The sequence below is a fragment of the Tenrec ecaudatus genome, chromosome 4 (assembly GCF_050624435.1).
Source record: "Tenrec ecaudatus isolate mTenEca1 chromosome 4, mTenEca1.hap1, whole genome shotgun sequence".
NCBI lineage: Eukaryota > Metazoa > Chordata > Mammalia > Afrosoricida > Tenrecidae > Tenrec > Tenrec ecaudatus.
In genome coordinates this window covers 1,341,365-1,481,554 of record NC_134533.1, presented here as the reverse complement: position 1 = coordinate 1,481,554, position 140,190 = coordinate 1,341,365, and the positions used below count along the sequence as shown (strand labels likewise).

The following is a 140,190-nucleotide window of genomic DNA, read 5'->3' as shown; positions in this document are numbered from 1 at the left end:
GGATGTCTCTGGAAGGCAGGTGGGTTGGAAGTGATCCGTCCACTCTGCAAAAAGGGGTCCCAGTGGTCCCGAGCAGGGGAGGGCCCTGAGGCATCAAGGAGCAGGCCAGAACCAGGATCTGAAGAGCATACACAGGCAGTGGCTATCCCGTGAACTGGACTCAGTTCAGACGGGCAGGTAAGTGGGCCGAAGTGGGGGCCCAAAGTAGCTGCCAGAATACTTGGGAGGGTGTAGGCGTGCATGCGTGCGCGCGTGCACACACACACGTCAGCAGGGGCTGAGTGAGAAATTTCTTTCTTGGCAGGGGTTCTAGAAGAGAGAGACACGGAACCTAGTACTGGCTCCTGGCCTCAGGAATGGGAGCAAGGAGGGTCTCCATCTATGGAGTCAAGTATCAAGGAGTGGTCACTGGGCTGTAATGATGGATGGGGGCTTCAGGAGGGAGGAGCGAGAAGGGAGTGCTGCCCAGAGAATAGGGACCCAGGTCTCCCTGAAGGCTCATGGATGGAACTAGATAGAGATGGGGTTCTTTCAGCCTCCAGGATCCAGAAGGTGGTTCTGAAGGGTGTTTTCCCTGGCTCCCTGTCCCCCTCACAACCACCACACAGGCCACAGAGCAGGGCGAAGCCAGGCACAGGCCACTATCCAAAGGTAAGTGATGCCTGGGTCGGGGCTCCCGTACTTCAAAGTCAGGACGAGGGCTTGTCTCCGTTCAAATGTTCCACCCTGGGGGGCTTAAGGGAGAGCTGGGGGCAGATGGGGCCAGTCTACCAAGCCATCACCTCCTGTGGTCGTTGCATAATCTGGTGTCAATTTGAGGTTTAAAAGTGTGGGGATGGAGTCTAGGTTGTCAATCAGGATATAGCCAATGAGGCCTCTATGTGGGCATGACTTTCCCCTAAGGATTCTGGGAATTTCTGAAATTCCTCCTTGGAGGCAGGAGACACACTCTCTCACTACTGACTCCCTTGGAGACTCTCTACTGACAAGGCTGACTCCCTGCGAGACATCCCTGAGGAGAAGCCACATGGACCTACCCTGATGCAGCCTTGGGAACTGGAGAAACCACGGGAGACCCCTGCCATAGCAGAGATGCTTACACCACCCCTGGATCCAAAGACTTTCCACCCACTGGCCTGTGATCATCCTGCATTTGGCGTCATTGCATGTGTTTTGTGAGTCTGAAGAGGATTTTTTAGATTGGTATCAGACATATGGGCTAATGCCGGACTGATGGACATGATCGGGATTGGGCTGGGATGTTTTCTCAATATTCAATTACTCTTGTATATAAACGTCTTACTTATATGCGTATATGAGTTTATGAATTTGTTTCTCTAGTCTCCTGGCATGTGAGAGTTGGCCATGGAATGAGGAAGACTGGGGAGAATCGGTGCAGTGATGATGGTCCCTACCAGGGAAGAATATGGAAAGAACCGTGGACTGCCAAAAGGGCAAGCACAACTTTTCTTGGAAGAAATAGGGGCAGAGTGCTCCTCAGAGGCCCGGATGCTTGGACATGTTGTCAGGGGAGCTCGTTCTCTGGTCGACGGGCAGCAAACCAGAGGGAGCCTTTGACCAACCAGCATGGCACAGCGGCTGCAGTGAGTCAGAACCGACTCCACAGCCCAGGACCTAACAACAAGGAGGGAAGGAGCTGACCTGACGCTGGGTGAGAAGGCAGGCAGGGAGACCCTCAGGGAGAGGTGCGTGAATGTCTTCAGATGGAAACCCCCATTCTGACTGACCCATGCACAGGCCCTGCAGGGCCCAGCCCAGAGGGTGTCTCCTGGGCCCCTGTACTGGTGGGGCGGCAGCAGCAGTTAAAGCCTCACTGGGTGTTCTGGGTCAGAAGATGGGCCCGCTCCTCAGCCTCGGTCCACCCATCCTCACCAAGCAGAGTCCAAGCTCCTTTCATTGTCGCTGGCACCTGCGCCCCTTTCCCCCCACCCTCCAGGGCACCCCAGCCCAGCAGCCGGCAGGTGCTTCCTGCAAAGGCACACCTGACAGGGACACCCCGGATGGGGAAGGCGATGATCCGGGACAGGGGTGGCAGCACTGTTGGCACCAGGCCCCGCTGAGGCCAGACTGGACTGGATGCAGTTGGAAGTTAGGGGAACTGAGAGAGCATGAAACAGAAGGGAAGGGAGGGGGCAGGGAGGCAAGTTCCAGAGCTGGTCCTGGGGCTGTCCGCCGCCTGATCCAAGGCAGCAAGACAAAGGCCCATTTGAGGGTGTCACACCCAACCCCCTCCCTCGGGCATTCCAGGCAGGAAACAGCACGGGTGGGGTGAGACCAAGAACTGTGTGGCAGGTGCAGTGACCCAGAGCCATCCAGCTCTAGGGAGGGATGGGGATGTCAGATGGGCACCTGTGCCCAACGCCCTCTGCACCCTGGCTGCCCATCCCACCTCCCCTCCCTGAAGCCCAGCCCCTCAGCTCATGTCCACAGGCACCCCAGACAAGAACCAGGGACCTTTCTGCTAGGCTTTCTCCACAGCACCTTACAGGATGCTCCCCCCCAACCCCCACCCCAGGTCAGTGCAGGGACTGGACTCAGAGGGCAGACTCCCCAGGGCTCATGTGGTCAGGAGGGAACCTCGGTGCCCAAGAGCCCCAATCCTTCACCCCAGCTGTTCTCTGGCCCAGGGCACCTACAAACCAGCTCTGAGGTCACAGGTGAGGGTCAAGGATGTGGGGCACATGCCCCCTCACCCCAGGGAACCCAAGGTCAACAGAAGAACTGCAAGCAGGTTTCAGCTTGGTTCAACCTTCCCTGCCACCCCCTGGGGCAGGGTCCTACCAGCCTTCCGGGTCAGTGAGGAACACAGAGGCCCAGGGTCCCTCTAGGGAGTAAGAATTGGGGGCAGTAGGCTGGAGGGGGAGAGGACACATCACGACCCTCTCCAGTGTGGCAGGTAGCCACCTGCCCTGCATGGCCCCACAACCCCAGGCTAAGGCCCCTGCAGCAGCTACGTCCCCTCCCCTCCTCCCTTGTATATGGTTGGGTGGGGAGGGGGGTATGGTGGGGAGGGGGGTGTGGTGTGGGGGGTGAATCAGTGACTGCATCAACGTGTCCTCTCCACACCCCGGTCCTGGGGGGTCCTCCTCTGTGGGGGCTCAGGCAGAGACAGCTCAGGCTCAGAGGCCACAGGGCGGGCGCAGCGGGGACGCCGCCCCCGATGATCTCATGCAGGAAGGCAGCGCCCACACCCCAGACGCCGCCCCGCCGCCCTTCATCCTCTCAGTGCGGTGGCCACGCCCTTGCTCCAGTCATCCGCTTCTGGGCCGTGGCTGCGCAGAGCACTCCCAGGGCGGCACCCGGGGGCGCGATTACCTGCGCCGGCTGCGCCCACCACCTTACCTTCAGCCTGTCCCGGGGTCCATGTGCGCACCGCCCCAGCCCACTGGCCCAGGCTTACCAGCTGCGGGGGCCGCCCAGGGAGCCAGACGTGTCCTGGGGCCTGAGCAGGGCTACTCCTGGCAGGTGGTACCCACCCACCCTCGTCTGTTGCCGTTGCTGCCCCTTCCACCCAGACCACGGCCCCAGGGACAACCCCATGCCACCAACAGCCCCAGCTCTTGGCCCGGCCAGCTTTCTTCCTTGACCTTTGGACCCGGAAATGCCCAGGATCGAGTGATGGGTGTTTCCCACTAAAGTTAGGTGCCCCAGGCGTCACACCACTGACTTCCTGTTGCGCCCTCGGCTCCCCCTCCACCCCCCCCAAACTTCACTGCCATCGAGTCAATGCCAACCCACAGCGACCCCATAGGACAGGGTAGAACTGCCCCCGTGGGTCCCCAAGACTGTTGCTCTTTTCGGGGTGGCAAGCCTCCTCTGTCTCCCACAGAGGGCCTGGTGGTTTTGAACTGCAGACCTTGCGGTCAACAGCCCAAGGCTCAACGACTACAACACCAGGCTCCTCCTCTGCTTCCTCCAGGAGCTGTAGATCCAGCCATCAAGTGAACTTCACATCCTCCCCAACGACACACATGGCACCTGTACACCGACCTCCTCCACCCACCCCCGAAAATGACTCCAGCCTGACCCACTGCCACCCCACCCACCTGAGCCCCTTCAGACCTCCACCCACCCACCTGTGCCCCTCTGGGGAACCCCCACGCACCTGCACCCCTCCAGGCCTCCAGGCCCTTTCTGCTGCTTGGGCTCCCCAGCTGCTCCAGTGCTCGCCCACCACCCACACATCTGCGGTGACTGAGCTGTGTCATCCTAGTCTGTTGGGGGTCTGTCTCTGCCAATCCTGAGCCTGGTACTGAGAGTCCAAGCTGGTTGCCCAGCCAAGGGAGGGAAGGAAGGAGGGGTGGCGGTGCTCAAAACAGACACACACACTCACTCTCTTACACGCACACATGCACGTTCACACACTCACTCTCACACACACTCACATTCACACTCACTCACAATCTCTCACACACATTCATACTCTCACACCCACACACTCACTTTCACACTCACACATGCATTCACACTCTTACACACATGCACATTCACACTCTCACACTCACATTCACACACAGTTGCACGCTCACAATCTCTCTCACACACACTCACATCCACACTCACACACACACTCATACACAGACAGACACGGGCACACGCGCACACACGCACCAGCCCTGAGGACACAGAGCACATCGAGGTGGGTCAGGAGCTCTCAGATAAAGACCCGCCCACACTCCCTGCCATCCTCTCCATTCTGACTCACAGAGACCCTAGGATCGAGGCCAACCGAAGCTGTGACTTTCGAGGGGAAGAGAAAACCTCCTTTTTCTCCTTTGGTGCAGCTGGTGGTTTTGAATGGCTGACCTGTGGCGAGCAGCCAGCACTTAACCCGCTGTCCTACTGGGCCTCCATCTCATCCCTCAAAATGCAGATTCCTGGGCCCCAGTCACCAAGCCCAGGGGGCGCAGTGGGCTGTCACCAGCCACTCCCAGGAGCGGGATGAGCTCACCTGCTCCCGTAAAGACATATCGCCTGGAAAACCCAGAGGCAGCTCTACTCTAGCATGGGGCTGCTATGATTTGGAATCCACTTAATGACAGCGAGCCGGGGTCCCACCCAGACCTACATTCAGCCTCCTGTACTAGATAGAGCTTAAATTCTCAGCACCCGGTTTGCAGAAGGCCATGGATGACAGTGAAAGCCCCAAATCCATTTGCAGAGTCCCCATGGGGATTAAGCCTCCAGGGAATTCCTCTGACCATTGACCGCATGTGGTAGTTGCATAATTTCACACCAGCTTGATATACAAATGTGTAGGGGTGGAGTCTAGCCTGTCAATCAGGTCACAGTCTGATGGTACCTCCTTTGGGGCGTGGCCTTCTCATACGGGTACCCTGGAAACCTCCCCCTCTCTCTCTGCCGCCACCTTCCTGCTGGTCAGCTACTCCGCTGGGACTTGGGAGAACCTACGGGATGTGTCCACCGCCCTTGGATCCACAAGACGCCCCACCACTGGCCTGTGATCCTGCATTCTGCATCAATGCACGTGGCTTCGTGAGTCTGAAGAAAGACTTATGAACTAGGATCAGACATGGACTTGAGTTGGACTGGACTGGGCTGGGATATACAATCACTTCTTGATATAAAGCTCTTTCTTACACATATAGGAGTGTCTCTGGATTTGTTTCTCTAGTCCACCCGGACGCACACACTAGGTTACATGCATGTGAAAGTTGGATGTTAAATAAGAAAGATCGATGTATCTGAATTGTGGTGCTTGCTGGCAAAAAATATAGAAGGTATCGTGGACCATGTGGTAGTTACATGATCTGGTGTCAATCTGAGGACTCAGAGTGACGGGGTGGTGTCTAGTCTGTCCATCAGGCGGCAGCTTGATTACCTCATTTGGAGATGCTAAGGACATAAATAGCTCCCTGGAGGCGGGACACATGCTCACTCCCTGGGAGACATTGCAGCTGACAGGACACATGGAATGCCCTAGTGCCCTGAGCTGGAGGAGCCACGTGGAGACCCCTGCCAGCGCTGAGATGCTTCCACCGCCACTGGCCTGTGATCTTCCTGCATTCGGCCTCATTGCATGTGTTTCGTGAGTCTGAAGAGGACTCTATAGACTGGTATTGGACAGATGGGCTTATGTCGGGCTTATGGACTCGATCTGGACTGGGCTGGGCTGTTTTCTTAATGTACAAAGCTCTTTGTCTTTGTTTCTGTAGTCGACCCAGATTCACACAGACCGCCCAAAGGACAAACAAGTCTGTCTTGGAAAAAGTACGGCCCAGTGGTCCTCAGAGGCCAGGCTGGCAAGGCTTTGTCTGAAGTAGCTCGGACATGTTGTCGGAAGAGACCAGTCCCTGGAGAAGGAAATGATGCTCGGTGAAGAAGAGGGGTAACAACAACCAAAAAGAAGACCCCCAATGACCGTGGCTGCAAGCATGGGCTCAGGCAGAAGAACAGTGGTGAGCACGGCCAGGCCCGGGCGCTGCTTTGTTCTATCATGCTAGGCTCTCTGTGCACCTCCTTGACGGCAGCCTCCAGCCACAATGACAGACAGCATCATGCTTCCTTTACGCCCCCACCCCTCATGTCCTTTTGACGTCCCTGGATCTCAGCAAACCCTGGGATACCATTCTGGCGTTGTCCTAATGATCTTTGTTTTTGTCTGTGTCTTGTCTCCTGTTTAAGGCTCTGTGTTAGTCCGGGTTGACTAGAGAAACAAATCCAGAGACATTCATATGTGTATAAGAGAGAGTTTTATATAAAAGAACAATTGTCTATTGAGAAAACATCCCAGCCCAGTCGAGATCAAGTTCCTGAGTCTGATATGACCCCGTATGTCAATACTAGTCCATAAATTCTAGATCAAGCCCATAAGTCTGATACTACCCCATCTGTCGATACTAGCCCATAAAGTCCTCTTTAGACTCGCGTAGCCATGCAATGACGCCAGATGCAGGAAGATCACAGCCCAGTGGGTGGAAAGTGGATCCAGTGGATCCAGTGGCAGTGGAAGCATCTCAGCATGGGTCTCCATGTGGCTCCTCCAGCTCCAGGGCTCTGACACTATCAGCATAGCTCCACGCATCTTGTCTGAAAGAAGACAAGCAGAGAAAGAGTGTATCTGGCCTCCAGTGAGCCATTTATCTCCATAGAGCCTACAAAGGAGGCCATCAAGCTGCGACCCGATTGACAGGCCAAACGCCTTCATTCCAAATATTCTCAAGTTGACACCAGTTAACTATCACAGGCTTTCATAAATGTCTGTACTTCAAGTAAATCTGAGGTCTCTTTTGTGCCCTAAAGCACTCCCAGGTGGACAAAATCAAAGGCAAACCCTGCCATCATGTCCTTTCGGATACAGCAGCCCTGGGACAACGTGGAACTCGCAGTTCCTTCGGGTGCCTGAGTCTGCAAGTCCAAGGGGCAGACAGCGTCCTCTTTCTCCCTCAGAGCCGCTGGGGGTTTGAACTGCCGACCCAACATTTCACTCACCACACCACTAGGCTCCTCCCCAGCGACGCAGAGTCCCCCCCAGAGGGCCTGCCACAGCCTATTGATGAGGCCTGGGTGGGCCACACAGAGGTGAGCCTGAGCTGGTGTCCCCAAAGCCCAGAGAGGACTGAGTCCTGACCTCCTCCAAGCCCTGCTTGTCCTCCACTGTCCCCCCCCCCTAAAAGGCCATGGCCTAGGGGCCTCGGCCGGGGTTTCCTCGGCCAACTGGCAGGGCCTTTGGCTGGAAGGGCAAGCAGAACTGGGGAAGGGAAGCCCCTGGCCCCTGACTTACTAGCCCAGCTGGCCTGGGTCCAGAGTGGGATGCTCTGCTGTATGCTGGTGCAAAGGAGGTGCGTGGGCCAAACAGGAGAACCCTGGAGAAATAGATAAGGGGGAAGGGGTCTTGTGGGCTTCAGAAGTTGTAAGGGACTACACACACACACACACACACACACACTGCCCTTGAGAGGGGCCCAAGGGCCTCTTAAAGACCCCTGAGATCTGAGGCAAAACCGGTGCCCAGAGGAGAGGTGCAGGCGGGAGGCAGCCTGGGAGATGGGCATTTCAGAGAGGCTCTGAGGGATGAATAGGAGTTCCGGGGAGGGGGGCGGCGACGGGAGAGCAGGCCTGGCTGTGCAAAGCCACGCAGAGTCCCCAACCCTGGGCCAGCATGGGCCCCATAGGCGGGCAGAGGCTGGGAAGGTCACAGCCGGTACCCACCTGAGCAGCTGGGACTCTGTCCCCTGGACCAGGTGAGCGATGGGGACCCACCAGTGACTAAGGAAAGTCATTGTGGGGAGGGGGAGGGCAAGAAGTGTGGGACCAAGGGGGCCATTCTAAACTCAGAGTGGCAGTGGCCTCCTCTTTATTTTTTTGGGTGGGGGCTGCTGGTGGACGCCTGCCCCAAGGGAGGCGGGGTTAGCACCTGCGGGGAGGGGTGTGCATGAGGGCGGACAGTACTTAGGCAAGAGGCACCGCACCCCCCTCACCTGCTTCCCTCCCACGACTGCTGGATGGCCTACACGGGTGGGCGCACCTTCCCTGGGCGTCCCCCACCCACGGAAATGAAGAAGGGAAGACCCCTCATATGTCACGCCCCTCGCTTCTCCGCACCGCAGTGGGCGGGACCCCCAGGGAGGCCGGGAGGGGGACGGGTGTAAGTGAAGACGAGTGTGGAGCCCAGTCCACCGCGTGGGCACAGGGGCGGCACGAGCGAGACGCGGGTGCCCTCTGCAGGCCAGCACCGGGGCCGCAGCCGCCGCTCTACCCACATGGGTCTGCGGACGCTGGGCGTGGGCTTCGTGGGGACACAGGGGACAGGGTCTGCGGGTGCCTCCCAGAGCGAGGGAGACCAGCTTTGAGCCTGGGAAGCGAGCATCTCAGGTTTGTGCCCTGGGCGTGAGCCTGCGTCCCCACGGGGGCGGGGGAGGGGAGAACCGTGGTCCCTGTAGCCTCCCCTGCTTCCCCTCCACCCAACCCCCAAGGGGAGCTGCCACAAAGGGTGCCCCCCCTCATCTTTCCGGGGAAGGTCAGGTTGGTGGTGTGCATGGAGCCGAACTGAGGTGAGGACCTTCCCCTGGCCCCACAGGTTCGCTCTGACCCTGAACTTGTCAGTGGGTTTGGGTCCAGGAATTTCTTTCAGCCAGTGGTCGGGCCATTAAACTTTGAGCCACCAGGACCCCTCTGCCTCTGCTGGGGCTACCACTTGCAAGTCTCCACTTTCACCTTCTCCTGAAAACCGAAGTCCGGGTAGCTCCGGTATCAGCAGGAGACGTCCCTGCAGGTGAGACACCCCAAACCTCACCCTAAGCGGCTCCTGAACTCACCTCCCTGCTCTCCCACCCCGCCAATAGGCTAGTGGGCTGGACCTGGGGGACTTGCACCCCCCCCCCCCGTGGTCACCTCAGAAGGAGAATCGCAGGGTTTCCCGTGGCCGGCTCTTGGGAGCTGGGGTCCAAGCCTTCTTTCCCAGCCTGCCTTAGTCTGGAAATGCCCCCAGCCCTGCTCAGCAGCATGGCCGTGTGCCAGCCTCCATAGACAGACCACAGGTGGGCCACACTGCTGTGCGAGCACCGGCTGAGAAGCAGACCAGGGTGTCCTGGTGGGAGGGGAGGGTTCTCACCATGCTCCTCAGGACACACAATCCTCAGTGGGGTTTGGTGATATTTATCTCTAAGTAGAGATGGCACAAGGATGGGGAGATTTTGTCTCACGTGCTTGGGACATGGTGTCAGGAGAGATCTGTCCCTGGAGAAGGACATCATGCTTGGTCTAAGGTAGAAAGGTCAGAGAAAAAGAGGAAGGCCCTCGACGAGCTGGCCGGACACCGCGGCTGCCACCTGTGGGCTCAGGCATAGGAACCACAGCAAGGTCCGCACAAGACTGGGTGGTGTTTCCATGGCTATGGGAATCTCTAACAAGAACAGCAGGAGCAACAGCTGCTGAAAGTAGACAAGGACTGTGATTGGGAGGTTTATTGTGCTAACCTGGCCAATAGGAACATGTGGGATTCATCAGGTCGCAGTTTGATTGGAAGGCAAAGAGATAAATGGCTTGGCAAGGCCCGCCTCTCTCTCTAGCTCTCTGGTGATCGGACCAGTGTGTGTCTGCTTTAGCTAGTTTTCTGCCCCAACCTGTGAGCTACACTCCTGTGGGACAGCCAACCCGTGGATCATGTCACCAGGGCTTGAAGTTCCTTTGAAACCTGCTTCACCACACTGCTGGTGCGCACATCGCTTGAGCTTAGCCTGGTGGCTCCTGTCATCTTCCATTGCTTGAGTTCGATATCCTATCAGGCCTGCGTCGCTAAGCTCCTGAGCTGCTGACTGTTGGTGACCCGCCCTGTGTCTGCTGCCTGTGGCCGGACTGCCTGCATTGCTGGAAGTCCTTGGACCTTGACCTTGGACCTGGCGGGCCTCATTCTGTTCCACAGAAGTGAGTTGAACTGAGCCTTCTGTACTGCTGTGTGGACTAATTATTTGTTATAGTCTTTTGTGCTGTCTATATCTATCCATATATATGGATAGATAAGTGTCCTGGTTTTGTCTCTCTAGAGAACTCTAACACAATTGGTACAAGGACCTTCCTCCTAACCTGTGAGCCAGCAGAGAAGACAGCCTGACCTCTGGTTCAGACTTCTAGCCCCTAAACTCATACAGAAGGGCCCTTCTGCTTGTCAGAGCATGCGCTGAAGCTGCTGGGTGTAGCAATTCCAGATAAAGCAGGCAGAAGCCACAAAAAACTCTGACGCAGCCCCTCAACAACATCCACACCCATCTCATTGTCCACCCTGCCTACCAGCAGGCATGGAGAGCTCAGTAGTAAAGATTCATACCACCGCATTGCCCGGAGCTCCTTGTGAAAGAATAAGAAAGCAGATAAAACCAGGCTTTGGGTCGGTCATGTCTAATCCCTGACCAGTGCTCCCAAGGGCGCTGCTTCAAGCCCATGAGCAGGAGACCCAAGAGTCCATGGGCTTCGCATGTGTCCCCAGATGCAGCCAAGGAGACCGACTGATGTGGTGGCTGCTACCACGGCCTCGGGCACAGGAGCAACTGTGAGGATGGCGCAGGGATTTGCTCGGCTCTGCGTAGGGTCATTACGGGCCAGAACCGACTCCTAACACCTAACAGCACACGCTTTGGAAGTGCCCCGGATCAAGGCCGGTGTTTCACGGAGGCTGCCAAAGGCGCAGCTCCGTCACTCAGCACCGGCAGCCCCAGAGGCCCAGGTGCACTGCTGCGCTGCATCCACGCCTCGCACTAATGGAAGAATGGACCAGACAGGAGGGCTCCCGTGACTGGAGAAAAGCCATGCTCTCTCAGGAAAGAGCAGCTGAGTCTTTAAGAAGCAAGTTCTGGCTTGTCGCCGGGCTCAGGTTCAGACTGTGCCTAAGACCAACGGGAGGTCACCTGACCTGGCAATCCGAACTGCCCATTATGGGGAGGTGGCATAAAGCCACAGAAAGGGGTGTGTCCTGCCGTGCCCCATGAGCAAGGGGAGTGTGGGCTCAAGCGTGAGCCTGGGAAAATGGCAGGAGCAGGTGACCCTGTCCCCAGGACCCTGCACACCTGCTGGTACTTCACTGCATCTCCACCTGAGACCTGGAAAAGGCCCTCTTTCAAGCCTGAGCCTTCCGTCGGAGCTGCAGGGCCTGAGGCCACAGCGACGCTAGGACCGCGGGTTGGTGGGGGAGCTCAGACTCAAACCTAGGTGTTATGTGGACCCACTGGGGAAAGGAAGAAATAGGACAGCCCTAGAGTTGCATGTCCAGGGGTAACAGGGTGCACCCCAATAGAGGCAGGACCACCCAGGGCTCAGATTCCCCAGGAACAACGGCATGGGCCACCGTACAACCTGCTGCAGGAGAGGCCAGGCACTGGAGAAGCACATCCCACTTGGCAAAGTCAGAGGAGGAAGACCCTCAAGGAAACAGGCGGACCCCACGGCTGCCACGATGGGCTTCGACATGGCCTCTGGGAGGACGGCACAGGTCCTGGCACGGTCTCCATCTGTTGGGCACGGAGCAACTGTGGGTCAGAGCCAGCTCACCAGCACCTGACAACAGGTGAGCGAGAGGGCGCCTACAGACACTAGGAACTGCAGATCAAGCCGGGGCTGCATCAGTGTGTTAGTCTGGGTAGACTAGAGAAACAAATCCATTGACACACCTATGTGTATAAGAAAGAGATTAAAAAAAATAAAATAAAATAAATTTTAAAAAAAGAAAGATTTATATGCAAGAGCAATTGAACTCTGAGAAAACATCCCAGCCCAGTCCAGTCCAAGGCCATCAGTCCGATATTAGCCCATATGTCCAATACCAATCTATAAAGTCCTCTTCAGACTCACGAAACACATGCAATGAAACCAAATGCAGGACGATCACAAGCCAGTGGGTGGATACTCTTTGGGTCCAGGGGTGTTGTAAGCATCTCAGCGCTGGCAGGGGTCTCTGCAGCTTCTCCAGCTTCCGAGGTCTGGTTGCATCCATGTGGCTTGTCTTCTGCAATGTCTCCCAGGGAGTAGCCGAGAGAGAGAGAGAGAGAGAGAGAGAGAGAGAGAGAGAGAGAGAGAGAGAGAGAGAGAGAGAGAGAGAGACCGTCTTCTGCCTCCAAGGAGGAAGTCCCAGATTCTCAGAAGTCCATGCCCACAGAAGTCTCATTAGCTATCTCCAGATTGACAGCCTAGACACCACCCCTACTCTCTTAATCTTTATATTGACACCAGATCAGGCAACTATCACAATCAGGATCTTCGGCACCACAGGACCAAAAAGGAGGAGCTTGGCCTGCCGTTCCCGATGCTCCCCCTTCCTGAGATGAACACCAGCTGGACCCATTACTGGGAAGTCAATTCTGACTGTGCCAGGGCCAGACTGACCGAGTGACAGTGACCCCGTGTGTGTCAGGGTCGGACAGACACCTTACAGAGTGAACAGAGGGGTTGGTTTGTTTTTGGTTTTTACTGTGATGCACACCAGGGTCTCTCCAATCGCCTCACAGCTAGGTGGGAGTCGGACGTGGCATGAGAAAGATCAAAGCGGCATCGATGCCTTTGAATGAAGGTGCTGATGAAGGATATTGAATGCGCCGCGGTGGCCAAAACGAACAAAGCACTCAGTCTTGGAAGAAGGACAGACAGAAGGTTTCTCAGAGCCGGGATGGTGAGGCTGCGTCTCATGTACTTTGGGCGTGTTGTCAGGAGAGACCAGTCCATCCTGCGTGGTGAAGTGGAGGGCCAGCAAGGAAGACAGTCCTCAGGGAACTGGACTGACCCCGTGGCCGCCAGCATGGCTCACATACAGGAACAAGTGTGAAGATGGCGTGGGACCGGGCAGTGATCTGTTGGGTTGTGCTGTGTCAGCCTCCAACAGCAGCTCAAGTCAGGACAGTGGTCCGGGCTGTGAGGACCCCTTAGTTCTTGTGGCTCCAGCCTTTGGTGACCAGATCTGTGTGTGTCTGGTCTGGAATGGTCTTTGGGGGTTGGAAACACAAGCGCTGACAATGGTCCCATGCCATGTTGCACGCTGGGACAGTATGGCATACGCCGGCATATCACCAACAGTCAGACACACCACCAGGGGAAACACAGTCATATGTGCAGCAGCTGGGTGTAACTGGGATACGCTGTGGATGGAGGCCCCCAGGATGGCTGGGGTACAGGAGGAGGGAAGGGCCTCCCCCAGAGCCTGCCAGTAGCCGATGTGAGGGGCTGGGCCCTCGTGGAAGGGTGAGCATATTCTCAGGGTCCCCCTGGGTAGAGGTGTGATGGAGGCAAGAGGCTTCAGGGTTGGGGTGGGGAGTGGGGAGCAGAAACATTATTGCTTTTGAAGGCCAGGCAGGGTGTCTGTCAGCATAAATCAGCCAAACAGGGTTGGGGGTTGGACCTCCTCCTGGTGAATCCCTTCCTACAGACCTGCCTGTCCCTCCCTCCTCCTTCCCTCCGGCAGTCAGGATGTGGTCAGTGGCCTCAGACGCAGCCCCAGCCTAGATGGTCCCCACCCAGACCCATTCTGGCAGCAGCTGTGCACCCTTCACCCCCTCCCTTTTCTAGGGCGGGGGGCAGGGAGAGCACTGGCTTTGGAGACTCCCTTCCCTGCAGCGGAAGGTGGCTTCAGCTGTGAGGAGCAGAAACCCCGATGGAGACAGGCCTCCCTGCTGCTCAGGAGCTCAGAAGGAAGGTGGCTTAGTGGGGTCTTCCTTGTTCCAAGCAATGCTGCAGTCCCCTCCTTGTTTGGGGTCCATGGTGTCCTACATTGTGATCAGCAAATGGGATCTGTGCCCCAGCAGAGCTCAGTGCCTCTCCCTGCTAGGCCACCCCTTATCAGGGAGGGAAGCACCCCAGGACTGCCCCTCTTCTCACCAGACTACAAGCTACCAGGGCATCTGTGATTGGACTGTGTGCCCTGCCAGCTTCTCCTGTGGAGGGGGTGCCGCAGAGGGGCTCACAAGGGAGACCATTGTAACCGGAACCGGGTACAGGTCTCAGAAGCCAGTCCTTCACCTCAGACCCCTCTGTGGGTGCAGTGTGGAGCCCCCTAGGCCTCTGGGCCTGGAGAGAAGGCAGGTGTGCAGGAGGGGGCCTGGAGGAGAAAGGGCCAGAGCCCTGGGAGGCCAAAGGGTTTCCTTTGAATGTGAGAGGGGTGAATAGGGGGCCCTGGGGCCCTTTCTCTGCCTGATGTCTGTGCCTGGCTCTGGCTGTGGAGCTGACCTGTGGGGCAGGCAGCAGTGGGTAGAAGACTGGGGCCCAGCATTCCCAGTGGATCCAGCTAACGCCATGGGAGACCCAGCTGTTCTAGGCAGTCCAGGCTTGTGGCGTCTGGGTGTCAGCCAGGGTCCCTGGGAGTCACCCCTGCACCCACTGGAGCTCACATGGGGAGGAGGCAGGGCAGCTTCCACTGAAGGTGGAGACCCAGTCCAATTGGGATGATAGGCACTGCAGCTTTTTGGAGGCTGGGACAGCGGACCATGGGCAGAGCGGTGGCCCAGGGTTCTGTCCCCTCTGCAGACCCTGAGAGGAGATCTCTGGTCTCAGGGGGCGAAGAGCCAGGAGGAGCCAGTGACAAAAACACTTCAGTTTGGTTTTTGACATGTGCCATGGGGAGGGCCACTTTGTGCCCTGGGGTGGGGCTGGGCGGGGCAGGAGGGTGTGCTAAACCCAACCACCCACTCCCACTCCTCCACCTCCAGCCTCCCACCCCGACCTTGCAGTGCAGCAGACCAGTCCTGAGGACCCAGGCCACCTGCATATCTGGGGCTCTGGCAGCCCGGCCTCGGCTCCCGTTCTCTGCTCCTAGTCACAGCTTCCAGGATAGGGGAACGTGGGCCCCTGCTGTTGTACAGAAGTCCCTGAGCACCCACAGCAGAACAGGAGTGTGAGGGTCTGGGGACGCACCTTGAACACACTGGGGGCCCAGGGCTGCCTATGGAGATGCGGGCAGGCGGGCGGGGGAGGCATTGCAGAACGAGAGCCCCAAGAGAGACTGGGGTCTGGGAGGATCTTGGGTGAGGGGGAAGATGTGGGCGTAAAGGCTGGTCAGAGTGCAGAGGAAACCATGGGGCGCATGGGTGACCGGGACACAAGGGGTGGCTGGGGCACGAGGGCTGACCAGAGTGTAGGGGACACCCCGGGGCGCAGGGGAGAGTCGGGCGCGAGGGCTGGCGGAGGCCGAAGAGGAACCCTGGGGTCAGGGTTGAGCCTGGGAAGTCAAAAGGACTCCAGGGACGAGCCCCCAGCGCCAGGACTACACTTCCCAGGCAGCCGCGCGCTCGCGCCACGTCACTTCCGGCGGAGGCCGGGGCGGCGGGCGCGTGTGGGAGTGTGCGAGCGAGTGTTTACTTCCGGCCGCCCCGCTGCCGCCGCCGCCGCCGCCGCCGCCGCCGCCGCCGCCGCCGCGGGCTGAGGGCCGAGCGTGTCAGGCGGCCGGCGGGCGTGCTCGGGGCGCGGGGCGCAGCCATGGACTGGCTCATGGGGTGAGTGCGGGCGCGGTGCGCGGCGGGCGGAGCCGGGGTGCGTGGACCGGCCGCCCGGTCAAGGGCATCAGGGCGGCGGGCGGGGCGGCGTCCCCGGCGGAGGGTGCCCGGCGTCCGGGCCCTGGGCGCTGCGCGCGCCTCCTGGGGGCCGGGGTGCGCTGGCGGCTGGAGCGGCCCGGGGCTCGAGATGGTGGCGCCGGGGATCCTGCGGGGTCGTGCCCGGTGACCCCGCCGCCGGGGGCCGAGAGCTCCGGGAGTCCGCGGAATGAGCTCAGCGCTCCGGTCGCGGCGAGAAACTCGCTCCCGGCGTAGATAACGTCCACGCCGGCCAGGAACCTGCCCTTTAAAAGACTAGCCATAAGGCGAGAGCACCCAACTTTTCTGACACATCCGCGGGACCGGTGTGAGCGGGGGGGGGGGGGGGGCCAGGGAGCCGGGGGCGGAGGCGCATCCGGCAACGGGTCCCCTGCGGCCGCCAAAGGGCCACGGCCAGAGGGCGGGGAGGAAGGAACTGCGAGGACCGGAGCCCGGCTTCCCCTCCACCTGCTTTTGTGTTTCGCTGGGTGGAAATGAGGTTGCGGGGAAACAGGGTGGAAAGTGACCCTGCCTTCAGAAAGTTACTTGTGGCGAAGCGATCTTGGCTTTTTCCTTTTGCGGAACCAGAAAAGCAAGCATGTTCCCATCCAGTAACCTGGCCCGTAATTAGCTGCCAATCGCCTTGCTGTCTAATAGCACAGTCAGGGTGGTAGTCCCCGGGCTTGGGGTGGGGTCAGAGGCCCCAAGTGATGGAAATGGTCCAAGTGCTCTCCTGCTGACCCAAAGCACGGGCGTTTGAGTGGACCCAGGGGAACCTTATAAGAAAGGTCTGGTTACCTCCTTAGGACAAACCCCACAACGACGAACAGCTCTGCCTTGACACGTGTGGGCTCGGGGTTGATTCAATGAATCAGAGTTGATTCGGCAGCACCTGGTTTGGGGTGGGGTCCAGGGAGTGGTTGGTTTTGGTTTGGGGCTATAGGAAAGGCCTGTGTGGACATGAAGCCAACAGGTGATGCACAATCAACATTTTGTGCCCCGCAAGCCGCTGTGTCACCTTGAGTGATGTGGTGACTGTCAGGATGGACAAGGAGATGCCCCAGGGGGCAGGGAGGGCAGGAGAACGAGCCGCCAAAGGAAAGCGCTGAGTGTGGCAGGGCTGGGTACCAGCAGGATTGTGGGAGTCTGCACCCACCTGTGGGTGCCTAGGAGACAGCCCTGGGGGCAGAGATAGACACCAAACTTCTTGAAGAGGCCACCTGGCTTTCAAGCCCAACTCTGCTGCCTCTTGGCTGTGTGACTCTGGGTGGTGGCCTAGCCTCTCTAGACCTGCAGCAGTCGTCCCCGCCCTTCCCCTCCCTGTGATGAGTTGTAAAATGGTCATGCATGCTCCTGGCAGTAAGTACACACCATCAGCTGGGGGGTGGCACGGGCCGGGCAGGTGATACATGTTGGCTGCATAGGCATGGAAGAGCCAGGGAACCACCAGACTAAGGGCTGACAGTTTGAAGCCACCTAGCAGGTGCCCCTGTGGAGCTGCTCCTGCAGGGAAGGCCTTGCGGGCAACATGCTTCATTGAGAAAGGGGACAGCTGAGACAGTCACAGGGCAGTGCCGCTCTCTGCAAACCTGAAGTCAGAATTCTGCACCTCCCCAGAGAGGCTGTGGAGGAAAGGCCGGGCTGTCCAGTCCTGATAAGTCAGCTCTGGGCAGTGCTGTGAAGGGCTATCCTGTTTTGCACACTTGTGGAGTGGCTGTGAATCAGCGTGAACCTGACAGCAACTGGCGAGGGGCTTGAAATCACAGGACAGACTTACTCTCAGAAGGGCTAGTGGGGGGGGGGGGGCAGTGTCACTCTAGGGCCTGTCTAAGTTGACCGTCGGGCTGGCCTGTGGACACCACTGGTGTCCAGCAGATCCCAGAGTCAGGCTTCTATTCTCACGTTGCAGCCCTTGGGTCTGCAGGAGCCCTCAGCTCTGGGGTCCTCAGTGGGAGAGGCCAGGTCCTGGGCATCTATCATCCTCCTGGGACAGTGGGAGCCCTTGGCCCCAGGACGCTCAGCAGGACTAGCCAGGCCATGGCAGTCTGCTGCCCATGCTCCAGGAGGGGACATGGCCAGGAGCTGCTGCTTCGACAGGACCTGTGATGGAGGTCCTGCCTGTGTCCACCCTGGGCTCTAGAGAGGTTTGCCCAGAAGGGCTTGGTGGAGTCTGCTTACCCCAAGGTGTGCCCTGAAGTTTGCAGTTGCACGCTGGGCATCTGGGTCATGAATTCGCTGATGCTCCCTCCTGAAACACAGGCCCCTGCTCTTTGGAAGCGTCCATCTCGGAGGGTGGAGCCAGAGCCAGGAGGCCAGTTGTGCCTCAGCTTCCTCTGAGACCTCTATGCTCTGTCCCTTTTACTCACCCCCAAACCTAACGTGCCTTTCAGCGCCCCACTCCGAGATGGCAGATCTTCACGGGATAAGTTGGGAAGCAGACACCCCGTCTTTCTCGTGCAGGGGGCTGGCAGGTGTGAATGGCCAGCCTCACCGTTAGCAGCCCAGTGCCAGACTCACAGCACTACCAGAGGCCCCTCACTTACTTTCCCCACAGGCCCAGACCAGACTCACTGCCGCTGAGTCAGTGCCAGCTCACAGTGAGTGACTGCACAAGACAGGGAGAACTAGCCATGGGTTTCCAAGAAGGCAGCTTTTGATGGGAGCAGAAAGCCCATCGTTACCCAGAGGAGCAGCTGGTAGTTTCGAACTGCTGATCTTAAGGGTAGCAGCCCGTCACATAACCACTGTACCGCATAACCAAGGCTCCTGAAAACAAACTGAGGACACCACCCTGGCTCTTCAGCCCAAGCTCCGGCCTCGCCCGTGTGGGTGCCGAGGGGCCGAGGTGCGGGTTCCTGCACTCTGGCAGGAGGAAATAGGGTGGTGTGGTGATCCTGCGAGAGCTGCAGAGTGGTCGCATTGCTGCCGGGGTACTGAGCATTGCCGCACAGAGCTTCAGAGCCCCCAGCCTTGCTCCGTCGGGACCCTGTCCAGGGTGGCGGTGGTCAGAGGGGACACGACAGTGGGATTGGTTGGTGTTTCCTCATTTCAACCATTTGTTGTCGGCCAGGTGGTATGGACACAACTCTGCCTGCTGCTTACACAGGGGTCATTTTGAAAGAAGGATCCCTCTGCATCTGCCACCTGCCCCCTGGGCACTGCTGGCCTGGCTCCGTAGCATCTTCCCGGGCGGCCTGCCCAGGCCCAGAGCAGCCTACCACCAGCCTCGCTGCTCAGCCGAAAGAGCCCTGGCAGGAAGTGGGAGCCAGCGTGCCAGCACACCTCGCCCAGTCTCACTGCCCACCCGCCCGCCCCTGGGTAGCACTGGGCTAGACCACGGCCTCCCGAAGACCAGTTTCCTTTACCGATGTTCTTGCATTGTGGCCAGAGCGGGCAGGGCCAACCAGGCACAGCCCGAGGTCTTCCCACTGTCCCCTCAGTAACTCAGGAGCACAGGCCGCCCTGCCAAGGAGAAGCCAGCCCCGGCATGGTCACCTGATCCCTGTGTCTGTGTTTGCGTGTGTGTTTCTTTGTGTCTGGGTTTCTGTGTGTCTCTGTGGGTATGTGACTGTGTGTTCGTGAGTGCCCATGTCTATGTGTGGGCTTATCTATGACTGTTTCTGTGTATGTGTCCATGACTGTGAAGACCTCTGTGCCTCTGGGTGTGTGTGTGTCTTTGTGTCTGGATTTCTGTGTGTCTCTACGGGTATGTGTCTGTGGCTGTGTGTATGTGTGTCCATGCATCTATGTGTGTGTGTGTGTGTGTGTGTGTGTGTGTGTGCTTATCTGTCTATGACTGTGTAGACCTGTGTCTATGCTTCTGGGTGGGTGCGTGCGTGCGTGTGTGTGTGTGTGTCCACACAGAGACTGTCCTTGGGACAGAGCTACAGAGGGGCCTGGCAAGGGCTCTTGCACCTGGCAGTGCTGGCAGGGCCCCAGGCTGATGGGAGTGTGGCCTCTGGTGGGCGGGCGGGAAGGGAGCTGGAGTGGGTGCAGGTGTGCTTGCAGGGACCCGCCCTGTGGGCAGGCCCTGCTACTCCTGGCTGCCTGGCCCCTGGCAGAAGGAAGGCTCTCCTTTGCTTCCGAGCAGCACGCCAGGTGTGGCCGGCGGGCGGAGTCTGAGCTCTGGGCTCTGGGGAGAGCAGGTAGAGGCCTGCTCCCTGGGAGACTCGCTGGCTGGCCTGCCCACAGGTGTCTTCCCCCAGGGAAGGAAGCAGGTGAAGCCAGGGAGTGCCTTCCCTTTCCCTGCCTCCTGGGAGGAGCTACCTGTGGGGTCATGGGGCCACTGCAGCCTGGCTGGCGAGGTCTGCTGACGGTTTCAGACACTTGGTGTCCCTCTAGGGCAGAGGACTGTGATCTCTGCCGAGCAGGCAGCCTGTCTTTCTCTCACTCGGCACCAGCAGGGCTCCTTTGACAGCAAGCCGTCTTCTCACTGCATGGCCCTCATCACTCGGTGGGTATAAGGCAGACCACCACCACCACCACGTTGCCCTTTGCCAAGTTCAGTGGCCTGGCACTCACCACTATCCAGGCCAGGGAGTTTTTGCCTCGCCCCCAAACAGACCCCTTGCCCCACATTCCTGATCACCCCCATCTACCTGCTGCCCTAACAAGCCTGAGGAGCCTGGCAGGAAGGGGTGCATGATCTCCTGTCCCTGCGCGTCAGATGGCACCCGACAGCTTAGGCTGTTCATGCAAGCGCAGGCAGGGTGTGTGCGTCCCACAGCTGCATGTGTGACATCCGGGCTGTGACGCCCTTCTCTCTACAGAGTGAGAGTGCAGGGCTTGAGGGAGCCCTGGACGGGGGTGCCTTTGGCTCAGAGCAGTGCTGCAGGGCCAGCTGCGTCCACCTGGCTGTGTGATCTCTGCTGTCCAGTCGGGGAGATGCCTGTCTTGCCTGGTGAAGGAGAGGGCTGCCACAGAGGCCACCGCAGCGAGTGGGCTCAGATTGTTCTGTGGTGAGGAGGGTACAGGGCTTGGCGGAGTTCCGTCTCCTGGTCTACGGGCTGGCTGTGCATGGGCACTGACTTGGTGCCACGTCGCAGGGACAGCATGTCTATTCTGGGTCTGTCTTTTTGAGGTACCCCGGCCGGGGCTGCCCGACTGTCCCTTCCCACCCTAGTGCTCTCGGCCCTGGTCTTCATGAGGAGGTGCTCTCTATGATATGGAGGCATCTTCGGGCATGCTGGCAGGGTGTTCATCCTGGGGGAAGAGGGCCTGTCACTCCCTGCGCCCCTCGTGACAGCAGGCGGTTTGCCTGTAGGTGTCAGCTGGGGCTGTTCATGTTTCGCGGCCTTCATGAGCTAGCTGGGGCGTGACTGCAGCCCCTCCCCCACCTGTCACCTGGCTCCTCACGTGAAGCCCTTTATAAGCATGTTGTTGCGATGACGTCCCGTTTGTCTGGGTTTCCCCTTTTGCTGGAGTTCAGTTATTTCAACCATGTGCCTCGATGTGTGCCAGTATAATTTCAAGAGTTCTGCATGTGGTCACTTTCCGCTTTCTGCAGTTTACTTCAGTGACCGTGCAGGTTTGTCATGGGAGGTACAGACTACCGTTCAGGTGAGAGGTGCTCAGGACACAGTTGTTCTTTAAGGCTTGTGAGAAAGTTGTTTCTGAACTGTCCAGGGAGCGTGTCTCTCCACTGTGAGCCTCCACTCAAAGGCAGTTGGCTCCAGTTCTGGGGCCAGTGCACCCAGCTCTGCCAGTTAGGTGCCCAGAGGGCATACCACTCTACAAGCCAGCCTCCTTCCCACCCCAGAGAACTCCGCTTGACTTGCTCCATGGGTCAGGAAGTCCACCGCTCTGTCTCCTGCTCTAGCTCCTGGTTCTCCTCTGCTGTTGCTGAGGAGGTTTGCTGCACAGGGGTCTTGGGAACAGAGGATGCACTCCCCCCTTGGCTCTTGTTGGTAATGAGACACCCCACCCCACCTCTGCTTGTGTGAGGGCTCAGTTTATACCCAGAAGGGTGACATTCACTCAGAGCTCTTCTCCAGCTACTTACCCAGATCCATCAAGAAAGTGGGGTCTCTTGGTGATAGCAGCCAAGGCCAGGGCTAGAGAACCACACAGGACCTTTTACACTGCAGTTAGCTCCACCTTGGTCTGCCAGTGAGCTGCACCTTCGTCCAGTTCATCAGAAGCCCACAGTGTTATCCTGTCCTATAGGGTTGCTATGAGTTGGCATTGACTTGATGGCAGTGAGCTTGGTTAGTCTAATTTTAGAACCGTGCCACTCCCCCTTCCAGGACTGTATCCCCCTGTATGGGCCAGCAGCGTCTCCGCCTCCCAGCCCGAGCACCGCCTGCCCTGCCCACACTGGGCCTTTGTGCACAGTTCACTCTATGTGGTCTCTGGCTGGCTGAGCCTGTCCTGAAGTCCGCGAGTACTTCCACAGGGGTCTCTTCTATAGCCCAGTGGTAGCTGAGGCATGGGCAGTGGGCGGTTGTGTGCCTGGTGATTTGGAACATGCTGCAGTGAGCTGCCCTGGGACTAAGGACCCTGCAGTTGGTTGTGGGTGGAGCCTGTGAACAGGGGGGCCTTTGGAAGAAGCCTGCTCGCTCTTGAGGGAAGCCCACCCCAGTGAACCTGAGCTAGAGTGGGCAACATTGGGCCCCGTGGCCTCTTCCAGCACGCCCCATCCCCCGGGATAGCTCTGTCTGGAATGACAGGGCCCACACTTGGTGGTCCCAGCTTTTGAAGGCATCTCCTCTGTCTGGCTAGGAACCTCCATCCAGGCTCCCCTGGGGTGCAGGCCACAGGGTGGAAGTAGGGTGTGGACAGCAGAGGGGGCGCCGGCTATGTTAGGAAGGTGGGTGGCAGCACTGGGTGGAGGGTGGGTCTCGGGGAGTCCCAGGAAGGTGAGGCTTGGAGACCAGCATGGTCCTGCCCTCAGCAGCGGCTGGGCTGTGAGAACTGTGCTGACCACACAGCAGGGAGGCCTTTTTCCGTCATAAGGAAGTGAGTGGTGCCTCACGTCCCCTCCTGGCACGCCCTGGAGTGGCACTCAGCGGGGGCGGCACCCGGGTGCTTAGGGTGCACCTTGAGAGGACTGAGGACTGAGCACCCAGCATCAAGTGGCCCTTGGCCACTGGCAGAGCTGCTGCTTCAGCCTCACCCTGCCCCTGCCGTGTTTGCACCGCTGATTTCTGACCCCAGGGCCCAGGGGGCAGCAGTGGGCAGGGCAGACACGCAATGCCAGCAGCGCCACAAAGCAGGCCTACGCCCCCAGCTGGAGGACCAAGCTGGGTGGCGGGAAAGTTCGTGGCTGCATCCGGAGCCAAGTCTTAGGCCACTTGTTTATTTTCCAGGCTGTAAAATTACACACAGCCCCGGCTCCCGTTTCCCTGCTTCCTGGTGTTGGCCTCGGGCTATCAGTTACATCCGTCCATTGTGTAGCCGTTCTGACACCTGGCCACCCTTGCTGAAGGGTCCTGAGGCTGCACATCTGAACAGGAGCAGGCAGCCCTCCTCCCTCGGAGTGGCTGGTGGATTTGAACAGACAACCTTGCAGTCAGCAGCTCCACACTACCCGACAGCGCCAGCCTGAATCTCCTCGCTCGCCGTAGGCCAGGGTGGGGAACCATTTTCTGCTGAGGGCCATCTGGATGTTTGCTTCCAGGGTGACCTGGGGCTAACATTCATGAACTCACCTCCAGCGTGAGTTTGCTTCTTTTGTTGCTGGAACTTCTGGTCTTGTCACTATGAAGATTTTGCCTGGCCAAGGCCACGCAGCCCTGGGGGGGTAGTGCTTACACCTTGGGCTCTGAACCACAGGCCCTCCCCACCACCACCACCCCCCAGAGAGACAGCAGCAGTCTCGAAAACAAACTCCAGGGGCTGGCGTCCTCCAGGGCCACTGTGAGTCCGAACTGACTCGACGACTGGGAGCTTGAGTGTGACGCACTGTTCTTGTCACATCACAGACAGGAGCTCACACAGGACATGTCGCCATGTGACCAGCGCTCAGCCTCAGGCCTTCCGGATTCCTGTGTGCCTGGGCCTCCTTTGTTAGTTCAGGGGTGGGGGGATGTCCGAATCCGCTCCATGGAAGTTGGTTTGCTTGTTTTCCCGACCTTCCCAGTGTGACCAGTTTCCTCTGCCTGGAGTCCACCCTTGCATGTTTCCTCTAACCTGGCTGCTACCTCTCTGACCGTGCCCACACGGCCCACACCGCATTCCACAGTGTCCTCTGGACCAGAGGCGCCTGGGCGTTCTTGGAGCTACCCAAGCATCCTGCCCTCCTTCCAGGAAGCTCCTGGCTGCTGCTTCCCTGTGCTGTAGCGAGAGTTCCCTGAGCCCCCAGCTTAAGCGCAGGGCAGACCTCCCTCCTAGCTGAGCTGCACGTGTCTTGATGTTAAAACCTCAGAAGAGTTCTGGTTTAAGCAGCCATCTCAGAGCAGTCACAGTAAGGGTCCATCAGTGCCTCCACAAACTTGGGAGTCTGTCCTGAAGGTGTCCCTATGCCCCTCCACCAGGCTGTCCAGTGAAGGGCCGGACATCACCCAGCTCTGATCTCGGGCTGTTGTCCTGACAGGCTCTGGGTGGGGTCTCTGCTCGGTTTCTTTCCGTCTGTGGGAGACTTGGGCTCGGTGGATGGTACAGGGGCTGGTAAAGACCAGGCCTTGCCAAGGGGCCTAACACTGTCCCTGGGTAGCTGATGCAGATGCACACGGTCCCTGCAGAGCATGACCCTAGCTTCCTTGAGTACCCTCTCTGGGTTTTGTCTGCTAGACGCTGGGCTGGAAGGTGGTCTGTCTTGCTCTCCTCTCGGGTGGGGGTCTGGGGTCTGGCATCTCCCCCTCCCCCCCACCCCAGCCTTGAGTAGGACAGTATGGCCCCCTGGTGCTACCACGGGGAATTGCAAAGAGGCTGCAGTAACCGCCCTTTCCTTTGGGGGCGCCCAGTTTCCACTGCTTCTGTTTGAAACAGACGGCATATTCTGGGTCCACTTACAGCACAGCACGGTGGCCCACTTGTCCTGAGGGCCCTACTTATCCTGGGAGGGGCCTGAGAGGGACTAGCCTGTCCTGAGAGTACTCCTGCTTCTCTCGGGAGGGCCCCGGTTGGACCTGTGGATGCTGAGGGAGAGGGCGGCCTGGGTGCAGCCCCAGCCTCATAGGGGTCAGTGCTGGATCTGAAGGGAAGGGCCTTTCTACCCAGGGGTGCTGCTGCCCAGGGCTCCCCCTGCAGCTGCTGGCTGGCCAGCCAGCCCCCAGAGGGCCACTTCTGGAAGAGACGCTGTACTCTTCAGAGGATGACGGCCCCTCAGACCAGGGCTCAAGTGGGGATGTGTCCCCTGGGGGGCTGTGGGTCCATTGGGGATGTGTACCCTGGGTGTTATGGGGTCCAGCAGGAACATACCCTGTGAGGGCCACAGAGCCCCTATAGTCTCTGAGCTCTGGATGCAGGGACCTGGGGAGGCAGAAACCCTCAGAAGGGAAGGGTGGGCGAGAAAACAGGACACGTACGCACACACAGAGTCTCCTGCAAACCCAGTCCAAGAGAGGGCCCTGGGTTCCTTGTAGAGCACTGCCACTGCTGGGTGGGGCGAGGGTGGCACAGACAGTGCAGTGGACTTCACACTGGGTGGGGGCTGGGAGTAGAATTGGGCAGGTTCAAGGTCTCGGGAGGGGGCTCAGTGGAGTGCTTGGTCCCAGGCTAACTTCTCTGTCCACACCTCCTTGGGGCTGACCATCTCCCATGTCTGGCCATGGCCGTGCCGCTGGGACTGAGCCTGGTCTAAATTCTGCAGCTGGGCTTTTATACCCACTGGGAGGGCAGAGCCTCTTGGCAGGCCCACAGTGGCTTGTGTTCCTGGGCACCGAGCGGCATCCGCCTGGTGACCTAACACTGGGAGGGGCCTTCCCAGCCCTGCAGGGGCCTTGGACACAACAGCCCTCAGTGGCCTGCCGGTTGGTTGTTCCAACCCCCTTTTGTGGTGGTGGTGCCCCGGCCTGTGCCTTGGCCTCCTTCCCACCCTCCTGTGGGCGAGGCTGTGGTGCCATCAAAGGCGGCTCAGCCGTGGCTGAAGCCCCTGCGTGGCAGGCCTCTCTCTGCCCCTAGGCAGTGGGGGTGTCTGGAGGAGGCACCCTGCTAGCAGGCTTGGGTCTGGCACTGCCAGATACCCTCCTCCTGTAGCAGGGGTTGCCAGTGGCCAGACCCGAGCAGGAACCTAGCAGCTTTGGGGATGGCCTCTGCCTCCCTGTGTGGCTGCTGGCCGCACATGAGGTGCTACACATGAGGTGCTGGGCAGGCATGTAGCCAGAGCCCCGGCCACACCTCACTCAGGCCTCTGCCCCTCAGCCCAGGTAGGTATTGGCAGAGCACCAGGAAGCTGGTTGCCCCTCCCCCACTTGTCTGGAGTTTGTTCACACCTACGTGCACCTAGTTTCTTGCCCTACCCATGTGTCTGATGTCTACCCATCCCTGCATGCCCCCACACATATACCCACACCTGTGTATCTGTACACACGTGCATGCCCCACTTGAGTGTACCTGCATTTCTACCCACACTTACATCTGGGTTTCTGCCACACATACATGCCTCTATATACATATACCCACACCCGCATGCCTTGTGTCTGTCCACACCTGTTTGTACCTGGGTTTCTGCCACACCTATATGTACCTGCATATCTGTCCATGCCTGTATGTGCCCATGTGGTGGGATTGGGGAGGTGGGGGTGGTAGAGGTGTGCAGGCCTACATTCCCACCTCTGCGGCTGTGACCCCTGCCCAGCTCTTACAGACGAGGGCCTGTGGGGTCGGGTGTGAGCACAGGTGTGCTCCTGTGGCCAGCTGCTGACCTGCAGACCTGTGGTCCAGAAGGTGGCGCCCTGGCTCCCTTTAGCACCATGAGGGCCTGCCCTTCCAGGCCCCAGGCACCAAGTGGCCCCTGGGTAGCCCGTGGGGAAGGGGGAAGGACACAAGTTCTCACCCCGAAGCCTGGGACACTAGCTGATGCTCCAATGGCTCCGGAGATTCTCTCTCTGGTTCCGCACCTGACCGCTTGTGTGTAGGTTCCCCCAGGTGTAGCCAGGCAGCAGCAGGGTTGCGGGCGGTTGATGGCATGTGTGAGCCTGTGGACTTGCGTCATTGGGGTTGAGAGTAGCCTGGGGGGGGTTGTCCCCCAGCCCAGCAGGCGGGGCTCAAGACACTGGAGCTGTCACAACTGGGAAGCCACCTGTACCCTCCCCAGAGGCAACAGCTGTGTGCCGGCCTGTCGCCTGCTGGCCTCTTGTGTGGCTGTGGCATGGTCACACGTTGCCTGGGGCCTGAGGGAGGGACTGTGGCGCATCTGGCAGCTGGGTGCCTAGGGAGCCGCAGCGCTCCCATCAGCAGGTGCTTTCCAAGGTTTGGCGAGCTGGCTGCCAGGAGCTGGCTGGACTGCCCTGCCTCCATGGTTCATGGAGCGCCCCCTCAAACATCAGAGTGAGGCTGGGGGCCAGCGCTGATTGGAAGAGTGGACAAGGAGCATGTCCCCATGTCCAGTGGGTGAAGGGCCTCCCCTGGTGGGCTCCTGGGTCGCCGTGTGGGGATGCTGGGACTCATACCAGGGCAGGAGACAGGTGTGCAGCAAGTTGGAGATTGGGCTGGTTGCCACGGCGAGGCGTGTCCTAACTTGGAAACTTGTGTGCTGTTTCCAAGACCTGATCACTGCCCCCAGGAGTGTAGTTTCTTCAGACTTGGACGTGGGCAGAGAGATACCCCTCGCTGTTGCTGACATGGCGATCCCACTGCCCGCCTTGCTTAGCTCCTTGTGCACTCAGCTCCCCCCCTCCTACATGCAGCCCCCAGTACCTGCACCCTAGAAGCTCAGCGGTGAACAGAAGGCGGCAGCAGTGTTTGCGTAAGGCAGGGTGTGCAGCTTCACCATCAGTGTACCTGTAAGTGTGCGTGACTGTCCTGTAGGCTCTGTGCAGATTCCAGACTGGAGTGTCCTCTTAAGCCTCCATCACAGAAGGGTGGGTCAGTGTCAGTGCCCAGGGTGCATCCCGGCCAGCAGCCCTGCTCCGCCCAAGGTCAACCCATGGTGGCTGTGTCCACCTGACATCTCGGAAAGGTCTGGTTGTGCTGGGGCTGCTGCGGGTGCACCTGGACCGTAGGCGGGGAATGCAAGGGCTTGGGATTGGGTTCCTTTAGCAAGGCTCACAGGTCTAGCTCCTCTGCAAGCCCCAGAAGAGGACGAGATGGGTCCTCACACAGGCCCTGCTCTGTCCTGGATGCTAGACAGTGGGAGGTCAGAGCCAAGTATCTGCGTCTCGTGTGTGTGTACATGTGTATGTATGTTTGTGTGTATCTGCATGCACTTGTGTCTGTGTCAGTATGCATATGTATGTCTGCATGTGTGTAGTGTCTGTGTGTGTGTGTGTGTGTGTGTGCACTCGCGAGTATGTGTGCGCCTCTGAATCCCAGCTTTTTTCAAGATGAGTTACTCCTCGCACCTTTGAGGGCTCCCCTTTGTGTGCGCATGCCTCTCCAAAGCTTTTCTGCATTCTTGTTTTTAATGTGTGTATTTATGGGGCTTTCTCTGCCCCGCCCCCTTTCCTTTCCCGCTGCTTTGTAACCAGCCAAGTCTGTCCCTTTGGCTACGAAAACCTTTTGTTGTTGTTGTTCACAGCCTCATAGGTACTTGTCTTTGTGGGACTGGCTGACCTCTCTCGGACAGTGCCCCGTGCGCTTGTCCAGGGCAGGAGGGGGACAGTCCCATCCTCGTCATCACTCTAGCGGCGCGCAGTGGGGTGGTTTGTGTGCGTCAACGCGGACCTGCCCATCCCTCCGCCGACGGGCACGGAGGGGGTTCCCAGTGCTGCGTGCACCCCGGGTCCGCACGTATCTCTCTCTGCTCGTGTTTTGACCCGTGTTTGCTTCGGGCGTCCCCGAGGAGAGAGATGGCTGCTCCTGTGTTCCTGTGTCCATTTGGGACGGAGGCGCCACACCACTTTCCACAGTGGGTGTCGAGGTGTACGGTCGGTCCCACTGCCTCTCAGCATCTGGTATTTTCTGCACTTTCCTCTGGGCCTGGTGGGGGGTGGGGTGGGGTCTCATGGATGCTTTGATGGCATCTCTCAGGTGGCCAGTGAGCACAGCTTCCCGCGGGTGTGTTGGCCGCTGACCTTGATGAGCTGATTGTCTATTTTAACATCGACTTGTCCATCTTGCTGAGGTGTTGCTATGTGCTGTAGGTATTTGAGATGGGCCCTTTATCTGTGTGTCCTGCCAAATCCCGCCTCCTCCCCCAGGAGTTCTCTGTGTTCTCTGAGGTCTTGGGGGAACACACACGTGGTATTTTTAGGCTGTGCTGACCTTCTAGTGTGCCTTTTACAGCATGGATGTTTTCGTGACGTTTGGCAGTGGGTAGAGGCCTCACTCAGGTCCTTGTTGTCAGGATGGCAGAACAAGTGAACTGCCACTGCGCAGAGGGGCTGCTGGCACCCCGTGGTGGTGGTGTGGAAGGTGGAGCCAGCGGGCCAGTGCCAGTCTCTTGCAGGCACGCAGCGAGCCAGTTGCGAGTCCAGGGCAGTGAGCCTGGCCTTGTACTCTCCAAGGGGCCACAGGGCTGCCACCTGGGCATCACATGGCTCGAGGGCCGTGGGGCAGCTGGGGAACTAGATCTATTTTGGAAGTGGACAGAGGGGCTAAGAATAGCATGCTCAGACCTTGTTTCAGCACGAGAACTCCCTTCCCACGTGCCAAAACCACAAGGGGGGCCTTGCTGGAGAAAGGGCCTCGAGTTGGGCAGTGGCCGATGACCCCCACCTGCCGTGTGCACCTGTCTGCAGGAAGGCTCAGTGGGGTTAGGGGTGTGATGAAGCCACAGGCCTGGCTGGCTCTCCCCCATCTTCCGAGCCCTAGTGCCACGTGTGCACCCAGGACCCAAGCCAGCCCTGGCCAGTGCATGCCTGCAGGAGGTCAGTGGACATTGGCCACCTCCCAGTCTCCTGCAGCCACTTGCTTGGGTGCCTGTAGACAGGAGTCAGGCTGCCCCGAGGCCGACACCTGGGTCATCTGTGGCCCCACTATCCCCAGAACCTGCTGTCTGCTCTGCAGGGCTGGGGTCAGCCTCTTACTCAGAGCACCTCCCAGTTCCACCTGATACCCGGCAGCTGGCCAAGATGTGCCCCTACTTCTGTAGTTCAGCCCCTCAGCTGTGGACAGAGCAGCTGCCTGTCCCCTCCAGCCAGAGCCCTGCCCTCCACCACATCCTCATTGGCTGGGGCAGAGGGAGGGGAAGGCCCAGGGAACAGACAGCCCAGGGGCCACTTTCAGGCAACTCCAGAGAAGGAGCTGGCGCTGCTGCTGGCCCAGGCCCCCTGCCCTCTCTCAGCCATGTTTGGGGACCAGGGGGCACTGCCTACAGACCGGGCGCTGCACGGCCCACCCCCCAGGTCGGGGCTCAGCTACAAGATGGTCCTCCAGGCGGTAGGCAGAGTGCTCAGGTGACGGCCTAGCCCCGGGTGGTAGTGCGGGGCGGGCTGTGCGTGCCTCTGTCCCTCCCTCATCTGCAGGCACCAGGCCAGGGTGTGCCGGTGAGACAGGCTGGTGGTGGTGGCCGGGTATGCCATGGCAGGGCCCTCTCAGAGCCTCTGGGTCTGCCCAGTCGGGTTGTTTGCCAAGCGCCCTCACAGTCAGCTTGTGCATGGGGTGGGCTGGGCAGGGCAGGCAGACGTGCCAAAGCCCGAGTTGACCGAGCCCCAGGTGGTCCCTGCTGCTATCCCTCAACACCAGCGGGCATGCTGTGATATTCTGGTCAGTGATTACTTGCGTCCAAAGGTCTGGGGTGCCAGAGAGAAGCAAGGTGGGCATCTGTGTCTCTGTGTCAGAGAAACACATTCTGGAAGGTTCCTGGTCTTGTTCTGATCTGCTGCTGGCTCCCTCCTCCTGCAGCCTCTTTGTCCAGAGCACAGGCTCCCAGGACACATTGGTGGTGGTCTGGCAGGGCTGGTGGGAGTGCGTGTGTGCACACACGTGTGAGAAGGCACAGGGTGGGATGTATGTGAGTGCTCGGGTGGGTGCACCCTCAGGAAGGCTTGGTGGTGGCACCTCGGGTCCTGGGCTGGTGCACAAGGGTAGGGCTGGCCTTGCTGGGGCCGGGGATGAGGGATGCATGCTAGCTGCATGCAGGTGTTACAGTAGCCACCTCTCTGAACATGCCCCATCACTGTCCTCTTGGTCACTTCGTGTTGGTGTGTCATGTCCCCATCATGGTGTATAAATGGGAGTGAGCCCGGCTCTCTGGGTCTCCAGGACCCAGGTCTCCCTGCTGGCAGCTCTTCTGAGACTGCTGGCTGGTTCTGGAAAGTGCGTGTCTTGGGCTCTGACTCTGGGCAGCTCCATCCAGCTGTTCCTCCCACCCGGCTCTGGGCTCACCTCAGCAGCCCTCTGTCCAGGCCTGAGATTGGGGGGGCACTGCAGGCAGGCTGGCAGTGTGCCCACCAGGGTGCTGGTTACAGTGTGCATGTTCAGTGTGCCCTCTGCTCTATGGCAGTGGCAGGGAACCTCGGGGATCTGGGAAGGCTTCCTGGAGGCAGTGGCACTCCAGGCGCCATGGGGTCTGAGTGTCTGGGTCACTGTCTCCCCCGCCTAGGCTGTGCCTACTGCCGCACCCTCTCCTTTCGTGGAGCCTGAAAGCACGCTTTGTTTCCATGCTGACCAATGCTTGCCCGTGCACAGAAGCACTGGGTGTGTCCCTAGCCTCGGGGGCCCTTGTGTGGACAGTGTTGGAGCCCGGCAGGGGCGGGGTGCTGGTAGGACAGCGTGGATGCGAACTGCTGGGCAGGAGCAGGACCTTGTTAGGGATCAGTTTTCAGGCCCACTGCAGCTGCTGCCTCGGGTGTGGGGGCCAGGGATGGGCACCCCAGGGAGCAGTACAGGCGGAGCCTTGGTCAGTGAGCAGGGTAATCCCAGCTAGTAGCCCCTCTGCTGTGGAAGTGGGCCCAAGGTGGGGGAAGCGGGACGGCTGCTCTGCTGGGGCCTGGCTGATCTCAGAGGTACAGAGCACAGCCTTTGCTGACCCTGGACTACTGTCCACACCTGGCAGAGCGGGCTCCCGGCACTCGCCCAGCACCTCTCTCCCACCCTTGCTGTGGCAGTGAATGCCCAGGCATGGTCAAGGACAAGCAGGATGGGGGCAGCCAGATGTGTTTAGGAGTGAACAGGGTGGGAGTAGCCTGGTGTGGTCAGGGGTGAACTTGAGTGGGGACAGCAGCCAGGAGCCACCAACACACGGTCAGGTGACCACAAGCTGTCCCTCCTCTCAGGGCAGAGTGACATCACCTAGGGGTACTCTGGGGCTGACAGCAGGCAGATGGTCTGGACCAACACCCCAGCACCAGTGGGGTCTGGATCCCTTCCCTCCACTCCCACCTCTGACTTCTGGAGGGCCCCTTCCCAGCTCTGCCCACTTCCCCACTTGGGTGTCTGCCCTACTGGACACTTTGCTCCACTGCCATCCAAGTGTCCCTCAACTGCTGTGATGGGGCAATGAGGAACAGGTGGGGTACCTGTGATGGGGATGGGGCAGGCGGGGTATCTGTGAAGTGGGAGGAGGCAGGCAGGGCACCTGTGATGGGGGAGGAGGCAGGCAGGGTACCCGTGATGGGGGAGTCCACTGACAGGACAGACCCAGCACAGTGGTGTCCTGGACGGGGACAAGAAGCCAGCTGCTGGTGGCTACTGGCTGACCACCCTCTAGGGGTCCTCAAACTATGGCCTGCAGGCCACATGTGGCCTGCTGAGGATATTTATCCAGGCTGCCGGGTGTTTTTGCCTCGTTTTGTTTTTTATTTAAAAATAAGATATGTGCAGTGTGCATAGGAATTTGTTCATAGTTTTTTTTTTTTTAACTATACTCCGGCCCTCCAATGGGTCTGAGGGACAGTGAACTGGCCCCCTGTTTAAAAAATTGCTGCCTGGGGTCATGGAGAAGGAATCCAAGGTGGGGTGTCTGAGGCATAGGTAGGGAGGCATAGGTAGGGAGGGCCCTGAGGCGCCATCCCTGTGGGTCTTCCCATGGGTTTCCCATAGTTGGCCAAGGACTCGCTATACAAGTCCTGATGTCCACACTGTGCCAAGGGGCCTTCCTGGCTGGCTGTGAGGCCACCTGGGCCTGTGAGGTAGCCTTTGTCCATACAACTCCAGGGCTCAACCCGTGCCTTGGTCGGGTCCACACAGCCCCAGAGCTCAGCCCGGTCGGTCTGGACAGTGCCTGGCGCTCCTGGTGGTCTGTGTGTACACATGGCCTTTTAAGGACAGCTCGCTGGGAGAACCCGTGAGAAGAATTTCCCTGGCATCCGGGAGCATTTTTCCTTCCTTTCTCTTAACTAAACTGTTAACTACTTTTAAAAACAGGACAGAGAGGAACACAAGGTCAGGTCCGGCAAGGTCTCCCTGGCCTGCCTGGAGTTGGCTGTCCCTTCAGGGTTGGTGGCACTGGGCCCTAGTCCCTGGCTGACCCTGGAAATACACCTCATCAGCCTGGCCAGGCGAGGGGTGGCACTTGCACAGGTCAGTGGTTGCCCTGAAAGGCAGAGGTGAGACAGGTGGAGAAACTGAGTCAAGAAGGTGATTCCCGGCAAGCGTGAGCGGGAGGAGGGGGGTGTATTCCTGACTTAGCCCCACGGGGACACACAAGCTGAGGTCTGAGGGCACCAGTCGTCCAGCAGGGACAGTGGGAGACCCTTAGGTCCTGGTATGAAGGGCTCAGGACAGCCAAGGCTGAGGTCAGGACCCCAGCCCCCTTTCTGGCTGCACCCCTGCCCTGCAGCCCAAATGAAGACCCCCAACTTCACGGTCCTGGGGGGTCTACCTCTCTCAGCGCCCCGACCCCTGCGAGCATGCTGATGTTCACTGTATAAGAACTAGCACTGGGAAAGTGTGCATGAGAGGGCAGTGTGGATAATCACGTGTCACAGCTAATAGGTAACAATACCTGTTACTGCTCCTGGCTTGACCCAGGGGACACATATGTGGGGTCCACAGAGCCCACCCTGGGCCACCAGCCTGCTATGCAGGGAAGGAGTGGAGCCTTCCACCTTTCTGTCCATCATGGGGGTGATGGGTAGGTGAAGCCCTTGGCTGCCAGTCCATCCCTGAGTCACATGGTAAGGGAACAGCCACGTGGTGCATTCTTAGGGCTGGGAGTGTCCTTAGGGCGGCCGGGCAGAGTCTCCACGGAGGCCCCTGGACCAGGCTAGCCCCTCTGTTGTGTGCTGACTGACCCGGGTCGCGTCTCCGTCCCAGGTGCGCGTGGGTGACCTTCCTCTCCCCCCTCCTGGGCAGGAAGTCCAAAGCCAAGCCGAACGGGAAGAAGCCAGTGCCAGAGGAGAAGAAGATCTACCTGGAGCCAGAGCACACCAAATCCAGGATCACTGACTTCGAGTTCAAGGAGTTGGTGGTGCTGCCCCGGGAGATCGACCTCAACGAGTGGCTGGCCAGCAACAGTGCGTACGAGCGTGCATGCGTGCATGTGTGTGGCGCAGAAACCATGTGGGGGGGGGCACTGAGCATTAGGGCATTAAACCAGCAACAGTGCTTGGGGGCGCTGGTGGGGCTGGGAGGAACTGGGTACTGAAGTCAGGTGTGGCACTGTAGTGCGGCAGGGCACACATGGAGGGAGGGGGGCGCTGGTCCAGCCAGGGTGCCAAGGGAGACGGGGGTGGCTGAACAGTCCCAGTGGGGGTGGGGGTGGCAGGCCCTGAGGAAGAAGGGGGTTTCTGGGATCCTCACGGCTGTGTCCCCCACCCCCACAGCCACCACATTCTTCCACCACATCAACCTGCAGTACAGCACCATCTCCGAGTTCTGTACTGGGGAGACGTGCCAGATCATGGCCGCCGGCAGCACGTGAGTAGTGGTCAGCACCAGCCACACCACCACCCCGGGAGGGGCATCTGCCCCACAGTGGTGGGGGGCGGGGCAGAGGGAGAGGCCCCTGGTGGCCGCTCAGGGATGCGGTCTGGGTAGCCGATGACCCCCTTGGCCATGCAGTGGACGGCCCCTCACCGAGTGTAGCACGGCATTGCGGGGGAGGGGCAGAGCTGCGTGGGTGGGTGGCCGGCTTGTGCGACAGTGCGCCCCGCCCTCGCAGACAGTACTACTGGTATGACGAGCGGGGCAAGAAGGTCAAATGCACGGCACCGCAGTACGTGGACTTCGTCATGAGCTCCGTGCAGAAGCTGGTCACCGACGAGGACGTCTTCCCCACCAAGTACGGTACGTCCTCGCGGAGGGCCCCACGCAGCCAGGCAGGTGGGCAGGCCATGGTGGGGTCATGTCGGCCTGGGCGAGTGCGCCCCTGCGTGGCCCCGCTCTAGAGCAGGGCCAGTGGGACAGGGCTGACTCCTCGTGGCCCTGGAGGCCTGCAGTGAGGGCGGGGCGCGGGGGTGGCTCATCTTGGAAGGCTCCCATCGCGGCAGGGGCCCTGTGGTGGGAGCACAGCAGCAGCATCATTCCCCCGCCCGCCGCCCCCAGGCCGCGAGTTCCCGCCGTCCTTCGAGGCGCTGGTGAAGAAGATCTGCAGGTACCTGTTCCACGTGCTGGCCCACATCTACTCGTCGCATTTCAAGGAGACGCTGGCGCTGGAGCTGCAGGCGCACCTGAACACGCTCTACGCGCACTTCATCCTCTTCGTCCGCGAGTTCAACCTGCTCGACCCCAAAGAGACCGCCGTCCTGGACGACCTCACAGGGCTCCTGTGCAGCGGGGCCGGCGCGGCCGCCGCGGCGCACAACCACGTGAAGGAGAGATGAGCCCGCGGCGCGCGGGGCGGACACGCGCACGGCCGAGGAGCCGGCGGCCCGGGCGCCGCCGCATCGTGTGCAGGCCCCCACGGAGGCGGAGCTGCTGGGGCCTGGGGATCCTGGCGCGGCCCCTCCCTGCTAGACGGCGGCTGGGCTCCCGCGCCGGCCGCGCGCCCTGTGGAGAGGCTTCCTTTGTAGACCCGGGGTTTGGTGTGCTTTGGGTGGGGTTGGTTGTTACCGAGAAGCCCCCTCCCCCGCCCCGCCTGGATGCCGGCTGATGGTGGCCCAGAGTGGGTGGGGCAGGTAGAGGTGGGACGCTGCCCGAGGGACCCAGTGGGGGTTCCAGCTGTCGCTTCTGCCCGTTCCTGCTTCCCGGGCGTCCAGGGAGGAAGCCCGCGACCTGTGGGTCGGGAACTGGCACTGGGCCCGGCCCAGGAGCTGGGCACCCTGCAGGAGACGCTGCCGCCACCAGTCACACGCAGCGTCCTCGCTTCTTAGTCTGTGTCGAGTCAAATAAAACACGTTCTCTCAGGCGTGAGCCTCAGTGTGTGTCCCGGCGAAGGCAGATCTGGTGGAGGGCTCTGAAGGACAACTCCCTCCCTGCAAGGGGCCTGGGGCCTAAGCTTCTTGTGCAGAGCCTGATGTGCCAACTGGGGTGGGGGCACTCAGCAAAGAGCACACCCCACACGCACCACCGCTGGCAGGGCACACCCCCCCCCCCAACCTCACTTATCCCGACACACACATACACCCACCCCGCCCCAACCCTGCTCGCCCTTAGGCTGCATGCCCTGACCCCATCCAGTATGTGCTGTCCCTCCACCCAGGCCTCCATCCCTGCCCTTCTGCACAACCGCACACACACACACACCCCACACACCCCACTCTGGCAGAGGAGTCACTGAGGCCTGGAATCACTCTCAAGCCCCAGGGCCAGGCCCAGGCCGGGAGCTGACATTAGAATTGGTAGAGGCTGCCTAGCACGGTCTGCACACTGCCTCAGAGGCTCTGCCTGAGTTACCTGATGACCTGTGACGCCCCCTGGGCACCTGTCCTGTGCACCACCTACCTCCCCCAGGATGCTCAGGAGCCAGTGCTGAACCCCACCATGTCCAGGCCCAACTGCGGGCCTCACCCTCAGCCCTTGCCCCACAGACCTGATCACGGCCAAGACCTTGTTTCCCGAGATGCTGCAGTGCTCTGTAAAGAGGGTGGCTCCAGGTCTGGCACTGCCTCCCCTCTGCAGGGTCCTGGGCTCCCAGTCTGCAGCTGCAGGGGAGGCCTAGTCCCTGCCCTCAGGTTACCCCCAGCCTCCCTGCCACGTCTCTCCCTGGGGACCGACCACGGCAGGGCCTCCACCACTCACAAGAGCAAGACTTCACTGGTCAGAATACAGGGGCTGAGTGCACTTGCTATGTGGGCCCCCACTGGCCGGGGATGGGGGAGACCTGGGTGTGCCAGTCCGGGTAGACTAGAGATACAGATCCATTGAAACTCATGTGTATGAGCTTTGTGTACAAGAGCAATTGAATATTGAGAAAATGTCCCAGCCCAGTCCAGATCAAGTCTATAAGTCTGATATTAGCCCACATGTCTGATACTAATCTATAAAGCCCTCTTCAGACTCACAAAACACATGCAATGATGCCAAATGCAGGTTGATCACAGGCCAGTGGGTGCAGTCTTGTGGCGACAGACCATGCCTGTGTCTGACCTTTATTCAGGAACCTGACCTGTCCCCTGAGCCGCCGCCTGGGGAAGGAAGACTCAGGAGGTCACGGGGGAGGAGGGGCTGAGGGCTCTTGGGTGGACTGACTGCCCAGGGGTGGGCCAGTCTAGTGGGCTGTGGGGCTTACAGTGCCTTCCCCAGAACCCACCCCAAGGGACTAGGAGGCTGGCCCACCACTGCCTGCTCACCAGCCTGTAGTGGGAAATGATGGGCTCAGCAGAAGGTGGGTAGCCTCGGCTGAGTCCCACCCAGCTCTGCCCCCGGCCCACTCCACTGTCCCTCCCTGAGCCTGGCTCCAGCCCCATGCCAGTTATACTGGGGACGTTAGACAAAAGGATGCCCCACCCCAACGAGGAACCTGCTGCCTTCCTTACGGGGCATCCTTAAGTGCCATCAAGTCCGTCTCGATCCGTGGCAACCGTGAGTGCAGCAGCAGGCCCTCCACTGCATTCTCGGTGGCTGCTATGTGGGAACCCACTGTCAGCATCTGTTTGCACCCGTGTCATTCCAGGTCTGCGGCACCCCGCCCCCACCCCGCTCGCCCACAGTACGAAGCGTGAGAGCCTTCTGTGGTGCGTTCGGTGGCCTTCACCACCCATCATTCACATGCCTTGGTTCTTCCCTCCAGCACCCCATTGCCCGTGCACACGAGGCAATGGTGTGGCCCTCTTCTGGGTCAGGCTCTCACTTCGAGCACTGGTTTTCCCGCTCCTGACCGGCTCCACGGGCACGGGTTGTGGGTCTGCCCGGTGGACCGATTGGGCAGGGGCAGGGGGGAGAAGAGTGGGAGGGGTTTCCAGCACCAAACAGGTGAGGGTGGGGGGTCCAGGAGACATAGCTCCCAACCAATAGAGGGGAGACAAGGAAAGGGTGGGAGTGGAGAAAGGGTCTGGATTGGCCTGGCGACAGGTGCAGCAGGGACTCTGGCTCATGGGCATCCCCTGCAAAGGAAAGGGTACTCTGGAGAGGCAGCTGCCAGCACAGCGTAAAAATCCTGATCTCGCATCCGGCAGGGGCTCAGGTGAGCTGACGGTCTCTCAGTGTTCCACACTGCAGCACCCCATTAATGAACTTGTTCTATTTGAACCTCCTCTCGGACTCTGGTCTGAATAGAGGGACTCTGGTCCCTCATCTGAAACTTCCTTGGGAGCCCAACATGAAGTCTTGTAACCACAAACCTCTTCCTGGTCGCCTAACCCGCTGCCGTGGAATCGAACCCATGTCCACTCCTAGCCACCCTGGCCTGTGCAGGACCACTGCTGCCCCTGGTGCTGGAGGCCGAGTTTCAGAGACGGTAACTCTGCCAGAGTAGAAAGCCCTGACTTTCCCAAGGAGCAGCTGCTGGTTTGGAACTGCTGACCTTGCAGTGAGCGGCCCAGCCCATGACCATTATGCCACCAAGGCTCCGCTTTCCTGACAGATCAAGTCAAATGAAAGCCTTGGCCACGTCTGCCTGTTCTCTGTGTGAGTGTGCTGGTTGGCTGGTTCTCCACACGGAGGTCAGGCCGATACCCATGGCCGTGGTCTTCGCTCTTCACCACCAAGTGCCGACCAGCCCTCTGCGCATTCAGCAGGGCAGATAGTGACTCCTGCTGCAGGTGTCACTGTGTGTGCCCAGTGCTGACGCCCACATCTGCATCGTGCAGGGCGGCTTCTCTGGTCAGTCACTCCGCACACAGATTGAGTACGTGCAGTGAAAGGTAAGCCCCGGTGCCCACCTTTCCTGATTTTAAGCCCACACAGGTCCCCTCCTCTGTCAGAATGACTGCTTCCTGGTCTGGACCCCATGAGGCGACGCAGAACGTAAGGTGACAAACGCGACAGACCGGTGGTATAAGCTGTGGAGTGTGTTGGCGCAGGACGCTGGGCTAACAGATGCCTACCATGGTGGGCATGGCTCTGAGCCTGGACAAAGGAGAGGCTGGGAGGACTCTTGTGGGAAGCTGAAGGCATTGTCAGTGAAGGCTCCGAAGGAAATCCAGGGACCTGTTGGAAACTGAAGGAAGGGGGATCCTTGGCAGGGTGTGTCAGAAAGCCTAGTGGAGTTGGACCCTGCAGTTCTGCAGGATGGGCTTGGAAGCAGTGAACTCCCATATGGAACGGAGGGGTTTTCCAAGCAGCGTGTTGAAGGTGCAGCCTCTTTTGCTTTGTCAAGTTCAAGATCAACTGAAGGAAATCCTATAGGACAGAACGGAACCAGGACTTGATGATTTGAGAAATCATCAGCCTACCCAGATAACAAGACACTACATCGCACTCATGAGTCAGGACAGGGTTCTCAAAGGGTGCTGAGAGGGTGGGCGGGCAGACTTATGCCAACACAGTCCAAAGATCAAACAAAGCGTTCAACCATTCCAAACTCTGGGTGATGGGTAGACCCCTCAGCTCAGCAAATGCTGAAAACAGGCTTGCTTGGGCAGGAACTGTGGACAAGCCGTCCCCATGATGCCGTGACTCCCCATGACTCACACAGGGGACTCACAGGGTTCGTGAGCATGTCGCCCTAGGAGCAGCACTGCCACGCGGGGCAGAGGGGACACTGGCACATGGAGCCAGTCGACTGCAAGCGGGTGGAGCCAAGTGCACCCCAGTCAAGGCCTGGAAGCACAGGGGTGACTCCCAGACCTGGAGGCCCCATGCCTGGGTGCTGCTTGCACGAGACCCCGCCCAGTCCTAGCCATCCTCACAGCGGCTCTGACGGAGCGCCTTGTTGCAGGCACCGTGCCAACCCACTTCATCAAGGGCCTTCTCTTGTGCTGCCCTCCACTTTTACCAGCAGGATGGCCTTCTCCCAGGACTTCTCTCTCCTGCGAACATGTCCAGAGCCCACGAGGTGAAGCCTCTCCATCCTTTCCTCTCAGGAGCACTCTGGCTGATTTCTTCCAGGACGGATCTGTTTGTCCTTTTGGCCTTCCGCGGTACTCTCAACAGTGTCCACCGCCGCTGTGGTGCAACTGTTACCCATCTTTCTTTGATCTTCCTCATTCAGTATCTATATTTCGCATGCACAGGAGGCGATTGAAAATACCGCAGCGTGGGCCAGGCACACCGTAGTCCTCAAATTAACACCCTTGCTTTTCAACCCCTGAAAGAGGCCTTGTGCAGCAGATGGGCCCAAGATAATAGAGCATGTGATTGCTTCACTGCTGCTTCCATGAGATGAAATTCTTGGGCCCAATAATTCCTCTGTTTCTTCCATTTTTATCTCTTTTGTGAATGGAAATGTGTCTAATTACTCTATGCCCATCCAGCTACTGTATATTAGAAGCAGATAAGTTGTCTTCTAGTGTCACCCCCTCATGCCAGTTTTAGAGGATTTAGGATGGCGAGATTTGGGGATTTTGAATGGAGACTTAGGTAGGATTCTGGAGTTGAAAAATCTTACCATAGTGAATGAGCGGGGGAGTGTGGAGTGGAGACCCAAAGCCCCATTTGTAGGCCACTGGAGATCCCCTTACAGAGGGTCTTGGGGAGGAGAGGAGACAGGGTGAGATGTAGCGAAGATGAAAAATACAACTTTCCTCTAGTTCCTAAATGCTTCCCCTCCCACCACAGTCATGATCCAAATCCTACCTTGCAAGTCTGGCTAGACCAGAGGATGTACACTGGTACAGATAGGAACTGGAAACACAGAGAATCCAGGGCGGATGATCCCTTCAGGACCAGTGGTGAGAGTGGCGACACTGGGAGAGCAGAGGGAGGGTGGGATGGAAAGAGGGAACCGATAACAAGGATCTACATGTGACCTCCTCCCTGGGGGACGGACAACAGAGAAGTGGGGGAAGGGAGACGTGGGACAAGAGCAAGATATGACAAAATGATAATTTATAAATTATCAAGGGTTCATGAGGGAGGGGGTTGTAGAGAAGGAGGGGAAAAATGAGCTGATGCCAGGGGCTTGGGTGGACAGCAAATGTTTTGAGAATGAAGAGGGCAAGGAATGTACAAATGTGCTTTACACGATTGATGTGTGTATGGATTGTGATGGGAGGTGTATGAGCCCCTGATAAAATGATTTTTTAAAAGATTCTGGAGCTGGTACTGGGTGGGTGGCACCCTGGGAGGACCTGTAGATGGAGTGAGGTTTGGACTGTAGTGAGCAGAATGACCGCCCTCCCCTAGGGATGCCCATGATGTTGGCTCTGGGGCCTGCCGATTCCGTGACCTTACACAGCAGAGAGGGGTTCAAGTTGCAGGTGGAATCAAGGGGAAGGTGCTGCCCAGCTGACTGGCATTGAGAAAGAGCTGGCCCGTGGTAACTAAAAGAGGTCTTAAAAGTGGGCGAGGCAGAGAGAGGAGGCATCCTGAGGAGATCTCTGCCTGATCTTGCTGAGGTTAAGATGGACGGGAGGGACCATGAGGCAAGGAATGCGGGCACCACTGGGGCCTGGGGAAACTGAGAACAGAGTCTCCCCTAAAGCTTCCAGAAGGAAAGAGCCTGCTGACCAACGGCCCCTGCTCGGCCCAGGGGGACCCTTTTGAGTTCTTGGCATAGCACAACAATCGGTGTTCTTTTCAGCCACGGAGTCTGTGTGGCAAGTTGTGACCACAGCCGCAGCTGCGGGATCACAAACAGCTGCAGGCAGGCCAGGGGGCTCTCGCGGGGGTTGTTTTTTTTTTGGGGGGGGGGTGAGGTGGCTGAGCAAGCAGCAGCTCTCGTGAACAATGGCTGGTCCCACCTCCCAGCCACAAGACTTGGCTTCCCATTGTCAGAGATGCCCGCTCCCTCTCACTGGCTCCCTGCTAAGCCCCATCCCTTCTGGGTCATGGAAGGAGACTTGTTACGGTTAGGAGGTGACGTGGAGCCAGGAGAGGGAAGAGGGCAATGCAACACGGGGCTGGAGTCCTCGGCGCTTGGCAGTTCAACCCCTGGTTGTATAGCGTGAGGATGTGTAGGAGAAGGAGTCAACCCCAACCATAGGAACAGAGCCGCCACCAGGGCTAGGGAGGTGTCATACTGAAGCCCTAGGCATTTCCCCCAACTCTGAGACCTCATGACACCAGGGATTGCTCCAGCTCACAGCCTGTAAATTACAGGATCCTCTCCTTCCACCTTTAACTTCCACCTTCCAGCTCCTGGAAGGTTAGCATTCAGGCAAGTCTGCTATCCACCTGTCTCCTCCCTCCAGCAGTGCCCAAGCCTGGCCCATAGTGCTGCCTACTGTTCAAAGCCCTTGTGGAAACTTGTATCAGTTTCACTTCCTCCAATACTGCCATGGGTTGAACTGGGTTTCTAAGAAATATATGCGGTAAACCCTAGCCTCCTTGCCTGTCATAATCCCGCTTGGAAATGGGTTCTGTGTTGTGTTCATGAAACAGGGTTCATGTGGGCTGTATCTTGAGTCGGTCTCTTTTGCGATATAAAAGAGATTAAACAAACAAGCAAACGGAGAGGGAGGTTAGTTGTGCTTCTGGTGAGGGACTAAAGGAAAATGTGGACCTGTGATTAGATCGTGAACAGGTGGTGCTTATTACGCAGTGCCCGAGAACTTGTCTGGATTATGTTCACCTGCTTGGTGGAAGGTAGGATGCGCTTTAACGTGAACTGTGCAACAGGGAAGGCTTCAAGAGATGAAACACTTCCATGCAAACTAAGGACACCTATCCTAGTACGTTCACCAGGGTTGTGGCGACTAAATGTTTTGTTAGAGAATGAAGCTTGCTACTGAGGGATCTAATCAACTACTAGCGCAGAAAACCCATCGGCTTAGCCTCAAGGGAACACGGGAGATGACTGCGTCTACGTTTTGGAATGGGCAGGAAGCAGGCCAAAGGAACTACATCGCTTGTCCTCCAAGAAAATAAAAGGGCCATCCCTGGAATTTCTGAAAGGTAGCAGAACTGTTGGAACGACACAGGAAGCAGGACTGGTTCCGTTTCAGTGGGCGGGGCCATCGCGTTCTAGATTTCAGGTAGGGTCTTCCAGCCAGCTCTGTTGTCCGGCTTCTGTGAAAGTACACCCAAGGGGTTGGGTTGTTGCTCAAAGCTGATGGGTGAGTCTGCTGGGGGCAAGGCTGCGGGAGTGGACACACCAGTTTATTAGGAAATGGGGCTGCCCAAAGCTGAGAGAACAGAGATCTATCCCCGTGGGCCTAGAAGACAGAGATGCAATGGTAGGCTGACGGGTTTCCACCCAGCATCCAGAAGGTATGACCAACACCCAGAGTCCAGAGGGCAGGGCCATTGCCTATAGTCTCAGCGAAGGAAGGGTCATTTTCAAACCCTCAGAGTTCATGGAATTCATTCTGTTGGGTTTGGGGCTTGCTTGGTGCCTGTTAGTCCTTCTTTCCAGCACGTTGAACCAGTTCAAAGGGTTTCACATTTGCTGTTGTAAACAGGAGCAGCATTTGTGCTGCTTAGCAACCAAACCTGTTGCTAAGAGCAACACACAGTGAAAGCAGTGTTGTTGGGCACCATCTTTGATCGGAGCACAGCTGCTTGTTCCCAGATCTGCGTGCTCTGCCACATACATGTATGAGGCCCTGGAAGAACGCCAGTGGTTATGGACCCCTTTGGACCCAATTTGAAACCTTGCTTCCCCTCCATGTTTTCCCAGTTGTAAAGGGAAACTTACCTCATGCCTGTTCCACTCTTGTACTTTGTAAATAGATAACTTGTATTCTAGATTTTACAGGCTCACAGATGAAGACTAATTTTGCCCTGGGATGAAATTTGCCTACAGCTTCACCTATATTGGATTTAGATGATTCTGCAGATGTGAGTTAGAATTTGCAGTTGACTGAAGACTTTTGGAATGCTACCATGCAATGGGGTGGATGTTTTGCCTATACAAAGGATATGAATTTGGGGGATCCAAGCGATGAGACATGGATTGAATTCTGACCCCCAAGAAATATGTGTTTCAGACCCTAGCCTCTGTGCCTGTGGTTAGATTCCAATTTGGAACCAGATTGTCATTGTTATGTTAATATGACAGGATTAGAATGGGGTGTATTTCCATTCTAATGGGATATCAACAAGCAGGCAGAGACGGGGTTAGACAGATGCAAGACATATGGGGCAATCTTGAAGGAAGCCGGAAACAAGAGGAAGAGACCAGAACTCTTCTCCAGAGCTGACACAGAGAGAGGCTTCCTTGGAGCCAGGGCTCCGCTTTCAGACGTCTAGCCCCACTAAACTGTGAAAACAAATGTCTGTCCATTAAAGTCACTCACAGGCATCTCTGTGACAGCAGCACCGGCTCACCCATCAACACAATTCCATCAGTAGGCTCATCAGGTCCCCCTGGCCTCCAAGACCCAGCTCACAGCCAGTACAGACCAGTCACTCAGCTGCCCAGGACTGAAACCTGAGGCGGAGAGGTTCAGCCCCTCACTGGGAAGGACGACCTACCATTTCATCCTTCTTTCTTTTTTTTTTTAAAGTCCTGATTTTAGTTCCTACACCACAGGAATTGAGGAAGCATTAATTAACTTAATACACATGACATACCAAGAACAGTGTCTGGGACATGATAAGCCGTCCTGTGTTTGTTTTCATTGTTTGGGTGTGTCTTCTTTTAGGAAATATTAGTAACTTTTCACTTAGGCCAACTTGTCTTCGCTTCTGTTACAGCCGAGCGGAGATCTTGGTGTCATGAGTGGGATTTTAAGATTATGGTCCCTCATGTGGAAGCTTCCCAGCAAAAAGGGAGAGATGATGGGCAGGCGGGGGACGTGCTGGTTTGTTGAGTAAGCTATGTTCTCTTTGTGTGTGGGACTCCAATCTTGTACCCATGAAGGGCGACACTTTAGACGCCAAACATCTAGACTCTAAATTTCAGAGGATCAACTAGAGGAAGAAGTGGAGGTCGCTGCGTGTCAGCGGCTCATTCAGTAAAGGAGTGGGCCAAGAACTCTTTCTACCCATTGTCAGTAGCTCAGGAACCCAAAAGCCAGACAATGTTGTGTCTGGCTGGACTGGAGCAGCCAGATTCTATCCTTCGACCTATCTGTAGAGAAAAACAGGTCCTTCAATGCTTTTGTAGAAAACGGTGGTTAAAATAGAGCCTGGCCTCTCAGCTAGCCCAGTACCTCTGGACACTGAAGTACTGAGTACCTCTGTGTGGCCACCTCGCCCAAGGACATGGGAGGCACCCAGCCTCACCACAGCAGACTTGCCCATGTCCTGAACCTGGGCGGCCGCCCATCAGGTAGAGTCCCCTGCTCAGCCAGGAAGCCAGAGGTGTGGGCCAGTTGACTCCCTGCAGCTCCCAGCTCACACCTGTGGACACTGGAAAGTAAACAGGGCAAATCCCACAGCCAGGAATCCCCACCCCCACCCCTACACACACACTGCCAGGGGTGCAGGGAGAAGGCCCTTGGCAGAGGCAGATGGCCAGGTGCAAATCCTGGTGCTGCCATGAGACCACACTCCGTGTCTCTGCTGAGAACCCTTCTTACGTCTGAGAACCCATGGCAGGACCCCTGTGCGCCTGTGCCTGAGTGTGTGTGTGTGTGGGGGGGGGTGTGGCTGTGAATGTGTACTCACATGTGGGAGAGTGAGCCGAGCCAGGAAGTGGGGTCTGTGGACACGGAGAGGGTCTCTCTCAAACCCCTTGTGGCAGGAAGGCTGCCTTGCTCCGGCCCTGAAGGTTCTGGCAGGGGAGTTGTGGCTCGTTCCCCTAGGATCCTGGCACTGAAACAGGGGGCTCTGGCCGCCTGGGGACCACACACTCCCAGCCCAGGAATAGGGACAAGGCCATCACCAAGATTGGCCAGCTGCCCAGCCAGCCCGACCCTTTGCTTGCAAGGTCAGGCTCACAGGTCCACGGGCCTCTTCCCAGCAAGGGTGCAGGACAAGCCAGGCGTCTGAGCCTGGCACCCACCTCCCAGCTGGGCTCAGGCTTGCCCGGAATGGGTCCTGTCTCCATTGGGGTGGGGAATGAGGGGACTGGACGGTCCTGTCGGCCAGAGCTGTGACCGGTGCCCCCCACTGCCCCCTTCCCTGCGCCCCCTTCCGCCCTCTCCGCGGCGGGACGCAGACTGCGCGGGTGTCTTTATGAGGAATTTATTGTTCCGGAACTCAAGTTGCTCACAGTTATTGACAAGAGTACACTGGGGGTGGGGGGTGGGGAGGCGGGGCTTGTCCGTGTGTCTAGTGGTGTCCGCGAGTATCCGAGGTACAAAAGAGGAAGGCCAGCGGGCAGGTATTGCTTTCCGGCGGGCGGGCGCCCGTTTGCGGTGGGCCCTCCCGCCTGCCCGGAGGGGCTCGCGCCGCTGCAGGCCCGGCCGTGCCTGGGTGGAGAGCCAGCCTGTGGTGGGGGGTCAGTGTAGTAGAAGCGTTAAAATCGATACAGGAGGGGGGGCGGGCGGGCGGGCGGCCTGCGAGGCCGGGCAGCGGGGCATGCGGTGAGGCCGTGGGGTCGCAGCCTGGCCTCCCCCACGCGTCTCCCACCAGCCGGGGGGCGGTGGAGCCGGCCAGGTCGGCGACGCCCCAGCCTCCGTATGTACAAGGGCAGACGCGCGCAGAGGGGCGCCACGCCCACACTTCCTTTCGGGCTTTTTTATTTTGTTTTTTTTTTTTAGCTTTTTAAAATCATTTTAATAAAAAAAAACCCTGCGGCGCCCCCGGGCTCCTGCTGCCCCTCCCCTCTGATCATGGACACCAAACGGAACGTGTCCCCAAGCCGGTGGCAGTGCCACCCCCACCCGCCAGCCCGAGGGGCTGGGAACGGACCCTCGGAGCTCTTGGCGCCTTCTTTAAATATATATATATGTATGTGCGTATAGAAATACCCAGGCGGGCCACTGACGCGCAAACCCGTCCGCCCACAGCGCCCCACCCCGGCTCCCTTTTCCAAAAACAATCGAGAAAAAAAAGTCTATAAAAATATCTCGCAGGAATTCTTTAGAGTTTACAGTAGCTTGCCAGTGCTGTGCTGGCGGTCTGCCTCGCCGCCCCCTCCCGCCCGCCCGGGCCGCTGGGCACAGGCCGCCAGCCGGAGATGCCTCTGCCACCGCGCGCTGCCCAAGGCGCAAGTCCGGGTGTGGGGCCGTGCGCCACGCTGCAGCACAGCCCCTGCAGGGCACGGGTCCCTGCGGCCTTCTCTCTCCTCGCTCACGCCCGCTCTCTCTCTCTCTGTCTGTCCCCCTTCGCCTCAAAGGGCATCAACCCAGGAGCCACCTGCAGGCCCAGAGACAGGCAATGGGGCCACGGCGGCACGCAGGCCAGCGGGGGCGGCAGCAGCCGGCGATGAGGGCGGTGGCCAGGGTGGATCTGGGTGAGTGGTGGGCTTGGGCGGGGTCTGTCCCTGCTGCTTTCGGCACCATGGTGTGTGCTGCCCGGAGTGTGGCCTGGCGGGCAGTCCTGCTGGCGTCTGGCTCTGGCCGGCGTCCCTGAGCCGGTGCCCGGGTGCGTCGCGAGGAGCCAGGCAGCGGCAGGTGCGCAGGCGGGTGGGCAGGAGAGGAGGGCGTTGGTTGGTCCGCAGCGGCTGCCTTCGGTCACAAGTGTCCGGCGGAGCAGCGGGTGGCTTCATGGAGGTGACATGTTAGCTTTTCGGGATAATTCCTGGTATCAGAGCGGAGACAAGTGGCGACATCAGACAGAGACAGAGACAGAGACAGCGAGAGAGGAAGAGGGCGCGGCCCCCGGCCGCCTTCCTCCCAGGCTCCCAGACAGCAGGTTAGCGGCCACGGCCGGCACAGCCGGGTCCACGGCCGGGTCCACGGCCGGCCGGCCGGCGGGCGGGCGGGCAGCGCGGTCGGCGCTGGGCGGGGGACTGTGGCTAGGGCTGCTCGCGGCAGGCGGCTGGCCGCCCCGTTCTGGCCGCGTCCTTGCCAGGCAGGTGCTCCGCGTCTCCTCTGGGGCCGGGGCCGGGGCCAGCGGCCGCCAAGTCGCCCATCGGGCCCAGGGCACTGTGCTTGGTGGGCGTGCTGGGGGCCTGAGACACCTGCCCGTTCTCCTCGTCTGAAAAAAGTTGTTTAATTACGTCAAAGAAGTTACTCAATGGGCTTCCTGGGTACACAGAACAGAAGACAAAAATAAAAAAGGAGGAGAGAAAAGAGAAAGAGAGAGGGAGAGAGAGAGAGGCAGGGAGGGAAGGAGAGAGAACACACATGAACAGGGTCTTGGCAGCAGAAGGGAGACCAGGAGGCGGCGGGCAGCGGGCAGGAGACAGGCAGGCCCCAGGGTGACACAGCAGGAAGCTCGGGGAACCCAGGCCTCTAAGCTGACCTCCAAGGCAGGTGGCAAGACCCCCTGCCCTCACAGGTGGACACTGAAGGCCATGTCCAAGCAGCTGTGTGCCAGACACCCCCTCTCTCTCCCCCTGGCCCTGAGCCTGGCAGGTCCCAGCCCCTAAGACTAGCATCAAGTGGACACCCCCTCACCCCCCACCGACAAAGAGCATGGCTGCCGGAGGCCAGGCAGGAGTGGGGACAGAGGTCAGCACACACAGAGATGGCAGATGGGTGGGGGGAGGGGCAAGCATGGAGGTGAGCAGGTGAGGCAGCAGGGGGTGACCCTGGTCCTGGGGCCCTGAAGGGGGTGAGTGGGCTCTGCTCACAGGGGTGCCAACAGGGGTCCCCTGGGCTCCACTCCTGGGTTAGCCCAGAATGGCATGGGCACAGTGAGCAAAGACAGGACCCCTGGGACACTAGTCCCCAGGGGACACAGCTAGGCCTCACACCCCGGCTAGCCAGGGCCACAGGTAGTACGCCCTCCCCACTGAGCTTGGAGGTCCTCTGGGGCCTATGCACATGTGCACAGGCCCACATGGAGCCTGGCGGGGGCTGGGCAGGTGACAGGGCTGGCGGGGGAGTGGCGGGCTGTGCCTGCATGTTGAGTGCGGTGCAGGTGCCGGAGGAGAGCGTGGGGGGGGGGGGGGGGTCTTACCACACTTGGAAAACCTCCCAGTCAGCATTTCCATACAGTGGGTGGTGTCTGGGCACAGGCAGAGAGAGGAGGGCAGAGTGTGAGAACAGCTTTGACGGGAGCGGGGGTCCAGCCGTCCGCAGGACAAGGCCTGGCCCTGCTTCCCTTCTGGCCCTGGCTGTGGATGCAGGACACAGCGGGACTGGCTCAGCCCTGGGATCGCCCTGGCCCTCGGAGGGCTCGCTGGGTGGGCGTGTCTCCTCCCTCTTCAGCTCTCTACTTCTCCTGGGGGCCCTCTGGGCCTCCCATCCCTGGGGGTGCTGCTGGGGGTGCTGTTGTGGAGACCCCGAGATCTCTCTGGGGACTGTTGGCATGTAGGAGGGAGGGGCAAGATGGGGTAAGGCCCTGGCTACAGGTTCCCCCCTGGAAGGAGGCTCAGGGCCAGTGAGGCACCCCCTGTTTTAGGGAGGACTGGAGAGTGGAGCCCTGTGGACAGGGCCTTAGCCACCTTGAGCACTTTGGGGCCTAGAGCTTGGGGCAGGGGCCCTTGTTGGCGGGTGGTTGGACGGACACCACATGGGGTAGGAATGGGAATGAGGACTCCCAGCAGGTGCCAGGCCTCCCTGGGCAAGCCCTACCTAGCACAGTGCCCATGGTCTCTACAGCGCCCAGGGCACCTGTCCTGTGTGCCCTAGCCCGGGACCCTGCCTACTCTGGGCAGTACAACACCTGAGCCCCCTGGATGTCCTTGACCACACTGCATGTGCTTGAACCCATCTGAACCCCCTGGAGTGAACCGGAACCCCCCCTAAAAGTACCTGAGTCTACCTGGATGCACCTAAGTATAGCTGGGTGTACCTGGCCACACCTGAGTATACCTGAGAGTACCTGGCCACATCTGAGTATATCTGAGTATACCTGGCCATGTCTGAACCCACCTGAGTGAACCTGAGCACACAGAACCTTACCTAAGTCTGAGTCCACCTGAGCCCACGTAAGAGTAGCTGAGTGTACCTGAATGAACCTTATCACACCTGAACCCACCTGAGTGTAATGGAGACCACTTGAATGTACCCGGCTGCACATGAATGTACCAGAGTGCACCTGAATGTACCCGAGCCCACCTGGCCATACCTGAGTGTGCCTGGCCACACCTGTATATCCTTGAGCCACTTACATGTACTTGACCACACCTAAACAGACCTTATAACACCTCACCTCTGTGTACCTGAGCCCACCAAAGTACAGGGGCCTGAGTGTACCTGAGCCTACCTGAATGTACCTGAGATCACCTGTGTACTCCTGTTGTTTCCCGCCCCCCATTGTCAGCCTGCTCCCCGGAGAGAGGGCCCCACTCTGCCCACCAGTGGGGTGATGAGGGGCATGAGGGGTGGGGGACGGGGTGAGCAACACACAAGACAGAATGTGGATGGTGGACAGTAGAAATGGACAGCACGGGGCCCGCTCTGGCCCTGGACCCCACACGGCAGCACCTCGGGGCCCTGATAAGCCATCTCCTATGACCTGGGCAACCGCCCCAGTGCCTGGGTGCCAGGTTCTGCCCCCAAACCCACAGCCACACCCCAAACCCGCAGCCACAGAGTGGTGCCTGTCCTCACCTGCCAGCCCTCGGCACCCTACTGCATGCACACACGACCCTCCAACCTGACAGCCTGGTGGCCTGCAAACACATGCGCACACATGGACAGTCCTCCCCACGGGCCAGCCTCCAGGAGGCTCGAGCTCCGTCCCCGCAGTGTCCCCTGTGCCTGCCCGCGGTGGGGCCCCAGCACCAGGAACAAGGTGCAGAGGGCTGGGGGCAGCACGTCAGCCCACACACAGCCCCTGGGATGCTAGGTGGGGGGCACTGGGATGCTAGGTGGGGGGCACTGGGGTGCCCTGCTCACCGGAGGCTTGCCCTTGCTGCCTGTACAGGCTGCACTGTGGCCGCTCAGTGGCCAGCAGCCTGGGGCTCCGCCGGTGCGGGGCTGGTGCCCCTGCCCGCAGCCCCTCCCCACGCAGCGGCTAGGCCGGAACCTTACCTGCCAGCGTCAGAGGCTACTCTCGTAGCTGGTGGCCACCTTCTGGCCCTTAAGCACAGCGCCCCAGCTCAGTCCTGGCGCTGGCGGGGGCGTCTCTACAGTGGACAAGAGGCCCCTCTCAGTCCCAAGCAGCGGAGCCTCTCGGCCCCTGGGTGCAGCCAGAGGAGGGCCTGGGGCCCGTTGGGGCAGGATGGGGGGACCTGCTCCCTGGGGGCCGGCGACCAGATCCTCAAGCCCCCCATCTGTGTCCCGCTAGCCAAAGAGGCGGTGTGGCGCATCAGCTCACCTGACAACTGCTGGGCGGAGGGCTGGTCATGCGTGCTGAGCAGCTGGGCCTGGATGGTCTCCACCACCCGCTTGAACCGCCGGCTGGGGCCTGCAGGCAGGCAGTGTCAGTTACCGGGGCAGGGCCGCATGGGCCTGCCAACACACGCTGCCCGCCTGCGCCTGCCTGCCGGCCCACACCCGCGGCTCACCAGACAAGAGCGTGAAGGTGACGGAGTAGATGCCGTTCTCCTTCTGCGCCTCGCCGCCCTCTGTGTAGGTCACATCCACCTGAAACTTGACCGGCTTCTGGAACACGGCCGGGCCACCTGTCGACTTGTATTCAGCCCGGAAGCTCGTCTGGGAGATGACGCTGTGGCTGAGGCTGGGGATCTGGGGGCACGTCAAGTGGGGTGAAGCCAGGCCCTGGCCACCGCCGTCCCCTCCCCTGGCCTCACAGCCCCAGCCCCACCAGCCAAGGGGACCCCCGCCCGCTCTTCCTGCCATGCTGGAGGCTAAAGACGGAATGAAGACCACTGACACAGCTAGGCCCTGCAAGGTCAGCAGGCGGTGGACACTGGACCCGGAGGGTACTGTCCCCGACTGAGAGATCTCTCGCTTGGGGAGACCTGCTCAGGGCAGGGGTGTCCACAGTGTGTGTGGTGGGGGGCATCTTCAGCTTGCAATGATATCTTAGTCGAGGACACCGGGTGGGGAAGTCCAGTGTAGGGTGATGGGGGAGGTGGCCAGGCTTGGCACAGGGGCCATGTGAGGGGCCACACAGGGACGGGGCAGGACAGGCTGCAAGGACAATAGCCTGGCATGTGGGCCTGTGGGCAGGTGGCCTGGATACGGGCCTGCGGGAGGTCCTCAGAGGGTGATGGGCACAGGGCGACGACACTGGACACCTTGCTCCCTGGGACAGCATCCTCAGTCCTGGGCATCCGGGCTGGCTTCGGGGTCTGGGTGAAGACGCCGAGCCCCCTTGGCCTGCCACTCCCTCCCAAGTCTCTGAGCGCCCCCCACAGACCCACTCACCGAGAGGAAGGCGTGGACAATGTCAGCCTTGATGGAGCTCAGCGGCTTGTCCCTGATGACCACAAAGATCTGCTCCTCCTTTTCCAGGTTGATGAAATTCCCAAACCACGACTTCTTAGCCAGCCTGGAGGTACGGGAGGGTCAGCTCTCAGGCTCCAAAGGGCCCAGGCCCTGTGGCTTTGCCCCTCCTCCCAGGCACCCCCACAGCTGAGCCTGGCAGTGCCCGCTGGAAGCTGCCCGTAGGAGAGCGCAGGGTGGGGTTCCCAGCCCCTCGCCACTGAGGTGGCTGTGTTTGAGAAACAGTAGAGAGAGGGCACGGGCAGCTGTGACATCCTGGGGAACATGCCCCCCACCCCAGGTCCTTTCAGGGACAGATGGCTGAGCGTCAGAGGGTAGAGCCTTGGCAGTCAGTGGGCACATGGTGACTGGGTCTGAACCCACTGCCCTGCTGCGTTATGGCCACCTGCCCCCACGAAGACAACCTTCAGACCAAGCCAAAGCCCGCTTGGGGCCTCCAGACCAAGCACTGCACCCAGTGTTCCCAGCTGGCCCCCGCCTGAGCCAGCCTCACCCCCTGGAGTGACCTGTATCTCCTGGCCCAGCAGAGCACTGTCTGTGCACCTGAGGCTGAAGCTTCTGGACAAGAGCCCCTCCCACTGACCCCGGACCCTCCATGAAGCCCCACCGTGGACATCAAGGCACTGCTGGCCTTGGCGCCCTGCCCAGGCCTAGGATAGCCCCAGCAGAGGCCCCAGCGTTGGGGGTATGCTCCAGGGATGCCCTGGGTCCTGGCCCGAGATTCCTGTCCTGTGTGGGGGTCACAGCTCACGGCCACTCCATAGATGTGGTCAGGGTGTCGCTCCTCATGCCTGGTGACCAAAGCTGGTGGCTTCTGGCCAGCCGGTAGACTCTCCAGACAGTATCTGGGCTGCTGAGCTCGGACCGGTGGGCAGCTCACTGCCGGTCATCATGCAGATGGATTCTTGGACTATGGTTTAATACAGATGGGACTCCGGACCCCGGCCCCGGGCATTGAGACTTGAGATGACAGTTGGCCAGCACTGACCCCAGCAGACGCACGGGCCATCGGTGGTGCAGGGAATCTGTGTGACTGGGAGCCTCAGTCCTTTTCCCTTGAAGCTGGCAGGGGGAGGGGGGGAAACACAGGGTCGAGCCCCACTGGCCTATGCACTCTCATGGTGGGAAGACAGGAGGAGGTGGTGCTTTGGTGCCACAGGTGGACACTCATCCATCCTCTTCAGAAGCAGTGGTCCTGGCTGGGATGTCCTTGCTCCCTGTCCACCTCCGGGGCGGACTCTCCAACCACCTGGGCCTTCCCTGCCCAGCAGCAGTCTTCTGACCACGCCTAGAATCCCAGCATGTGTGTGTTGTGGGGGGAAGAGTGTAGGGGGGCATACTCCACTTGATCCTGGGATCCTGGTCCAGGAACACAGACAGGGTCCCTTGATCCACCCCCACCTCTAGATCCTGCCAGCTTCCAGCTCCCTGTCCGACCTGCCTGCCCTCCCGCCTCGCCCAGCCCACACAGGTGGCAGACAGCTGTGGACAGATGCAGGGCAGTCGGATGCTTTCAGGAGCCAAAGGGCACCCGCCTCGACTCCCTGGAGGAGGAAGAAAATGTCACTCGATGAGAGAAGCTTCTAGTCTGGGGTCCTGTGGAGGGGGCCTCAGCTGGCAGGCCCTTGGGGAGCAGTCACAGGGCCCTTGGCGGGCAAGGCCTTACTGAGGAGTGGGCCTCCTCCACCACAGGCCGGCTTGGTTTGCTTTTAGAATTTCTGGGACAGAGAACAGCAGCAGATTGAAAGTTAAGGGCCTGGAGGGTTAGTGCTGGCCTGTGAGCGGGAGGGTTGACAGCTCAGGCCCACCAGCCACTCGCTGTCCCACAGGTCCCCAGGGACCAGACGACCTGCGGCGCCCTGCAACGTCAGAGCAGGACCAAAGCAGTGCTTTGTCCTCCAGGGCATGCAGGAGGGCCCAAGCGGGTTCCCAGCCAGCAGCTCTCAGGTGCAGTCACCGGCCGTGTCCTTGGAGGCTTGTGTGTTGCTGAACGGGTTTTCATGGAAGTTTCCAGACTACGACAGACTAGGGATAAAGCCTGGCCATCGACCCTTAGGAAGCAGCCAGGGAAAACCCACTGGGTCATCGTGGCCCGATCTCACTGCTCTGTGCTGTGCATGTGCTGCCACGTCCACCAGGGCATCTCAGCAGCCACTTAACACGAGTCGGTGGGCACCACAGTCCCCAGAAAGATGCCCCACGGCCTCCTTCTGGTCCGCAGTGGCCATCTAAGGAGAGTCTGCTGGCCTCTCCCCTTGCAGAGCAGAGAGGATCAGGAAAACCAAAGAGCCAAGGAATCATTGGGTGCTAATGGACTGCGAGAACGTTAACGGCCACCACCCTGAGATCAGAAGAACAAAGATAGTGCCCAGTGACTGCTTTGAAGAATGAGGTCACGTGGACGGAGCGGAAGAAACGGTGGAACAAAGCTCAACATGCTACAAATAGACCAGATGACCGGGTAGACGAAGACTGAAGGAGCCCCTAACACACTGGCCCCCTTGTCACCCTGAAGCCCTGAATTGAACTCGCCACCGCAACTCAATTTCCAGCCAAACCACAGATGAACAATCACCAGCAGAGGTACCACTCCTCAGAGCCATCAGCCACTCGAAACTGAAAAGGGCAACACTGACCCAAGGACAAAGGCCAGAGGCCAGAAAGAGGGCAGATGGCAACAGGAAGCACAGGGATGAAGCGAGGATGAGGGACGGTCCCTAGAGGGGACGACGGTGGATGAGATGTATCAACTGCTGCCGGCAGCAGCGGCCTCCTCAGGAAACCTGCACCTGATCAATGCACAGGGAAAAGAGAGAGGAGGGTGGTACCAGCTCGTGGATGGCAGGACTCAAGGCCAGATGATGCCAACCCTCCTCTGAGAGATGGACAGTGCTTGGGCTGGGCAGGCACTCCAGCACGGCGGGGAGGTGGGGGGGCGTCCAAGTCTCAGGCTGCCGCCGCTGCCTTGCTGGGGGTCGTGTGGAGCTAGCGGCTCCACCTGGCACCTCACGTCGAGCACGTGACCAGATCCACACCTTCATGCAAAGAACTGTCTTTGGGCATCTGCTGGCCCTGCCTGCAGTTCCAGCTGCCACCGCGGGCAGCGGTCTCAATGCACGGCCTGTTGCCATCCCTGATCCTCCACCGGTGCAGGTTGCACATTGCTCCTCCCACTCACCATAAGGATGAGGTCCCGCTTATGATGGCTGAGTGGGCAGGCCTCCTTGTGTCCGTCCAGCTCTCGGGTGTGTCCACTCCTGGCTCGTCCTTCTTGCTCTCCCAGCACTATCTTTGGGGCCCCCACCTGTGCCCCTCCCCCCCAGACCACACCGTCCTCTCCAGGAAGCTGGCCGGCCTATGGCACCCTCTGTGGGCAGGGCGAGTGCTGCTCCAGTGTCTCCCCGAGGTGGGCCTCTGACCCAGGTGAGCACCTCCTGCGGGGGATGAGCGCTCCGGGCCACAGCAGGCCGGTGCAGGGCCCAGGGGCCCTGAGTGAGCAGCGAGCAGCCCCCATTTCATCCTATCCTCCTTCCCTCCTTCAAAGCATCTGGGGGTACCATGTGCTCGTCTCTCCGAGTTCCTGCTGTGTGTCTCCTCGCCTGGGCTGTCCTCCCCTAGGGGAACCGCCTGAGTGGGGCTCGCAGATCCCTGGGCAGGGGTCCAGGCTGCTGGTTCTGGGTCTGTGCCCAAACTCTGTGCCAGGGCTGAACTTCCTGGCCGGTCCCTTGTTGGTGTGCCCGTGGGGACTTCCTGGGTATCCATTGTCCATGCTGGGTCCCTGGGTGTCCATGATCTGTGCCAGGTTCCATGGGCGTCCATGTGATCTTATCAGGTCTCCTGGGCATCTGTCTGTTCTGGGTCTCCTGGGCATCCATGTGTCTATGAGGGACTCCTGGGGGTTATTCCATGTGTCCAGGCAGGTCCCTGGGCATCTTTGTGGCTGTATCAAGGCCCCAGACATCCATGTGGCTGTGCCAGGTATACTGAGTGTCCATGTGTATGTCCTGGGTCCCTGGGCATCTGTTGTCCACGGCAGGTCCCCTGGGAATCTGTGTGTCCATGCAGATCCCCTGAGTATCCATGTGTCTATATCAGGGGTTCCTTGGTATCTGTGTATCTGTGCCTGGTCCTCGGGGGGTCTGTTGTCCATGCCTGGTCTCCTTAGCCAGTTGTCCATGCCTGGTCCCCTGTTGTCTGTGCTGGGTCCCCTGGGCATCTGTATTGGGTTCCTTGAGTATCCATGTGTCTGTGTCAGGGGTCCCCAAGTGTCCGTGTGTCCATGCTGGGTCTCTTGGAGGCTCCTGGCCACAAGGCCTACTGGGGGAAGGGGGCTCAAGAGCCTCTTGCCAACTCCCAAAACTCAGACAGCCAAGCTGCTTCTCATGCTTGGCAAGCCTCTCCAGGGGCAGGAAGGTGGCAGAGAAGGAGGCCCCTGGGTACCCAGCATGTCTGGACAGTGCCATCCATCCCCTGGCTGTGTGTGTCCCAGAAAGAGCCACTGGGTCAGCACAGGGCCCTGGCTGGGAGCAGGACCCCACAGCAGGGGTGTGTGCAGAGGGTGACAGGGGCTGGTTATGTGAGGCACCCCTATGTCACCCACTCTCCCTCTCCCCCTCCCGTGGCACCTCCCCTCAACTACCCTCAGGCCTACTCAGGAGCCTGGCAGGACCTGGGCTAGTGCTGGTTGCTGGGCTGGGTCCCCTCCTAACCCCCGTGGTGTGAGGACTGGTCTGTGGATGGGGGGCACGGACGGGGCCAGGGGACACTGCTAACCCCACTCAGCCAGCCCAGCACAGAGAGCTCACCCTAGCCCCACCCCAGCCACACCCTGGCCACTTACTCTGGGGAGGACTCCGGGGTCAGGTTGGACATCTCCTCTGGGGTGGGGACTGCACACGGCCGGCAGGGAGAGAAGAGCGGTGACCACCAGCCAGCCGGGGAAGCTGACCCCACACCACGCCACCCCTCCCTCAGGCCAGACCAGGGCCCAGCCAGGGCGGCAGGAGGTGGATCCAGGATCTATCCACTACCCGGTGCTGAAAAGCCCGCCCGCCTGCTCTGGATACCAGCTCCTGCGTCCCGACATGCTATAGCGCCCAGCCCATAGGCCCCCTGACGCTGGACCTTTCTGGCTGCCCTCATCCACCCCTGCCCCTGGGGTTTCGGCAGGGAATGGCCTAGGCAGAAAGTAGCCCTAAGGGCTGCAGTGCTCCGCCGCGCCCCAGGGGACCAGCTCTGCTGTGCGCTCACACAGATCGACCCCCACGCGGTGGTGACCGAGGGCGTGGACCCCCTGGGCCCCCCACCTTGCAGTTTCCGGCGGTGGAAGCGGGGTGAGCCCAGGAAACTGTTCTTGATGGAGTTCAGCCGCGTCCTCCAGGGCACGCCCCCGACGCTGGGGCTGGACGGTGGAGTGGGGGTGGGCGTGCCCGCCGGGCTCTCCTTTGGCGTGTGGACAGGCGTCCCCTTGGGGGTGGGGAGGGGACTGCCCCTCGGAGAGGGGTGAGGGGTCACCTGTATGGCAGGGACAGATTGGGCGTTTGGGTCGGTCCCGGGCTGCGGAGGCCTGGCGGGGGCCGGCGGGCCGGGGAGCTGGGCCGACGAGGGCGCTAGGAGACCCGCTGCGGAGCTGGGGGGCCGGGCCTGGGGGCCGGTCGGGGGCGGATGGGACCTGGCGCCCTGGAGCGGCCGGTCAGGGCGCGCGCCCTTGCAGGGCAGGGTCTGAGTCCGGGGGTTGGGTCGCGCGGCCGGTGCTGCGGGGGCGCGTCCCGGCCGGGAGGTGCTCCCACGGGCTCCGGGCTCCGCGGAGGTGGCCAGGGGGCAAGGTAGGAGGGGCGGCTCAGGGGGCGGGGGCGGCAGGACAAACTTCCTAACAGGCTGGAGGGGGAAGGGGTGGCGAGCACCAGGAAGGGGGCGAGGGGTCCCCCGCGCGAGCAGCCCGCGTGCAGGCGCGACGCACATGCCCGTGCACCCGCATGCACGCACCGAGCCCACCCCCGGAGTCGATCACAGGGACAGGGGGCGGGAGGCAGGCAGGTGGGGCAGGCGGGCGTGCGACAAAAGAAAACACGACACACACAAGAAAACACACAAAACAAAGAAACGTGCAGTTAGCAGAAATCCGCGCGAGCGCTCAGCAGCAGCAACCAGCGGGGCCCAGCGGCGCATGAGGCCGGATTGGCCAGGCCAGGGGAGCAGCCCAGGCAGCGAGGAGGGGCACAGGGCTCGGCCAGGGATGCCCGAGGTGTAGGAACACGCAGGGGGAAGGGGGTGTCCCTTCCCACCTCCCTCCTACAGCGCTGAGGGGGCCTAGAGGGTGGGGTCACTCACCCTGGGACTGCTGAGCGGACTTGTGGAGAGGCCTGAGGACGCACCACTGATGGACCGCGACCTGGGGGGAAAGGTGGAAGGGCAATGTCAGGGAGGCACAGCAGAACTACGCCCCATCTCCTCTCCCAGATGGACCTCTAGGAGGCCAGGAGCCCCAAGGCCGGTCAGCACTGCTCATGCCCCGGCCGCATCCCCATCTCAGGGGCTATGGGCACCTCTGTGCTGCACCGCTCACCGGCTGCCTCCTTGGACATGGGGCCCCAGGATAGACTCCAGCTCTCTGGGCGCTGGGCTGTGTCCAGCCCAGGCAGGCTGGGTGCTTTCTGCCCACAACTGCTCCTCTGAGCTCTGAGCACTCAGAGCCTAGTGTCTGGCACATCCACAGTGCCCCATGTTCACAGTGCCCCAACCCTGCCAGAAGCTTCGACAGACAGCTGTTAAGTCCGCCCCCAAGAGCCTATGTGATCCTGGGCGAGCTGGTGGGCACAGGCAGGACAGTGGGCCAGGCTCAGCTCCCTCCATCTTGAAACCAGCAGAGCACCTGCCCCCCACTCACCCCTCTGTGCCAGTCCCCATGATCCTGAGAGGATGCAGGAGAGGCAGGCGCAGGTGTGGAGACCAGGGCCCAGGTGTGTGTGTGGCCCCCACTGCACAACTACCCCTGAGTGAAGCTGGCTCCCGAAACCATGCTGGGCCCCCTGGTGATGACCCCCCCCCCCCGCCAGCCCACACTCCGGTCAAGGGAGGTGACCATGACCCTGTTTGCCCTGCCAGCCTGGCTAGAGTCTCCAGGCTTCCCATAGTCTGGTCCAGGCTGCTCCCAGAGTGGTCCAGAGTCTGCCTTCTGGCTCCCAGGCACCCCAACCCCGACCCTGTAGCCTGTGGTGCACCCCCCCCACCCCCGTGATGCAAAGAAGAGGAAGAGCAGAGGAATGTCCACTCTGCGGGGGTCGGTGGTGGGGCAGAGGGAGTTTGGCAGCACCCATGCCCAGGTGAGGCGCTCAGGCCCCCTCCCCAACTCAGTAGAGCTGCCCAGTCACAGCAGCATAACCTCAGGGCCCCAGGCAAGCCCCCAAGGGCACTCCACCGTGGCAAGGAACAGGGGGGCAGAGCAGGGAGGGGAGTTCTCGGGCAGGGACAGCCATGGAGGCCTGCAATTCCCCCTGTGGTGGTTGTCCCTCACTTGCCGGGCCAGAGCTGTCCTGGGGAGGAAAGGGGTGCGCAGGAAGGCTGGTAAGGCAGGGAGGGGCCCGGCCTGGCCTGCCAGGGGCGGTGAGCAGGGTGTGTACCTGTCTTCTGTGCTGAGTTGGGGGCGGGCCTCAGTGATATCCAGGCTTTTACTGAACACTGCCTTACTACAGCAGGAACAAAGCGAGAGAACAGAGTTACAAGCCGCAGCTCTGCCGGGACCACCGAGCAGCACAAGCCTGGGGTCGTGGGTGCGGCAGAGGCGGACGCTGCTGGGCATAACCCCTTGTCTGACAAGTATGGACGAGGGAAGCAGACCGCCAGCCCCACGGTCCCTCCCAGCCCTGCAGGTGGCCCCATGGCTGTTGTGGACAGCTGGGGCTGCAGGCAGCCAGGCTGGGGTGGGGGGGAGCACCCCAGGCAGAGCCCCTCGGGCAGCCCAGAGCAGAGGGGCCGGCAGTGCGGGGGTCTCAGCCCCATGCCAGTCTCGCTCACCATCCCCCAGAGGCAGCAGGGCTTGGAAGCTGGAGCTGGGGTACACATTAGAGGCCTGGAGGGAATCTGGGGTTTCCTGTCCCCCACTTGCCTGGGTCATGGGGTGCACTCGGCTGACTGCTGGGATTTACTGGGGGCTACCGGCCACTGCCCAGTGGGCCTGGTTGCCTAGGGGCCCATGGGCAGGGTGCACCCAGGACAGGTATGAGGCAGAGAGGGCCTGCAGGGCCTCCTCCCACCCCACTCAAGCTCCAGAAGCCAAGGGCGGCTCAGTCAGGGCCTGGTCCCATGGGAAAAGTGGGGAGAGAGCCCAGGGGGCCCAATGTCCTGTGAGTCCCAGAAAATTCCCAGGAGCAAGTCTGACTTCACTTCTAGCATGGGGGCAGGGTGGGGGACAGGGGGTTCTGGGTCAAGACCAACAGGCTGCTGAGCCTGCCCCGCCCCATGCCTGGCTCCCAGAATTCCTGTCCCTCATGGACTGAAGCCCCACCCGGGAAGCTGTGAGTGGACACCCCTGCCTGGCCCTGCAGCCCAGTCACCACTCCTGCAGCACTTTGCATCTGACCTGGAGCTGGGGTGGGGGCTTCTGCTCCGAATCCCCAGGGGTCCATCAGCACAGTCAGGCTCAGCTTGCTCACCCAGTCCAGCCAGCCACCAGGTCCAGCCCATCCAACTCTACTCTCGAAGTTTGGTGCAGCCCGGTGCAGCTCAGCTCAGCTCCGCCCAGCCCAGCCCAGCCCAGCCCACTTAGCTATGCCTAGTTCAGCCCAGCTCAGCCCTGCCCTCCCAGGCCAGCCAGATCCACCCAACTCAGCCCAGATCAACCCAGTGCTCATGCCAAATGGCCCAGCCCAGTCCAGTCCTGTTGTGTCCAGCCCAGCTCAACCCAGGCCAACAAAGCCAAGACAGCCCAATTCATCCCCACCCTGCCCAGTGCAGCCCAGTGCAGTCAAGCCTTAGCCCATGCCACGCTGCGCAGCCCCACCCAGCCTGGCCACTCTGCACCAGCCTCAGCCCAGACCCTGAGCCAGTGGGGCCCAGCCCAGCCTTCAGCAGGCCCGGCCTTGAGCAGTGCTTCTCGGGAGGGCACACGTACCTCTGGCCGTGCTGGGCCATCTCGATGGCCCTCCTGGCGGGCACTGGGGAGCCACCGTCGGTCACGCTGAGCACTTCCATAGACTTTCGCTCTGGCCGCCGCTTGCCGTGCCTGTTCAGCATGGGCGAGTCCACACGCTTCCTGGGGGGGTCTGCACACAGAGGGGGTCAGACTCAGTGGGGCTCCCGGTACGGGGGTGGCCACCGGGCTGCCCTGGGCCTCGTACCTATCTCATTCCTGGGGGGCAGGTCCTCATCCTCGTGGCTTGGGTACCGCTCCTTCCGGTCCAACAGGAGGAAGTAGATCATTTTCTCCTGGTTCTCCCTGGGGTGAGGATGGGGTAGGTAACAGGGGGGTCCACTCTGGGGTCACATGTCAGTTCCTGCCCTCTCAGCCTCTCCCTTCGGACTCTGGGGCCTTTCCCTGAGAGGGCAGCATGGGCCACCTACAGACATATTCCCCAATTGGTCCCTGGATCCCCACCCTGGCGGGTCCTTGGATCTACTTGGACAGCAGGTCCCGCCCCTCTCTGGCCCTGCCCTTGGAAGACTCCCGGAACATGAAGCCCCGCCCCTCCTTTGGCCCCGCCCTCAGATGTACTCAGACATCCGACCCACCCTCGGACATACTCCTGCAGACAGCAGACCCTGCCTTGGAACGCCCCAGGCCCGTCCTGAGGGTACGCAGACATTGGGCCCTGCCCTCTCTCCAGGCCCCACCTTGGACACCACAGACAGCTAGCCGCCTGATCTCCAGCCAAGCCCTTAACCTCAACTCTAAGGCTCTGCCCGCTCCCTCCTTCTCCCTGGCCCCACCCCTGTCCTCTCTGCTCCACCACAGGCCGCGCCCCGATGACTTACTCCTCGGACAGTAGGTCCTGCAGTAGCTTGTTGCGGTCCCTGAAGCAGCCCAGCGAGTGCATACTGTCCAGCACGTCCGGGTCCAGGTCCTCTAGGCTGGGCAGCGAGCGGATCTGCACCTTTCGGGGGACGGGCTGCTCTGGCTCTGGCTCGTTCTTGCCCCCTCTGTGGATGACATGGCGCCGCCACGGTTACTGCCCCTGGGGGCGGCCCACGACTCCTCCACCCCCACCCTGAGTCGGCTGGAGAGGGTGCGAGGTCTGACCCTGGCCTGGGACCTGGGCCCCTGCCATTTTCCCTGTGCCGGGGCCCTGCACACCTCCTGCGTCCTGCCCGCACCCGCGGAGGCCAGCGAGGACCCCCGGCAGCCCGATCAGCAGGACTTGCCCTGGGCCAGTGCCCTCCCCCCTTCCTAGCAGTCCTCTGGCCACAGCAACAGGCAAAGCAGGCGATTAGTGGGTGAAAAGCTACTTACATATACCATATGTGTTTCTGAATGTGCTCTAGCTACAAGGAAAGAGAAACAGGGAGTTAGTATGGAGGGAGCAGGAGTGGGAGGGGAGCACGAATTAGGGGGAGCGAGGGGATCGGCAAAGGGAGGGGGAAGAAATGGGGGGAGGGGAGGAAGGGTGAGGAGGTGGGGAGGGAGGAGGTTGAGATAAGGGGGGAGGGCTGGAAGGGAGAGAGGAGGTAGGAGGGGGTTGGGAAGAAGGTGAGGAGGAAGGCGTGTCTGGGGTGGGGACAGTTGCTCCCAGAGGTTCCAGGTCAGTGGCCCTGCCCCCTAGTGGGGAGGAAAGCTAACCTTGACGAGGCCAGGGGTAGGGATGGGGGTGGGACTCCAGGCAGAGCAGGGGCCGGCAAGGAGGGGTAAGAGCTGGGCTGCCAGGATCCCCCACTGACACAGGGCAGCCCTGGAGTGGGGAGGCCTGGAGGGAGGAGGACAGGTGGTGGGGCCAAGAGGGCCTGGTCCACCTGTGTGCAGGGCAGGGCTGGGGTGCAGGTGCAAGCAGGAGGCCCGGAGGGCAGCCCCAGCCACAGAGGTCATCTCTTCCCAGAGCAGGGGGCCAGGGAGCCCCCATCCTAGAAAAGGCCCGCCCACGGCAGTCCCTACCCTGGGAAGAGCCGTCTGGGTCCAGCCCAGCTTAGGAGTAGCCCAGGGACAAGCTCGTGGCTTCCCTCGGACCCTCTTGACCCCACAGGGTCCGGTGCCTGCAGCAGCCCACCTGTGCTTTCATGGCCTCCTTTGGACCAGTGACGGACATGGGTCCGTCACCCACCTGTGCACACACAAAGGGCGCACACATACCTCTACATCTCGGTGCATACACCGTGACCCCCTGGTTCCACAGGCCCCCCTATACCACTCATCATCATTTCCCCTGGTTCCACAGGCCCAGGCCTGCTCCTCATCTGGGCGCTCATCACATGTACCTATGTGCACACACAGCTGTGCTTACAGGTGCATACTCCACATAGGCACAGGCCTGCTGCCCTGCCACCCACCTGTCCCCTCACGCATATACCTGTGTGCATATGCACATGCACACATACACCTATGCAAACGCGTCCCTTGGCACGCACACACCTATGCATACAGATGCCCACATCCCAAGCCCAGTTCCACAGCTCAGGCCTATGCCCAGCGCCCCACCTCTGCAGACAGAGGTCTTTCACTGGAGAAAGATGGTGCCCCCGGGGTGGGAGCCCTGGGGGAGCTTCAGGCTGGGCGGGAGTGTGTGTGTGGCAGGGCGAGTCTCAACCCCAGCACGCACCGTGAGCCGTCGAGCGGCATCCACCTCAATCATGCCCCGCAGCAGGCTCTGGCAGTCGGGCGGGATGAAGTGGGGCATGTGGAAGACGCCTCGTTTCACCTTCTCCAGCAGCTGCCGCAAGTTGTCGTCATCAAAGGGCAATGCTCCCTGCAGCAGTGCGGGGTGGTTAGCATGGCTGGCCAGTGGGCAGCACCGCGGACAGCTCTGCGTGGGCTCGGGTGGGCGTAGGGAGCTGGGCCAGGGCGCAGGAGTGGGGGTGGGCATGGGGGCGGGGGCAGGGGGGAGGGGGCACAGGGGCCTCACCACGAGCAGGGCGAACAGGATCACGCCGCAGCTCCACACGTCTGCCTTCCGGCCATCGTACTTCTCGCCCTGGAGATGGTAAGGCTTGGGTCGTTGGCTGTGGACCACAGCTGGCCCAAGGACTTCGAGGGTGAAGAGGCTCACCGGGCGGGATCAGGCGGGAGCTGGGTCCCTGGGTGCCCACCCTGGGTGCGGGAAGGCCCTCTTGGGCAGGGACAGAGGTGTGGCCCAGGCTACTTACCCGGATCACCTCGGGGCAGGCATAGTGGGGGGACCTGAAGGGAAACACACCTGTTTAAGAGGCGGGCACTGCCCTTCAGCAGCCCCCAGACTCAGCCCGGGGCCCGTCCCGCACGGCCCCTCCTGGAGACTGAAGAGATCCATGGGGCTTCTACGTAGCACTGTGCAGCCCCCTGCAGCCCCCCAGCCTGCCCGGGACCCCATGGATGCGTCTGGTGGCACATGTGCCGAGGCTGGGCCCTGTGGCCACGAGCAAGAGCAGGCTGCTGGGACACTTCAGAGCCGCTGGGCCCAGCTCGCCCACCCCGCGCCCCCTGGGATTGCTCCTTGGAGATGAACAGGTGGCCTGCCCTGCCTCATTCGGGCAGTCCTGGCCACTAACGGCACGGCACGGAGGTGGGGTCTGTACAGACGGTGGGGCTTTGCTAAGGGAGGGGCCTGAATGGAGGGGGAGAGGCCCGTGGGGAAGGGAGCCAGCGGCAAGAGGAGGGGCCTGCACAGAGTTGGCAGATAAGCCCGCTTTCACGCCCGGACAGAGCAAACAATCGCTTGGCCAGGGCAGCCTGTAGCAATGGGGCATGGCCCAAGGACGTCTGGGCGTCTGCGGGTCCATTCCCTCTGACCCCCGCAGCCCCTTGCAGAACCCAGACTGTGAGCTGGGGAAGGGAAACTGGAGGTCAGGCGGGCTCCAGGGTGGCCTCTATAGACAGGAGCTTCAGGGCAGCCCACCCGCGGGTTCAGGCGTCCCTGAGGGCCTGGGTGCAGCACCCGCATCGGTCAGGAGGGGGCGCGCGGCGGCCGCGGGAGGCGGCGCGGCCGGGCGGGCGGGTTAGGCAGGTGCGCAGTGGCCAGCGGCCGCCGGGCGGGAACTGAGCGGAGGGCGGCGCGCCCACTCACCCACAGCTGGTCTCTAGCAGGCTGTCGCCAACCTGCAGCGACGCCATGCCAAAGTCGGCGATGCGGATGTTGTTCTTCTCATCCAGGAGAAGGTTTTCTGGTTTCAGGTCTCTGTGGCTGGGGAGGAAGGAGGGTTGAGGCTACATGGTGGGGGGACACGTCCACTTCTCCCCTCTGGAGCCCGCGCGCCTCCGAGATGCCCCGTGGTCATAGTGCTCTGGGCTCAAAGCACGTCTCTCAGGGTCTTTGGGCTCCTCCCCTGGCCCCAGACCCCGCAGCCCCATCTCCATCTGTCTCCCCTCCCCCAATTCCAATAGACATAGCCAAGGGGCCAATGGCAGCCCAGCTTGGTGATGTCACAGCCAGCCAATCAGAAGTCATCTGCCGGTCGTCTTCAAGCTGGTCTTTGGGAAGAAAGGGGTGTGGGGGTCCTGCCGCCAGGTTTCACGGGCACCTCAGGCTGCCCAGCCTGGTCTGTGCCAAGCTTCACCGTGCTCCACCCTAATCTGCCCAGGGAGTTCGCTGAACACCCGACTTGCTTCAAGAGAGAGCTGAGACCCCCCAGACACTGGGGGAGGGGGTCCTAGGACTTGCCCCCTGGAAAATCGGAGGAGGGACTCCTGCAGCCTTGGGTGGGCACCTGACAGAAACCTTCCTGATGTCTCCCGCACCCCAAGGATCAGGGGGGGGCACTACTCCAGGAAGGCTAAGGGGAGGAAGTGGGTGGGGGCATACCTGGGAGAAAGGGAAAAGTGTTGGAGAGGGGGTAGGGTGCTTTAGGGGGGATGGAAGGCTCTGGAAGGGGCGTCTCATATGTTGGGGTGCACCCAAGAGGATGAGGCACCTGGAAGGGAAACGGGGTATCTGCCGGGGCAGAGCAAGCTGAGTGGGCAGGGGCTAGGGCACAAGGAACTCGTACCATATGGAGTGGCTGTGGCAGAAGTCCAGCGCAGAGATGATCTGCCGGAAGAACTTGCGAGCCTCTTTGGGGGTCAGCCTCCCCTTCTTCACCAGGTAGTCAAAGAGCTCCCCCCCGGACACATGTTCTAGAACCAGGTATCTGCAAGGGACATTGGGGGACGTTGGGCTGACACACATGGGAACCCAGCCCATTCCAGGGGGCCACCACTCCTGGCCAGCACTGTGCTGGCCAGAAGCTGCAGCCACCACTCATGGGAACTCCCCCCACACATCATCCACCACCATTCAGTGCAAGGAGCCCCACCACCACGACCCCCAGCCCTCAAAGCCACCGCCATACCAGCTCCCCGGAGCCTGAGAGCCAGCTCTCTGGTCAGGCCCCTTCTGACCCTTGGTCTGAACTGGGAGGAAGGATAGGGCAGCTGACAGAGGACACTTCTGTGTGCCCGAGGCCCAGGAGCAAGGGGCAGCAAGCCATGGGGTGCAAATGCCTGGTCCTGTCTGCTGCTGGAGAAAGGGATCGCCAGGCCCCCCTCACCGCCAGGCTCAGCTCCGGACTCCAGCTGAATCAAACAAGCTTTCAGCCCATGGAAGTGGGAGGGGGGCCCTCCAGCAGGGCAGAGCTCAAGGCACGGGGCTTGGGATGGGGTCAGGAATGGTCCTTGAGTCTATCTGCTCTGGAGGGAAGAGGCTGAGGTGGCTGGCCCAGCAGTTGCGAGGAGACCAGGTTTCTTGGTAGGGATCTCTAAGGGGACAGCCCATGGAGCTGGGTTCTGGGTCCAGTGTCTGTCCTGCTCAGCACCTACCAGCATTGCCTAGTCCTCCCACACCCTCCACTTCCTAGTTGCTGACAAGGGGCTAGCATGCATCTTCTCTCCCCTCCCCCTCCGCAAGGCTCAAGTACCCTGCCCACACAGCAGGCACTCAACTAGTATCAGGGATGCTCAGCAGGGTGGGCAGCTCCTAGGATGCTAAGACTCTCTGATCCAAAGGCCCAAGGAACAAAGGATTCTAAGAATCAAGAATTCTAAGTCCCTAGGGCCCAAGACTCAAAGACCCCAAGACCCAAGGACCCAACGCAAAAGCCCAGGACCCACAGACCCTAAGAACAGAAAGAACAAAGAGCCAGGACCCACAGACCCAAGGACCTCAGAAGTCAGGACTCAGGACCCAAGGTGTCAGGAGGGCCAGCGGGCCTGGTTTCCTGCTGATTGGGGGGCAGGGACATGGCAGGGACTGGGAGGCCTTCCTAGGGTAGTGCCCTCTGTTCACCTCTGCCCTATCAGTCCCCCATGAAACCCCACCCCTGAGGACTAGGGCTTGATGACACCACACACACGGTGGTGGCAGAGCTGGGTACATCCTGCTTCATAGTCCTGTTCCCCCACTCCCAGGACAGTGAGGAATGAAGCTACTGGGAGGCCACACAGAGAGCAGTGGGCGAGGCTGAAGTCCTAACAATACCTGCTGACCCCTGGTCCTGCCTGGAGGCGGGGGCAGCAAGTCCTCCTGGCCTCCGCCAGCTCAGCCACCCAGGGTGAGAAGCAGAGCTATTGTCAGTGGGAAGGGCAGATGTGCAGGGCCCTCGAGGGAGGTGGGGACCCAAGGCCTCAGGGGGGACAGATAGGGCAGGGGGCCCAAGAATCCATGGGAAAGAAAAGGGCTCATGAACTTCCCAGAGGAGTTCCTAGCAAGGTAGGCTGTTGGGGGTGGGGGGCCCTCCTCTGGGGCCAGGTTCCAGCAGGGCCCAGGTAGCCACTTCTTCCCCTTGACCAGGCAGCGGTGGGAAGGAGCCCCCAGCCCGCTCCTCCAGAAGCCCTGCCGCCCACTCGCTGGCTGCTCAGAGAAGCCCCCACTCCCCAACCGTACTCCCAACAGGGTCCGGCACCCAGGCCCTGCCAGCACCCATCTGCCCCCCCCACCCCACCTCCGGCAGTTGCCCAGCTCTCCACACCCAGCAACACCTACAAAGATTTTTTGTTTTCATAGACATCGTGCAGCTTGAGGACATGCGGGTGCTCGATCAGCTTCAGGATGGCGATCTCCCGCTCCACCTGTGGGGAGGGCACGGGGTCAGGCCCAGGGCTGCTGAGGCACTGCCACCCACTCAGCACCCAAGCCCACCCCATGGGGGAGCTCATTGGTCTGACTCACCCAGGCTGGCCACTGCCAGGGGGTGCCTGGCTGGGAGGGTACAGAGAGGAACAGGGGCTTCATGGGCCTGGCTCAGAGCAGCAGTGAGTGGGCCAGGCCCCAGGCAGAGCGTCCACAACATACCATGTGCCCAGGAGTGTGGCTGTATCCATGAATGGGTGCTGTGTGTGTGTGTGTGCGCGCGCGCGCACCCCTGTATGTACATCCGTGTGGCCCAAACGGAAGTCAGAAGTCTGCTACCTGGGTTCCAGTTCAGACATGCGGTGTTGGTTCTGGACCCATAGCCACCGCCTGCACCACAGACAGAAACACTCCCGCCCCACCCGCAGGATGGCTCCTCTGTTTGAGTCCACGGTGTCAGTCCGTCTCCTCGAGGCCCTTCGTCTTGTCCGATGCCCCTCCATGTTACCACGGAGGAGGTCCTTCTCCAAGGGCTGGTCTCTCCTGAAAACGTGTCTGCAGTCTGTAGGAGGAAGTCTCTAAGGAGGCCGCTGGCCTTACTTCTTCCGAGACGGATCGGTTTATCCTTCCAGCAGCCCGTGTGACTTTCAATCCCCTTCTCCAGCAGCCCAGTTCAAATGCATCGCTGCTTCTTCAGTCCTCCTTATTCAGTGTCCAGCTTCCACATGCATAGAAGGCAATGGCAAATACCATGGCTTGAGTCTGGCCCGCCCTAGTCCCCAAAGCACCAGCGTTGGTTTTCAAGACTCGAAAGAGGTCTTGTGCGGCAGATGGACCCCATGCAATGCTCCTTGGATGTCTTGACGGCTGCTTCCATGAGCTTTGATCGTGGATTCAAGCAAGACAAAACCCTTGCCAACTTCAACCTTTTCTCCATGGGTCATGATGTCACCTACTGGTCCATGGTGAGGATTTGGGTCTTCCTCACATTGAGTTGTGACCCATATGGAAGGCTACAATCCTTGATCTTCGCCAGCACATGCTTCAAGTCCTCCTCACTTGCAGCGAGCAAGGTGGTGTCATCTGCATGCCGCAGGTTCTTCATGAGCCTCCCCCAGTTCTGATGCGTAATCCTTCTTCAGCGAATCCAGGTTCTCTAATGATTTGCTCAGCACGCAGCCGGAACAAGTAAGGTGAGAAGACAACAACCCGTTGCACACCGTTCCTGACTTTCAACCACGCGGTCTGCCCTTGTTCTGTTTGCACAACTGCCTGTTGATGCACATCCAGGTTCCACACGGGCACGGTGAGGCGTTCTGGACTTCCCCCTCTTCTCGTGGCGACCCACAGTTTGTTGTGATCCACGCCGCCAAATGCCTTTGCAGAATCAATACATCTTCCAGCCACGATCCATCTGACATCGGCAATGATCGCTCTTGTTCCACGTGCTCTTCTGAATCCGGCCTGCACCTCAGCGGCTCCCTGTCAATGCACTGCTGCAGCCACTGCTGGATGCTCTTCAGCAGAATTTTGCTGTGTGTGAGCTCAATGACAGTGCTCTATAATGTGAGCTTTCTGTGGGGTCGCCTTTCTCTGGAGGGGGTTGAAATAGGGATCTCTTCCAGTCAGCAGGCCAAGTTCTGCCTTCCAGACTCGCTGGCATGACGAGTAAGGCCTCCAGGGCTTCATCGGCTGTGGAGACATTTCAAGGGCTCTTGCAGCCATTCCCGGAGCCTTGTTTGTGGCGGACGCTTTCAGTGCCGCATGGACTTCCTCCTTCAGCACCGCTGGTCCTTGCTCAGACGCTGCCTCCTGAGATGGTGCAATGTCGACTAGTTGTTTTTGGTCCAGTGACTCTGTGTGCTCTTTCCATCTTCTCCCCCACTCCAATCCCAACAATATCCCTTTAATCGTCTCATCGCAGGTATTAGTAGAAAATCTGCACAGCTGACATAAGAAATAATCTGTACTATAGCTGCAGAAACCAATATTTTAAAAAAGCAGTGTTGAATGACTATAAATAAAAAAATAAATAAAAATAAAAAAATAAATAAAATAAAAAGCAGTGTTTACATTTCCTGAGAAGACTGCAGGGGTGTCTCAACCAGCCCATAGCAGAACTTCTCAAGTCCTCTTGCTCTGCCAACTCAGAAAGAGGTTCATGCTTCACCGTAGATTCCCAGCATGGAGCGCAGGTCCGATCGACGGCCTCCTCCTGACACGCACGGGGCCTTCACGGCACAGCCTGGAGCCGCGCCCACACACACTTGCAGGAGGTCAGTCTCTTGACCCGGTCTCTGAGAAGCCGCGCGCAAAGGCCTTCCTTTGCCTCACCCACACAGCAGTCAGCTGCTGCTGTCTTCACGGGGTGAAGGGCGAGATGCAAGTGGGAGGAGGAAGGGGAGGAGGAGGAGGAGGAAGAAGTGGTTGGTAATGGCAGTGGTCATTTCTGGTCCATAGAGGTAAACATAGCCTCTCTTCACATCTCTCAGCCAATCCCTTTCTTGAGAACTGTGGCAGTTACATCATCTCCTGTCAAGTTGAGTGAAGGGGCGGAGGCTAGCCTGTCAACCAAGTCATAGCCAAGGATGACTCTGTGTGGGCATGGCCTTCTGAGGATTCTGGGAACTCCTGTCTTCCTCCCTAGAGGCGGGGCACACTCTCTCTCTGCTTCACGTTGCTGCTGACAAGCCACATGGAGCTACACTGATGGCAGCCAGAGCCCTGGAGCTGGAGGAGCCACGTGGAGACCCACAGCAGCGCTGAGATGTTTCCACCGCCACTGGATCCACGAGACTTTCCACCCACTGGCCCGTGATCTTCCTGCATTCGGCATCATTGCACGGCTGTGTGAGTCTAAAGTGGATTTTATGGACTAGTATTAGACATATGGGCTAATATCAGACTTACGGACCTGATCTGGACCGGGCTGGGATGTTTCCTCAGTATACATTTGCTCTTTGATACAGAGCTCTCTCTTACACACATATGAGTGTCTCAGGATTTGTCCTCTAGTCAGCCCGGACTCACACAAGAACCAAGCCTGCTTCTCTTATTCAAACGGTTCCTGCTCCCGTGGCATTCCCTCTTTCTCTTCAGGACCCAGAGCCACCCTGCCAGCAGCTTGCAGGTGTTGGGGCTGCTCTGGGGCCCCGGCGGTCCAGGCGCCTGGCTCCACCGCCTGCGTCAACCACAGCGGCGGCACAGGGACACTGAGCCAGTGCTACTCCATCTTCGTGAGATGCTTCCTGCATCACTCAGTGCTCTGCCCATCGAATCTTTGAGTCCTGCAACTTGAGGCGTGACTTTGTTTTCTTAAGTTCTTCCCATTTAAGATAGGCGGAGCCTGTTCTTCCCTTGTGGTTTTCTAATTCTAGGTCTTTGCCCAACTCATGATGCTACTTGACTTTGTCTTCTCAAGCTGCCCTTTGAAATGTTCTGTCCAGCTCTCTTGTGTCATCCTTTCTTCCACATGCCTTAGCCACTCTACGCTGAAGAGCAAGTTTCAGAGTCTCTGCTGACAGCCACTTATATCCCGTAGTTCTTTCCCGTCCTGGTGAGGCGCTCTCTTGCTTCCTTCATGCGTGATGACCCTGCGGTCCTCCCACAGCCCACCAGGGCTCCCGTCCTGAGTGGTCAGCGGATCCAATCTGTTCTGGAATGTTCTCAAACTGCAGGTGGGATTGACTGACGGCCCTGCTTTGGCGCTCGTGAACTTGCTTTCATTGTCTTCCGCTTTATCCTGAACGTATGGAGGAGCAGTTATTGCACAGCCGGCCCCCGGCTTGGTTCTAGACGGTGATACTGAGTTTATGCACTGTGTCTCCCCAATGTAATTTCCCAGTCAATTTAATTCCTGTGTGTCCCATCTGGAGAAGTCCATGTGTAGAGTAGTCACGTGTGCTGCTGAAAAAGGGTATTTGCCGCCGAGAAGTCATTGGTTTCACGCAACACTATCATGTGATTCCAGCTTCATTTCTAGCTCCACGTCTGTATTTTCCAATTACCGTTCCTCCTTCTCTGTTTCCAGCATCTGCGCTCCAATCTCCAGTAGTTATCAATGCCTCTCGAGCACACCGACCTTCATACATGTGTAGGTTCATCCCCAGCCGGATGTGTGTGTGTCCCTGTCTCTGTGAGCGGTGGGCAGCTGCAGGCAAGTGCTCTCAGTCCGGCGCTTATCTCGGCCATCTCTGCTATTGTTAGGAAATAGATCCGCTGCACGGCAGTGAGTTTGAGGTAGGATAGTGTTTCCTCTCGTTGGCCTTCAGAAACAAAAGACTCATTCCAAAGTGACTTGAGAAAAGGGAGCTGCCGGGCCTGCTCAAGTCACTGCACTGTTCAGAAAGGCTGGGTCTTCTCCAAGCACACAGAGGGACCATGGGGTCTGGCTCCCTGGGAGCCCATTTTGGGACAGAGCCAGGGGAGTTGAGCCTCGGGCATCTCCCCATCACACAGCACACACACCCCTCTCTGTGGGCAGCACAGGCATCAGGCATTTCATTGAGAAACCTCACGCCACCCACTGACCATCCAGACCTGGCCCCTCCAGACCATGCTTGATGCGCCCGGGCTCCAAGACAGTGGGAAGGAACATGATTTGGGTCCCCTGAGGACAGGAGGGTGCTGAGTGCTTTGGGGAAGGGCGAGAGACCTGGATGAGGATGTCTGTCCAGAAACGGCCTCCCATTTGATGGTTTGTTTAACTCTCCAACTTACCCTCCGGTGCCCGTGTGTGTGTGTGTGTGTGTGTGTGTACCACTACTGTGGGGTGCAGGCATGTGCTGAACCTCCGTGTGCCTGACCTTATTCATGGCCCTGAGATGGCATTCTGCTGAAGAGGAGAGCCAAGCCCACCCTGGGGACATCCCAGCCTTCCTCAGCAGCTGGGACCCAGGATACCCAAGCCTGGATGCCCATCTTACTTTGGAACAACCCCTATAACATGCCACCTTGCTCCCGTCCCCCACCCAACCCCTAAGTCAGTGGCCCGGCCAGCTGCTCCAGAGAGGCCAGGTCGAGGGGACACAGGGACACTGTGGAGCCTGGTGCCCAGGCCTTCTCTCCAGCTCCTGTCTCCCCACTTGGGTTCCTCACAACCCATTAACCTGATGAGACCCCAGTGAACACTGAGACCCTACCCCTCACTCCAAGCTACCCCACCCCCACCCCACCCCACCCCAACACACACACACTCTCTCTCTCCCCGTGGTCAAGGCCTCAGCCAGGCACTATCTGACCTCCAGTCTCATCCCTCCTCAGCAACCAGGCCAAGGCAGAAGCGCCTGCCCCTCACGCCTGTTGGACCCTCATTCCAGTCAACTTACCACCATCTCTGTGCCCTTCGACCCGCCCCAGGCCACCCAATTCTGTGGTCAGATCCTCCTCAGACTGGACAGTGGCCACTTCCCTGGCAAGGCTCTGCTCCAGCTGGCTGCCCAGCTCTGGCCCCAAGAGAACAGCAGAGGTATGATGTCCCCAAGGCACATGGCCATCACCTGGCCCCTGAACAGGCCTCGGAGCTGGGTGGGCAAGCACCTGTACCCTGGGAGTTTGGAGGCGCTGCTTCCAAGGCCTGCAGAAGTCCTGGTGACCCAGAGATCAGGTGCCAGGTCGAGGAACAAGGCTGTGGACCAAGAACCGCAGAGGCCCTGAGCACCCTGCGGACTGAGTCTGAGCAGACAACAGGAGTCCCCCACCCTACTAGGGCACCCACCACGGGAGATGCAGAGCAGGGCCACTGTGGGGAGAGGGATCATACCCCAGAAAAGGGGGGAAGAGCAGGGAGCATGAGAGGACAAATGGGGTGGAGGCTGGGGCGGGGGCACTGGGAAGGCCTTTGCTTTCTACACTCAGAGCAGGATTCTCCTCCACATGCCGGGCAGGGAAACTGAGGCCCAGTCAACTTGCCTGGTAAGTCGGAGCAGCTTCATGACTGGACAGAGCAGAGAAGTCACAACTGACCAGAGGCAGGGCCGCCACCAGTGGGGGACAGGAGCAGAGTGCACAGTGCAGGAGGCAGGGCTAACCCAGGCCAGCTTCCCAACAGCACTATGGCCCTCCCCACTCCTGGGTCTCTTCCTAGTACTCTTCCCAGCAGGGACCCCAGACCCGACCCTGAGCCTGCCCCACCCCAAGCCCTTCTTACGAGCCCCACCCATAAGTCCATCTCAGGCCCCTGCTGCTCACGAGTCCTGCCTTATCTCAGGCACCTCCCCCAGCCCACCCCGCCCAATCCCCCTCCCGCCAGGCCCATCCTTGAGCTGGCCCCAGACCTACTGTGAGTCCTTTCCCAAGCCCCGCCCCACCCAGGCCCCTCCCACCAGCCCCGCCCCTGAGTCCGCCCAGGCCCTTCCATTGAACCCCGCCCCAGCTCCTCCTGTGAGCCCCGCCCCACCTCTTCCTGTGAGCCCCGCCCCCAGCCCCGCCCTGCCCCAGGTCCTCCTGTGAGTCCCGCCCCTAGCTCCGCCCTGCCCCAGGTCCTCCTGTGAGCCCCGCCCCCAGCTCCGCCCTGCCCCAAGGTCCTCCTTAGCCCCGCCCCCAGCTCCGCCCCGTCCCAGGCCTTTCCGTGAGCCCCGCCCCCAGCTCAGCCCTGCCCCAGGTTTTTCCCTGAGCGCCCTCCTGCAGGCCTAGAGGCCAAGCTCCCACCTTCATCAGAACGGACTCGCTGAGCTTCTCCCGGTTGACGATTTTGATGGCGACCTTTTGGCACGTGACACAGTGAATTCCCAGCTTCACGAGGCCTGCACGGGAGACAAGGCAGGGGCTCAGATCCGGGAACGAAGCCCCGCACCCTAAATAGCCTCCCAGCTGCACACAGGGCTCGTCCCCCTGAAGGCCCCCTGATTCACACCCTGGGCAGGACCCAGTCCAGCTCTCCCACAGAAGGTGCCTCTGGTCCTTCGATCTTCCCTGCGGCCACCCTGACTCTGCAGCCCACCCAGCACATCCATGCCTCCTCCTCGTCATGCTCGGGGCAGTGCAGTGACTGTAGGTCACTCTGCCTGCACACACCCCCAACCCCACCACCGTGCGCCCCCATCCCCCACCTCATTCCTTCTGAAAACTCTCCCCTGTGGCCCCTCAGTAAGAATGCTGATCTCCGTGGGGCCCTGCTCCACTGGCCCCCAATGGAGTCCCTCCCCCAGGCTTGCGTCTTGGGTCCACTACAGGCCCTTCGTGTCCCCCACAGAGGCCACAGCTTGACCCTGTTTGATGGAGCGGGGCCACCAGATGAAATTTGGGAATTGGAGTAGATTTAAGTCTTCGGGGATAATGGGAGGTGGGTAGTGCATGGGCCAAGGGCACGAATCTAGGTTGGGGGAGGCAGACTGCTATAGATTAAATTGTGCCCCCCTTCCAAATGTGTGGCCAACTCTCGCCTCTGTGCCTTGATTGTAGGCCCCTTTGTTCTGCCCATGAGTCAGGCTAGTGGTGCTGGGTTTGGGGATGTAAAGAGTCAAACAAGGCAGCCAGCAACCAGAGCCGGGGCAGAGAGGTACCACACTGCCAGAGGGTCACCAAGCCACCAGGGACAAGGTCCTTCCCCAGGGCCAGCACGCTGAGTGTGGGCTGCCAGCCTCCCCCAACCAGACCCATTGCCACTGAGAGAATGGGGACTCAGAGAACCCCTCTTTGAATCTCCGAGACCGTACCTGTTGACAGGAGATGGTGGGTTCGAACTGCCAACCGTGCGGATTGCAGCCCAATGCGTAACCACCACACCCCTAAGGGCTCCTAAGTGGGGGTGCTTGTGTGTTGGTGCCACCCTCTTGTGGTGTGTTGTGACAGCAGTAGCTGCCCTGGGACTGGTCCCCTGTGCTCCCCCACCTAGGCCTCCACCCCTGGGATTCTGAGGAGCACCCCCACCCATCTTCCCAGTAGGACATGTGGAAATCGGAGGGACTATCACACCGTTGGGGACCCCTCTGACATTTTGGGTCAGGACCCCTGATGTGTCAGACGGCAGTCCACACAATTCAGTGGGGGGGGGGGCATCCTCCATGGTAGCCCAGTGACTGGACCACTGGGTGGATTAGGCATGGATGCACATCCTGTGGAAGCTTATAATTGGTTCCCTGGCAACATCCACCCAGAACCACTCCCAACTGCAGAGCACTAGGGCTCAGTGGCTGGCAGAGGCTGGTCCCTCCACACCTTGCAGGAACAGATGCACACCCCTGCCTGGGCCCCTGCAGCCACACTCAGCCCTGTTCCTCACCCGCTACTCCTCCCCTCCGCACCGGCCAGGGTGGGCTGATGGTCTCTGTGTGGGCGGCTCGAGCTGCTGACCTCCTAGAGGACCAGTGGGCTGGCTCAGAGCTCAGGGGGTGGGGGGTACAATGCTTGCTTCCTGCCCACATCTCACCGCACGCGCAGCAAGCAGAGCTGAGAAAGGAGCACAAGGCTTGTGGGGTGAACAGAACCCCAAATCCACCCAGGCCGGCCACCCTGAAGAGATTGGCCGGCAGGGGGCCAGGGCTATAAGTCCTTCAAGAAGCGGCCTGCCGAGGCTTTCCAACCACCAACCTTCTCTGTCATCAGCTGAAAGCCCAACCGCCGCTCCACCAGGGCTCCTTGGTGTCCCCCCTCCCCCTCCCCCCCAAGGAGACAAGTGTAAGTCCTAACTCCAGGACCTTGGAGCATGGCCATGCTTGGAAATGGTGTCATTGCAGATGCGACCAGAGAGGCCGAGGCCCTGCAGGGTGGCATGGCCCCGAGCTGCAGACTGGTGTCCGAGTAGGAAGGGCAGAGACATGGACAGATGGAGGGACATGGTGGCCAGCTGCCTATAGGGGCCAGGAGGGCCGAGGGGCAGTCCCAGGTCTCAGAGAGAAGGGCGCTGGTGGCACGCTGCCTTGACCACCTCGGGCTGCAGAAGGAACCGTGAAAGTGGCGTCCTCGCCCCCCCCCTACTCAGGGCGCTTTTCTGCAGCAGCTGGGAGAACAGGTGGGGGAGGTGAGGGGTGTGTGGGGCAACCCTGCTCCCAGCAGCAGGCCCTGAGCTGGTCAGAAACATACTGAGAGATGCACAGGCCAGGTACCCCGATATCCACGTCCTCCTTCCTCTGAATACCCAGGTTCTAGACCCCATGTGTCTGGCATCTGAGAGGGAGGATGCCCACAAATGGGGGAGGCAGTTACCTCCTGCAGCCTCGAGCCAGAGACTGCAGGGTCTACAGACCCTACCACCAAGGGGCGGAGCCATGGTGGGAGGGGCCGCATGCTGGGTGGTGGGGGTTCATGCCCCCTCACAACAGCGAGCTCAGGGGAGGCACAGGAGAGAGTCAGCCACACCCTCTCTGGAACCACCTAAGTATGCCCACCTGAGTGCGCCCACCTGCCCACACCTTACTTCCCCTGTCTCCAGGAATCAGAACCCCACCCGGACCTGCCCAGATCCCACCTCCCAAGTCACCAGATGGCGGAAGTCCACTCCCAGCTGTCCACCATCTGAAATTAGAGCAATCTCGAGTCTCAGGGGGCAGTACAACCAGTCCAGCTCCTGTCCACAGTCAGCCGAGCTGCGGAGTCACCTGCTCCCTCTTAACTCGCATGACCCACCCCATATCGATATCCCACTATCACAGCCACCGAGGACCAGTTGGCAGAACCCATACCTAACCCCACGGTTCCAATGTCCACCATGCAGCCAACGTGCCACTGACCGCAGCTTCTGCCCAGGGCCCTGCCTGCACTTGTCACCACATGGAATGCATTAACTTATCCTCAACAAAGGAGCCCTGGCAGTCTGGTGGGTTACGTGTTGGGCTGCGAACCCAAGGTCAGCGGTTCAAAACCCTAAACCTCTCTGAGGGAGAACTACGGAGCTTTCTACGCTTGTAAAGACTGACCGTGTTGGAAACCCTGTGCTGGGAGCTGTCTCTGACACAATGGCAGGAAGTGTGGCAGTCACTCACAGGGTCAGGAACTTAGTGACTGGGTGGCAGGGCCCTGGGGCACAGCAGTTAAGCGGTGGGCAGTGAAGGGAAAGGTGGGAGGTCACGATCCACCCAGCAGCGCACTCAGGGACAGGCCTGGCTGGGCATCTGCTTCCGTAGAGATTTGAAATCTGGACCCTCTGCATGGGAGCGGGGTCAGGGTTACAGCCACCCTACAGGGCACATGGGACCTGCTACCGTGATCCCCCAGGGAGCCGGGAATCATGGCTCTCTTCAGCAGAGCTGCTGATGGACTGGAACCCACGACCTTCTGGTGAGCAGACAAAGGTCTAACCACTGGGAAATTGGGACTTTTCGGTAACTGGCAGCCTGTGAAGCTGACGGGGCCATTCAGCTCTGTTTTATCACATTGGGCCCCATGGTACTGGGTTCAGCGCCCAAGTGACCTGCAGCAGGCCAGAGGAGACAGCATCACCCTGGTCACCCTGCTCGGGCATGGCTGCCCGATCTACACACTTCCCTCGCTAACCCACTGCTCACCCATCCCATCACCTGTATGACCCCAGTCCCCTCAAGCCCAGCCCTGGCCACCACCTGGGGGCCAGCCCTGCAAAACCAGCCCTGGCCACGGAATCCTGCTTGATGTGCAGGGGAAGTTCTCGGCTGCCCCCTGGGTCCCCGGGACAGAAGGCCATCCACTTTGAGGCTGCATGTGGGGGACAAACAGGTCGGGGGGGACGGAGGGGCTCAGAGTCCTGACCAGGAAGCTGAGACACCAAGTCTGCCTCCCAGCTGAGGGCAGAGGAGTTAGGAGCAAGGGACCCCAAAGGAGGGAGCCCCATGGCCAGTGGGCATTCTGTGGCCTCAACAGGGTGGACCACGCCGGCCACATGTGCACCCCTGAGAGGGCTGCCTCACCACAGCCTGTGGTCCAGGGCAGAGCCGGAATGTGTATGTGTGTGGGAGAGGCAGACAGCCTAGCATCTAAAATTCAGGTCATGGGGAGGGGGTAGGCTGTGAGCCACTGACCCCACCTCCAGGAAAGGCTCCCCTCCTGAGCAGGACAACGTCCTAACTCAGGTGCTGGGAAGGTGGTCACTATGAGCGAAGGCACTCACAGTGGGGGACACCAACAGAAGGGTGGGGTTTCACTGAGCAAGTGCCACCACTGTCCCCTACACAGCCAGTACAGCCACCGAAACACAGATGCACACATGAGACCCCACAGCTGCACACACACACACACACACACACACCAATTTGTACACACAACCCCCACACAGACAGGTGTGGCGTGCACCTACAACACAAATACATATGCATGTATACACAGAGACTCCACACCTGCCCACACAGGTTCTAGCATCTACACAACCATCACACATAAAGGTGTGGCATTCACATACCCAGAAGTATACCCACACGTATACACAGAGACCCCACAATTATACACACATCCAACATGCACATGCACACAAGTACATACACATGTCTACAGAGATCTCACAGCTGCACATTCACCTCTACACACACAAACACCCCACCCATGCAAGTGGGTGTGCACACACACATAAGGACATGCATGCATGTACAGAGACCCTCCACTTGTACATGCATCCTCAGTGTGCACACACATGTACAGGTGCATGCACACTCATAAGCACACCTATGTATACACAGAGAACTCATACCTGCACACATACAGCTTACACACAAACACAGCCACCGCACATACAGGTGCATACACGTACCTTCCCATACACAAACACACATGTACTGGCACATATATACAAGTGTACAAAACCCAACACACACACACCCCATGTGCAAACACATACTCCTACCCCCATATGTACCACCATGCATGCACACACCTCACATATACTCAGCAAACACACACACACTGCATGGCATATGCACATGTGTGCCTCCACCGCACTCCCCCATGCACACAAACACAGACACACGCACACCGAGAGGCAGGAAAGATACTGCCCAGGCACCCTCTCCACGCTCCTGTGCCACAGACTTGGCAGAGACATTTGATAGAAGAGAGACAGACAGTGGGGGAGGCTACACCTGCACCACGTGGAAATGCGTCTTGCTTCTGGGAGGTCCCAGCCCCCTGGTGGGCACAGGCCAGCCGGCCAGGCCAATGTCCGAGTGCAGCTTTGGGTTGCCACCACACAGGGCCACGGTGATGGCGAAGGGGCAGCCCCGTGCTGCTCTGCCTCCCCTTCTGACCCCCACCTCCCCACATAGAAGGACGCTCAGGGATCAGGGGCCCTACTGGGGAGGCATGCCCTTCCCACAAGGGCAGACACACAGTGTCAGGCCGGACTCTCCAACTGCTGATGGAGCCCAGGACCACCCTCGGTGGTCAGTTTAGGGAAGGATGGACTGAAGGTTGGAGGGGCAGCAGACACCTGGGCCTCAGGGGCCATGACCCTGAGGGTTTGTCACAGGGAGGGTGCAGGGAGATGTGGCCAGAGCAGAGGGCTTCCCTGGGCAGTGTCCTGAGCTCTGGCTATACCCTCTCCACTTCCCACCCAGTCGTGTTCACCTTACTCTGCCCACAGACTCCTACACACACCTTAGGGCCCAGCAGGGAGGTGCCCCTCCTTAGTGGACAGTCCCGTTGTTCTGCTCCGGGTGGCGGGTTGGTGGCTGGGACCCGGTGGGGGAGTGGTTCCCGCTTCGGAAGCGCACAATTGCCTTTAATTACCCAACCCTCTGCGAGTGGCAGGGCTTTATTTTCTAATTGTGACTTATCGCTAATTATTGTCTTTACAGCAAACAGAGGCTCTGCCAGCAGGGAGGGGATATCTTGTCATGGATAATTGCATGGGGCCTCTACCAGGCGGGTCTGGCCCTCACCCGGGTGCCCGGTGTGTGCTGCTAGCTCTGGGCTTGGTGCCTTTTGCAAGTGCAGGAACCCAAAGGGCTGCCTGACCAAGGCCATGGGTGCAGGGGCTGGTGCAGCAAGAGGACAGGCCCCAGACTTCCAGAGCTGCTCCCAACCCATGGGCACCCACCTGCACCCAGGAGTGTCTGTGAAGGGAATCTAACAACACCCCCCCCACCCCAGGCTGTGGAGGGTGGGCTGTCCTCCCTGCAGGATGGATTTTCCCACAGCCCTAGGGGTCTGGAGCCTCGAGGGAGCTGGTGGGCTGGCCAGGGTGCTGCCAGGGGCTTGGTCTTTGGCCCTGCAGCCCCTCCCTCAAAGGCCCAGGGGCTGTGGAGGGAGACATGAGAATGAGGCAGGAGACCCACAGGTAGGTGGCACATAGGGCCAGGCAGAGGGGACAGGTGGGGAGGGTGTGGAACAGGGGTATGGGAGTAGGAGGGAACCTGGAGCCCCCTTCCAACATAGAGACAATGGTGTCTTCAATTCAATGCCTTGAAGTAGCTAGCCCCCCAGCTTCCCAGGCTCAGGGTGATTGGGATCCTTTCCAGGCCAGGGGGTCCCTGGTGTGTCAGGAATGGGGTGGGCCCAGAGCCAGCCAGGGGCCATCCCCCACAAGTGGTCTCCGGAGCCCTCCCTCAAGACCCCACCCCTCCCTCCTGGTGGCTACATGTCAGTTGAGTGGCACTGGCCCTCCAACTGGCCACCTTGTGGGAGCAATGCTGGCAGCAGACAGGAATGGCTGGGACAGACACGAGGTCGCCAGGAGGAGGGGTGCCACCGCAGCTGGGTGGCTGTCTGCTTTGGAAGGTATCACAGCCATGCGGGCCCTCCCCACTTGCTGGCAGAGGGGGTGTCCAGAGGGACCTCCTTCCACTTCTATTCCTCCCCAAGAGGAGGTGAGAAGACAGAGCGGGGACTCATTTGCGCCCCAGGCCAACGAGGGGGCGTGGGTGGCTGGGGATGCGGGCCGGGAAGGGCCAGGCCATCTCCTGGGTAGGAGCGGGCGGGTGCTCCACGCAGGAAGAGACAGCGGCTCCTGCATGGAGCTGGCCGCGGTGCTGAACCCGCTGTCGGGTTGGACGCGGCGCCTAGTTCTCTGGGGGCCGTCAATCCAACAGCCCCACCCCCCAGTCGATTTTCAACTCCTAGTGACTAGCGATCCCATGTGACCGACTGGAACTGCCTCGTGGTTCTCCGCCCCCCCCTCCCCACCCCGTCCCCCGTGGCTGCACACTTTACAACAGCAACCACCCAGGACACCACCAATCTTTACAAAAGCAGGCACCCATGTCTTTCTCCCAAGGGGCCTTTGAGAGGCTCGAACTGCCCGCCTCCCAGTTAACGGCCATGTACTTCACCGCTGCGACACCTGCGCTTTCCCCCCAGGTGTTTAGGTGACTGGAAATCGACCTGAGCTAGTCTGCACGACTGACTGCCGCCTAGGGGTTCCCTGGACGCCTGGACTGTGCAGTGCATGCTGGGGGCCTGGCCACAGACAACAGGCCCCAGTGACAGTGAGGTCCCTGGGAGGGAAGACCCCCGCTCCTGAAGGTTTCCTGTCAGGACACAAGAGGACCAGGGTTCCCACTCCCAGGCCTCCTCAATACAGACCAACTTGGGTGACCACGTTCCTAGAGCAGTGGACATCCCTCCCTGCCCATCACCACCCACCTAGGCCCAAGCCTGCCTCACCTGGCCCAGCTCCTTCCAGGGGGCGCTTGTCCAGTTTTCCTAGACTTCAGGTGCCTCCTTCTGGAGGCTGCACTTGGGAGAGGGAGTAGACAGAGCCTCTCCTGTGAGGTGCCAGGGGACAGCCCATGTCATGGAGAGGGAAGAAGCCACCTGGCTGTCCCAGGAGCCCAGCAACCACAGGCTCCTCCCCCGACAAACACTGGCAAGGTCCGCACTGTGGCTGAGTGGCCTGCGCACTGCGACCCTGCGTGACTCCACCTCCTCCCAGGACACACCAGGTCAAATGACCTCTGGCCAGCAGTGAGTGGTCAGTCCCAGCAAGGCCACCATTGTGCCCTGAGCACCATCCTTGTCAGCTTAAATCCTCCAGACAGCTTGCTCCCTTCCTTGGAGCGGAAACTGTGGACCAGGAGACTTGGTCGCACAGGGTTTCCTGCCAACAATTTGGGGTGGGTGGGCAGCACAGGTCCACTCCATCACTCCAGACAGGCTTGACCAGTCATCCAGGGCTTGGCAAAGAGGTGTATCGAAGCCGAGAAAAGGACAGGCCATTTGTGTGACTGGGTGATTTTCAGTGCCCACCGCACCCATGCCAGGCCGCTTGGGAAACTAGTTCAGCACCAGGGATAGCGGGCAGAGAGGGGTCAGGGCCATGGGGCCCCCCTCTTCACTCCACTGGGAGCCTGGCCCCATTGCGGCCTAGAGGGTCCCAGAGCGCCAGGCTCTGAGGCTGGGAGAAATTCGAACATCGTGTTTGTTGGTCACATACACCATCCGCTGGAGCGCACCAACAGGCATTGGGGGCCGGGAGGGGGGGGGCGGTGCTTCTGAGCCCACCTGGAGGCAGAGGATGATCCTGGGGACTCTGGTATCAAAAGGCCTCAAAGGAGGGGTGGGAGCCAGGTGAATCGGGACTCAGGTGAGATGGGGCTCAGGTAGGGCTGGGAGCAGGCCCTCCTGCTCAGTGGCCCTCTGGGGACCAGAGTCCCTTGACATCAGCCCCTCTGACCCAACGCTCCCTGGGTTGGAGGGTTTGGGGTGAGACTAGGCAATGTGGTCCCAGCAATGGCAGTGGGCCAGGCACGCTCACTCTTGGTATCCGAAGTAGGGAACCAGGCCCCACCCTGTTGGTGCACCTGAAGCCCATGGGGACCCTTCCTCAGGGCTCTGGCCGCTCTGTGGGGGGCTGCAGCCCCTTCCTCACGGGCCCTGGCCCAGCACTGCCACACTGTCTGTGGGTCTGGTGGCTCCCCGGCATCTGGAGGGGGCTTTGTTTCCCTGGCTCCAGGAGAACCCCACTCCCACCCCAGACTCCCCCTGAGTGGTACCCAGACTCTGCCCACTTCAAAGACCCGCACAGCCTCCAAGCCTGCTCCAAGCCTGCTCTGCCCCTGTGTCTCACAACAGCAGGGCCTGGAGGGATTTTGACTGATTTGGGGGGGCAGTAAATGGCAGAGGGAGGGGGTGGCCTCTTTGAAGTTGGCAGACATCAAAGCGCCACTCATTCCCCTCCTCTGCATGCAGAGTTCTCCCTGATATTCCCTCCCCATGCACAGACCGCCTTTCACTCCAGCACTGGTCTCCTCCAGCACGCAGGGCCCTGGCCCCCAGGCCGCTCGCTCCGCATCCCCTTTGAGATCTGAGTCTCTGATCCTCCTGCCCGAAATTCCGCTCTCCCCGCCCCACGCCGGTGCCCCACGTGACACCCACACACCCTGCTGTCACGAGCGGACACACACTTCTGGTCCAGGAGTGGGGGTGAGGTGCGGGCGGGGGGAAGAGGAGGTGGGGCTTTCCCAGGCCTGGGGGGACAGGAGACCAGGATGCAGAGAGAGGCGGGCGCCTGGCAGTGCCGCCAGCGGTACCCCCAGACCTCTTTTTCCTTCTGCCCACCCGCGCCAGGCATTGCAGAGAGGTGGGGGGAGCACGCGTCTCTTGGGAGACAACTGTTCACGCTCCAAATAGGAACCTCTGAAATTAAATTAATTAAGCCCTGAAATACTTCACACGCGCTGCAGCCTCTTGGCCGCCTCTGCCTCTCTCGCCTGTGCCTCCCACCCCCAGCACCCAAACACGAAGGTGGGGGCTCTCCGCCTGGGGAGCCCTGAGCCCCCAGGGCTGGCCTGTGTCATGTCAGATGCCCTGGCCCTGGAGGACGGCGAGGAACCGCTTCCCACGGCCCCACTGGACCCAGCAGCATGGCTTCCGCAGTCCCTATCCGGTGCTCCTTACATAACGCCCTCGCTATTCTGGTCCGAGCCCGCTCAGAGGGCCAGGGAGGGGCCAGCAGCCTGGCCCCGGGCCCTGAGACCCCACTCCAGGGAGCGTAGGAGGAAACTTCGGTGAGCTCTCCCTCCCCACATCCTCCGTGCCCTCTGAAGACTGAATGAGCACCCCATACGCATCTCTAGCCACTGCCTCCCACTCGGGCACCGGCTCTTTCCCCAGGCTCCTCCCTTTGGGGCAGGAAAGAGTGGGAGCTGTGGGTGGCGGGGCTGTACATGTGGAAAGATACTGCTGGGCATGGGAGAAACTTCGCACCCTCCGCCTAGCAGGCTGAGGTCACCAGGGTAGCCCTACTGGGCCAAGAGACCAAAGGTAACCTGCCAGCTTGCACCTGTTAGGCCCCAGGCACCCCGAGAAGTCAGCATCCTTCACCTCCGTGCTCCGCCAGCCCCTCGCTTCTGCAGCCCACTTCGATGGGAGTCGCCAGTGGGGTCGTCTGAAGCCCCCCTGGTTACATGGCGAGAAGGGTCCTGCTAGCACCATTCAGAGCACTGAAGTGGGTCAGGGGCCTACCAGGCAGGCAAGACCCTCCTCCCTCAAGAGACGCAGGGCCTCCCATTTAAAGGCCGGAACAGAGAGACACTGGCTGGACTCTGTTGAGAGCTGGGGGCTGCCAAGCACCAGCCCCTCAGGCTCTGGGCGCTGGGGCCAGGGCGGTCGTGGTTGTTACGGATCCTACCCAGGGCCAGGCCAGGCTCTGAAGCCAGAGCCAAGAACTGGAACATGCCTGGAGATTGTCACCAGGCCAGCCCCTGAGAAGGGTCTGGGTTCTGGGAATGGGGGAAGGTGGATCAGAGAGCAGGCACAGGAAGGGGAGAAGGGTTGAGTGAGCTCCTTGGGAAGACCTCTCCTCTCGTGCGTGGCAGACCAAGCTCAGATGGGGCTGCTGATGGGGTGGGGCACCTATGGAATCCACACGAAGACCCAGAAGAGACAGCAGGCACAAAGCCTCACTCTGAGATGGGCCTGTCCCAGGTAAGTGGGGCAGGGTCTCCCAGGAGCAATTCATTGGCACTTGGAAAAGCTTTCCTCAAAGGTTGCAGGTTCGAGTCTTGGCCTCAGAGGAAAGGCTTGATGACTGACCTCCTAAAGACAGCTTCTGCAAACCCCCAGCAGGCATGAAGTGATGGCCAGCTGTGGTGACCATGCCCACTCCCTGCCCGTCACCACGGGCCCCAGGCTGAGGCCCCCCGAGAGGACAGTAGTCTGGCCTCTCTGAGAACAGCCGCCCCATGTGCCAAGCCCTCCTTGCTTGGACACACCTGACCCCAAACCAAAAAATCAAACTCGCTGACATGGAGTCGAGGCTGACTCACAGTGACCCTGTGTGACAAGGTAGAGCTGCCCCATGAGTTTCTGAGATTATCACTCTTTATAGGAGAAGAAAGCCCCATCTTTCTCCTACGGAGTGGCTTGTGGTTTGAACTGTTAACCTTGTGGATAGCAGCCCAACGCACAACCACGACACCACTGGGGCCCTGCCCTCGGACACAGAGACAACTGCATATTATTCGAACCGGAGGAGAACCATCAGCCTGAAAGGGAAAGCCCAAGAGAAACTGGTGCACTAACCCTGTAGGAAACATGTGTTTTAAAAACATTATTTTACTGTTTACTGAGTCCGTTTACTAAGATGTGTTCCATTGCTACACCCAAACTTGAGAACAGAAATCTATAAAAGCGACGCGAAAACAAGAAAGAGCTCATGGGTATTACAAAACAACAATCACTGCTGGGAGAAGAGGAAATATATATATATATATATATATATATATATATATATATATATATATATATATATATATTTTTAATGAGACAAAGTCCAACGATATACAGCCAAAAACAGACTCCCAGCCATTGAGTCAGCTGGAGTAGAGCGGACCCTGTGGCTGGCCAAGACTGTAACTCTCTGCGGAAGTAGACGCCTCATCTTCCTCCCATGGAGCAGCTGGTGGCTTGGGGAAGATTCCCCGGTTAGCAGCCCAACATGTAACCACGGTGCCACCGGGATTCTCAATAGAGCCCCCTCCCTCAACAGCAACAAAAAGACAGGAAGAGAAGATGACACAATAAGAGCTTCAGACGCTCACTCCAAGACGTCCAATCTGTGACTCGTGAGAGGGGAGGGAGCTGGGGAGCACCCGTAGGCTGGCAGTTCAAACCCACCCAGGAGCTCTGCTGGATCAAGACCCAGCAACGACCTCCATAGGTATCACGGCCAGGAGGCTTCAATGGCGAAGGTCATGTGAGGTGATGGCCACTCCGAATGGAGCCACCAGGACCCAACAACATCGTGCCAGGTACTCAGAACACACAGGGAACCAAACCGTGAGACGCAGTGTCTGTGCTTGGTGAGCTCAGAGCCTCGTGAGGTTGGAAGCAGGAACTTACCCAAGTGCTGCACCCACCCTTGGCTTTCATCCAACTAACATCCTGTTCAGGTCCCTTCCCTCAGCTCCAACCTAAGAGCTTCACAGAGACAAGAGCTAGTCCTTGCGAGGGGGAAACCACTGCCTACTTCAGAGAGGTCGGGCAATGTGTCTTCCTCTCAAGAGAAAAACAAGTCAACAGAAGCAGGCTACAGACAACCCACGTAGTGGAACCTGCAGGAAAGGATTTTAAAATAAATACAGAGACTCCAGGGGCCACAAGCAGGTAAGAACTAATCTGCTGACTGAAAGGTGGGAGGTTTGGAATCCACTCCCACCCATCCCCCACCCCAGGGGGCACCTGGAAGAAAGGTCTGGGGATCTATTTCTGGAAAACCAGCCCCTGGAACACCGCGAAGCACAGCTGTATTCTCTGATGGGGTTGCCAGCAGGCAGAATTGGTGCAGTGGTAACTAATGTTAAAAACACATTTCTTAATTAGAGGAAGAGATCGACAGGATGGGAGAAAACAGAGAATATGTCAACAAGAAAAGGGAAAAATTCTACAGGCAAAAATCACCGTCTCTGAAGCAACCACTAACTCACTGGATAGGCCAACGGCTGACTGGACACACAGAGAAGGGGGTTAGTGAGCTCTAATACAGGTCCACAGGACTGGCACGGAGAGGGAGGAGAATGAAGAAACAAACACAATAGCCCACCAGAACCCTATAGGCGACTGTCTGAAATGCGTGTGAGCGGAGGGAACTGCAGGGGGAGGAGACAGGAAGAGAAGATCAGGTCCAGTTTCACGGGCTCCTAGAGAAGAATCGTCCCCAACTGTACCAGATAGTCGACCTCCATCCAAGGAGCTCCCTGAACCTCTGGCAGGATCCAAACAGAAGACCACAGCAATTCTCTGTGAAGGTGGTCAGAGAGACCTGCAAAGCAGCCAGGGAGAAAATACACACGTCACGTCCGAGAGAACATCCATGATGCCTGCGTTCTCTAGCATCTCTACTCTCATTATTGGTGAACATATAACATGTGTTAAGTACTAAGGTAGCAGATGGACATTGGGCCTCTACTCAAGTCCTCCCTCAATGCAAGAACACTTTGTTCTAATAGCCCGGCATTCCGTGATGCTCACCTTCCCGACACGACCGCCGAAGGCCAAATGGGTGCACAAGCAAATGTCACAAAGAAAGCAGATGGTGACCGACTATGCAGGGATATAGCGTCAGGGGTCTCAAAGGCTTGAGGATGCCCGAGTTCTCATGAGAAACAACAGACCCAGAGACAATGGTCTTTAAGGGAACTGGAAAGAAACAAAGAATGATTGGTAACCTGGATTTGATAACCAGCAAAGATATCCTTCATATTAGGTGCAAGAAGGACATTTAGTGTTCTGTTTGTTTGTTTGTTTTTAAAGAATAGAACGTGCTGCTCACATTGCCACATGACAACACACGGCATGAAGCTCTTCCAGCCACAGGGAAATGATCCCAGATAGAAGCGCAGGCACACACGAGGAGCAAAGGGTAATACTCAAACACATCTGAAAATCTACTCTGGAAAAATCAACTCCATAAACATGGTAGGAAGTGTCCCAGGAATTCAGACAGGAAGAAGTAAACCACCTAACCAGAGGAACAAAGGGCACAGCAGGGGGTGGACGGAGGCTGTTATTATGCTATGATGTTATCACATTATGCTGTGATGTCATCATGTTATTACTCTATGCTATGATGTTATTATGTTATGATTCTATGATGCTATCACGTTGGGATGTTATGATGCTATGATGTTATCATGTTATCACATTATGCTATGATATTATTATGTTATGGTGTTATGATGCTATAATGTTATTCTGTTATACTATGATGTAATTATATCATGGTGTTATGATGCTATGATGGTATTATGTTATGCTATGATGTAATTCTGTTATGATGTGATGATGCTATGATGTTTTATCACTTTAAATATTGGGCATGCAAATGCCAGGCAGGACAGGCTGGGTGAGACCACCCAGGGAGTGTGCACTGACAGAGAAGACCCAAGGTCCTGGCACTTTCACATGGAGGAGAAGAGTGTTCAGCAAAGGCGACAGGAAGGAGTGGACATCAAGCCAAAGGGAAAATGGCAAATGGGAAGAGAGGACATCAGAGAGAACATGCAAAGGTGGCAAAGGCTGTATGTAGGTGGACCTAGGGGAGCACTGACCACTGACATGGCGCTGTGATGGTCATGGTGGGTCCCCTCAGTAGGGTAGGGCAGCCAAGGAAGAAAAGAGAGGAGGTGTCCGCAACTGGAAAAACACCTTTGAGGAGTGTTGATTTAAACGGGGGCAACAAAAAGGCAGGCAGGTGAGTCCAACTGAGTCTAACGTCTGTTAGCACCACGTGAGGCTGGGAGCTGTTGGAGCAAAGCATCCCAAGTGCTTTCCTGCAGGCATGTCACCGGGAAGAGGGAGCTTTCGGACATCAACCAGGACTCCCCTTAAAGCAACGAAGAGCCAACGTGCCTCTTGGACACCTACAGAAGGTCTGACCGAGCCACGGTCCTTTCCATCACCGCACACCCATGTGGAGCTGGGCGATGGAAGAGAAAGATCGCAGAGGACCCCACGCATTTGCATGGCGAATGTGGAATGTGCCGGGAACTGACGAAAGAGGAGACAGATCCGTTTCAGAGGAAGTATAGCTTAGAAGCCAGGATGGTGGGGCCTTGCCTGGCTTCAGGCATGTCATCGAGAGAGACCAGTGACTAGACAAGGTCATCACATTTGGTAGAGAATCAGAGGAGGAACTAATCCACAAGGTGGGTTAGCACAGCCATGGACCCCAGCAAGCGCAGGATGGAGAGGAAGGTGCGGACGCAGAAACAGTCCATCCTGTGCCCACAGGCTGCCGCGATTCGAGTCAACTTGACGATAACTAACAAGAGCCCAAGAGCCCCTGTCTTTCCCGGAACTGCTCCTGGGAAGGCACCTGGCCACAACAGGGAGTAACCTCTTGCTGGGCTCAGTCCAGGAGGTCAGCGGAGGCCTGCTCGTTTAGAGCAGGAGGACAGAGGGCTCCGAGGACAAGGCCACTGTGAAGAAGCGTGGCCGCGGCTGAAAGCAAACTATTTTCCTGAGATTTGCACTAGAGTCCTCAACAATGTCAGGAACACAGGAAAGACGACTTAAAGCTCCAGGAGACCCCACCAGGGGCTCCTCTAGAGGGTCCCTTGATGCAAGCGGACTGTGTCACAAACGGAAACAACTCATGGCAGAAGAGGAAGATGACTCAACAGAAAGCCCCTGGCTCCCCAACTCCATAACGTCCTGGTCTCTGAGCGGTATCACCAAGGGCCTGGGTAGAGCTGCTTCCAACAGACCACGGGAACCTGCCTCGGCGCACAGAGAGGTCATTGCAGCGTGCTGCATGGCCACACGGACAATGCGGGGTTTAAAACCAAGAGCGGTGTGTGCCCCGGGATGGTATGCCCTCCCCCTGCTGATTCCATCTACATGCCGAGCAAGCCATCACGGAAGCTGGCTTAGAGGAAGAAGAATGCAGCATCAGGGCCGGAGGAAGGCTATTAACAACCTGCGATGCGCTGATGACTCAAGCTTGCTGGCTGAGCGTGAGGAGGGCTTGAGGCACTTGCTGATTAAGATGGATGGCAGCCTTCAGTATGCACTGTGACTCAAGTAAAGAAGACCCAGCTCCTCACAACTGGACCAGTAGGTATCACAGAACAAACATCTGTCTTGGAAGAAGTACAGTCAGACTGCTCCTCGGAGACAAGGATGGCAAGACTTCATCTTAGGGACTTTGAACATATCAGGAGAGATCAGTCCCTGGAGAAGGACATCGTGCTTGGTAAAAGAGAGGAAGGCTCTTAGGAAGGTGGATTGGCCCAGTGGCCGCAACAATGGGTTCGGGCACAATTGTGAGGGCGCTCTTTTGTTCTGTTGTGCACAGGGTCAGAACTGACCCCACAGCACCTAATAACAACCACAGCAGCAGCTGACCACAAGGCCAGCAGTTAAACCCATCAGCCACTCCCCAGAAGCAAGACATGGCTCTCTATTCCCATAAACAGTAGCAGTCTTGGAAGCCCACAGGGACCGTGACCTCCTGTCCGACTGGTTGCTATGTGTCAGGATGAACTCAGTGGCAGTGAATTTGGCTTCCGTTTGGTTTGGACCTGACCCAGCAATTCCATACTCATTGAAGTGAGCCGACTTGATGGTGTGTCCTCCTTGACAGACAACCAATGGTCCCAAAGGCCATGCACTACGGTCGATCGCTTGTGTTTTCAAATGGAAGTACAGTGTAGCGGGTAGAAAGAGACGCGGGGCCAACCACAGGCTCAGCAGGCACAGACTATGGAAGAGACGGTGTCACAACGAGGTGGGACCAGGTCAGACGTTTCAGGGGCCCCTTCAGAAGCACAGAGATCAAAGGAGGAGCTAAGAATGCCTGCAGACATCTAGCATTGGGATTAGGGCCGAGGAAGAGAGGAAGAAAGTGAGGTAGACGGGTGGGCCTGGCTCTGATTTGTCATACTACGGATCAATGTTGCTGCTTGTTGTTGTTGTCAGGTGCTGTTGAGCTGGTCATGACTCTTTGTGGCCCAAAGTAAAACAGAACAAAGCACCACCAGCTCCTGCGCCATCTGCCCCGCGTGAAGCCCATGGGTGCGGCCACCGTGCCTGTCCATTCCCTTGAGAGACTTTACTCTCTTTCGTTGCTCTGCTCCTTCACCAAGCGTGATGTCTTTCTCCAGGGACTGGTCTCTCCTGACAGCATGTCTAAAGGACGTGAGATGAAGTCTCTCATTCCTGCCTCTAGGGAGCCCCCTGGCTGCACTCCGTGGTATTTTCAATATTCTTCCCGTAAGCACCATCAGTTATTCCTCGGTCTTCCTTATTCAGTGTTGAATTTTCACGTGCATATGGCGCAATGGCAAACACCATGGCTTGGGCCGGGGGCACCTCACCCCTCAAAGGAACATCCTCGCTTTTCAACACTTTACAGAGCTCTGTGCAATTTAACCAATGCAGTGCACCTTTGGGCTCTTGACTGCTGCTTTCACGAGCACCGATTGTGGAGTCAAGCGAGACAAACTCCTCGACCACTTCACTCTGGTCTCCATTTATCATGATGCTGCGTGTGGGTCCCGTTGAGAGGATTGGTTTTGACACTGAGTTGTAATCCACACGCAAGGCTGCACTCCTGGATCTTTATGAGAAAGAGCCTCAAGTCCTCCCCGCCTTCAGCAAGCAAGGATGCTCATCTGCATATCCCAGGTGGTTAACAACCCTTCCTCCAATCCTGGGACCATATCTTCTTCATAGAAGCCAGCATCTCTGATGGTTTGCTCAGCATACAGACGGAAAAAGGGCGGTGAGAGAACCACAACCCAGACACACACTTTTCCTGACTTTAAACGATGCCCTAGTCCCTTGTTCTGTTTGCACAGTGCCTCTTGGTCCATGTACAGGTTCTGCACAAGTATTATAAAGTGTTCTAGAATTCCCATTCTTCTCCGGGCTTTCCCTAGTTTGTTATGACCCGCACAACCAAATGCTTTTGCATGGTCAAAAAACACAAGTAAACATCTTTCCGGCATGCTCTGCTTTCAGTCTGGATCCATCTGACGTCAGCCATGATATCCCTTGTTCCACGTCCTCATCTGCATCCGGCCTGCACCTCTGGCAGCTCCCTGTCAATGTCCTGCTGCAGCCATTGTTGAATGAGCTTCAGCAAAATTTGACTTGCCTGTGATGTTCTGAAGTTGGAGCATTCTGTGGGTCACCTTTCCTTGGGATGGGGACACATATGGATCTCTTGCAGTCAGGTGGCCAAGCAGCTGGCTTCCAAATGTCCTGGCATTGATGAACCCGTGCTTCCCATACTTCATCCACTTGTTGAAACCTGTCAGTTGGTCGTCTGTCAGTTCCTGGAGCCTTGCTTTCCCCGAATACTTTCAGGGCAGCTTGGGCATCTACTTGCAGTACCATTGCTTCTTCCTCACATGCTACCTCCTGAAATGGCTGAATGCTGATGAGTTATTTTTTAATACAGCAACTGTGTTAGTCTGGGTACGTTAGAGAAACAAATGCACAGAAACTCATGTATCAGAGAGAGTTTTATATAAAGGTTAAGTGCACATCAAGAAAACATCGCAACCCAGTGCTGCCCAAGCCCACAAGTTCAACATTAACCCATTTGTCTGACACCAATACACAAAGTCCTCCTCCATCTCACAGAACACACACGATGACGCCGACTGCAGGAGGAAAGCCAATCAGTGAACCTGTGAGCATCTCAGCGCTGGCAGGGGTCTCCACACGGCTGCTCCAGCACCCAGGGCTGCATCGGGGTAGGTCCACGCGGCTTCTCCTTGGGGATGTCTTACAGGAAGTGGGCCTTGCCAGCTGAAGCAGGGAACTGGCTCAGGCAGCTGCATCCTGGTCCGACCATCACAAAGAGCCCAGAGAACTCGAAAGCAGAGGCTCACTGAGCCTTTATCCCTCCACCCTTCAATTAACCCCACATGTGTTTATCAGCCAGGTTGGCACCATCAACTCACTGCCTCAGTGACTCTGTGTATCTGTCTGTCTTCTTTTCCTGCATCCTGCATCATCTACTGCTTTGACCTTAGCATCTTTCCGCACTGCAACGCAAGGCTCGGGTCTGTCCCGCCCTCGTGCGTCCTTGCAGCTTATGATACGCTGAGTCTGCTCTTCCTTTGCGTTTTCCAGCTCTTGCTCTTCGGACAGTGCACTATAAGGCTCTGCTTTCCTTCAGCTGCTTGTTGCAGTTTCGTTTTAGCTCTTTGACGTTATCACTTCTTCCACATGCCGTAGCTACTCCACTAGATTAGGGCAAGTTTCAAAGTCTCTGCGGGGTCCTTTCTCTCCTGTCCTTTCATGCTCTTTTGCTTTCTTCGTGAGTGGTGGCCTTCATGTCCTGCCCCAGCTCACCGGGTCTTCTGCCATTAGTGTCCAAGGCAGCCAATCTCTTCTTGAGAGGTTCTCGGAATCCACGTGGGGCAGGCTCAAGGTCGGATTTGGGCCAGTGCCAGTCCGTTTCGGTCAAGTCATCCCTAGAACAGGGGTCTTCATGCACTCCATTTCGTTTTCAATGATGTCTAATTTCCCTAGATTCCTACTCGGGACATTATTCACGGTGTGTGCTTCTTCTCATGCTGAGTCGTGCTCCGTCGGTAAGTGAAGGGCCCGGAGGGCTGACTCCCGCTGAGGCACTACGGTCCACTGCTTTGAGAAGGCAGCCCTGCCTCAGCTCTATTGCGAGCGCCTCCCAATCGGAGGGCCTCCTTTTTCTGACACTCTCTCCGACAATGTTCTGCTTCTAATTATTAGGTTTTCAGTAACTGGCTGTGTTTTGATGCTGTCCAGAAGGGTTTCAGTGGTGAATTCCTCTGAAGTGGACCGCTTATTCCTTCCGCGTAGTATGTTCTAGCCTGGAAGCTCTGCCGAAACCTGTGCCCTTTGGGTGACCCTGTTGGTGTTGGAAATACGAGCGGCCTAGCCTTCAGCCTCTGGCGGCAGAGAGGCCATGACAGGACAACAAACTGAAGCACACATTATGGATGAATACATACCGTATTGCCTAAAGGTCACCAACCTCGGCAAGGAGGTGTGAGCTTACCGCTAGAGGTGTTATATATTTGTGGTTTCTCGAAGAGTTAAGCATCCCAGTTGGGTGAGGAGTGACTGGAATCTCAAAGGCTCATGGGTGGTCACATTGGTGCTGTCGGTCTCTCTCTGTCCGGAGGAAAGGTGAGTGGTAGAAATCTACAATTCATGGAAACGTCTAGTCCAATCAATGAATGCACCGCACAAACACCAGCCTCTGTCCATGACCCTGAGACCCAAAGAATAGATGGTTCCCGGTTACCACAGCTGACTAACTGCTCAGGGAGGGATCCCATGCAAAGGTCTGGGACCATGTAGCAGCAAAAAGCAGAACAAAGCTCAGCATCATGAGAAATGGCCGGATTGACTGGCTGGCAGGAGACTGAGAACTCCGAAGACTATAGACTTTAGTAACCCTTCGGGTCTGAAATGAGCTCCCGATTCAGCCAACAATCGGGCTACAAGGGGAGCAATAACCATGCTGAGGCATGCCCACCTTAGAATAGCAACCATCTGAGGTCAAAGGGGCAGCATCCAACCAAAGACAAAGTTCAGGAGGATTAGGAAAGAAAGAAGAATGGAAACAGGAAACATGGAGGAAGTGGGATAAGTGATAGAGTGCACAGTGGGAAAAGCACTCAGTGACATGAAACAAATACGTTTGAATTATTGAATGGAAAACTGATCCTCTCTGTAAACCGTCGCCCAATTCACAATAAAATTTACTTCAAAAAATTAAACACAGAGATAGCATATGACTCAGTCATTTCACACCCAGGAATATACCCCGAACACTTGAAGACAGATATTCAGACAAAACGTGTGTGCATGTTCAAGACAGCACTATTCTCAATAGTCAAACAAGTATGTGTGTGGGGGGGGAGACTGTGTCCATTAACAGTTGGATGGCTAAACATAACATGGTCTTGTCAGACAATGGAACGTGGTTCAGCCAAAAAAGAAATGAAGGGCGGACACATGGTACAACATAAGTGTGCCTTAACAAGAGACTGATAAAAAGCGCTAAACAAGACAGGCACAGAAGGGAAATCCCTCCACACAATGCAGCCATACGTCCAAAGCGAGCAGCCAACATAGCTTGCAATCCAGAGACTGAAAGCATTCTGCTTGTGGACGGGAACCAGACAAGGATGCCCGTTATCACTGCTCCTGTTCAGTATTGTGCCGGACGTCTTCGCCAGAGTCATCAGGCCACAAAGGGAAATTACAGGCATCCAGATTGGTAAAGAAGTAGTAAGTCTCTATTTGCAGATGCTATGATCCTATACTCAGCAAGAAAGCTGTTGGAACTAATTAAAAAACTCAGCAAAGTGGCAGGGGACAAGATCAGCATTTCAAAAATCAGCCAGATTCACTCAAGCTAACAACGAGAGCCCTGAGAAGAAAATCGGGAAAACTGCATCATTTACAATATCCACCCAGAAGATTACATACTTGGGAATAAGCCTAACCAGAGAAAACACAGGCCTGCAAAAAGAAAACAATAAGCCAAGAGACCCCCAGAAATGAAAGAATATACCATGCTCATGGATAGAAAGACAACATTGTAAAAATGTCAGTACTATCCAAAGCAATCTACAGACATAATGCAATCTCATTTTAGAGTACAACTTTCTTCTTCTTCTTCTTTTTAACGGTTTTATTGGCACTCAATCCACATATCACACAATTCAGTAGTTCAACCTCATCAAGAGGAGTTGTCCACACTCATGACTACAATCCATCATTATTCTCTAAAGAGACAGAAAAACTACTCGCCAACTTTATAGGGAAAGGGAGGAGACTTCAGATAAGCAAAACATCACCAAAGACAAAGAACAAACAAGGGGCCTCTCATTTCCTGTCTCAGACCTACTGCACAGCCTCAGTGATCTAAGAGCCTGGCACTGCTATTACGATAGATACTGGATCCAATCGAAGGGAACTGAGAACCCAGGAGTAATCTGTCCAGCTACAGACAAGTAATCATTGACAGAGGGCGGAAACACAGTGCATGGTGAAGGGGTCATCGGCTGGCAGAGCTGGATGCCCACGTGCAGAAGAGCAACAAGACCGATGTCTCACACTATATATGAAAACAAACTCAAGACCAAAAATCCAAAGCCTGGAACCACACCGGCCATCAGGGAAAAAATAGGGACGAACTTAGGGGCCCTACCCCATGGTACAGACGTGCTGTCAGACACAACGAAAAAGCACATACGTCAGAAGACAAAATCAATGACCGGGCCTCCTAAAAATCACACGTGTGTGCCTACAAAGATTCTACCAAACTAATCAAGAGAATGCACAGACTTGGGGGTGAGATTGACCATGATGTGTCAGACTAATAGCTAAAATTTGAAGAAAACTTCAACGCCTCGACAAAGAAAAAGACTAACAATCCATTTTAAACGTAGGCAAAGGACTTGAGCCCACACATAGAAGACATTCCGGTGTCCAGCAGACATATGGAGAACTGCTATCAGTCATTAGAACAATGCAGGTCAAAGCAGCAAGAAAACACCTTATCTCAGTCTTACCGGCAAAACCAGAAACCAATCAAAGCTGGTGAGACTTTAAAAGGTGAGCCCACTGTGGACAGGATGGGAGTACTATCTGATCCAGCAATCCCCATTCTTGGGCTATATCCTACAGAAATACGAGCTTCCTCGTGAATAAATACAGGGACCGCCGCCATGTCCACGGAAGCACTGCAACGACCTAATGAATGGATGAACAGACTCGGTCCATATGCACAAAGGAACGCTACGTAACAGAGAGAAGAATGAGGAGCCTTTGAATCACCTCAGAGGCGGGAACCTGGGGGGCATTCCGCGGAGTGAAGTTACTTAGCCGCAGGAGGAAACTCTGTGTACTCGTGTCCACAGCTTTTCGTACTACAAAGAAACATTGTCTGATGAGGGCCAGAGAGGGGGGAGGAGGAGAGGGAGGGGAGGCCACGAGCTAGCGGGCTGTTGGTGTTAAGAATTCAGCCGGTTCCGACCCATAGCGACCCAGTGCACAACAGAAGGAAACACTGCCTGGTCCGGTGCCTTCCTCAGCTGTTCCTGCGTCTGAGCCCATGGCTGCAGCCACTGTGTCCGTCCATCTTGTGGGGGACCTTCCTCTTGTTCGCTGCCCCTCCACTTGACCACGCATGATGTCCTTCTCCAGGGACTGGTCTCTCCTGACATGTCCAGAAAGTCTTGCCATCTTCACCTCTCAGGAGCACTCTGTCCGTACTTCTTCCAAGACAGATCTGTCTGTTCTTTGGGAGTCCACCGTATTTTCAATATTCTCCTCCAGCACAACAATTCAAATGACTGATTCTTCTTCAGCCTCCTTATCAATGGCCAACTTTCACATGCTTGTGAGGCCATGGAAGATACCATGGCTTGGATCAGTTGTGACCTCAAAGGAACATCCTTGCTTTTCAAGACTCTAAAGAAATCTCGTGCAGCAGATTTAAACAATACGAGGCATTGCTTGATCTCTTGATTGCTGTTTCCATGAGCATTGATTGTGGATTCACCCAAGACAGAATCCTTGACAACGTCAACCTTTTCTCCATTAATCATGATGCTACCTACTGGTCCAGTTGTGAGGAGTTGGGTCTTCTTTACATTGAGTTGTAATCCATATTGAAGGTTGCAATTATTGATCTCCATCAGGATCACTAGATAAGTGTTAATAGAGTGAAGGAAAGGGAATATGCAACAAGAGGGAAGTAAGTTTTGAAAAAATGGTGGAGGCAGGCAAGACACTGGTTGGTTTGCAAGAGTTAAAGGCAACAGAGGCAAATATTTTTATATGCAGAGTCCTGTGATTGCGGGTGTCTATGAGTAGATGCTTCCATAGACACCCAGGTAAACTGGTGTAAGAGAGAGTGGGACTGTGTGCCCACAAACATAGCTATATAGAGAGGAGAGAGAGAGAGAGAGAGAGAGAGAGAGAGAGAGAGAGAGAGAGAGAGAGAGAGAGAGAGAGAGAGAGAGGAGAGGAGAGGAGAGGAGAGGAGAGGAGAGGAGAGGAGAGGAGAGGAGAGGAGAGGAGAGATCGATTTTGCAGGGGATATCGGTATGTAGGTAGTCAGCTTTGCTGCAAATGTATCCGCCAATGTGGGGGAGCATACTGGGAGGGCTAGGTTATGAATGCTTCTTAGGCCTCACCAGTTTGGGGGAATGAAGCTCGGGGGACACAGTCTCGGGGGACAATAGGTCCAACGAGCCTAACACCGCTCGCAAAGACAATGTTCTGTGGCTTACATTGGTGAGTAGAAACTGGGGGCCTTAGACGGTCATGAGCAGGCCCCCTAGGGGCACCTATTGGTCTCTCCATGTGCAGAGGAGAGAAGAGCAATGATGACCAAAAGCCATCTGGACACCATGGGTCCAATGGACTCATGGACCATGCAAATTTCAGCCTCCATGACCCTGAGACCGGAGGAAGCAGCTGGTGCCCGGCTCCCACTACCAACTACTCTGGAAAGGAGCACAGCCGAAGGTCCAGATCGAGGGGGCGGCGGGCGGGAATAAGGAACAGAACTCAAAATAAAAGAAACCAGACATACTGATCAGGTAGAGATGGGTGGAACCATGGGGCCGTGCTGCAGGACCATGCCTCCCTCAGCCACACTGAGGTCCCCATGAGCCAGTGTGAGGACAGTGGTGGACTCCATCCATGGAGCTGGCTCTAGGTCTCTGCTGGCAGTGGGCTTTGATGCCAAAACATCCCCACCTCTGTAAAGAACTGGGAGCTCCTGCCTGGCGGAGACTGTGTGTGCTGGGCTTTCCAGGAATGCCTGGTTGGGGGTGGGGTGGGGAGTGGGGGGGGGCAGCGGCATAGGGCAATGTGAGAGGGCAGTCCGACCCCTGAGCCCCCATCAGGACCCCCAGAGGGTGTTGCACCCAATACATCACTCCCCTTTCCATCAGAGCCCACACCCACTCTACCTGCAGAGAAACAGAGCCAGGCCCACGTGCACCCGCCTGCTGCAGGAGGCAGAGAGGGAGCAGCCCTACTTGGGAAGAGGGCCAGGAGATAAGGGTACCCCGCCTGTGGAGACCAAAACTGGACCCACGGGCAAAGCCGGCCTGCTTTCCGTCAGTGGGGCCCGCAGCCCCAGCGGCACCTGCAGTGGCATCAGCTCACACTCTTCCCCCAGACAGTCTTTGGCCAAAGCGTGGAAGAACCGCCGGGGACCTACGCTGGGCTGCTCAGTGCGAGGTCAAGTTCGAAACCACCAGCCACTTCTCGGGGTGGGGTCGGGAGAGAGGGGAAGGGGAGGCTTCTGCTCTGGTAAAGAGTTAGTCTCTCCTTTGCCCTATAGGGTCGCGGAGAGTCGGCATCCTCTCAATGGCAGGGAGTTTGACGCAAGCTTTCTGGTGAGTCAAACGGAGGATGGGGTGAGATGCGGGAGCCCCAACAAGACGGGCATCACTGACGGCGCCGGGCAGGGTCGAGGCTTGGTCCTCTCTCGGTAACGTCACAGGAATCAGAACCACCGCAGAGCACAGAACCAAGGACAAGCTACACGCCGAGGTGCTGTCATCACTTGGGGGGCTGGGGGCAGGAGCGGCTTATGTGGGAGCCATGGGTTCGAGTCCCAGCCCACCTGTCAGCTCGTGGGGTGACTGACTGACTGACTGACTGACCCCACGGATCGCAGAGGTCTGGTCCTGCGCGGGTCGTAGGGACGGCGCGCGACTGGGGTGTTGCGTGGTGCGTGCATCCCGGGGGTGGGAGGGGGCTGGAGGGCGGTGCGCCTCCATGCAAGGAAACCCGGCAGACCCAGGCCACCTGCTGACACGGCGCACAGATCCAGGCTGGGCTTCCTAGCTGAGACGCCAGTTCGAGTCCCGCCCAGGGTGGCGGGTGTCTGCAGCCCTCAGCTAAGCCATGGACGCTGCCCACCCAGGGCGTCCAGTGCGCCACGAACTCCCTTTGTGAGAAAACGTGAAACCAGCCACTTATTACCTCCCGGGGCGATCCTGGTTCCGTTCCATGTGGATGTTAGTTCTTCCCTTTTGGAGATTATTCATCACATTAGGAACTAATTCCGCCACTTTTTGAACAACTGAAGAGTGAAAGGTTTATGGGTTTTCACCTGACGATCGCCAAACACTTTGCACGGGGCGGCTCACGGCAAGATCAGCATTTCAAAACCACCGGGTACTGCTCGGGAGAAAGACGAGGCTTTCTCCTCAGTAAATAGTCAGTCTCAGAAACCCACAGGGGCCGTTCGACCCGGTCCTGTAGGGTCGTGGGAGCTGACTTGGACTCCTGGCAGAGGGTGTGGTTAGTCTTACACACGCGGAAGCAGGGATGCGTTTGGATGGCGGTGCTGGAAAATACTGAGAGTACCCGCACTGCCGAAGGCACACCCGCCTTGGAAGGCGTCCAGCCAGAGTGCTCTGAGAAGCAAGGATGGAGAGACTCCGCACGCAGCTTTGGACACGTTGTCAGAAGAGACCAGTCCCCGGAGAAGGACACATCGTACTTGGTACAGTGGACGGCAGTGAACGAGAGGCAGGCCCTCAGTGAGTTGGATGGACACAGTGGTTGCAGCCATGGGCTCAGGCACAGGCAGAACTGTGAGGATGGCACAGGACAGGGTCACTGTCAGTCTGAATAGATTCAACCGTGCCCACGACAACATCACCCCAAATGAAGGGGTGTCATGAGACGGAGGGCTTGGGGCTGAAGGTGCTTGGACTATCCATGGGGGTGGGCGGCCAGTCCCCAGGTAGGGCGGGCCGGTTCCCCAGGGCTTTGCCTCAGGCATGATGGGAGTGCTGGGTGCCATGGCCTGGCCTTGCTCACACAGGCTCCCTGTGCAGCCCTCGGGCTGGGCTCCCCACTGGGCCGCCTCATTCCCCGAGGCTGAGCACACAAGGCAGGGTCGGTTCTGTGTCCTCCAGGATGGGTCAGACCTCTCCCATCCACTGGTTCCTTCCCCCCACCCCAGGGTGAGCGAGGGGCTGGCTGCAGTGAGAGAAGTAGGCAGCCCCCCTGCTCCCCACCAGCACGCAGTCCTGAGCCCCAGCCCAACTCCCACCAGCTCTGTACCAGAATATCTGAGGTGACCTTGCCAGGGTGGCAGCTGAGGGACTCAGCTGACTCAGGGAGCCCGGGATGCATGTTCATCCCTCCCCCTCCTCCCCCGCACCCCAGGTCTGTCTCATCCCTGACTCGGTGAGGCCAGATTCAGATTCTAAGCCTGGCCTTCCAGAGGGTAGGTATCGGCAGACAGTGGGGGCTGGAGAGGGGGCGGGACGGTACACACAAGGGGTGAGTGTCAGCTCACTGAGAAGACACCCACTGCCCTGTTCTGCACCTGCGCACTGACCAGGGTGCTAAGCCCTCCCAGCCCAGCACACTCTGCCCCCCTGCCCCACCCCACCCCCCACCAATGCCTACAACCTCTGGCCCAGCCAGCCCTTCCTGGGGCCTCTGCTTCCCACAGAAGCCATCAGACAGAAACCCCGCTCCCCCGCCGGAGCTCATTCAGTGGTCAGTGTCTCCCAGTGAGATGGCCAAGACCAGAGTCTTGTTGCCTGTACCTGCCCACCCCCTCACCCCCCCAGCCTTGGAAACCGGTGGAGACCACCTCATGCCAGGGCGGTCCCCTTCCCAGGGGGCCCATGACCTCCACATCTACCACCCATTAGGCAGCCCCATCCACCCTGTGGTCCACACCAAGATTTGGCTGACCCAGGGAGACGAGGCACCGAGGATTCTGGGGTCAAGAAAGCATGAGGACCTGCTTGAGCAGAGCATGGGGGTTGCTTGTGGGGAGGGGGCTCCTAGCCCAGAGTGTCCCACACTCCCACCCAGCCTGCCCACAGATGGCCATGAAGATAGTAGACCAGCTGCCGGAATCGCTGGCCACCCCCGGGGACAGATGGAGAGCTTATCTGCTTAGGGGTCACCAGCCTGGAGGTGTGAGATGCCCCCAGGCAGCTGCGGGGAGATGGGAATTGGGTCACTCTCTTGACTGCGGCCCCCTCCCCTTCCCTACCTCCTCCCATGGTTAGAGCTGGCTAGGGCTGAAGAGGGGCCCAGAGAGTCTGGTTTGTAGCCCCCCCAATCCTCCCTTCTTCAGGTCAGGGTACCAGGCTTGGGGGGTCCTTGCTGGGAGAGGAAGATGAGGGACTTGCTAATGGGCTGTGGTGTCCCTCCAGCACAAGGTAGTCCCAGGAGAATGGGGTCAGCACAAACCACCAGGGCCATCTCACTCCCGCCCGAGAGCCCACTGAGGTCTGAGCTCTGGGGGCTTGGAGATGTCAGAGACCCTCCCCTGTGAGCTCCGAGCACTGGGGGTTGTGTGGACCTCTAGATCTGATGGGGAGGCCCCCCACCCACCAGGTCCATCTGAGATGAGAGAGTGTAGGAGACCCCGAGAGGAGCGGGGAGCTGGCTGGCAGTGTGGTCCAGCAGCACAGCCAGGCTTTGGCAGACAGTCCGGTCTGGAAGGCTGTGCCCAGGGACTAGGCCCAGCGATCTGCTCACACTGGGAACCAGCACAGTGCCTCCCTGGAGGTGGGAGCAGCCGCACCTGGTGGGGTCACCACATATGGGCGACTCCCAGGTTCAGAGGTGCAGGAGGAGTGCTGCCCAGGCCCCTGGAAGGTGGGTCCTCCCTGCCTCCACCCTGCCCCACCTGTGTCAGAGTGGAAGTGGAGCCTGGCAGGGGCACCCCACTCACACCCAGCTTATCCCTGAGTTGGTGGTGGGCCACATGAGCCAAGTGCCACCAGGAGGAAGGCCATTCCAAAGTCTCCGGGTGCTCACTGGCTGGGCCAAACCATGGCCTGAGAGGCAGAGGCTGCTACTGTGCTCTTTTCACAGATGGGGAAACTGAGGCAGGGGACATGGGTCACTTCTCCAGGGCCACAAAGTAGAGACCTCTGGGGTTGTCTGGCATCAGTAGATGAGCTCCCTCAGGCAGCAGGCTCCCTTCCCACCGCACACACCCTCCCATCCGACCAGACGTAAGCACACATCACGCATGATCACGCTCACTCTATATATACATGCACACTCACCCGCAAATCCTCACATATACTCACCTGTGCACACACACCTACAGTCCCACATATGGCCACACACACCCACCAGCTCTCACACACGTACACATGCACACATGACCACAAATGCACACATTCCCAAACTCACACAGGAGCACACTCTAACACACCCACACACTCACATCCACATGCGATCACACGCACACTCACTCGCAAACACAAAAATGTATGCACACTCATCCACACATGCACTCACAATCACACCATGCACACATTTACATGCGTGAGCACACGCTAGTGTACACACAAGTGTATACTCCTGCACATGTGCACTCACACCATCCCAGCCATGCACACATTCACACACCCACTGACCACATACATGAACACCCCCCCCACACACACACACACACGAGTGAGCACTGAGGCTCCTGGGCTGTCCTTTGGGCGGCCTGAGTGGAGAAGGCCAGGCCGGGGTGGGGGCAGGTGGGGTGGATGGGTCCAGGCTCAGCTGGTCTGTAAAGGGCCCTATCCTTCAAGGGTCCCTGACCCAGTAGAATAGAAGAGCAGTGGGTTCAGGCTGGAGTGGAGAGAGGAAGTACTGAACAGGGGCCCAGGCACACGGTCACCACCAGGGCAAGCAGTCTCTCCCACTCCGGGGCCCAGGGGTGGAGTGGAGTTGAGCCCACTGCCCTGGCTGGGACGCCCAGGCTCATCGCTCTCCCCTGCCCACTGACCCAGCTGGCCCCTTCCAATCCCTGTCTCAGGTCCAGAACTGAGCCCCGCCAGCCTGGGAGATTCAGAGGGAGGGGGTTAGGAAAACCAGGCCAGAGCCCACACCCACCCTCTCACCCACCTGCTTTCAACTCTGTGTCTGGGGGAGGGGTCTGCTAAGCCGGGTGGCCAGAGCCCCACCCCCAGATCCCGAAGTCTCCCCAGCTGGTCTCCAAACCCTGGGCAGCCTCTACAAAGCCCTCCCCCTCCTCATTCCTGCCAAACCACCATCTGTTGCCATGGTAACAGAGCAGCCTAGGCAGGCAGCATCCTGAGCCTTCTCTCCACGCCCCGCCCCCCCCACCAACTCCATGTTCCCTTCAGCTGGGCCATGGGCTCAGAGAAACGTGGCTGCAGCCCCCACCCCTCCCGGAGACGTGCTAACACCCGCTTCTGCACACCAGCCCCGGAGCCCCGGAGGCCCCTTCCTTCACAGGGTGCGGCCTGAGCGCCCCAGCCCCTGGGCTCCCTCTGTGGGCTGACAGGTGCCCAGCATGCCCTGCTGTACCCAAGCAAAGGGTCCAACAAAGCCAAGCTGCCAGTCTGCCATGAAGCTCTGCCCACAGTGTCCTCAACTCCAGGGTCCAGGAAAGCCCAGCCACTGGCCAGCAGTGGACCGAAGTCGGTGACCAGCTGCCCCTGAGGAACTCCTGGGAGAGCGCAGAGTAGCCAGCTCCCCTGGGGTCAGTCATCGGCTCACAGCCACCGGACAGGTTGCACTTCCAGGGGAGGAGCCTGCAGCTCTCTTCGCATGAAGGAGCCTGAGGCCCAGAGAGGCGAGGGGCTTGCCCAAATGGCCAGCCGACAGATCTGGGGGGTCAACGCTCCTGTCTTGTTTGTCTCTGCTGGCGCCCTTCCGAGGGGTCGGAAGCTGCCGTGGGTCACTCCCTCTCACAGTGACCTCACAGCGACAGAGCAGAAGGCTGCCCGCCCTGAGCCATCATCAGGGCGGCCAGCATGCTCCCCGAGGGCCACTCTTGTCGTTGCTGGCCCTGTGTTACCCGCATGACAGCCTCTTCCAGTGAACCGTCCCTGCTGACGACAGTCCAAGCAAGTCTCTACTCTCTCATGGCCACGGAGTCCCTGCCAACTCACAGCGACCCTGAGGGATGGGGCAGAGCTGCCCCTGCGGGTTTCCGAGGAAGTAGAAAGCCTAGTCTTTCTCCCAAAGTCCCCACCATGGACTCAGCAGCCCCATGTGTAAGTCAGGGCCGAACCGTCCCTGTGGGTTTCTGAGGCTGTTACTCTCCAGGGGAGCAGGGAGCCGCGTCTTTGTCCCACAGAGTGTCTCCCACGTTAGCAGCCCAACGCATAACCGCTAGGCCACCGGGGCTCCTACCCTAGCAAGACAATCAGCCCATCCTGCTGGGATGCACAGGGACACAGAGGGTTCTCCAGGCCTTTCTTCCTCGCCTCCCTTGGTCTGAAAGCTCCTTTGAAACCTGTCCACCATGGGGGACCCTGGTGGTCATTGAAAGAGTCCCTTCTGGGATCACCCCAGCCACACACAGGGTGACAAGCTCGCTCTCGGAGGGTGCCGGGAGCCTTTGGGCTTCTCTCTAAAGCCTGGTCCCTGACACGTTCCCCTCCTCCCCCCCCCCCCACACACACTGCTCCTGGACAGCAGTCCCAGGCCCCTGCACACACTGCAGACGGCATACGTGAGACAGTGGGTGGGGAAGTTCTGATGTGGATATGTATGGTCAGTGACACCACTACCACGTCCCCCAGGCCTCCCTCCATGTGTCCCCGAGGTTCCCTGCAGCCCACCGAGGGCACCACCACAGGACCCCCTATCTGCAGGTGACATTCTCTAGAACTTTACACACAGTCCTGTTCCGGACGGCTGCAGGGCAGCCCAGCACAGGGAAGCCAGGTGACCTGGGGGCCGGCAGCCCCGTCCTTCAGAGGGATAAACGCCTGACGGTGCCTTTGAGAAGCCTACAAATGGGCCTGGGGGGCAGACAGGTGCTGCTCTGAGGAACTCAGGTGAGAGCACCTACCTGCCCAAAGGAGGGCCAGTCAGGACTTGGGGAGGTCGAGCTCCCCTGCACCAGCCCCAAGGGGATGCCTACAGGTGTGAGCGGGGCCAGCTGGCATGGTGCAGTGGAGGGCAGGAAGCCAGGCAGAGCAAAGGGCCAACCTGGGGTGGCCCTTGTCCCAGATGGACCAGAGTCAGAGGAACCTGGGGGCTGACTCAGGGACCCCCACTAGTGTCTTCAGCAATGGGCTACCCCAGCTCCTCCAAACAAAGGTGTCGGGCAGAGGGCAGTCATCACAGCCAGGTGGGGGTGGGGACTGGGATTCCCCCTTCCTCCTACTGCCCACAGCCTTAGGAATGACACAGCTGGTTGCCATGACGACTGCAGCAGGCCACTGAGAAAAGCCACCTCAGGGTGTAATGCAGTTGGCCCACAGCCCCTCCCCCACCCAAGCTTCTAGGGGAACCCTGAGCCCAGGACCCCATGGCCGGCCCGGTGGGCAGCAAGGGGCCACCTGTCTGAGGGTAGGACTGTAGGAGTCATCTATTTGTGGGTGTATCATGGGGCTACCAATGTGGAGGCACAGTGATGTTGGGGCTACTGTGTTTGGGGGGACCATCATATTTGGGGGTGCATGCAATCATAGTCACTATATTTGATGGCATTGAGGGGGCTCTCTCTTTGGGGTGCAGAGTATGGAGACATCCTATCCAGGGGTGTCGTGCTGTGGAGGACAGATACCCTGTCCACAGGCAGAGGTGCTCTAAAGCCATAGAAGGTGGTCCTAGAGGATGCTGGGGGCACAGCAGTCAACCCCGCCTGCCGGTTCCCTCCTAGGTGGGAATCACCTTCCCAGCCCAGGGGCCACCTCTCCACCCTCAACGGTGCAGGCTGACCCTGTTAGCCTCTTACCAGCTCTGGGTTGCAATGTAATGTTGTAAAATTAGCCCAATAAAATAACTTTGATTGAATCCAGTCACTTCTTAATGCGATCTGGAAAATAGCTGTGGTCCTCCCCCCACCCCCATAAGCTGATGCCCTAGTCTGAGAAGTGTCACTTTCCTTCCTGTGGGACATGCAGGTGTCACCCGGATGCTCAGGGTGGGCACAGAAGCAGAGGTCTACAGGATGCCTAGGTGCTGACCGCAGCACCTGGATCTGTGCGTGGCCCTGCCAACTGTCGGGCCGGGGGAGGGGGCAGGGCTGGGAAGAGGAGGGGTCTTAGAGGAAGTGCAGGCCTCAGGCAGGTAGGCGGTCATGTGCATACCTGTGTGGAGGTACGCACACTGGCAGGTGGGATGGCAGGGAGCTAGAATACAGAACAAGAGGAGCTGCCCCTATTGAGAGGCCTGGGACACAAGGGTCTCCACATCCAGGGTCACCCTGTGGCTGCCCACATGGTGGTGCCCACAGGAGGCTTTGGCTGGAGTGCTGGTCAGCAGGGGAGGGGGCAGAGGGTGGCCAGAGGGATCACAGCTGATGGGGATGCTGACCAGGCCCTGTGGGCTCAGCGGCAGAGATGCCCAATGTCCACCCAGCAGATCCGCCTGCGGCTCCTTCAGCTCTGCACCTTCCAGCGCTGCCCCACAGCCCCAGGGACTCGGTGGGTTGCCGTGGTGATAAGGCTGGGGATGCCTTCCTGGGAAGCCCAGGGGAGTCTCCACCGCCATCACGCACACACAGACACGCAGACACATGCGCAGACAATGCAGGCAGGCAGTTACACATGTGTGCGCGCACACACACAATGCATGCACAGATCCACGGGCACACATGTAGACAACACAGACACACACAACATGCAGACACATGCACAAGCGCACGATGAACTCAGGTGTGTGCACACAGTTGTATGCACATGTGCAGACACATGTGCACACAGGCACACAGACATGTGTATGCACACAGCCGCACACAGAGACACACATGCAGACAGCAGCATGGACGCTCACAGGCACAGGAACACAGGACTCCCAAACAGTAGCCAGCCATCTGGAGAGACCTCAGTGTCCCGCCCCCCCCCCCCCCGCCCCCAGCGTCCCCTCTCTGGCCTGTAGGCGCACAGTCATCATGGCTGGGGAGGATCTGAGCGGGGACCTGGGAGATCCCTTACCCATCTGGCCGGCAGTTTGGAGAAATCACTCCAGGCCCCAACCAGCTGGCCTCAGCAGACCCTCTCCATCCAGTTACAGGTGCTGCCAGCCTCCAGCACCCACCTTCTCTCAGTCAAGGCCCCTGGAGAGTTGTAACTGCATCCTACCCATGCATCTTGCGAGGGGGGTCCCACCTGACACCATCAGACCCATGCATCCTTTGAGGGGGGTCCCACCTGACACCATCAGACCCATGCACCCGCATAGCCCAGCACGGGGGGTAGGGAGCTACCTGGGCCACATCCTGTCTGGACTCATCACTGAACTCTCCCCTGCTCCAGCAGGGGTTCACGAAGCAGGACAGGTTGGCATGGAGTCTGATGGTCACCCTGGATTCTGAGGAAGCCCAGCCCTGTGTGGGTGGGGGCTCTCTGTTCAGCCAGGATGTGGGGCAGCTTCTAGCCCCATCTCCCCAGGCATGTCCAGAGCCCTGGCAACAGGGCAGGGAGTGGGAGGGTCCCTCACACAAGCCCCCAGTCACAGCAGACTGCTTTCGAGGCCTGGGGCTGGATGTGCAGTGCTGGACGCTCACCTCAGCACACTTCTGGGGAGAAGTCACCAGGGAAGGGAAACCTACCCAGATCCATTGGAGAGGACAGACAGACAGACAAACAGACAGAGAAACCCAACAGCAGGAAGCCAAGTGTGGGGAGGTACACCAGGGGTCAGGAGGGCAGGGGACCTATCAGATTTTGGAGGTCCCTGACCTATCATGTCTCATTCCCAGGGGAGACGCGCCCCCATCCCCGGGAGAGCGGAAGTGTCATCTCCCAGCGGAGGGTCAAGCCAGAACCTACCTGCTTAGCGGGCACCAGACAGCTTGAAGAAGGACAGAGGGAGAGAAGGGGACCCAGCCTGCTGCTCCCACTGTCTCCCTGGACCACTGAACACCAGTGATCCTCTGACCCCAGGGCCATCCGGCTACTTCCTGAGGGCCCTCGGAGGCCAGACCCCCCCACCCCTGCCCCCCAGCTCAGAGCCAGGGGAGCCCATGGTTCTCAGGGTGACCAGACGCCAGGGACCTGAGACCTGGGCCAGCAGGACCCTCTATGACCTGCTGTCCCGTGGGCTTACACCCCATCTCATGAATCCCCTTCATGTCCCTACCCCAAGTCCATGACAGTGGGAGTGGATCTAACAGCGCAGTGGCGTCCAGCGGCCCGCCAGGTGCGGGTGGCAGCAGACACCGTGACGAAGGACACCCGGAGCCCCAGCAACCCACGGTGGAACCCCGGGCCAGTGAGTTCACAGTGCCCCACACTCCGGGGGTGGGGGACTGCAGATCTCCAGTAAGCCTCTGCTTCCTGGGGAACCCCAGCTCCAAGAACTAGCTTTGAGACAGATAGACGGGCCGTCCACCAGGGTCACTGGCCAGACCGGAGGGGTAGAAAGAACAGAAAACCATGATGGTGAGCCCCCTCCTAGAGGGTCCTGCTCCACCCCCGGAGAAACACCCACAGACCCAGCCACACAGCCCCACTTTGTCCAGGGAGTTGGGTACAGGGGTGATCTGGTGATCTGCCCTCACTGGGCAATCCCTCCACCTGCTGAGTCGATGCCAACCCACAGCCTCAGGCCTAGCTCCTAACCCCACCCAGTGCCCCAGAATCACTGAGTCCCACAGGCGTCCCACTGGCCCCACCACCACCTCCCCTGTTCAGGACCAGGACAAGGACCAGGGCCAGGACAAAGTTAGGGACCAGGGTGGGGACTAGGATGGGGACCAGAAGGGGGCATGGACTGGGACCAGGACAGGGACTAGGATGGGGACCAGGGTGGGGGCAGGGACCAGGACAGGGATGGGGATGGGGTATAGGAGGCCCTAGAAGCACAAACACCTGATGCCAGAATGTGGACCCCTAGCCCTGGCAGCTGCTCAGTCTTTCCTGCTGGCCATCTGTCAGCCTCCCCCAGCCCAGCCTCTGGCAGGAACCTCCCCCTCCATCTCAGTAGTTGGATGGGGGTGGGGTGGGGGTGAGCATGCGGCCAGGTCCAGGGAACCGACGGTGGCAGGACTGGGGGAGGTGAGGGCGGGCAGCCTCTGTGCCATTTCCTGGGTCCTCCAAAAGGGATAGTTGTCTCTGCGCCCTGGTGCCTGGGCCCCTGCTCCCCATACAGACCACCAGGCCATCCTGACATGCAGGGGTGCCCAGCCGGAGGGCCCTCGGGGCAGAACCACTGACTGTGCCTGTGAGACAGGACTCCAAGCTCTTTGGGTGAGGGACAGGTGCCCTTGGACACCAAGACCAGTGTCCCTCTGCCGAGGTCAGCAGCAGGGCCAGGGGGTGCTGACAGGCAACCCAGCCAGGTCCTGGACTGAGGTGTACCCCAGAGGCGCTGTCCTTGCACCCTGGCCAAGCTCCTGCATCCTGGCTGCACGTGGAAAGACTGCCTGCTTACAGCTGGCCACCCACATCCTCTGTGCCTGTGCCCCCACCACAAAGCTGGGGGTGGGGGGATTATGGGCTCTTCTTGACCAGCTGGGACTCCCTGGGGGTGGGGCCGGGCCCACGTCCACTCTGAGAGGAGGCCAGCAGCTGGCCGGCCTCCAGCCAGGCCCAGCTCTCTGAGCCTCGCCCTGCCTGCAACCAGGATTTTGCAAGTTGGATGGGAGGATCTGGTGGGGGTGGGGCTCTCTGACCTCCTCTTCTTGACTCCCAGTGTACAGACTGGGGCAAGGGGTGCGCTCAGCAGCACATACTCCAGCAGAGGCCCTCCACACCCCCAGCAGGCAAACCCAGGCCTCAACAAAGAAGCCGCCTCTGCGTTTGGAGTCCGCCCCTCCCGCCGGAAGGCAACTGCAGGCCTGACTGCGGCGCACCCCACTTCAGCACAGCCCGCTGGACAGCTCCGCCCTCCGCCCGGTCCTGGGAGGGGCTGCGGCCCTCAGCGGGCCTCCTCCTGCGGTTCACCAGACCCAGGACCCAGCCCAGGGCGTCGCAAAGACCCGGGGCGTCCGGCCTCTGTAGGGGGCACTGATCCCTGGTGGGAGCCCAGAACGAGGGGTCAGCGTCGCCAACGCTCCCCATCAGTTGTGCACCAGCAAAAAAAGCCAGTCCAGAAGGTTGGAGGGGGTTGCGTCCGAGGGGCTGGCCCCCTCCCGGACCTGGCCTCACACTGAGGCCCATGATGACCCCGAGTTTGGGCGGCTACTCTAGCTGGACAGGGGGTCCAGGACACGGCACGTGGACCCTCTGAACGTGGACGGCAGAGGGGTTGGGGCAGCGGCTCCCTCCACGCCCTGAGCGCTTCAGACCCACCCCACCCCCACTTCCCGGGGTCTGCAAAGTCCCTGGTCACCAACCACTAAGTCAGCGCTAAGCACCAGGCGCAAAGCCCCTCCCCCCAGCAAAGAGCACGGCCACGGCCACCAGGCCTCCGAAGTCCCCACCGATGCCCCAAGGGAGTGAGTGGGCGCTTACTGCACAGGCGCAACGCGTCCATCCCGTCCCGCCCCTTCCCGTGGAAGGAAGGGGCGGTGTCAGGAGACCCGATCAGAAATGCCCACCTTCAAGCCCATGGACCACGGGATCAGAACCTGAGCGGCCCGCGACTGGCGCTCTGACATTCCGAAGAGGGACGGCCTCCTGCCCAGAGCCACAGGCTCCCACGGCCTGTCCGGCCCCAGAAACCCAGTGCCTGGGGGTCCCTTAGTTGGAGTTGTTGATAGCTGCCCTTTCTGGGGAAATGCCATCAGGCACCAGCCTGGCAGGTGTTTCTTTGGTGCCACGCCCTTTCCGCCGCCCCTCGACTTGACCAAGCACGACGTCCTCTCCCGGGGACTGGTCTTGCCTGGCAACATAAGCAACTGAACGGGGCAGTCTCACCGAGCTCGCCTCCACTGAGCGAGCGGCCGTCCCTTCTCCGGACAGGCCCGTTTGTAGAAAGAGGCTGGGTTTTAAGGTAAGAGTGGAAATCACCGATCAGAATCCCCCAGTCGCTATCTTTCAGCAGCATGCGCCTCTCTGGGACAGCAGTACCTGGGTACTGTTTCCAGGTGACCTGGGGATGGCTGGGAGGAGACCATGCCACCCACCTCCATCTGCACGTCAACAGCGCACGCTGCATGGTGGAAATGGCCACCAGAGCTTGTGGCTCCATACAGCCTCAGCCAGAGCCGACACAGCCCCAGGCCATGACCTGGGGTGAAGCTCCAGCAACACGCCGACCCCCACCTGGGGGATGACAGGGAAGCCTGAGGACCAGGTGGAAGCAGGGGGTCCATGGTCTGCGTGATATGCTGCCCCTCACCACCCCACCCCACCCCCCCACACAACGGACATGTGGGCAAGTAAGACCTTGCCCTGGTCATCCTGGGCTCCAATGTGGCAGAGGTGAAGGGACTGTCATAGCACTCCCACCATCACTAGCCAGCCCAGAGCCCGCAAGGGGGCAGTCAACCCAGTCGGGCCTGCATCTCACACACCCGGGGCCTTCCCACCTGCTCTAGAACCCCACCTGCACACATGGGTCCTGCCCACACAGGGCTCCTTCCAGCACACAGGGATCCCTCCTACACACGGGGACCTACCACACATGGGTCCTGCCCACACAAGGGTCCCACTTGCACATGGGCATTCCCCACACGAGGTCTTACCCTCACCAAAGCCACCAGAGCCAGGACCTGAGACCTTGTCCCACCACCAGAGGAGGGGGTGCCCCACCATACAGTCAGGGAAACCAAGGCCCAGACACAGGAAGGGTCCCACGGTGCTGTGTGGGATCTGAACCAGGGTGTTGCTGTCAGGCCCCTGACCCCAGCCCCCAGGTCACTACTGCTCCTGGACCTTCTGTGAGGGTGAGGCTGCACTGGGCGAGCTAGCCCTGGAGGCCCTGAGGCCAGGTGACTGTGTACACAGGTGGGCAGGGACAGATCAAGGACAGGGTAGGGGCAGCATAGTGTCTTGCTGGGGCTCCCACCTGGGGTCCCCCACCCAACCTGTGTGCCCAAGCAAGGCCTGAAGGGCCAGAGCACCAGAGCCCACACCAGCCTCTGCTGACCTGGGTCCACCATGCTATCGTCCACCAGAGCAGACTACCACCAGAGGGACCTCCAGGGGCCACTTGGAGCACACCGACCTGGCTACCAGTGCCACATCTCCCACTGGGCCAAGAGCACTCCCTGCCCCTTACAGGGGCACATGTGTCCATCCAGTGGGCCACCCTGGTGTCGCCACAGCCAGGGCCCCAGCAGATGGAGCCATGCCCATCCCCTCACACATTGGCCCCACTCCAGGGGTGAGCAATTAGGGGTCGGGGTGATTCACAGACCCTCATTCCTTGGCGTGTGGCCTCTACCCCCTCACTGACCCCGCGGAGAGACAGCCCCCAGCTGTTGATGGGCCTGCAGGCGACCTTGGGAGAAGCCCACGTCACTGCTCCTGGAAGCTGGCGCCCAGTGGGCAGCCAGAGATGGCGTGCTGCCCAGGACCTGCTACACCCCCACCCCCACACTGACCCCATCCTCACAGGCTTGGAACCACGAGGCCAGGAAGTGCAGGCGGGGCAGCCAGCGCCAGGCCCTGAATGGACGTGAGGGTGCCCAATTCGGCACCGGGACAGATAAGACCCAGATGGTGCTCCTCACAGCTCCTGGGTGGACAGGGTCACTGCCCAGAGGTAGGGGGACTGAGGTTGGGCCTCAGCGGGTCCCTGGGCAGCCAAGGAGCTGTCTGGGTGGGGCAGCAGAGGAACACCTGCTGGTGAAAAGCATGTGGACTTGAGGACTCAGTCCCGTACAGGGGGGGGCGAGGGGGGTGGCTGTAAGCCTGCTGGGGGGGCTGTGAGGTGTAGAGGCTGTGAGCTCAGTGTAGGGGCTGTGAGACTCGGGGTTGGGGCACTGCCTGCTGGCGGGGTGCTGGCCCCAGCTGCCTGACCCAGAACACTGACCCTCAGAGGCAGTGGAACAAGGCCTTTGCCGGTAGTTCGGGATCTGAGCGGTGGCCAGCACAATCCCTACTTTGTCCCCATGACCCCTGACACGGTGGCCTTGGCCTCAGCCCAGCCTCCATCTTGTCCGAGGTCAGAGGCAGCTGACTGGGTAGGCTGGGTCCAGGTAGCCCATGTGTGGTCAGGGGCACTGGGGTCAGTGGTCTCCCTGGGTGGGGGCCCAGGTCTGCCACACCTACAGCCCCCAGACACTGCCAGCCCAGGGCTTCCCATCCACGCATGCCCCAGATGGGGCTGGCACGTCTGCCTGAGGCCCTGCCACCCCCACAGCAGGCAGGCCCCGACATCATTTCCAAGTTCTCAGGAAGACCCATCTGCAGACACCAGGCCTGTGGGCCTGAGACACAAAGCCCTCGAGCTGCTGAATGCCGGACACTGCCCTTAGTTGGACAGGGCTTGCAAGGCAGGGACACCTCCACGAGGGGAGATTAGTCTATGCCAGCAGCCACAGGAAGGTGGGTGTCACAGGCAGGAGTGGGGCCCCCTTTCCCATCTAGCAGTTCCTGGAGCCACAACTGATCACCATGGGACTCTGAGCCCATCTGGCATCAGGCCCCGGGAGCTCAGCCCCCTGTCTCCCTGCCCTGAGCAGCAGAGTTTGAATATGCGACCCTGCTCACAGTAACCAGCTCATCACCAGACCTGGCTTCTCACGCAGCGTTCTGCGCGTGGAACAGCCACGGGCAGTACCCTGAACCTGAAGGGAGACTGGGCAGGAGAGTTGGACACCAATCCCAGGGGCAGCCTGGCCCCTGGAGCAGAAGAAAGGTCAGCACTCAGACACCTCCTGGCCATGCCTGCATGTGCTGGCCAATGGGGGTCCAGCCAATGTGGCTGTCTGGGCGGCCTGTGTCTGGCCTGTCCAGCAGTGTTAGCTCAGGGAGGACCTGCTCTTGGCTTTGAGGGCACAGAAAGTGCTGGCATGGGGTTTCTCCAGACAGAGTGAAAAAGAGGGTGGTGCTTCAGCCAGAGAAGTCCCCCACCCCCTACCCCCAAACACTTTTGGGCCAGAGCAGAGTCCAGAAGATACAGTTCCCATTGCTGTGCCTGCCACTGTCCCGCAGTGGGCACAGCAATGGTCCCAGGGTCAGTACATCCATCCAGGGTCCCAAGGTCCATCCACTGGCCTGCCTGAGGTGGCTGTGAGGAAGCGGGCCCTTGGGAAGCCAGTCCTGGGGGCTGAGGCCACCCCCACAGTAACCACTGGTCAGACACACCAGCCAGCCACCAGAAAGGACCAAGCCAGCTCTGCTATCCCCACACTCAGGCTGGACGGGGCAGGATGGAATTGGTCAGACTTTGGGTGGGGTGGAGAATCTGGCCAGGCACCAGTGGTCTGGTGACTGACACTTGGCCTCTCAGAAGTTGTGTGGAGCCTTGGGTCAGTGGGTGCTGGGGGAACCCTCCCACCCAAGTGCACCCTGGCCTGACCCAGCCCATGTTGGATCTAGCAATGGGGGCCCAGGCTGGGTGGCATCGGGCAGACAAGCCACCCAGGACTCTGGGTGGTCCCCGCCCCGCCCCGTTCTCAGCACCACCTGCCTAGTTGCAGTCTGATACCCAGCCAGGGAACCCCAAACCCTGAGGTCATGGCCTCTGCCCACTCTTAACCACTGATGCCAGCTTGGGTCTGGGGTCTCGGGCCCTGCATGACACATTCCCTTGTCACATGGCCCACTGCTCACTCGAGCTAGGAGTCTCTGCAGGGGCCTGGGACCTCTAAGGCTGGACTCAACCTGTGGTCACCTGCTGCTCTCACCTGTCCCATACCCAGTGGCTCCTCCCATCCTTGATGTTAAGTCCTCCTCCCTGGAACCTGGACAAGGGTGGCCACCTGTCCTCTGGCCCACCTGCTCAGTGCCAGCCTGTGAACCCAGGCAAATGCGCCTGGTGAATCTTTGCCTGGAATGATCCTGTTTGCCCGAGAGTCTGCCCAGCCGCTGCTCCTCAACTCTGAAGATGGACAAGGGGTCCCCTTGCTCCCGGCATCCTCAGATGCTCCTGCATATTGGGGGGGGGGGAGTACTCCTGAAGTTCCTGGACAAAGGGAGGGAAGGAGAGCCTACAATGCCCCCCACTAGGATCTCCTAGCTCCACGGCACGGCACGTCTGCCCACCCCCACCCCCAGCTCAGAGTACTGCCTCCCTGGCTAGGTGCCCCCGCGGCCTTGTTGCAGGGAGCCAAGTCCAAGGCTTAACAAGCCCAGAAAACCCCATTAGAGAGCCCTCCCCCACAGCAACACTTCCTGGTGCCCCAGGAACCCTGCCCCTGCCTGCCACAGTGCCGCCAGAAACCCGATCCCTGGCAGGGCCCACTCCCACTCCTCATCCCTCCTGGGCTGGTTCCACAGAGCTGACACCCCAGGTGTCATCAGGAAGGAGGCCCATGGTCTCAGGAACCTTTGAATCAATACAAAAGGGCAAGTGCAGGCCCACCGGTCCCAACGCTACCAAAGTTGGGCTCTGGCCTCAGATGACATAGAACCAGCAAAGTCTCTGAGGGGTCAAGGAGGGGGGTGGTGCTACCCACTGTCAGCAGTGCCCTGGCCCTCTCACAGTAGGCACATCGTGAGCAGGTCAGAGGTCCCCTTTCGGCATGGAGCACCATGGCCCAAGAGGTTGGCTGGAATGGGCAGGGAGCTCACGCTGGCCAAGTTGAGGGGAGCTTAGGCAGAGGCGAGGTGGGAAGTAGGGAAGAGTTGAGCCAAAGCGGTGTGGACCCAGGAGATAAGGGGCTCCCACCTGGTACCCCCAAGGCGGAGGCCCTGTAGCTGGCCAGCCAGGTTGGGCAGTGGGATGGAGACACAGAGGGTCTGGCGTGAAGGGAAGCCCGGTTCTCGCTGCTCCCAGGCTCCAGGCAGCGTGCCCATCGCCTAGAGAAGCTGAAAGGAGGCCTCTGGGATGTTGGGCAGGCTGGGAAACGAGGCTCCCCAGCAGGTGGGGCTGAAGACCAGCCAACCGGATGGCAGCCAAGTCAAGCCCTGCACTCCTGGGCCCTGTGCTGGAGTGTCGGAAAGTCAGCCACCAATGGGACTGGGATGGGTCCCCCAGGTCTTCCTGGAAACAGCACCCCAGAATCGTCGGAGAGTGTCCCAAAGAGGCTAATGAGGACCACAAGGAAGGGTGGTCCCAGCAGGGAGGGGGTCTCAAGTAACCAGAAGAAGGTCCCTGGTTCTGTGTCCCCTGAGAGCCTGAGGAGCCGGGGACACACACGCACAGGGCCCTTTGTGTCCACAAGTGGTGACTACAACACAGCCTCCCGAAACGAAGCCCATGCAGGCCGGCCCAGCCAACAGGGATGGAACCCAGCCTGGCGGAGTCGGCCGCCCGCAGAATTAATTCATGGCCGACGTCACTCACACAGGGACGCTTCTGATAATAACGTCTTCTTGGTGAGATAATGAGATTCTGTCGCCGCTCTTGCCCCCGGACCAGAACAGCACTTCAGCCGCCGAGGACACCCGAGGGCTTGGAAGGCGGTCCAGTGCCACTGTGGACATGGCACCTCTGCCTCCTGCACTGCACACACCACTCCCATGCGGAACTGACCGCCCCTGCTGCCAGGGACCCCTGTAGGCCCCACCACTGGGAGCTCACTGGGGCACGGGCTGAGAAGGGGCCCCACTCTTGGCCGCTCAGCATCCCCTCAATGCCCTGCCCGGAAGTCCAGCATGGCCCACTTTCCTTTCCAAACACCCCACCTCCCGGCTGGTTGAGCTCAGGCCTGCAGTCTGGCCTGCAGCAGCAGTGCTGCCGGTGGAGTGTGGGTCCCCGCACTGATCGCTGCCCCCCTCCACACACACACAAGCTGGTCTCCTGGCCCTGCACTCCTGATGCCCTGGTCTAGAACACCACCACCCCTGCCGGCCCACCCCCAGATCCAGCAGGCAGTCAACTAGCCCAGGCTGCCAGGAGAGACGGGTCCTGAGAGAAGAAAGAAAATGGCTGAGGCCAGCCTGCCACAAAGCAGCTCTGTCACCGCCCGGCTGACCAGATGAGGGGGCTGGCCGGCCACCGGCCGGAAAGTTGGACAAATGCAAGGGCAGCGGCCAGGCCTCTGCAGAGACCTACCCTGAGGCCCGAAGGGCAGACACCAGGCCAGGACCCTCCACCACTTCCCCAGGCCGGTATCTGGGCTCCTGGCCCAGGGATCTACTTCCCCGGGGCCGGGTAGCAGTGGCTCCCTCCCCTGGGGGCCTCCAGCGCCTGGTCGCAGCCAGCTCCCTGCCTGGCAAAGCTGGAGCATCCGAAGGTGCTGTCCCAAGCGGCGGCCAGTCCCAGCTCGCCCACCCCCACGCATGCAGGCCTCCTCGGAGGGGGGCAGCGCCAGGCTGCAGGCAGCTCCGCGGAGCGCGGCGGCATCCAGAGGCCCGACGGAACGCGGCAGCGGCCGCGGCCTCCCTGTGCCAGGGCCCGCGCACCTGCACCCGCCGCCGCCGCGCGCCCGGGTGGGGGTGGGCAGGAGGACCCGCGGCCCAGGGCGCAGCTGCTGGTGCAAGCTCCCTATTAGCGGCCTGGGCAGACGGCAGATGGGCCGCACAATGGCCCGGCCGGCGCGACGCACAATGCGGCCTCCGGGCAGCGCACCTGGAGCCCCGCGCGTGCCCTTGGGCCGCGCCACGGCGCCCGCGGCTGCGCGCCCGCGGAGCTCCCTGGCTGGAGGGCCCCCATTGTTCGCGGCCCCGGGCTGCTGGGAGCCGTGGCGGCGCGAGGCCGGCCGGCCTCGGCGCGCCCCTGGCCAGCGTGCTGTCAGCGGACGCCGCGCGGTCCCCGGCCCGGAGGGCGCACGCACCTGTCTGCCCCTTGCCCAGCGTCTTCTCCAGCCGGTAGGGCCCCACATACTGCGCGTGCTGCGCCCCGCCGCCGCCTTCCTTCCCAGTCGATGTCATCGCTCCCGGGCCCGCGGCCGCGAGTGGCGCCCAGGACGGGCGGGCGGGCGGCTGGGAGGGGCCGGCGCGGCCGTCCGTCCGTCCGTCGGTGCGTGTGCGGCGCGCTGCTCCGGTGGCGGCCCGGCGGGCGCGCTCCTGGCCGCCCCCCCGCGCCCCTCTCCGGACGCGCCGGGCCGGCGATGCCGTCCACTGGGCGAGCACAGGCGGGCGGGGCACCAGGCTTCCGCCGCCGCCGCCGCCGCCGCCGCCAAGCCCGCGCCCCCGCCCGCGCCCCCCGCGCCTCCGCCCGCCACCAGCGGCCGTGCACGAGCCGAGCCGAGCCGAGCCGAGCCCGAGCGAGCGCAGCCGGGGGGCGGGGATACCCGGTCGCCGCGGCCACTGGCGCGCGCGGGGGCCAATCAGTGGTACCAGCCAACCAGCGTCGCACGCCGCCCCGCCCCTGCCCCCATCCGCGCCCGACCCCGCGGGTGCCCGGAGCGCTCGGGGGCGGCGTGGCTCCAGAGCCAGCCAGCCGTGCGAGGCTAGGCTGAGGCTGCCAGCCCCCCGCGCCGCATCGCGTCGCGCCGCGCCGCGCCGCGCCGCCAGCCCTCCTGCGGCCCGAGCCCACCCCCTGGCCCTCAGGCCGCGGAGCATGCAGGGCCCATGCCACCCGGCCATAAAGCGCACCCCAGGGGTCGGGCGGATGGGTCAGTGCCGCGCGAAGAGGTGCTCTGGAGACGCCTTGGCTCAGGGGTGGTGGTGGTGGGGGACATCCCGGACGCCTGCCTCCGGCTACACTGTCCCACGGAGCTCAAGTCCACCGGGCTTTCCCTCCTTCCCCCGCCCCCCACCCCACCTCCCCCTAAAAAGTGCTGGGCTCTGGGCGCCCAGCACAGCGGGCTGGGGCGCGGGGCCTGCTCGGCGCGGAGCCTGGAACTCGTGACCGTGAGCCTGAGCCTCAGGAGCTGTGCCCTCGGCGCTGTCCTTCCCTGCGCTCGGGTTCCCACCGCGAGAAGCGGGGCCGCATTTTCTGGGCATCAGCGAAGGCTAAGAACTCACCCAAGGTCACCCCGCTGCAGCCTCCCAGTGGCGTTCCCTGGCCTTTGCTCTGGTCTTTTCTCTTGAGGTTGAGTTTGGGGAGCTGGGAACTAGACCCAGAAGACTCCAGAGAAAGCAGGGCCGAGTATCACTCAGGAAATCAGCAGAGCCCAGGGCCAGGCCTGCTTCAGCCCCCTCGGGACCGAGCGTGTGCTGTTGCAGAAGGATCAGCCAGGTCCACCAGAAGGTTCTCTGGTTGTGCTGCCATGCCCACTGTCATGACTGCTAGGACATGGTGACCAGGAAAAGAAGGGGTGTGGGCCAGAGGCGCGCGCGCGTGCGCACACACATCGTCCTAGGACCCCTCTGGAAAGGCCCCAGTGTGGACTGCGTGCTCCTTGGAGTGTGCATTTACTGAACCCTTCCTCCCCACTCACCCCCACACACACCAGGAAGGGCAGCCAGGGCCCTGGACAGCTGTCCACACCCCTCACCTACCTGCTTGCACTTTCCTTTCTACTCACTGATTAAAAGGTGTGCATCGGTCATGACTTGGATGACTCCAGAAAACAGCACACCGAATAGAATCAACAGCCCCTTGCAAAAGGACAAATGCCATCTCCCCTCACTGCCAATGAAATAAGCAAAGGGTTATTCGTGGCTCCTGGGGCAAGAGAGGAAGGGACCTTGGGATTAGGGGTGTTGCGTTTCTGTTCACGGAGGGAAGATGATTGGGTCTGACCAGTGCCCTACCACAATGCTGGACACATCCGCATAGAGGCACTTCCTCTCTCCCCCTCCTTCCCATCTTCCTGGAGTCAAAAGCTCACCCCCTTCTCAGCTAGCTTCTGGGCTCCAGCGCTGGCCTTGGTGCTGAGATGCCCTGGACAGGGGTATGTTGAGAGGAAGGGGTGACCACTGCAAGAGTTTATGACTGTGGATGCCATGGCCCTCAGTGTCCCCACCATCCCCCACCGCAGGAGAGACAGTAATGCTCCCACTTGATGGACAAGGGCCTCACAGGAGAAAGGATCGCAGAACAAAGAGTCCGGCTGCCTCAGTGGGCAGCTCTGCTGGGCTTGCCACAAGGCAGGCATGTCCGGAAAAACAGAGTTCAGCCTGAGGACAGGAGAGCCGAGACACGGACAGGAAGGATAAAATCAAGGTCACACAGCATGAAAACTGAAGTGGAAAGCATTGCAAGGGAATAAATGAAATTCCAATATCCCTTAGGAGCCTAGGTGCTCAAAGCCTTAGCAAAGTCCCGCCAGCAAGTTCGTCCCAGCAGTATAAGCCTGGAGTCGTACACACAACCAAGCAGAGTGCGCTCTAGGCACGCAAGGCCAGCTGACACTTCGTAACCACAACAATTCACCATATTTGCAACCTAAGAGATAAATCACATGACCATGGCAACAGAAGCAGCAAAAGCAATTGAAAAGAAAAACAAACAACATCCATTACTGATAAATACTCTGAACTAGGTGTGGAAGGGAACTTTATCTAGATAAAGAAAAACTAAGCAAACAAAACCCTGCAAGCTAACATCATGCCAGGTGGAGAAAGACCGCTTGTTTGTCTCTTAGGATCATGGATGAGCTGAGACTGCCCGTCATTACCACTCTATTTCATTTTACTAGAGAACCTAGCCAATGCAATAAGCCAAGAAAAATAAAAGGTGTAACCCTGGAAAGAAAAACGTAAAACCTTATTTTCAGATACCATCGCAATTCTGTCATTCGCAGAAAGGAGTGAACGACAAAACACTGCTAGAATTAATGGGAGTGTTTAGCACACTCTCAAATCTTTATCTTTAAAATAACTCTTGGAACCAGGTATGTGTGTCTTCTGACTCCGACTGCCGACTGAAAAACGTTTTGACTTTTCGAAGTCCTTTGTATTTTTTAAAATACACATTTAAAATCAACGTCAAATTCTTCCTTCCTTCCTTCTTTCCTTTATCTTTTAGCCAGCTGGGGTTTTGATTGAGATTCCTTTGACTCCATAGATCAATTGGGGGAAAATTTACACCTAGACAACATTGAGTTTTGGAACCCATGAACATAACTCCGCCTGCTTATCTCTCCCGCTGTGGCCTTTTTGTAGTTTTCTGTGCATATGGAAACTCACAGGGGGTGCTGTGAGTCAGCATTAACTGGATGGTAGTGAGTTTGTTTTGGGGGGATGCTTATTGTGCTAGACTGGGTTCACTAAAGGAACAAAACCAGGTATATATATATATATATATATATATATATATATATATATATATATATATATATATATATATATATATATATATATATATATATATATATATATATATATATATATATTCTTGTTGAAGCAGGGAAGTCCAGTTGGAGCCTGGAGAGGTACTAAGTCTATAAATCAAGTGTTAAATGAGCAGCTACTGCTGACTCGTACAGCTTTGGGGATTGGGGAACCCAAGGTCAGCAGGGACAGTAAGACTGGTGGCTGCAGAGGTGGATGAATCCAAGGTCAGTGGACTAGGTGTGTGACTGGAGAGGCAGACCCCTGTAGGCTCCCAGGGTCGACAGGCAATATGGCAGGCCATTAGCTCAAGTCCAAAGAACCAGAGGTCAGTGGGCCAAATGCAGAACCCAGACTCAGCAAAGAGCAAACAAGCTTTCCACAGCATCCACTGATACAGGAAGCAGACCACACCCTGATAAAACTTCTCTTCAATTGCATTAGGGCCAAGCCCTGAGGAAGGGAGTTGATTTTACCCTAATCTTTTCATAACTGATCGACTGCTCACAGCAGATCATTGGGACTTGATTATATTGTATTAGTTCACATCAAGGGGGGATTACTAAGCCTTAATTACCAAACCATTCAGAATCATGGAGTAGCCAATTTGACACAAAAACTATCACATTTATTCTATTTGTAAATGTTATTTTTATAACTTCAACTTCCAATTGTCCAGTGTTCGTGCAGGGAAATACACTTGATTTCTGTATTTTGGATACAGTGTGCTATCGGCTTAAACATCGATGCACAGATCAAAGAAGAAGACTGCAGAGTCCAGAAAGGAATCCCTTTTATTTGGGGCAATTAGGTTTTAGCAAAACGAAGCCCAACGGAGAAAGGTTAATCTTTTCACCAGATGGTGCTGCAATAGCCACGTGTGACAAAAGAGCCCCAAACCTGACTTCGCACCATCTGCAAATGTTAACTAGACGTCCCAGCTAATTAGCAAATAGCCACTGGAAAGGCATCGCGCGCCTAAAGGTAAGAGCTGTAAGGACGGAACTTCTCGAAGAGAACATAGATGTCTTTGTGCCCTTGGGTTAAGCAGATTTCTTAAATAAGATGCCAAAAAAAATGCAAGCCACAAAATAACCAGAAACTACTTGCACTTCAAGGGGCAAATTGTTAAGAAAAATGAAGTGTCCACTTCAAATTGTTAAGAAAATGAAAAGCCACAAATGAGGATAAAATCTTTGCAAATCAAATATCTGACAAAATAGTGGTGCCTAGCAGATATAATTCAATCCAGAAGATGGAATTGGGGTGTGGCCAAGAATCTTGGAAGTACCACAGACGGCCCAAAGACCCCACAACTCTGTCTCCGCAGCAGTACAGCCAGAGTGCGCCTTAGAGGCAAGGAGGGTGAGACTTCGTCTTGCCCACTTCGGACGTGTGTCAGGAAGAACCAGTCCCTGGAGAAGGGCATCACGCTTGGTAAAGTGAAGGGGCAGCAAAAATAAATAAAGAGGATACAGTGGCTGCAACCAGGGGCTCAGACACAGAACCACTGTGAGGCTGAGGCTGGTGTCGGACCGGGCAGTGTGTCCGTCTGTTGCACACAGCGTCACCATGGGTCAGGACAGAAGGGATGGCTGCTAACCACACAGACAAAGATCTAAAGAAGTCTTTGAATGCAATGGAGCAACCACCACCTTGACTTAAAAACAAACGCAAAACTGAGCAAAGTACTTCCACCGAGATGACGTTTTCTTTTTAAAGATGAAAAAGATACGCATGGCAAACAGGGACATGAAGAAATGCTCGATCGGGGCCACCAAAGACAAACAGCGGTGAAACGGCAAGCACCCAGCGGAGCCCGGCTCACAGAGACCCTACCGGTGGAATAGAGCTGCTTCAGACGGCGATCCAGGCCGGGAATCTTCACTGAAGCAGCTGCCTCGTCCACCACCCCACGGAGCAGTTGAGGTTTTCCAACTGCCAACCTTCTGGTTATCAGACCCACGTTCAGCCCACAGCGCCACCAGTGTCCCTTTACACGCCCATAAGGATGACTGAAAACTGACAGACGATGCCCCATGTCTGCAGGAGGAGGTGGGCCACTCAGAACTTGTGGACTTGCTGGCCAGAATGCGCAGTGGCTGGTGGGGTTGAACGTAAACTTCCCACGTGGCCCAATGGTCCCGGCCCCCCACCCCCACCAGAGGCACTTCCCAGAGAGCGGTGAAACATTATGTCCACCCAAAGGCTTGCAGGCCAGTGCTCGTGGACACTCTGCTTCACTAGTCAGGCGATCTGAATGCTCTTCGACGCTGTTGTGGTTGTGACTGTGTGTTCTGGCTCACAGGAACCCAAGTACGATGGAGACAACCACTGCCCAGTCCTGGGCCACCTGCCCAATTAGTGTTGTGTGAGCTGATTCTGTGAGATTGAGGACCTGCCTCAATCTGGAATGAGCTCGCGTTAGCTTGATTACATCTACAAACCCTTTTTTCTAAACAAGTTCACATTCATAGGCTCCACGTGGCCATACTTTTTTTTGGGGTGGGGCATTATTTAGCTCAGTAACCCCAGCCTCTGGGTCCCCTCAGTTCACATACTTCTTACATGCAACATGCATTCGCTTCAGCCCATCACCCCAATACCTCATCTTTAACTCTGACGGCAAAACCTCGGGTAAACATCATTAAATGTCATTCACCCAAAAGGAAGCTTCGACCATCGTATTCTCAATCAGGTTTGAATGAGGCTCTCGGTATAGTGCATCTAGGGACAAAAGTCCTCTTCATGCACAGAGCGATGAAAGTAGAAACGATGAGCCGTCTGTTTCCAGCGCACAGTGACGGGGCAGGTGTAGAATCGAGGTTCTCTCTCTGGAGGATAAGCTAGGAGGAGTAACGAGGTGATGTCAGTGGCGGGAGAAGTCTGGCCAGAGTGCTTCTTAGAAGTAAGGACGGTGAGACATTGTCTCCCATACTTCGGGCCTGTTGTGGAGAGAGACCAGTCCCTGGAGGAGGACGTCATGTTGGGTCAGGCAGAGGGGCAGCAAAGGAGAGGACGGCCCGCAAGGAGATGGACCGACCCCGTGGCAGCAACAGTGGACTTAAGTGTGGACGCCATTGTGCAGGGGGCGCGGGACCGGGCGGTGTCCCTTCTGCCGCGCATCAGGTCGCCACGGCTGGAACCGACTCGGTGATGGCACCTAACGACCACAACGAGGTTGTGGGCCTGACCAAGTCCTCCAGGCAGCAGGACACATCCCACTGGATTCCAGGGCCCGAGGATGACCATTTACGGCCCAATGCTCTTGTCTTCTGCGCTCTCTCGCCCTCTCAGCTGTCCCCACCGTGGGCCTGCCCTTGAGAACCACCTGGCCTCAGTTCTGCTCCTCCCCGTCTGGCAGCGTGTCTCCTAGCACCGAATTCTCGAACGCCACCTTGGGGTTCTGTGAGAGCTGGGGCAACCGGTACCATCAGACTGCGTCAGAGTCATGCTGGGTCTCCTTTCTCTACCCTGGCTTCTTCCGAGATGCTGGAGTGGATCCATCGGTCACCGGCCTGGTGTCTTTCGCCAACGGCTGTCCAGACTCTTGGTCTGGTCTTCAGCGCACGCTTCCCGGACAGTCTGAGAGGTTCCCACCCAGCAAGTGAGGGTTCCTTCCTGCTTAGCAGCCCATTCCCAGGTTTCTCTCCTTCTCACTGCATTTTCTCCCACACCAAATGGGAAGCCGGGCCACGCTTCCCACACTTTCCTTGGAAATCTCTACCGCCTCAGATCCAAGTTCAAGAGTGAGCAAGTCCACTTCTTAACTCAGGAAAAGGCAAGTCAACCGGGTCTCTGCTGCTTGAGAACAAGGACCACCTTTGCGCCGGTTTCCAAGCACATGCTCCTCCTCTTCTCTGCAGCCTTGCCAGAAGCCGCTCCAGGGATCCCATGTAGCGACGTGCTGTGTTTACAGTGACGCAGGTCTTCTTTAATGTGATGGTGGAAAGAGCCCTGGTGGAGCGACAGTTAAGCGCTCGGCTGCTAACGCCGGGGTCAGTTTCCTAGGGCCGTCCGAGCAAAGTCCCCACTCTGTGGGTCTGTGGGAGAAAGAGGCAGAAATATGCTCCCATAAAGATCACGGCGTCGAAGACATCAGGGGGCAGGTCTGCTCTGCCTGGGGCCACAATGAATCCAAGATGGACCGACAGCTCCTACCAGCGAGACCATGGGAATCCGCTCAGAGGTTCTCCTCACTTCTGAGATAGCATGGGAACCGCATTTAGTGCCCGTCTCTCTCCCAGCTGGGTGTGTCTGCAGGGCGTCCTTCGCATTTCCCTATCACGCGCTCCAGAGTCCTCTGGACTTTCACTCCCTGTCCAGTTCCAAACTCGCCTCTACACGGTGAGTCATCGTCTGAGCAGCGGCCTGCTCCCGGTACCAAGATCTTTAGGGTAGGTTTTCTCCGGAGAAATGAAACCAATCAGAAACACAAACTCATTCTCATCGAGTTGGTGATGGCTCATGGCGACCTAGCTTAAGCCAGGGATCACCGAATGGACTCTGGCTCCTGGAGACCTCTGTGAGCAGAGTAGAACTGTGCTCCGTAGAGCTTGCAGTGGTGAATTCTTCAGAAGGACCACTGTATCTCCAGCCCTTTGCCCCAAAGCGCCCTGGTAAGGTGGACCTGCAACCATTCTGTTAGGCTGTTTGCACCACCCCGGGGCCCCAGAATACTTTGCTGGTGGGGGCTTTGTTCCGTGCCATGGAGTCAGCTCCGTTCTTCCATGTCCTTGCGTGGAAGAACAAAACTCTGCCCAATCCTGCACCGTTCTCACAAGTGTTATGTTTGCGCCCAGGGCTGAGGCCACTGTATCCAGCCATCTCGTGGAGGGCCTTCCTCATTTTCTGTGCCCCTCGACTTTACCAAGCATGAGGGCTTTGGTCCGGGGACGGGGCTCTCCTGGATGGTTATTGAGATTTGTTTTAATGAATTTTCTCCCATGATTGTGGGGACTGGCGAGTTGGAAATGTGCAGGGCAGGCAGCAGATTTGAAGTGCAGGCTGCAGTCAATGTTATAACTTGAGGTAGAACCTCAAGATTTCAAAGGGGAGGTACAAATCTCCTAGTCCATGGGTGTAGTGGGCTCCTGATTGTGTTAGGCAGGGTTCTCTAGAGAAACAAAATCAGGACACTTATGATATATATGGATAGATTTATACAGTGAGGAGAAATAGAACAGGTAGTTAGTCCACACAGCAGTACAGAGGGCTCAGTTCAACTCACTTTTGTGGAACAGTTAGTATACTGGAAGTCCTTTGACTCACATGGGCTTCCAGGCGCAAGGTCAAGGAAGCAGACAGCAAAGTCCTTCCTGAGGCAGGGCAGGCAGAGTCTGCCCACAGGCAGCAAGCAGCAGGGCGGGTCAGCAGCAGCCAGTAGCCCGGGAGCTTAGCAAAGCAGGCCTGGGTGGAATATCGAACACAAGCCATGCAAGACAGTGGAATCCACCAGCCTCAGGCTCAAGCCATGCACATGCCAGCAGCGTGGTGAAGTCCGTTTCGAAGGAGCCTCAAGTTCTAACGACACGATCCACAGCTTGACCTGGCCCACAGGTGGTGTAGCTCACAGGATGAGGCAGAGAATTAGCTACAGCAGCAGCACGCACACTCCAGCACACTCTGGTCACCAACGAGCAAGAGAGAGGGGGAGTCAGGCCTTGCAGAGCCATTTATTTCTCTTTGCCCTCCAATTAGACTGCCACCTAATTAATCCCATATGTTCCTATTGGCCTGATTGGCATAATAAATCTACCTATCACCCTTACTGTGCGTGTTTGTTAAGCTCACTGAATTGTACACATAAGAACTGAATTATTCTATAACAAAGCCGGCTTAAAAATTAAAATGAGCCTCACTCTGTCTGGTCAACTGGTGGTCCTGGGAGCTGAGAGGCCACATCGGGATGGGTTGTTATGCCCATGCAGCACGCTCTACAGCAGCGGTTCTCAACCTGGGGGTCATGACCCCTTTGGGGGTCAAACAACCCTTTCACAGGGGTCACCTAAGACCATCGGAAAACACATATTTCACAAGATATAATTACATATTCTTTTGTGATTAACCACTGTGCTTTAATTATGTTTAATTATGTTCCATTTGTAACAGTGAAAATACATCCTGCATATCAGATATTCACATGATTCATCACAGTAGCAAAATTACAGCGATGAAGTTGCAACGAAAATGATCTTATGGTTGGGGGTCACCACAGCATGAGGAGCTGTATGAGAGAGTCGCGGCGTGAGGAAGGCTGAGAACCACTGCTCTGCGAGGTCTACAGTGGCCCACGAGGGGCCAGGCTGTGGGTAGGTATGACAGATTGAATAAGGCCCCGCACATTTGTGGTGAAGCCCCAGCCCCCAGCACGCGCGCACAGGACCTTATCTGGAAACAACACGGCCCTCACAGCCATTATCAAGTTAACATGAGGTCATACCGACATGGGTGGGTCCTTTCTCGACTGAGGGGTGCCCTCCGAAAAGAGGAGATAGACTTTGGGGGTCGAACAACCCTTTCACAGGGGTCACCCGACTCATCACAGTGGCAAAATGACCATTATGAAGTAGTACAACATGAGGAACTGTATGAAAGCGTTGTGGCATTAGGAAGCTTGAGAACCATGGCTCTCGAGAGAGACAGAAGAGAAACAGCCGCAGGGAGAGAGAGGCAGAGACACGTTTGCTGCAGCTGCGAGCCCAGCCACTTCTGGGGCTGCCAGGAGCCAGGAAGGACAAGCAAGGGTCTTCCCTGGAGCCAACTTGAATTTGGGCTTTGACCTCTGTATTAGTCAGGGCTGATTAGATAAACAAATCTAGGGAAACTCATATGTGTGTAAGAGAGAGCTTTATATCAAAGAGCAATTGTATATTGAGACATCCCAGCCCAGTGCAGATCAAGTCCATAAGTCCGATATTAGCCCACATGTCCGATAGTAGTTCATAAATTCCTCTTTAAACTCAGGCAACCATGCGATGGTGCCGAACACAGGAAGATCACAGGCAGTGGGTGGAAAGTCTTGTGGATCCAGTGGCAGTGGAAGCATCTCAGCGCTGGCGTGGGGCTCCACGTGGCTCCTCCAGCTCCAGGGCTCTGGCTCCAACACCGTGTCTCCACATGGCTTGTCACAACAGCGATGTGTAGCAGAGAGAGCATCTGGCCTCCACGGAGCTATTTCTCTCCTTTGTGCCTCCAAGTGAGGTCATCCTGCTGCAACCTGATGGACAGGCCAGACCCCACCCTGTTGCCAGGTGACAGGAGATGATGTAAGTGTCACAGCCTCCAACCCTGTGACAAAATGCATTTCTGTGGTTGATGGTGACGCACATTGGGCGCTTTGTTTGCGGCAGCCCTAGGAACCGTGCGCAGTGAGTTGGTGACAGTGGGAGAGGAGGTCCTAAGATCGGACAAAAGGGCAGGCAGGGCCATGTGTCACGTGTTCCTTCCTGGAGGATGCCAGGGAAAGAGGACTTTATGGGAGGTGTCTCAGGCATATCCTGTCACCACTACTTGTCTAGAAGCTTCCTGCAGGCAGGGAGATGCTGACCCTCTGGCGCCCCAGCCCCTGGCTGGGCTCTCAGGGGAACATGCTGGCCAGGGGAGGTTGGCACAGTCAGTGTCCGTGCGCAGGGTAGCAGAGCTGGGTGTCCTGAGATAAGGGTGGCATGAGGGTGGCCCTCCAGGCTCCTGGGGGTTCTGGAGGAGTTTCTTCCCCTGTCACATTCTGCCACTGGAGGTTGGAAATTCAGTCATTCAAGTTAACCTCTTCTTTCTCTCCTCGCACTTTTCCACAAGGTGGTCCTGCTTCTTGGCTCCAGCCTTTGTTTCCTGAGACTGAAGGTCTCTCCATCCGTCTCTCCACCCACCAACCCACCTCTACCCACCCACCCGTCCATCCACTTATCTGTCCACTCACTCATCTTTCATTTGCCCATTCATTCGTTCATCCCCTCTGTTAGCTGCTGGTTTGACGCATTGTGTGTGTGACTCACGCCAACCCGTGTACACATACATGCCAGTCCTGAGCGGTCCTCACCAGTGCTGTCCACGTGGAGCCCACTGTAGAAGCTCCTGTGCCAGCCCATTGTGTCAAGGCTCCTGTGTCACAGACTCTGACCCTGCGCCTGATAGACAGGTAGACAGAGTCATCATGGCCAACACCTTGGCGAGTGACATAACTGAGCCAGGAGAGTCTCTGGGGCTAGCCTAAGGCCAGTCGGTGTACATGCTCCTGGGGACAGGGCATAGGTTTTAGAGGCCAGCATATGTTGGGAGAGGGAGACTCATATGTGTACAAGAAAGAGCTTTCTATACAAGAGCAATTAAAAATTGAGAAAACATCCTAGCTCAGTCCAGATAAAGTCCGTAAGCCCAATATTGGCCCACATGTCCAATGCCAATCTATAAAGTCCTATGTAGGCTCATGAAACACATGCAATGATGCCAAATGCAGGACGATCACAGGCCAGTGGGTGGGAAGTCTTGTGGATCTAGTGGCGGTGGAAGCAGCTCAACGCTGGCAGGGGTCTCCACATGGCTGCTCTAACTCAGGGCACTAACATAGTTCCGTGTGTCTTGTCAGTAGAGAATCTCCCAGGGAGTGAGCAGAGAGAAAGTGTCTCCCACCTCCAAGGAGGAAATACAGGAGTTCCCAGAATCCTTGGGAGAAGGCCATGCCCACACAGAGGCCTCATTGGCTATATCTTGATTTACACGCTAGACTCCACCCCTACATTCTGAATCCTCAAATTGACCCCCAGATTATGTAATACCACACCCACTACGCCCTTCAGGGTTCTTTCCATTCAACCCAGAGCACCAGCCACTCAGGGAACTCGACTGTGTGTCTGAGTGTGGGGATGGTCATTCCAGAGTCGGTCACACCAAGAGGGAAGCAAGGGGAACCGTGGCACTCTCCACCACACGCATTGAGGAACGCGGGACGACTGCTGGCTCTCAGTGGAAGACCCTACAGCATGGTGGTGAGTTTCTTAGAGCCACAGGGAGCACGGTGAGTGGATCTGAAAGACAGCGCTGAGGATAAAGCCCCAACAGCAAGAGGCCATTTATGGGGCGGGGGGTGGGGTGGGGGGTATAACCCTGCAGAGTGATTCTGCGTGTCATCTACAGGTACAGCATCGTGTCCATCACCTGTGTGTGCATGATGGACCTGACACTCCAGCTGCTGACCATGCCTGGGGAGAGAGAAGGGCACCGAGGCGAGGGGGCCGTGAGGCTGCGGTCACATTTCCCAGGCTGACTTTGGCTCTTGGCCTTAGTGACTTGAGACTCTTTCCTCTTTACCTTTAAGGAACGGGGAAAGAAGCTATTACAACATCGTGCAACAAATGATAGAACAGGACGGCCGAAACATGGCTGGGATTAAATCAGAGGAGTGCTACATAAATGGAAGGGCACCCCACGTTCATGGATCGGCAAAGTCAGGGTTGTTAACGTGGCACCCGCTACAACATGGTCTGTAGATTCCATGAACTCCCTATCGATAACCCAGCAAGCTATCTATTTTGGACATCGACAAGTGAATCCTAAAATGTATACGGTACGGAAAGGACTCGGAATAACCAAGGCAATCTGGAAAAATAAGTCTAAAGTTGGAAGACTTAGGCCCTTAGTAAAGCTACGGCCCTTAGTAAAGCTAACTGAGATAGTGGGGTAACGGAGTAAGAACAGATAGCTCAATCCGTGGGACAGAGTAAATTCTCCGATTAAGGGAGCTCATCATGACCGCTTCCATGAGCGTTAGCTGTGGATCCAACCTGAGTTAGTTTATTGTGCCAACCTGGCCGATAAGCACATGTGGGGTTAATTGAAGGGCAGAGGGATAAATGGCTCAGTGAGCCTCACCTTTCTAGTTCTCGGGTCTCTTGCTTTGTTATGGTCGGACCAGGGTGCAGCTGCCTTAGCAGTTCCCTGCTTCAGCCACCGAGGCTGAGTTCCTGCAAGACATCCCCGAGGAGAAGCCACATGGACCTACCCCGATGCAGCCCTGGGTGCTGGAGCAGCAGTGTGGAGACCCCTGCCAGCGCTGAGATGCTTACACACTCACTGACTCGGCTTTCCTCCTGCAGTCGGCATCTTTGTGTCTGTTTTGGGAGAGGGAGGAGGACCTTGTGGATTGGTGTTGGACATATGGGCTAATGGGCTAATGTTGGACCTGTGGGCTTGGACAGCACTGGGTTGCAATGTTTTCTTGATGCACACTTAACCTTTAAACCTATAAAACTCTCTCTTAAACATGGGTCTCTGTGGATTTGTTTCTCTAAAGCACCCAGACTCACACACAAGCAAAGGGAAATTCTTGACAACGCCCATCTTTCCTCCCTTTATCACGATGCGGTCAAGGCATCAAGGGACATAGACCATTGGGCAACTTTGCTGCACAATATTGAAGAGAAAAGACTCCACTTTTCGAGCTGAGGTGCACGTGACTCGGGCCATGGCACTGTCCCTCCCCGCCTACGCATGTGGAAGGTGGACATCGAATAAGGAAGACCGAAGATGATTCTGTGCCTGTGAGTGATGGGGCCGGAGAAAAGGATATTGAAGTCCATGGGTCGGATATAAGCTGAAGGCTTCTCCTGACTCGTGCAGCTAAAGAACATTAGAGGATCCCGGGCTGGTGGATTCGCAACGGAACTGGAATGTGTGAGTCTGCCATCTTGGTTCCTCCTGATCAGGGTTGGTTGGGTCATGTGAGTCCTTTGGATTTCTATTTGAATTTTAGATTCAATTGGTCAGTTCCTGTAAAAGAGGGGCATGGGTTGGATTGTGCCCCCCAAATAGGCCTGGCCTCATAGGGTGAGTTGGGCACGGTCTTGGCTCCCTAGTGCTGCAATAACAGCAATGCCACGTGTGGGTGGCTGGAGCACCCAGGAGTGTCTCCTCTCAGCCTGGCTCTGTGGTTGGGTGTTGTCAAGTTGTGTCCCTGTGGCGCATGGGACCAAACACCGCCTGGTCCTGTGCTGTCCTCGCACCTGTTCTTATGCTGAGCCCACTGTTGCAAACACAACGTCCATCCATCTCACTGAGGGTCTTCCTTTAATTTCTCTGCTCCCCCCGAACACTTTACCAAGATGTCCTTCTCAGGGACTGGCCTCTCCTGACATGTCCAAAGTAGGAGAGACAAAGTCTTGCCATCCTTGCTTCTAGGGAGCATTCAGGCCATACCCCTTCCAAGGCAGATCTGTTTGTCCTTGTGGCAGTCCATGGTGCTTTGGGGAGACTAGACATCTGGATTTAGGGGTCAGCTCTAGGGAAGCTCTTCTCTCTATGTTGACGATTGGGGTGGGGGGAAGAGGATCCTTATTACCTAGACACGTGTGGACCTGGTATTCCCTGGGGATCTCCTTGTGTCTCTGCATCCATCTTCCCGGGACTTGAGATTCTCAGCACCAGACCCTGCTCTCAGCCCTTCTCTCTTCAGAAAGAGATCTTCTCGCCTTCTGCCGGCTTCTCTCTCTTTCTAGCTCTTATAAGATAAAAGGGGATGCAGGTCACACCTCGGGAGGACTGCCCTCATCTCAGATCAGGGCTGAGTAAGAGTGATGGGTGCCAGCCCAAGCCTACCTCCTTGACATAACAAACACAACCCAATCCACGTTAACAGAGCCCAATCCCACCTCATTCGCTCATAGAACAGTGGTGCTCAATGTTCTTAATGCAGCGACCTTTGAATACAGTTCCTCATGTTGTGGTTACCCCAACCATAAAATTATTTTCATTGCTCCTTCATCGTCATTTTGCTACTGTTATGAATTGGGTGACCCCTATGAAAGGGTCTTTCCATCCTCAAAAGGGTCACAATCCACAGGTTGAGAACCCCTGACCTAGAGTCCATGTCAACTGGTAGCAACCCTATAGGACAGGGCAGGAAGGACAGGACAGATGTAGCCCTTCCAGGGAGCAGGAAGTGTCCTCTTTCTCCCTGAGACCACCTGTTGAGTTCCCACTGCTGGCCTGTCAATCACACAACCCAACGTGTGATTGACAGACAGCTAGAATAGGAATAAAGGGGGCTGTCTCCCCCAAATGCCTGCCTAGCGAAAATCTGCGGGCAGGGCCACAGTAAAAGGGGTTGGGAAGAAGTCAGGTACCCATCAGGCGCCCATGGGAAAAGAGCTAGACACCAGCAACGAGACATCACACAGGTGCCCCGGAACTCAGCCAATAAGGTCAACCAATACCCTGAACCCCGCCTCCCAGGCAGCGGGGATTGGAGGGATAAAAGCAGACTGCAGGCAGGCGCAGGATCTCCTGTGCTCTGTAAGAGGAGGGTGATATTCCCCGCTGTGGGTGGGCGTGTGCACACCCACCTGGGTGCCCGCTTGCGGCTGCTCACTCTCTTGTGATTCCCTGCACTTGGCTCCGGTATACCTTTCACGTGTTCCCCCACCCCCATCCCCCTGCACCCCACTCAGTTTCAGTCCCGAACTTCTTTCGTTGGGCCCTGCCAGGCGGTCCTGCGTGCTTTCCAGAAGTGGCGGGTACTGCCTGGGACTGCGATGGCCGAAACGTCCTTCATCAAAGTCGCTGGGGTTGGCGCGTGAATTCTGTCCGCGTTGCGGAGCAAGGACTGAGGTGAACCGTCCCAGAAACGGGCCACAACCACTTGGCCACCAGGGCTCCCGGCTTCCAGCCCGCGCGAGGCCATCACAGCCACACACGGCAGTCCACAACCGCGCGACATGGAGTCGTGGTCTCGGGACTCCTTGTGAGGGCACTAGGCTGGGAAGTGAGGGGTCTGGAGCCTGGGTGACCCCCCCCCCCAAACCCAAAGGGCCCATTTCCAGCCAAGAGGGCTTGGTCTCAGGACCCAGAAGAACTGCCCTGCCTTTGGACACCCGGGAGCGTTTGAACCAGAAAGGAAGCAGAGCGAACAGGAAGGGAGGGCGAGCTCAGGGAGGGGCGCATCCTTAATGCCGGCTTTTGCCGCCCCCACCCTATACCCCTCCCCCGGAACACGTGGCCTGGAAGCGCGCCTGTGGGCCTTCCCTGTGCCCAGGCGCCCACGGCGGACGGATCGCGCTGGAAGCGTCCAGCAGCCGGACACCCCCAGCCCACGAGGGTGCGGGGCGCACTGCGCCAGCCGGATATTTTGGGAGCTTTAATCCTCTTTCTGGTGGAAGCTCAGAGCCCCTCCCCCCAGCTCGCCCATGCGCCACCCAGAGGGGACCCAGAGAGCGGCCCAAATACAGAAAATGCCTAGGCTGGGGTGGCCCAACGCTGTACGCCCCTCCGCCCTCCTCACGCGCCCCCTGCCCCGCCCCCGCCCCCCGTCGGGTTTCCGGCTTCATCCACAGCGACAGGGAGCAGGGGCCAGGCCTGATGGTTCAGCAGCAGCTGAGATGCCCAGGAATCGTGGCCTCAGGCCCCATGAACTTTGAGCGCACCTGCCCTGGCGTCTCCTGGCCGTGAGGTGGCCGGCCCTGCCAGCCCTCCTTGCTTCCTAATGAGACCACTTATTTATGGCTTCCATTTTTTCATACTCGTATTGCTATTGGCTTTTCAGAATTGGAAGGCATAGATCAAACCCTCCATGGCCCTGGAATCAGGTCAGGCATCTCCAAAGCCCAGAAGGCACGTTCCTCCCCTCCGAAACCACCTGCAGTCTGTGGGGTGTTAATAATTAAAGTTAATTCCATCGGCTGGATTGAGTCTACATTTCTTGGAATCTGGCTGTGTCGTCACAAGGGTCCCCCTGCATCTGTCAGCCTGGTCCTGCCAAGCACCTTCCATCCCCCAACTTCTGTTTCCATTTTTGTTGCTTGTGGGATTCTTCGCTGTGCATTTTCTGTGTAACCAGGATTCACCTGGGTTTTTCTGGGGACACCCCCCCCACACACACACACACAGAGCCATCACAAGGGGTCCTGTGACGGGCATTGTGTGGGCTTGATGTCCCCTCACCCAGGCACATCCCACACTCACAGAGACACACTGTGGTCGGAGAAACCCGAGTTCTATCCCTCCATCCCTGGGGACCGCTGATCCCAGGGCCCCAGCTCCTCCGTGGGCAAGCCACAGGGCTCTGCTCCCTGAGGACGTCCACAGGGTCCGTGGGCAGGCGGGCTGAGAGAATACAGCAGGACCCTGTGTGTGGTGCACCCGTCCCCGAGACGATGGGTTCAGGTCCTCACCCTGTGTCCGTCTGTCAGTAAGTGTGACCTGTCTGGAATCAGGGCCTTTGAAGATGCGGTCAGTCATGTTCACGGGAGACCCCGCTGGAGCCCCACACTCATGGCTGGCTGTCGAGTGGATTTAGACCCGCCGAAATCTCACCTTTCTCTCTTCTCCGGGGTGGCTGGTGGTTTGCAAGTGCTGAACTGGGGGGACTTGGAACCGGGTAAGGAGTCTGCCGTACTTTGAACGTCTTCTCAGAAGAGGCCAAAACAAAAACCAAACTCTGCCACCGAGCCTGTCCCGACTCCTGTGACCCTGTAAGAGAGGGCAGACTGTCACTCTATGGTGTAGACAGCCACCTCTTCTCCCCCGTAGCGGCTGGTGGTCCCTATGGATTAGCCACCCAGAACATAAGCCACTGTGCCAGCAGGCTCCTCAGGAAAGACCAGCCCCCGGAGGACACCGTGCGTGGTAAAGCAGAAGGTTATCAAGAGAGGAAGGCCCTCGATGAGGCCAGGCGGATGACACCCTGCTTCCAGCACTGGGTGCAAACAAAGAGCTCTGGTGAAGATGGGAAGATGGCCCGGGCCGGCGGACTTCCTGCTGTAGTGCGTAGGCTGGCTGTGGGTCAGAGCTTTAACCACAGCCGCTCTGAGGAGGCCTGGTGGTGCCTTGACGTGGGCATGGGGCTGTTCACCACAAGGCCAGTTCAAACCCAGCAGCTGCTCCGTGGGAGAAAGCAGAGGCTGTCTGCTCACGTAGATTGACAGTCGTGGCAGCCTTCCAGGGCAGTTCTACCCTGTCCCGTCGGGCAGCTGTGAGTCGGTGTGTTAGTCTCGGTTGACTAGAGAAACACACTCATAGACACTCAAATGTGTATAAGAAAGAGCTTTCTATACAAGAGCAATTAAGAAACCATCCCAGCCCAGTCCAGATCGAGTCCAAAAGTCTGATATTAGCCCATATGGCCGATACCAGTCTATAAAGCCCTCTTCAGACTCACGCAACACATGCAATGACGCCAAGTGCAGGGATAGCACAAGTCAATGGATGGACAGTTTTGTGGATCCAGTGGCGGTGGAAGCATCTCAGCGTTGGCGTGGGTCTCCACATGGCTCCTCCAGTTCCAGGGCTCTAGTGCAGCTCTGTGTGTCTTGTCATCAAGAATACCAAGCAGAAAGTCTGTCTGTATCTGGCCTCCAGTGAGCTATTTATCTCCATGGCACCTCCAAATGAGGTCATCCAGCTGCGACCTGATTGACAGGCTAGACTCCACCCCTTCACACGTTGACACCAGATGATGTCACTGCCACAGTCGGGGTCACTGGAGGGCAGCAGAATCCCATCTGAGCACTGTCCTTATAAAGAGGGGGTTGCAGACAGGCGCAGGGAAGAAGGATGGGGAGAAGGTGCTTCTTCAAGCCAAGAAATGCCAGAGGCGACCAGAAACTGGTGAGCAAGGAGGGTCTTCCCGCTGAGACTGGGGAGCAGCCAGGCCTGGGGGCTCCTTGGCTGGACCCCCAAACCCCGAGCCCTCGAGAGAGGAAGCTTCAGTATGTAGGGGCTCTCCATTGGTGGGTCTTTTTGACGGCCGCCCCAAGAAAGTGAGATGGCCTCAGTGGTGGGGTCTCAGAACCACGTGTGGCATGGAAGGGGAAGACACTCTGGATGGGGTGGTGGCCCCTGTGCGGGCCTCTGTTGGGCACTGCTCTCTCTGTGGAGTGAGGCGAAAGCAGGGCCTGCCAGTTGGCCCAGTGGCCGGGACAGGGCCTGAACACAGTGGCTCTGAGTGGCCACAGGACCTGCGCGCTGCTAAGGTCTGCTTCGCCCCTCCTGCCCGTCCCTGATCCTGGACTCTGGCCACTGCCCCACCGTGTGCAGGGACCCTAGGAACCCACCTTGCTGCCGCCTCTGCTGCCAGAGGAAACCAGCCTCAACAACCGAGGGGCCAGAAGGCGCACTGTATGATGGTAACATATACAGATGACAGTAGAGTCACGGAGGATGAGAAAGATAGGAGAGAGAGTAACGCAAAGGAGTCAGATACATTGTATGGTAGCATGCTCACCTCCGCTCCTCTGGGTGGTCCACGTGTGTGGGAAACATAAAAGTTATTCCCCAGGTTGTCCCCCCACAATATGTGCCAAACCTAAGGCCCTGACTGTCCACTTGGAGGTCAACTGCTTAAAGGTTGTCTGTCTGAAGGTTATCGGCCATCCAGAGCACTCAGACCTCTAGGCTGTCCCACCCTAAGTAGAGCCCACTCCCTTCTGAT

The 140,190-nt window shown here is 58.5% G+C and overlaps 2 protein-coding genes across 11 annotated transcripts; one reads left to right on the top strand and one right to left on the bottom strand.

The window, feature by feature from the left end:
• Nucleotides 1-15,806: 15,806 nt before the first annotated feature.
• On the top strand, nucleotides 15,807-36,294 carry MOB2 (MOB kinase activator 2). Of its 2 annotated transcripts, none has more exons than XM_075545184.1 (5): nucleotides 15,807-15,947; nucleotides 34,302-34,462; nucleotides 34,772-34,865; nucleotides 35,110-35,234; nucleotides 35,493-36,294. In XM_075545184.1, the coding sequence occupies exons 1-5, from the start codon at nucleotides 15,931-15,933 to the stop codon at nucleotides 35,768-35,770; spliced, it is 675 nt and encodes a 224-aa protein (XP_075401299.1). In that variant the 5' UTR covers nucleotides 15,807-15,930; the 3' UTR covers nucleotides 35,771-36,294. The 2 variants fall into 2 exon arrangements, with proteins under 2 accessions (XP_075401299.1, XP_075401298.1); XM_075545183.1 differs by having other exon boundaries at nucleotides 34,263-34,462.
• Nucleotides 36,295-47,708: 11,414 nt separating this feature from the next.
• BRSK2 (BR serine/threonine kinase 2) lies at nucleotides 47,709-120,482 on the bottom strand. Of its 9 annotated transcripts, none has more exons than XM_075547943.1 (21): nucleotides 120,386-120,482; nucleotides 75,532-75,626; nucleotides 68,797-68,882; nucleotides 66,827-66,967; nucleotides 65,908-66,024; nucleotides 65,012-65,045; nucleotides 64,771-64,839; nucleotides 64,468-64,614; nucleotides 63,171-63,202; nucleotides 62,696-62,860; nucleotides 62,062-62,159; nucleotides 61,836-61,986; nucleotides 60,346-60,411; nucleotides 59,057-59,117; nucleotides 58,033-58,603; nucleotides 57,567-57,615; nucleotides 52,649-52,772; nucleotides 51,823-52,003; nucleotides 51,633-51,722; nucleotides 49,326-49,373; nucleotides 47,709-47,999 (listed from the first exon to the last, which is right to left on the bottom strand). In XM_075547943.1, exons 1-21 carry the CDS (start codon nucleotides 120,480-120,482, stop codon nucleotides 47,980-47,982), a joined length of 2,442 nt encoding a protein of 813 aa, XP_075404058.1. In that variant the 3' UTR covers nucleotides 47,709-47,979. The 9 variants fall into 9 exon arrangements, with proteins under 9 accessions (XP_075404058.1, XP_075404062.1, XP_075404064.1 ...); XM_075547947.1 differs by having other exon boundaries at nucleotides 58,033-58,240; XM_075547949.1 differs by lacking the exon at nucleotides 49,326-49,373 and having other exon boundaries at nucleotides 58,033-58,240.
• Between the last annotated feature and the right edge of the window lie 19,708 nt (nucleotides 120,483-140,190).

What these genes read in the sequence shown, in the direction of transcription:
- MOB2 (XM_075545183.1), top strand. An exon ending in ATCATGGCCGCCGGCAGCAC is followed by an intron (nt 34,866 to 35,109) that starts GTGAGTAGTGGT and finishes CCGCCCTCGCAG; the next exon opens with ACAGTACTACTGGTATGACG. An exon ending in CGTCTTCCCCACCAAGTACG is followed by an intron (nt 35,235 to 35,492) that starts GTACGTCCTCGC and finishes CGCCGCCCCCAG; the next exon opens with GCCGCGAGTTCCCGCCGTCC.
- BRSK2 (XM_075547943.1), bottom strand. Translation starts at nt 120,482, where the DNA reads ATGACATCGACTGGGAAGGAAGGCGGCGGCGGGGCGCAGCACGCGCAG. An exon ending in GCCCCCCAGGAATGAGATAG is followed by an intron (nt 61,987 to 62,061) that starts GTACGAGGCCCA and finishes CTCTGTGTGCAG; the next exon opens with ACCCCCCCAGGAAGCGTGTG. An exon ending in CCACCGCCGGAAACTGCAAG is followed by an intron (nt 57,616 to 58,032) that starts GTGGGGGGCCCA and finishes GGCCGTGTGCAG; the next exon opens with TCCCCACCCCAGAGGAGATG.